The sequence below is a fragment of the Leopardus geoffroyi genome, chromosome C2, assembly GCF_018350155.1.
Source record: "Leopardus geoffroyi isolate Oge1 chromosome C2, O.geoffroyi_Oge1_pat1.0, whole genome shotgun sequence".
Lineage (NCBI taxonomy): Eukaryota > Metazoa > Chordata > Mammalia > Carnivora > Felidae > Leopardus > Leopardus geoffroyi.
Window position 1 is genome coordinate 158,097,027 of NC_059333.1, and position 121,896 is coordinate 158,218,922.

Below are 121,896 nucleotides of genomic sequence, written 5' to 3' on the forward strand. Positions count from 1 at the left end.
ACCTTCCCCCACCCCACCCTCATCCATGAGGAAAATAGTGATAGTAAGGAGGTTTTCTGTAAGCCCAATACATCCCTTCCCCACAAACTCTTAATTCCTCTTATTATGTTCAATTCCATCATATCGGCACATGTATCAGATTCTTTCAACTGCAAGAGACAGAAAACCTATCTCGAATGGGTTAGGCATTAAAGAAATGTAGCCTCTAACAGAGTTGGAAGTTCAAAAACAAGGGCGAGCTCAAGGGCTACTTGATTCAGCAGTTTGTCTGGCCCTTAGCAAGATGGCTGCACCATTCTGGCCACCATTCTGTTACGACAACATCTAGATGGAGAAGAAAGACAACCTCGCCCTGTGTGACTGTTGACCTCCCTTCAGGCTCACGGATTCTTTCTTCTGCCTTCTCAAATCCTAGTGAATTTTTCATTTTTCATTTTTCTCGGGTTTTCTTTGACTAATGGGTAATTTAGAAATGTGTTGTTTCATTTCCACCATATTTGGAGATTTCCCAGACACCTTTCTATTGTTAATTTCTAGTCTATTGCATACTGATCAGAATACAAAATCTGTGTTGATTACATCTTTTTATATTTATCGAGACTTGCATTATGGTCCAGAATATGGTCTATCTTGGAGAATGTTGTATGTGCACCTGAAAAGAGTATTCTGCTGTGTTGGTTGGAGTGTCCTACAAATGTTAGTTGAGCCAAGTTGGTTGGCACCTTGCTTCCAGTCTTCTCAGGCCCTGTGGGTTCTCTGACAACTGAGACGGGAATATGAAGTCTTCGATGATAACTGTGAATTTGTCTATTTCTCTTATAATTATGCAATCTCCCTATTTATCCATGGTAAAAATTGCTAGTACTGAATCGTACCTTCTCTGATAATAATTTAGCTACTCTAGCTTCTTTATTATTAGGGTCTGCACAGTATGACATTTTCCATCTTAGAACTTTTAATCTATTTGTGTGTATATTTTTTAAGTTTTTTTTTTAAGAAAGTACATAGTTGAGCCTTGCTTTTTAAATTGCAGTCGAATAATTTCTATGTTTGATTTGGGATGCTTAGACAAATTACATTTAATATAATTATCCATATAGTTGGATTTAAGCTACCATCTTGCTGTTGAATTTCATTTTTTAGTGTTCTATGACATTGTCACTTTGGCTTATTGGTTATGCCTATTTGTTTTTCGTTTGTTTATTTGTTTGTTTTTTGGTTGCTCAAGTGTATAGAATATGCCTTTGACTTGGTCTAGCATATCTTCAAATACTGTCTCATTTTACGTGTAGTATAAGAACCTTAACACAGCATCCCTTCATTTTCTCCACCTAGCCTGAGTGATATTACGGTCACGTTATCTTGCTTCCACATATGCTATAAAACACATAATACGTCATTAGGAATTTTATTTATATGGTTGATAAAAATGAGAAAACTGCCCTTTATATATGTCCGTGTATTTCCTATTTCTAGCACTCTCTCCTCCTTTGGGTGGATCCAAGTTCTATGTCATGTAATTTATCTCTGCCTGAGAAGCTACTCTTAGCATATTTTTGTACATTAATAATTTTGCTGGTGGCAAATTATCTTCTTTGTTTTTGTTGTCTGAAAAAGTCTGTTTTGCATTGATTTTTGAAAGATTTGGGGGAGGATAAAATTCTAGGTTGATGGATTTTTTCCTTACAGCACTTGAATGAGATCATTCTATTGTTTTTTGGTTTGCATAGCTTCTGAACAAAAGTTTGTGAGATTCATATCTTTGTTCTTCTCTATGTAATGCATATTTTTTCTTTTGTTGCTTTTAAGATTTTTCTTTTAATCATGGGTTTTCAGAAATTTGAGTATAATGTGTCTTGATGTGGTTTTCTTTGTGTTTATCTTGCCTGGCATTTATTGAACTTTCTGGATCCATGGGTTTGTAATATTAATCAAATTTGGAAAATTTTGGTTGTTTATTCAAAATTTTTTCTGTCCATCCCATCTCTTTCTGAGACTCCCATGCACATATGTTAGATTGATATTGTCCCAGAAGCCACAGTTCTATATTTTTGAGTCTTTTTTTTTTCCCCTTTGTGCTTCATCTTGGATAGTTTCCATCCCTGTCTTCAGGATCAGTGAACATTTTTCTTCAATGTCTAATATACTACTAATCCTATCTGGTGAATTTTTCATTTCAGATATTTTATTTTTCATGTCTATAAGTTTTGTACGATTAATCTTTATATCTTCTATTTCTATGCTTACTGCTTTTCTGCCTTCCTTTGAACCTTTGTAAACATTTATAATAGCTGCTTTAAAGATCTGATTTGTTAATTCCACCATCTCTATCTGTTAATTCCCCATGGCTGTTTCAACTGTCTGAATTTTTTCCAGGCCTCGGGTTGCAATGTCTTATTTCTTCATATATCTTGTAAGTTTTGGCAGGATGTTACACATTGTGAACTTTACATTGGTAGGCGCTAGATTTTGTGTACTTTTTAAAAAATTTCGTTTCAGTTTATTCATTTTTTTGAGAGAGAGAGAGAGAGAGAGAGAGAGAGACAGGGCCCGAGTGGGGGAAGGGCAGAAAGAGAGGGAGACACAGACTCTGAAGCAGGCTCCAGGCTCTGAGCGGTCAGCACAGAGCCCGACACAGGGCTTGAACTCACAAACTGTGAGATCATGACCTGAGCCGAAGTTGGACGCTTAACTGACTGAGCCACCCAGGCACCCTGGATTTTGTGTACCTTTAAAGGGTGTTGGATCTTTGTATGGCATGCAGTTAACTTACTTGCAGATAGGCTTGATCCTTCCGAGGTTTGTTTTCAAGCTTTGAAATTTCCTTGGGGTGGTCCTGAGTAGGTTTGATTCTAAGACTAGGTTAAGCTCCACTGCTAAGATGTGACTTACCTGGGTTGCCACCAGAGGACTGAGAGTCTGAGAAGCCTCCATTCCGTCTGATATATGATTTCCTCCCAGCCCTAGGTGAGGTCTATGACTTGTTTTGCTTATAGCTCCCTAGTTCTCCTTTTCTTAGCTTCATGGATCTTCACTCTATGCTTATGTGATTTACTAATCAGCAACAGACTCCAGTCTTCTGGAGCTATTTACTTAAGCAGCTTTTCCCTCTCCAGTGCTATGCCTCAAAAAATTCAGCCCCTTCATTTTTTTCTGAATGCAATCTCTGCCTCTTCGACTCAGAGAAAGCAATGCTCTGCTTGGATCCCCTTCCTTGCAGAAAACACCTTCAGACAGAAAGCTAGGGTGATACTAGGCTCATCTTGTTTGATCTTTTTCTCAGGTAGCAGTGTTGCCCAATGTCTGAAAGCTGTTACTTCGAGTATTTTGCTCAATTTTCTATTTCTTAACAGTGAGAAGTCAATCTGGTTCCAGTTACTCCATCGTGGCTAAAAATAGAACATCCTAATGCCTTTAAAAAAAAAAATGGTTACTTATTTTTGAGAGAGAGAGAGCAAGCATCTGCATGAGCGGGGGAGGGGCAGAGAGAGAGGGAGACAGAGCATCTGAAGTGGGCTCCGTCCTGACAGCAGAGAGCCTGATGTGGGGCTCAGACTCATGAACCGTGAGATTATGACCTGAGCCAAAGCTGGACGCTTAACCGACTGAGCCACCCAGATGCCCCTATCTTGTTAGCACCCATGTCAATTCACATAATTCTAGCTCTACAGAGTTACAATTTTTGAATCAAAATTAACAGGGGCACCTGGGTGGCTCAGTCAGTTAAGCATCCGACTTTGGCTCAGGTCATGATCTTACGGTTTGTGGGTTCGAGCCCTGAGTACAGCTCAGAGCCTAGAGTCTACTTTGGATTCTGTGTTTCCATCTCTGTCTCTTTGTCCCTCCCCTGCTTGCACCCTGTCTTTCTCTCTCTCAAAAATAAATAAACATTAAAAAATTAACAAAACATTAATTTACTGAATTATTACTCATAAAAATTGCATGCATTTGTGCTTTCCTGACATTGTACTAGGCACCAGTACAATGGAAGTTTGCAGTTTATGGAATAATCTATTTCTAAGAATTCCATCTCATTAAAATTTAAGATAGTTTAAAATGTATTCACAAGAAGCACAAAATAAGATTAACTGTGCATAAAAGTGTGGTTTTGAATTCATTTAAAACAAGTCACACTTTCCCAGCCATTTAAATAAGTCTGATAAGGTCCCATAGGAGGTGAGAGAAGGGGATGGAAGCAAGTCATGTTGGTGGCAGAGGCAAAAATGGAGTCAAGAATTGTTACTCGTTTCCAAAGATAGTCACCTAGGGGATTTGGAAAAAACTGAACCAGAAAAAGTCAATCTACTGTATTAAATATTTCTTCACAGACTCTCAGGGCATAGCTTTATTCAGAGGGAACTACCATAAATACAGCATTAGCTTCTTCACAAAGGGAATTTGTTCATATATTCTTGGAACATTTGGAAAGTTTTTAGTTATTGCTTTGTCTACAAGTAAACAGACACTGTGAGTTAAAAAACAAACAAACAAAAAAACAAAAAAACCTTTCCCAAATCTCTTTTCTATTGAAGGTAATTGGCTGTGAATTTTCCCTTCTCTGAAACCCCAAACAACGTATTGACATCACCTGTCCCAACCACATCTCCACCTTCAACTTGCCACTCTTCCCCTCAATCTATGCATAGGCTGGCCTCCGTGCCTCTGCACATGCCTCGAAAGTTCTCTCTCCTGGACACCTCTCATTGTTTGGATAACTCTTTGTAATCTTATACTTTAACCTAAATGTCTCAAAGAGGCTTCCCATGGTCATCCAACTTAATAACACTATCTGCTTCATTCCCCCTCACAGGTCCGTTCTTTCTCCTCCAGAGAATGTGTGCTGGTGCCTCCTGGCTTGTATGCTCTCAAATCTATCTCCCTGTTCTTAACCAGCTCACTCTATACCTCTGGGGGACTGACTGACTCCTGTGGAGTGCATTTACTAGACTACCTTACTTCCTGACTTCTGTAGAGCCTCAGCTGTTGGGAGGTATTGACGAATGTCACAAAAGCAAGAAGAAGGGACAAGGTAGGGTTTTCTCCCTTCTCTTTTGTCTTTTATTTTACCTGCACAAAAGCTGAGGTTCCCCTACATCTTCCATTCGTACTAGACATCTATTCATTCCATGGTCCCAATTCTCTTCGGACAGTTTCTATTTTGGTTCCTAGCTCTCAGATGGTCCCAGGTCCTGGACTCTGATAACATCACCTCCTCTCATTGTCCCTTTGTTGAGAGGCTTCCTGCTGCTAATGATCTCGGAGTTCCTTCACTATCCCAGACTTCTTGGCATTCCCACTGATGAAGTTTTGGGGTGATGGTGGGGTTCTTGGGGTTTGGAGGTGACAGCCAAGAAAGAATTCTTGAAGACATCTTGGGTGCAAAAAGGTGATTTTATTAAAGCATAGGGGTAGGACCTGCGGCCAGAAAGAGCTGCACTATAAGTGTGTGTGTGGGTGGGTGGGGGGGGGGGGACGTGGGGGGTGACTGTTTTGTGGAGTCAGGGGAGATTAAGTCAAGGGGGAGTTCCTAAAGGGATTTTAATATACTAAAGACTCAGATTACTGGGGGTCTAGCTATTGTCAAGCTAAGGTTGTTTTTCCCTCTAGCAAAACATTAACATTAAGACAGTAGGGAGTTCCTGGACTTTAGGCTGTGGATGGGATTGCCTTTTTCTTGTGGAGACTCTTATTAGTTTAACCATTTGTTTTTTTGTCCTTTCCCATTCTGGGGTAGCTGGGAGTGTCCAAGGAATATCATACATATCCAACTTGGTGGGGGGCGAGGGGGTGGGGGAGAGTGCTAGCTTGTACTTTGCCCTCAGCCTGACTTATGCTCCCTCATCACCATCACTCATGTAAGTAACAAATCCCCTGCATTCAATTCTCTCTGCTCTATATATGCAGAATAGTTCTGTCTCCCTGGTTGGACCCTGACTGATGTAGCCCATATCTCAAATTGTAGATATGAATTTATCACCTGCGGTGTCTTTTAATCTAATGTCTGAAAACCTCCCTCTCCCCCTTCCACACACTCCACGACAAAAGAACATCTCTTTTCTTCAGTACTGAATCTTTAACACCCAGAACAGTGCTTGGCTTTCGGTAGTTGCCCAATTAATCTTTGTAAAATACTGCTTGAAAGGGAAGGTGGCAGTGATGAGATCAAATTTACCTTCAATCCCGGGTGACCCAAGGATCTTCCTACCTCAGCTCAAATTCTATAGACTGTCAAAGAGCAAACCATAGTGAGCTGTCCTTCATGGTTATGCAAAGAAAAAGTTTTACTGTGGGGAAACCAGAATGCTAAGCCTTGCTGCTATTATTGTTTTCTCCTTTCTTTTTCTTTCTTCTTCTTCTTCTTTTTTTTTTTTTTTTATTTCAAATTCCACTTTAGTGGAGAGAAAACTTTCTCATTTCCCATTTCAGCTCACTGAATTATTCATCAAAAATGTTCCGCCGGTATTTCCTCCTCTGTCAGAGTTCTGCAGTTCCAGAAACACTCTGCCCTGGAGTTGCAATCAGAGCAATTAGCAGCCCCTTATGGGACCCACCCTGTCCATGCCCTCAGGTTCCCAGCCTGGGGCTGCAAGGATGAGAGCCAGCCCTATCCTGACTCTGATTTTTCTGCTGGGGTGGGGCCAGCCTAAGCTTGTAACCTCACCGAACCCCTGCTGGGTTCCCCTCCCCCACCCGCTGGGTCAACGGATCAAGGTAACTATTGTACTAAGAGCTCAAGAGCTCTGCTCGCACCACCCCTGTCCGACTGGCTGATTCCTGTGCACCTCGCTTTACTTGGCTCGACGGTGGGGAGGACGGCCCTCTCCTGCCTGCCTCGCATGTCCTTGTGGCTCTCTGGGGCCCATCTTCGCCTCGAGCAATGTCCACCGCTGGGATTCCAATGGGCTTTGCCAGTTGGTAGAAGTTCCTTCAGAAGTTGATTTGTCTCAAAGGACGATTTTTCTCTAGAAGTCGTTCCTGTTTCGTTCCAAGTTTTTCCCTGTCGCGTGACCTCTGTCTCCGGGAGAGAGGACGAATTCTGCGTTCCCCCTGCGGTCTCCCACTCACATCTGTTCTCAGACCCATCATCGTCGCCTGGCATCTGTGTCCGGATGGAGCAGTGAAGGGTGAGCGTCACCCAGCAGCTCTTTGCACAAAATAGGAGAGAGCATGCTTCTCATCATCATGGATCTCCCTGGGCTCTGTCGCCTTGGGGGACCCCGTGTGGTGGTGTCAGCGCGCGTCAAGCTACGCTGGGCCCCCGAGACTCCTTTTCCGACGTGCCCGATAGGCTGACCACGAGGGGGCGCTCGAGAGGCTGCGAGGCCGGAGGAGGAAGCGGCTCCTCTCCCGCTGCCTTCTAATCCTGTGACAGCACCTCCCCCGGCTTCTCGTCCCTGGCAGCGGCAGCCACTGAACACGTTGCATTTTTTCCAGTTGCCATTCCGCAGAATTAGCTGCGTCGCCTGCTCTCTGGCCGGAGACACTCCACAAGCTTCAGAGTCTGGGTCTCAGCCCCACGGGCGTCCTCTGAGCCCAGAGACACCAGCACCAGCTGGCGGCCTTCCCCACCTCACGCCTAGACGTGCTGGTCCCCGCTCTGCCAGGCCCCCCTCTCCAAGCTTTGCTGGTCCCCCCTCTGCCAGGCCCCCTCTCCAAGCTTTGCTGGTCCCCCCTCTGCCAGGCCCCCTCTCCAAGCTTTGCTGGTCCCCCCTCTGCCAGGCCCCCTCTCCAAGCTTTGCTGGTCCCCCCTCTGCCAGGCCCCCTCTCCAAGCTTTGCTGGTCCCCCCTCTGCCAGGCCCCCTCTCCAAGCTTCTCCCGGTTTCAACCATTCCCATCTCTTCCCTTAGTGCCCCCGGCCCGAGGGAAGGTGGCTGCTTTCTGTAGCTGCCACCTGTGATAACTTAGAGTACCCCTCACTTTCTCAATTTCAGTTAACACTTCTTGAATACAAGGTCATGTGCCAATTGTAGCCTGATAAAAATTATTATTGGGAAAAAATAAAGGTTTCTATCAAATCGTAAAAGATTCTTCCTCTTCAATTCTCTCTGTTAAAATACCTGGGGCTTTATGTCTCCTGACTGGGACAGTGAGGGTCTCCTCACAGTTCCCTAACTGATCCAGAAATGGGAGCCAGGAAGGGAGGCAGGGATGGTGGGCATCAGGAGATGGGGACGCCGGGAGAGCCTGTGGTGCACAGCAGATGTGGGCTGGGGTGGGAGAGTTATTGCAGACTGCCAGTCCGCTGGGCGTGAGCCCTGACCGAGACCCTTCTAGGGACTTCCAGAGGCACGTGCATTTACCAGGTCCTCTGGGAATCCGGGTCTTGGAAGCAGAACCCCAGCTTGGGAGCTGGGGTCAGAGGGCCAGTCGTACTTGGCCAAAGGGGCTTTGTACCCATGAAGCCCTCCACACGGCAGTCTGTCTGAACAAGTGAGGAGCAAGATGAATGAGTCCTCTGCTCCCTGGCCTGTGGAGAGAAGAGACTCTCTTCCTAAGGAAAAAAGACCCTGTCGCTGGTTGGACCAGTCTCCCCCACCATCCTCGACATATTGTATCTGCGTCCAGTCCCAGGATTGGGCAGGACAGATGGTCTGGGTGATCCACTGAGGACAACCCCAAGCTCACGATGCTTTCCAGGTCAGGCTTAGGTGCCGCGGCATCCGGAGGGTTTCTGTTATAAAACCCACCTTATAATCATCTCTCCTGTTTCCCGAGTTCGTAGCAGTGATGGTCAGCACCACTCACTGGGCCTTGGGGGGCAGTTGTGGGGGAAGAGACACGTTCCCTGCCCTCAGTGGGGTGTCAGTGCTAACACAAAGATAGAAAACTCAGCAGTGACTATCTACCCGCACATCATCATCATCTGTCTACCTTAGCTATCTGTCTAAAGTAATGGTACGTAGCAGGTGTTTGAGAGGTAATTACCGAGTGGATGGATGGATGGATGGATGTCTCCCCTACGACTGAGAGACTGGCAGATGGAGCAAAGCCACCTAGTTCTTTTTTTTTTTTTTTTTTTTTTTTTCAACGTTTATTCATTTTTGGGACAGAGAGAGACAGAGCATGAACAGGGGAGGGGCAGAGAGAGAGGGAGACACAGAATCGGAAACAGGCTCCAGGCTCTGAGCCATCAGCCCAGAGCCCGACGCGGGGCTCGAACTCACGGACCGCAAGATCGTGACCTGGCTGAAGTCGGACGCCTAACCAACTGCGCCACCCAGGCGCCCCGAAGCCACCTAGTTCTGATCCTTCCTCGCACTCTTGATGCTGAGTGTACTGTCTGATGTGTGGTAGTCACTCATCCTTGGGTGAGTTGGAGACTTGAATACGACAATGAGGAAAGGTGGAGAGGAAGGAAAAGCTAGAACATATACATGATCGGGGATGTGAATCCCAAACCAGGGTGCTCCCCCTGCCTCCCCGTACCTGTGCCTGGTGCCTGCTGTTCCATCCTGGAGCCGATTCCCTTGGTTCAGCACCACACTCTGGCCCAGCTTCACCAGAAGCTCTAACACCTAAGCACCTCTCCCCTAACGGGAGAAAGCTCGGACGAGGAGGGTGCTGGGGCTCCCAGAGGTCAAAACACAGAGACGAGCCCTGGAGGGGACACGATGTTGATGAAGAAGACTGTCCACCTCGGGCCGCCTTTGCCTGGCCAGGGCCCTGCCACACGGGGCTGATGTCCCTAACCTCCCAACAGCACTTGGAATGAAAACCACGGTGAGCTGTCCTTCATGGTTACGGAAAGAAAAAAAGGTTTTACTGCGGGGAGACCAGATGGGGAGACCATCTCTGTGGAGATGGGTGTTGGTCCAGAAACCCAAGAGTTGCCCTGTACTGGCGGCTCCACAGGTGGCTCTGCGGGCTTCCTGGGTGCAGCACTTCCGGAGGCCGAGGCGAGCCTGCCAGACCGTTACTAGGGTTGTGCTCCTGGGATCACCATCTGTGGAGGGAGGAGCAGGATGCAGGGCAGCGAGTGGGAGCACATTTCTGATGACTCCCCTCCCGTGGGGCTCTGGAGTTGGGGTGGCCCTGAAGGACGTTCCACACGGAGGGGTGGAGCATGCTTGTGTTGCTCAGTGTGACTGTCCCGGATGTGACGGTCCCGGGCTAGAGGCAGGACCTGGGATGGGGCAGTCTTCCTCCTTGGAGGCATCTCCAAGAGGGCTGACATCTGAGGGCATCTCCAAGTGGTACTTCTAGGGACATGTCTGAAGGGGGGTTTGGGGAGCACCCGTGGAAATGCGCATTACGTTTCCTGAAGCCAGCCGGAACCGTGCTCCCTGCTGTGTCTGCCCCCAGGCCAGTGGGGAAGCCTCCCTTTCCTCTCCCTCCCCCAGCCTCCTGGCCAATCTCCTTCCCACTGCCCTGCCCGCAGCCCTGCACTGCATTAGCAGTTGCCTGCTGCTGTCAGAGTCTCCGGGAAGAGAATCTGGCCGGAAAAGTGCGTGCGAATTACTAAATCAATAAACACTGCTCACCTCTCCATTTGCTGCCTCTCTGCAGAGATCACCTCAGCTCTGCAGCTTTGTGCTTGAGTAGGAGAGAAGCAGAAAATGCTTAGTGGGCACGACTCCCGGGCCAGGAAGGGGGGGGGGGTGGGCAGCCGTGCTCCCCAGACCCCTCCTCCCCCTGTGATTTCCAGGTTTTAGCGCGACAAACATAAGGACTAAGAAAGCGCAGGTCCTTCCGGCCGTGCGCTCAGGCTCACCTGCAAAGCTTCAGCTCAACCCAGAGGTCACCTCCAAAGGCCGCCCCGGAATACGTGTGACCTGTCTTTCCCTCACCAGCTCAAGCAGAAGGAGGCAAACTTTCATTTGTTTGAGGCAGGAAGTTTCGCCCGCTCACCCAAAACCGTGTTAAAAGAGGAAGAAAGCTATGTATCACACGCAAATTCAAAATTAGAAGAGTCTGTTTATTTTAATGATTAATACTAACAACAATTAAAACCGTTAGTGCCGATTGCGTATCCCACGCAGAGCACGGTTTTAAGTGCTCTGTAGAGATTAGCGCCACACAACTAAATCTGTTATCTGCTATTGTTTCCGCCATCCTCCTTTTGCAGATGATAAAGCAATGGCACAGAGAAGTTAAATCACCAGCCCCAGGTCACACGGCTAGAACGCGGAGGCGCCGGGAGTCGCCCCAGGGCCCGTGAAGCAATAGGTCGGTTCCATTCAACACCCATTTGTGGCGGGATGACCGTTTTCCTGCATCTTCCTTGCCCTCCATCCCCCCACTTCCGGGGGGCATCAGAGCACTTTGTACTTCCTCTGCCGGGCTTCCTCCGGCGCGGGTGCGAGAGGACGCTGCCCCAAGACAGCCATTGCTCTCGCTGTTTGTGCTAGGCCGCATTGTGCTAGAGACGGTAAAGCCCTGCTTTCTCATTGCTCACCTTGGTGAACGCAAGGCTTGGAGAACAAAAGGTGGAGGAGGGGTGTCCTTAAGTGTGGGGTTTCCGGTGGGTTTAGCCCTGCAGCTGGCATCTGCCTCTCTCTTTGCCAGAGGGCCGCCCTCGACGCCCAGCTTTGCCGGTGCAGAGAGAGAGAGACGTGCCCCCCGGGGGGCTGGGGGGCTTTGAGTACCTTGTCTCAGGTGGGCACGCGCAGCCCTCTCTGCCCTCACACCCCTGCTGGGCTTCCTTCCCTTCCTGGCCCCATTTCCCCCTCCCCTCCTAGAATTTCCAGAGAACATCCGCTAATAAAGCTCATTCACACAAATCCCCTTCTCCCCTGTGCTTCCAGGAAACCCTGCCTGGGACACCACCTTCCAGGCTCCGGGCCAGAGAGGGAAGAGTCTTCTGAGGGCCATGAGAGCTGGGGCTTGGGGGAGGGGCAGCCAAGGCAAGCTGGGAGGTGGAGAAAGCCCCCCATCTCTCTTCTCCTGCACCAGGTTTGCTGCTGAGGGCAGGGGTCCAATTCTGCCACATTGCCCAAAGCAAGTCACAGGGCCCATCCAGATGGAAGGGTTGGGGTAAACAGACTGCAGGGACAAGGGCAAAGCTGGGCCGTGTTTCCAATCTATCACACTAGCCAGACCAACATACCCTTGGAAAGCTTTCTGTTCCCCTGTTTTGAAATTGCTGAATTAGCCAGCGTAAGTTACCCAAGAACGCCTGGCTAGTAAGTGGGGTACTGGGAAATGGATGTCAAGCAATCGGATTCCATGCCAGGGTTATGAACCCATCAGTCAGTTCTGTTTTCAGGGCCTAGAGTATGTAGCATGCAATAAATGTGTGGTGCTTTTAAATCTGCCACCACAGATATGCAAGAAACATCTTATTTCTTCTCTAAGGAAAAAATGAAACTAGACTTTGCGCTCCTGTGGAGCTGAAGGGGAATTTGATTCCCTCGCACACAGGCATTCTGGGAGGACCCGTCCGTCTTCGCTCATGCTGGTCCTTGCTGAGACGTCCAGTGAACAAGACTGCTGGGCTGCAGGGGCCAACCTGGGGCCTCCCAACCTTGTGGGCGGGACGCCCCTCCCTGTACACCCCGAAGTGCTCCCTCCAGAGACCTGGGAGTCCCCCTCCTCACATCCCCACCAAGCCCTAGCCCCTTTCCAGGTTGTGGGCTGTCTCTCTCCTTGGCAAACATTTTGCAAGATAGGACCTAAAAGCAATGGGATTTACATAACTGACTTTGTATATACTCAGTGTTATCAGTTATGACATTTTTCTTCCCAGACGTGGAGGCCTTTGTTAGGCTATCTTAAGGGAGGGCACATATTAATATGGCGAAGGGATACAGAACAGGTGCCCCTCAAAGCCATGCTAACAACTCTTCGTGTCCCTTCCCAATGACCTGGAGAAAGGGGTGGGTAAGAAGAAACAGGTCTTCCTACCCAATATGCATCCATATCATCCTTGCCTCCTGCTGTCTATGGAGAATTGCCCAGTAGACAATGCCCTTTGTGTATCAGCAGGCTCTCCTTTACAAACCAGCTCATGGCTCCACCAACACAGGTGTGTCAGTTCTTCCAGAGTCTCCCATTCCTGGCCAGAAATCTAACCAAATCCCACAAAGGCAAGGAGTGTCCCTATAAGTCCCTTTGCTGTGCCATCTTGAACGCTGGGCCAGGGAGCCTCAGGTGTTTGAGAAGAGGTGCTGGGAGTTGTTTCGCCTTGTTTCGCCAATGGGGTGTCCATTGGGCTGGGGAGGGGAAGGGTCACCGGACAACTTTACTCAGGCCTCAGTGACCCCTCCTCCTTGTTCTGGAAGCAATATGGTCTCTGGCAGAGGTCTGTAACTTGAGCTAATGGCTGGCTGAGGATCTGTTCCCACATACCTTGTCTGTTCAGGTCGGTCTCCGTTACCTGCTAGACCCTGTGACAAAGAAGTGGTGGCGGCCCCACTGGGACACAGTGGGAGGAAGGGTGATAAACTGAGAAGCTGGGATGACCATGCACCTGTCTTGCACACCCATTTCTGCATTGTCCCAGGTACCGCCCGCTGCTAGTTCATTAAAGGGAGGCATTGTCTCTGTCGGTCATTCTCCGTTTGCTACCCTACCTCCAGCTCTGTCCTTCGCCCTTCTTGGCCCTGTTCTGCTTCTTGGGAGGCTGCAGGTTTTCTTGCCCTCTAGCTTCTAGTTGGGTGTGGTCAGTGGGGACCCTAGCAGGAGATGGGGTGTGAGGGGAGCAGTTGGGGTGTTGCTCCCCTGCCTCTCTGTCTCCTCCAATGTCCCACGGGGCTCTGTTCACCTCCCCCAATTTTGGCCCCTGGGCCAACTTCCTGGGCCAAGAACAGCTTCCTGATGTCCCTCTGAATCTCTGAATCCCTCAACATCCCTGTTTATTCCCCTAACCCTGATCACCCCTCGGGAATTATCCCCTTCATTGAAGTCTGTCCGTTTGAACTATCTGGGGTGAATTCTGTCTCCTGCCCAGCCCCAACTGATACAATTTGAGGCTCCTTCCTCTGAAGGGGAGTCAGGCATCATCTGTAATGAGGGTCTGGGCTGCCTGCAGAGGCTGCATAAGGAGTTACAGTATCCATTTCGCACCATCAGACTCGCACTAACATTTGGCCTCTCCCGGGCTCCTGAAGAAAACCATGCCCCCTTCCCCATCACCTACAGTGGTCCAAATTGGGATGACTGAAAGTCGTCCCGGGGGGCAAGAGCTCTGCTCCTTTCTGCTGACTATGTGGCCTGGGACCAGCCATGCTATCCTGTGAGTCTGTTTCTTTCCAAGTGTGTCGCACAGACGTAGTCCACAGGAGAGGTGACCCGAAGGCTCCTCAGGAGACAGTTCCAGGTGTCAAAGGGGAGGATTGGACAGAAGCAGGCCAGACGGGCCCACAGAGGACAGACAGATTCCAAGGGCAGGCTAGTTGAGTCCTGAGCCTCGACTCCTGAGCTCAACTCCTGAGTTCGAGTTGACTACCTGATGGGTTCTGGGCATCTTGGCAGGAGTGAGTGAGGGGTCCTGAGAGCCCATAGTTCAGTATGGATTGACCCTGACCCCACCCCTGACAGCTGTTAGTCATGCCCTGAGACCAATGCTATGGCAGCTGCAGATACCATGTGCCTCATGGCTCAACGGAAGCGACATGAAAAGGTGACCTTCAAGCTGGGCCTTTTCACGGGGCTAAGCTGGGATGGGCATTTCAGGCAAAGGAACTGTGTTTGCAAAGCCCTCGGGTTGCGGGTGGAGAAGCACAACAAATGACAAGAAGGCAGGTCATTCGGAGAGGCTGCAAGGTTGGTGTGGGGGAGTAAGAGGAACAGCCTTGGGGTTATATGGTCTCTTAGGGTGGGTTCCCCCAAATCAAGCCTGAGACTTGGATCTTTAAGCATACGATTAATTGAGGGGGTGCTGTCTGGAAAAGAGTGGCCGGGGAAGCAGGAAGAGTGGGGAAGGAGGGGAACCAGGACGTGGTCTCAACCAGGGTGTAGCAGGAGCCACATCCCACCAGGAGCTCTGGAGCACGAGGTAGTCTGGACTTTAGGTCGAGGTCTGTGAGCTGCAGGAGGCCCTGGGCGGGCAAAACACCCGGCCAGTTGATTCCTGCTCGGCCCAAGGCAATTCTCTGGGCGGCTGCACAGCAACCACTCCCAGCAGCAGGCGCATGCTGCACTGGCGAGCAGGGGGGTCTGGGCTGTGCCTGGGCAGCCTTCACCTTCTGCCTGTCTCACAGGGTCCTCCCAGTTCCCTGTGGAGCCTTCCCAAGGGAACAGGGCTGGTCTGACCTTCCAGTCTGCAGGGGCCTGGGCTCCTGAGGCCCCTGTGAGCATTCCTGAGGGTCAAAAGATGCTCTTCTCAGACTGGGGCTGTGGGAAGAGGTGAGTGTGGCCCATGGGGAGAAAAGCCAGGGGGAGATTATCCCTGACACACGGGCCAGCACAGGCCTCCTGAGGAGTAGGGAGGTCTGGGGTAGGCTGGTCGTAAGGGCACGCTGACCACAGGGTTTCTGGGTGCCCTGGATCCCCCGCCTACCCTGGTGGGGTTCTGGGCCACCCGTCCTCCCTCTGCCTTCTGGGGAAGTTGACGCTCCGTCGCATAAGGTAATGTGGTGGGGAAGCGGCACACAGCAGGGCTCAGAGTACGTTTGGCCTCTTGATTACCTTGAGATCCCAAATGCTCAGGCCGGAAACAGCACAGTTCACCTGGAAAGAACCAGAAGGATCCTCTCCACCCCGACTCCCTGTCACTTTTACTCATCAGCTCCAGACATCAGCATCCCCCAGTGGGTCCCCATGAGAATGTCCAGGCCGGTCAGGAGATGACTCACAGGAAAGAGCTACGGTCCTGGGGCTCACAGGGCTGCTGCTGGTGCCCTTGTACAGGCCACTTTTCTTGTTTCCAGGCTGGGTCCGACAGTCCTAGTGGGCCTTTGTGGAGCACTTGCCATGGTCCCACTATTTTCTGCAAACCCTCAGGGATTCCACATGTACCACGTTCTAGGCCAGGAGACTCGGCCCCTGAGAGAGCCAGACCGTCCGACTAACGCGTGATGGTTCTGGGACTGGGACCCAAGTAGAGCTGTGGGTCACCGTGGGCTCCCGGCTCTGGTTGGAGCTCTGAACTGAGTGTCAGATTTAGAATGTCCTTATGATGACGTTTTGGGGGGGACAGTGGGGTTCATGGGGTCCGGAGCCGACGGCCAAGAAAGAGTTCTTGAAGACGTCTCTGGTGCAAAAAGCTGATTTTATTCAAGCCCGGGGACAGGACCTGTGGGGACAGGACCTGTGGGCGGGAAGAGCTGCCGGGGACCCTGAGGAGAGTTGCAGGGGAGTGGGGAGAAGGTAAAGCCCAGAGGAAGTTTCCAGTGAGATTTTCATATACTAAAGAAGACTCGAAGGATAGCGGAGGCCTTGTTATCGTCAAGCGAAGGGTTGTTTTTCCCTCTGGCAAAGCATTAGCATTATGACGGTAGGGAGTCCTGCCTGCCTCGAGTATTTGTCAACGGGCTGCAGGTCACAAGGAAATTTAGTTCCTGCTGCCATTTCCTTCCGCCTTTGTTTCGCACACCGCTGTGGAGGGGTGGCGGAGGCTGGGGTCCTGCAGGACTGCGATCTCTGTCGGTTAACCGTCTGTTTTCCCCCTTTGCTTTGTTCTTGGGCAGCCAAGAGTGCCCGAGGGGTGCCACAGATCCCGCGTGGGGCTGGGGGTGGGGGTGTCTGCAGCCCGTCAGCTGGCCTGACGCTCCCTCGTCACTTAGCCCAAGCGCGCAGCTCACTGCGTCGGTTCTTATCTCTCCTCTCCCATGCATCCGTGCACCTCAGACCATTCTCTTGCTGCAGACAACTCTCTCACCTCCCACGCAAAAGCAGCCGCTGCTGGTCCTGCCTCTTGCTTATCTGTCCGGCACAACTTCTCACCATTCCTGGCTGTGCCCTGCCCGCCCCCCCTCTCTAGACCCAGCCCTGGTCGCTCAGGTCTCCGGTTTTGCTCACAGGGACCGCCCCCTGGGATGTCCCCAATCCCTGCTTGGTTGACCAATTCCCACTGACAGTTCCTATTGGGCTCTAATTTCACCGACCCTTCCTGCCAGCCTACCCACCCCCCTGCTCCGGACCCCATCTTGGGCTCACCTCCGGGACTCCGCAGCATGCTGGCCAGTCACCGTCCTCATCCAGATTCCCGGCGACGCGCTGAGCTTCTTGGGGCCAGGCCTGCCCCTCATTCCTCTCCAAACGCCATCTCTGAACCCTGCACGGGGCCTGCCCCCAGGAAGTACCCAACACGCAGTAACCCACAAACAACCCTGAAAGAAATGAATGAATGGCCAAGCCTACGAACCCTTTTCCTTCTGCCGGGCTGTCCCTGTGGGACTGGCCTCTGCAGAGCAAAGGAAGCCTTCACTGGCTCAGGCTGCAGCAAGCATTCTGAGGTGACTGAGCTCACCGTCTAGGGGCCTACGAGCATCGGGGGTGAGAAGCCCTGATCAAGGCGATATCCAGCCTGACCCTAGAGCTTTGGAAGGAAAGGGAGACAAATCTTATCCTGGGGATGGCCAATTCTGTGGACAACATGTTTGACACCCCCTCCCCCATCTGTCACCACGCCTCCCTGCTCTCTAGAGTATCTTAGGGTTAACTTTGGAAAACACCAGCTCTCTTAATGGTGACTTTCCTAAGCTTTCCTTATTGACATCTGAGCTTTGCAGAAGTGCTTTTTAAAGAGATTTAAAAAACTTTTTTTTAATGTTTATTTATTTTTGAGAGAGAGAGAGAGAGAGAGAGAGAGAGTGAGTGGGGAGGGGCAGAGAGAGAGGGAGACCCAGAATCTGAAGCAGGCTCCAGGCTCTGAGCTGTCAGCACAGAGCCTGACACGGGGCTCGAACTCACGGACCGCGAGATCATGACCTGAGCCGAAGTTGGTTGCCTAACCGACTGAGCCACCCGGGCACCCCTAAAGAGATTTTTTGTTGTTCAGTGGTTTTTTAAAGGTATTTTTGCCCCTGTCAGTGCATCTAGAGAGTTTTTGACAAGACTTTGCAAGAATAAAATTGTTTTGGAAAGAAAGGAGTGGGGAGGAGGAGGGAGAGGAGGGTAAGGGGGCAGATGGGGAGGAGTGGAGGAGGAAGAGGAGAGGGAGTGGAAGGAGGGGAAGCAGGAGAGGGAGAGGAGGAGGAGAATGAAAGAGAGAGAGAGGGAGAGGGAGAAAGGAGGAGGGAGGAGGGAAGGGAGGGAGGGACAGAGGAAAAGTCATTAACTGCTGGAAATTCCAGGCTCTAAGAAATTTTCCAGTCTTTTATTTTTGTTGGGTTTTTTTTTTTTGTGTGAGTTTTTTTCTGGGGGGAGGCAAGTGAAAAACTGAGTTTCCCCCAGTCAGCTAGTGACAGAGACAAAGCCCGAACCCAGTCACTGGGATACGCGTTGCTATACTAGTCAACCAGATGCTTGGGGCGTGACGGGGGGCGGGTGGCAAGGTCGTCAGGTGTTCCCCTCCTCCCAATAACCAGGTGACCGTCCACAGTGCTTCCCACAAGCAGGCAGTGAAATCTTACTCCTTCCTCTCTGTCTTGCCTTCCAACTTTACGAGTGGCCAGTGTCCACATCACCAAGAAGGGCCCACCCCGTGGCGTGGCACAGAGCCTGTAAGGTTAAGAACAAAGAGCTCTCTCGTTTCAGCCAAGGTGTGGGCTGTAATGGGAGCTGTCTTTTGCCAGGAGGTAATGGCTGTAAATCAGACCGGGCTGGATGGAAATTCTGCTGCATTTTGAAGTCCATTTGGTCTTATTGCTTGTTCAGCTTCTTAATGCATTAATGATAAAACATCAGGGTGAATACGTATTCCAAAAAAATTGCAATTAATCAATACTGCACTGACTCCATTTGGCTGCGACTAATGGTAAACGGGAGTTAGGCAGGGTCTGTGCGCATGAGGCCTTTCCCAGCAGGCGGAGCGTCTAAGGGGCGTCAACTCCCAGGAAGGAAGCCGCCAGCCCGAGGCCCTGTGGCCGAATGGCCAGGCACACGCTCAGGTCTTGTAGGGAGAACGAGCATCGTGGCTGTGGCGCTGTCTCAACCACGTGCCAGCCTTAGGCGGATGCCGTTCCCTCTCTGCCTCCAATGCTCTCACCCGTGAAATGGGGATATGATGCCAGCCTCCCATCCTCGATGGAGGTGTTCACAAAACCTCTGAAGTGCGGGCGGTGTTTGATTAATATGGGAGGCACCGCAAAGTGGGTTCATGGGCGTCCAGCGTTCACACATGCGGGGGTGGTGAGTGTGTATCAGTTTGTTATTTTCACCCCACCCCCAGCCCCCAGTCTCTTGGGATCTCAGAGCATTGTCCTCGGCGACGGCTGCTTGCCTGGCTTCATCAACGGCTTCAGTCCTAGTCTTAGCTGGTCGTTTCACAGGGAAGGAAAATGGAAGCCCAGAGAACGTGTGATTTGTTCAAAATCGCACAGCTGGCTAGAGGTAGACTTCGGTCTTGTCGTCTCCGAATTCTAACCTCTGACCAGGGCCTGACCTAAGTGAGCCGGGATGGCCAAGAGTGGGATCTCTGGCAAACAGATATTCTGTCACCCCCATGACAGATATTCCAAATCAGTGGTTCCACACTGGCTTAGGCGAGGCGCTGAGCTCTACGGTGGGAAAGAAGACCGCTGGCTGTCGCAGGAGCCCAGCTTACACCTCCCGCTCAGCTAAACGAGAGCCCTTCGTTTAAGGAGACCCACCCGCCTCGGGAGGCAGTCATGAGACCCTTTCACGTTTCTCAAGCGTCTCTTCAACAGTCTTCCTGAGTGACCACCGGTGTCAGCCTCCAGAGCACTGCACCACGTACCTGGGGAGCACAACCTTTCTTCCACGTGGCTTATCAAAAGTTCCTTTCAAACACATGCCGCTTGGGGTTTTTGCTCCCTGAAAATCCAATAAATACTATCTATGTCATTGCCTTCCAACTCAAGCACCTGTCACAGCCTGGCTGGTGGTGCCGGCCCGATCTGCCTCTTTGCCCAGCTTGGCCCCGGGCAACTGCTCCCAACCGTATAAACAAAGGCGAGTTGTACGAAGACACTTTCATTGACCAGGCTGCTCCCAGGTCAATACCGGGTGTTCTGGAAAATTCAGTGAAGTCAGCAGCCTCAGGGAGTGTGCCTAAGGCAGTAGGAGCTGCCCAATAAAGCCCTCTCGCCACATGTCCTTCAAATGGCTTACGGCTGGAGCCACGTCCTCTCTGAGCCAGGGGTTCCTTATTTCTTCTCCCATCCTCCTCCTTCTTCATGCGATGCACCATTAAGTTAGTTCTTCTCTTCGGGACAATCCCTAGTTGGTCCATCTCCAAGCAGGGACTTGTGTCTTCAACTCCACTGCTGTCAGGAGGGGGCAGTGATGGGGGTGTCATAGCATCAAGCCCCCCGGTGCCACCAGCCAAGCGCCGGAGGAGGGTCGGCGGGCCGCCAGCCATACTGGTGGGCGTTCACTCCAAGTCCTGCTCTGCGCGCTGTACTGGCCCCTTCCCCGTGTGCCTACCAAGGCCTGGCTCCTCACAGGACCTAACGAGATGGGCCTGGGGAACTGTCGAGATGGGGACTGGGTCCCAGCCACCTCGGAGCTGTTCACAAGACCAAGATAGAGTTGAACCGCCCACGGGCCTTTTGAGAAAACTCAGTGCTTAATGCCCGAGGCTGCCTGTAGACCTCAGCAGAGTTTTCTTGTCCCGGCCGCGGCCATCCCCTCGGCGAGAGCGAGCCACACCGCTCAGCGGCAGGGCCAATGCCACAAGGGCCCATCTGGAGGCAGCCGAGTCCATTTGCAGAGGAGGGGCTGTCAGATCCCCCATTTGTCTTCTCGCTGCCATGCAGCATCCTGCATTAAAGTCTCGGCAGACTTCCAGAGCAGTTTTGCTTTCAACTTTATTATGGTGGTTGGGCAACTTGGGACATTTGACTTCCACTGACACGTTTACGACCCTCTTGCCTTCAGCCCGTGGAGGAAATGCATCTCATAGGCACAGGGTCCTCCGAAGGCTACGCCTCTTCAGAGGCAAAGACTCCATATTGTTGGATGGGAGAGGCAAGGCTCACTGGCCAAAGCCTTTGTCTTTGGGCTTCTTTCTCCTTGGCTTTGCACTGAGACAGTGACTCCAGGGTACAGGCCCTTGCAGTCGCTCTTGGGACACTTTGTTCCCTTCAGTCACCACCATGAGAGCCATTTTCTCCACAGGACCCACGAGCTTTCCAAGGGCTGCAGAAATGTTCCAAGGTCTGGAAGAAAATGTTGGCTACACAATGCCAAAAAAGAAAACTTTATTTGAAATTAAAATTAAACAGCTACAAAATTTAACATTTTGTTGGCTAGTCAACGGCAACGCAACTCGTGTGGTATTTTCACATGGGAGATCTATTTGTGTGAGGTGTGGGCATGTCGTACATAACGTGGGATGAGACCCTAAAAAGTCGGGAGACTGTATTAACCAGTGTCTATGGAGGAAACAGCTCAGGCCAAGTAGTCGAAGTGAGAGGACGGATATGAGGAGGAGCTAGTTACAAGGGCCATAAAAGCTGCAAGGGAACCGGGAGAGGGTGAGGCAAACCAGAGCCACCACAGCCAGAAGCCACCACCAGCCCTAGGGCTGGAGGGTCCCAGAACTGGAACCACCTGACCGGACCCGGAACGGGGGCAGGGGCCGGTAACAGGGTGGGGCTGGAACCAAGAAGGAATCGCGACCATTTCCTGGGACGGCACCCGAAGCAAGGGAGGTGGGGAGAAATGCCCTGCCTTCGCCCTTCCTCTCCCTCCTCCAATCTCTCCCCCAGAGCCTCCTGCTCAGCTACGCCTAGCTAGACACCAAAGAACAAGAGCTCCCTGGACACTAATTTGCAGCGTCCGTCCCCCTGTGGGGCAGAGAAGATTGGGCAAGGCAGGAGCGGGAGAGCAAACAGGCACGTGGCCCTGGCCGTTATTTCAGAGGGACACTGACGAGTAGAAACGGGTTTGCTTACAGTGACGAAGGTCATGGGGAGCCCCGGTGTTCATCACACACGGAGAGGGAAGCGACTGTGGATGTTAGCTGAGCACGGGCCGTCAGGGCTCAACCTACGGAAGACCTCCCTAGAGAATGTTCCGAGAGGGAGTGGGCCGCCCTCAGAGGCAGTGACAGATGGAGACGGGAGGGCCAGGCCGGATGACCCCACAGAGGGGCTCCCCGTCCGAGATCCTGACCCTGCACTCCTCCAACATGACGCTGAGAGCAGGACCGGGCAGGGCTGGCCGGGCTAGAATGCTGTCCGTGCCATGGTGAGAGGCTCCCGCTGGGATAACGGTGGGTAACAGACAGCCCCAACAGCTCAGTGGCTCTCACAACAACAGCCCCCAGGTTTGTGCCCGCAGGGTGCTGGTGGGCTGCAATTGGGCCCATCTGGGCTGGGCTCAGCCGCATCTGGATGAATCGGCCCGAGCTCTAGGCTTCCCGCCGGGATCGGGTCTTCTCCTCCACAGGCCTTTATGCTGAGGCTCAAGCTGGGAGCCGACGGCTTCTTCCCGGCAGAGGGCAGGTACCAGGACGACTCCCACCAGCGCGCCGTGTCGCCCAGGGCCTCAGCTCAGAATCGCTCCCTTCCACCTCCGTCCTCACCCCGCGGGCCAAGGCAAGTCACGCGGTCAAGGCTGAAGCCAGGGGTGCAAGATCTGCCCGTAGAAAAGTCCTATCGAGGGAAGGAAGGAAGGAAGAACTTCAGGACAGTCTACCATAGGCGAGGAGACCCTTCTCACAATAACGTGGCAGGATAGCCAAGTGGTTAAAGACGTAAACCTGCTGTGGGTTTGAGTCCCAGCTCGGCTACTTCTTGGCAAAATGGCCTTGGGCAAAGTGCCTGGGCCTCAGTCTCCACATCCAGGAAATGGAAACGTTAACATGTAGACCTTCCAGCGTGGTGGTGAGGGGGATTTGAGAGGACAGACGTAAAATTGCTGAGCTGGGTTCCTGGCCTCGAGTAAGAACCTAATAGACGCTGGCTGGTGCATTGTTAGGAAGAACCCTCTTGAAAATTGTGCCTTCTGGGGACAAGGCAGGCAGCAAGGTGAGGGGAGAAATATTTCAGGGAAATAATTTGAAAATCTCTGCATGGTAGGCTCATGAAAAAAGGAAATAGCTCAGTAACTGAGTCATCCCTGAGCTCTGGGAACAGAAAGCCTGCAGGCTGGCACTGTTCTCCACTGCAGAGTTGACAGCTTGTTGGAGGAGGGAGGCACGAGGTGGGGGTGGGGGGCGATTTCCTCTCCCGACCGCTTGCTCTGGCTCACCCGCAGCCCCGTGCACACAGGGTCCAATGTCTGGAACGGCCTCACTGGCTTGTAGGAATGCTGGGTCCCAGGAACTGCCCCTGTGCAATTTGAGGAGTTAAATATATGTAGATGCTTTGTCTATACTTTTAAAGAAAGATCCAAATCCCTCCAAAGACGCATCATCCTACATCGTTTGTTTATTCTCGTGCCTACCGCAATCAAGCCCTAAGCTGTCGGAAGGGAGAAAATAAATACTAGGAAAACCCAGATGACCAGATCAGAAGTCGTACCAGTTGTGAGATGCCCCCAGTCGGGGGCCGAGACGGCAGGTGTGGGCGTGCGGGTCTCCCTGGGGCACGGTGGTTAGGGCACATCTATAGAGTCACATTGCCCGAGTTCAAATCCCATCTCTTTGCTTCCCAGAGATGTGACTGTGAGTAAATAAGCCCTGATGAGTCAGAATCCTCACCGGTGGAAAGGGGTGATGATAACTCACAGGTTACCGCAAGATTTGCGTGAAATACTGTGGGTTTGAAGCACCTGCCGTGCTGTAGCCACAGGCACCGCCTTTCTTCGTGACTGCTCGGCACAGTCGATGAACGCTCCATTAGCCGAGGTCAAGAGTTTTTTATTCCCACGCGGAAAACAGGGTTTGCTTTGAGGGGGGCGGGGGGAGGATGGGGGAGGCGTGTGGAACAGAGCACCCGTCCACCGGCGTCGGAGGCTCGGCCTCTCATTTTGCTCGCGTATCTGTCTTAGGTGGTGTTCCCGAAAGCAGACCCTGAGATGAGAATGCAGGTAGAAGTGATTTATCAGGGGGTGATTTTTCAGCGAATGTCTCCTCCTGGAAACACTGGGAGGAGAGTGGGGAAGCGGGACTACGCAGTGAGCAGGCAACTCTAAGCCCGAGGGCAAGTCTGGCTCCATCCCGCTGGGGACAGCGCGTGTTCCACTACAGAGTGTCTCCATCAGGGACAAAGCTGTCCTTGGTCAAGGTGGCCCCAAGAGGATGCCCTGCACTCGGGCAAAGTAGGCTTGGCAACCCGAGACCCGTCTTCAGGTGCCGGAGGTGCTGGGGCACGCAGACAGGGTAAGGGCACCGGAAGGGTTTGGGCAGAGCCCCAACAGCAGCTCGTACAACCTCCAAAGGCCACTGGGTGCCAGGGACTGGCTCATGCGGAGCAAACTCCCGACTGATGGCACCTCTCCAGGGAAAAATAGAAGCAGCGGGCACTCTAGGCTCCTGTGTCCAAGGATCAGCCCGTGTTCTCCGGGGAGGAGAGGCTGCCACAGACAGACCACAAACAGACAGACCGCAGGGTGAGGGTGCGCTCAGCGGGAGGGCTGGCTGGACTTGGTAATGGCTGGGTCCCGGGGCTCCGGTGGTGATGAGGCAAGGAGGGGTGCCCGTGGGTCAGGACCCCACTTTGTTTTGACAGTGCTGGAAACAAACTCTCCCGGCCTTGCCTGAAGCAGTGGGGGCGGGGGGGGGGGGGGGGCGGGTAAGAAACCTTCTGTACTTGGAAGTCAGAAGGAGTCAGGTTCAAATCCCAACTCTTCATGCACCAGCTGTGCAACCTTGGGCAGAGCTCCTGGTCTCTCTGAGCTTCATCACTTAAGACCAGGCTGAAATCACTGCCATCCCACTCCTTGTGGGGTGGTTTCAGACCCAGTGTCCCAGACCACCTCCTTACGGAGCAAGAGATCACTACTCTATCCAAGGGGACTGTCACTTGCAAAGAATGAGTGACAATCATTACTGCCTGTGCCTTCCTTGGGGCTAGCTTCCCCTATTCTGAGGCTCATCTTCCCCTCCTTTTTGAGGAAAGGGGGTTTGTCTCCAGCCACTCCTTACATGAGTCCTCCTGAAAGCCTATCTGTCACTCCCAGCCAGGCTGCTGTCCCCTCTCCTCAGCCAGCCAGCCCTTTCTCTCACTCTACTGCTAGCCAGCCCTCTGCCTTCATTCCCCAAGTGTCACCACCAGGATGCTGCTGTGTGGCATGCAGTTTCACTCAAGGCTTGAGAGAACGGAAGGGGGATTATGACAGAACACACAACAGACGATTTTCAGCGCCATCCTGGGGATCCCAAACTTGAATGCCCCTAGCCCTTCCCGCCCTCGGGAGCTCCTGCTGGCCCTTGGTCTCCCCAGGACTCCCCTCGTCCTCCTGCTGAACCCCTCCTTTCAGAGCCTCCCCAGGGCACTCTCGGCCTGCCGCCTTGCTGGCTGTCCCAGGGCAGGTCTCAGGCCCTGAGACCCAGTCCTGTGGCCACGCGGCTCCCCGCTGTGCTGTCTTTACCCTGTCCTTCTGGTGCGGCCCAGGGGCCGCAGGCTTCTCAACCGTAAACAAACAAAAAGAGAAATCTCCTCCCAGTTTTCGTTTCGTTTTTGTCTTTAAACAAAGATGCAACACAGCCCAAGAGCCAAGACGGGCCTTTTCCCAAGAAGTCTGGCTCAATGGCAGCCTGGTTTTAGCAAGAGCAATTCCTTCCTGCCCCCTGATGGTTGCTGCCACCCTCGTTTGCCTGCTTCCGTGGCCCCCTGCTCCCAAGTCCCCACTGCTCTCCCCACCCCCCACCCCCCTCGGCTTCCTCTAGCCTTTCCATTCCTCCAATCAAATCAAGTCTGGGCTGGAGCCCTCCTGCCTCTTTAAGGTGACTTGGCATTTCTCTGCGTGGCTCCATTTTGCTGGCTTTATGGTTTAACTGGCAGACTGACGTCTCATTTCCTTATTTCTGAATTCTTCCAGGCACATCTCTCTGGTGTCTCCCCCATTCACCCCCGCCCCCATGGGTGCCCGCTGTGATCAGCCCCCACACTCCCCATTTCCACCGCCCTCCTGTTTTCAGATGCAGCCCCTAGGCTTTGCCCCAACACCTGCAAGTCCTTGGGATACTTTGAGGTATTCTAAAACGTTTTTATTACAATAAGAATGCATGTTCCTTGCAGAATAAAAAGAAAATACAGATAAGCAGATCTAAAAATCAGTGTTAATCCTCCATGAGAAATAGCATCTGCTAACATTTTGATAAATCTTCCCCCAATTCAGTTTCCATGAATACTCATGCGTCCCAGGATTCTCTTGGTTGCAGGTAACAGAAATTCAACTCGAACCCCTTGTCATGAGGTGAATTGTGTCTCTGCCCCACCGAGTCAGTGCTGAAGTTTGAGACCCCAGTAGCTGAGAACATGCCTATATTTGAAGACAGGGCCATTGAAAAGGTGATTCCAGTTAGGTAAGGTCACCGGAGTGGGCCCTAATCCAAGATGCCCGGTGTCCTTGTAAGAAGAGCTTAGGACAGGGGCGCCTGGGTGGCTTGGTCGGTTAAGCGTCCAACTTCGGCTCAGGTCATGATCTCACGGTCCGTGAGTTCGAGCCCTGCGTCGGGCTCTGTGCTGACAGCTCGGAGCCTGGGGCCTGTTTCGGATTCTGTGTGTCCCTCTCTCTCTGACCCTCCCCCGTTCATGCTTTGTCTCTCTCTGTCTCAAAAATAAATAAACATTAAAAAAAAAAAAATTAAAAAAAAATTAATAAAAAAAAAAAAAAAAAAAAAAAGAAGAGCTTAGGACACGGAAGGGAGAGAGGAGAGAGGCCTCAGAGGAAACCAGCCCCGCTGCCCCCTTGGCCTCAAACTTCTGGCCTCTGGAGCTGTGAGGAAGTACGTTTCTGTCGTTTCAGCCGCTCAGCCTGTGGTGCTTTGCCGTGGCGGCCCCGGGGCAGACGAATGCCCCCCCGGAACTGGCTGTGGCCCAGAGGGGAAGTCGTTTGAAGGATCGTACAGCTGCAGGGAGAGCAGAGTGACTCTGGGGCTCAGGCCGCCTACACGGGGCCCCTGGAGTCAGGGGGACTCGCAAACCACCAGGAGCTCACCGTCCATCTGCCGTCCATCACTTCCAGCCCTGCTTCTCCCTGGCTTTGTCCTCCCTCCTGGCAGGAAACAGCTTCCCCACCAAGAGGGATGGGCCTTTTGTCTCACTGCTAGTTTGCAGAAGCCCAGTGGTGGGGTTTGATTGGCTCGGCTTAGGTCATCGTCCACTCCACGGCCGGTTACAGGGACACAACAGCTAATCTGTTGAGCAACGACTCTGCATCGGTCACTGTGCTAAAGTCCCCGTTCATTCCACCCTTTATCGTGCTAAGCTTGTGGGGTTATTACTATTCTTACCACTTTCCAGACCAGGGCACTGAGTCCTGCAGCCGTCAGGGAACTGGCCAGGTCACTGCCATTGCTGGGTCTCGGGGGGGGGGGGGGTGGTCCCTGAAGACAGCCAGGAGGCCCCGTCGAAACCAAGCGGGTCTCTGCAGCCCCCCTTCTTCCCCAGGCCCCGGGTCTGGCCACACCCTTCAAGGGTTGTCCACCACACGGCCAGCTGGCCCACCGATGGGTGCCTTCCAAGGTTCTGAAGAACAGCCAGTTCTGTTTTTCCCTTGAAGGTCACAGAGGCCAGCGCAGATTGAGGCCAGCCAGGTGGCATCCTCAGCTGGCCTGCTGTGTGCTGCAGCACAGCTGGGGCCCGAGTCCCCCCTGGGCTCTCCAGGCAGGAGTCTGCAGGGGATGCGGTGGGCTTGTTTCGCTCCTCTCCTTTCTCTCCCTCTTTCTTCTACGGCTGCTGCAGACCAGGGCACGCGCTCAAAGGCAGCTGCCTGCTCCCATCAAGCCTGAGACACGGGCACTCCCAGGACCCTGTCGGAAAGGACACACACTGTCGGAAAGGACACCACCCACAAGGCCACGCGGGCTTCCTTTGTTGGGCTGGCTGGGGCAAGGGGCGTGGGTCTAGCCTTAGGAAACTGTCCAGCGACCCAGCATCTCAGGGGTTAAATATGCTTTTTTGGAGGTCATCCCCCAGGATGCCATCGAGGGAAGATTGCTACGTTCGTGTTTCCAGGTTTAGCCCGGGGGGTTTGACAGCCGCTCAGGGTTGTACAGGAGAGCAGGACCACCTTCCTACCAGTTGTAATCTGTCCCCACAGGAATCACTCCTGTCACGATGTGGAGGAGCCGGGCTGGGGCTGGAGTGAGGCAAGTGAGGCATTCGCCTTAGTGCAAAATTTACGAGGTGCCAAAAAACTCAGGAATCGAGAGAAATAATATTGTCATGCAATATTTAAAAAAAAATCACATCAGTAGAGTATGGCCTCAAGGCTGTGTGCCTGCTTTAATAAATACAGTTTTATTAGGATGCTCTGGACTTACCCATCCTCCAGTATTTTGCGGCTGTAATATTAGAGTCTGCCAAAGACGATGAACTTCCCTGAGACACCCCTGACTTTGATACTGTATTAGTCAGGATTGTGCAGGGAAACAGAACCAACAGGACGTATATACATGGAGAGAGAGAAGGAGAGAGAGAGAGAGAGAGAGACAGAAAGAAGAGATTTTGTTTTAAGTAATCGGCTCGCACAATTGTGGAGGCCTGACAAGTCCAAAAGTCGCAAGAAAAGCTGGCGGGCTGGAGGCCCAGGGGAGGGTTGCAGTTCAAGTCTAAAGGCGGTCTGCTAACGGAACACCCCTTTCTTCTGGGGAAGTCAGCCTTTTCTAGAAAGGCCTTCACCTGACTGGATGAGGCCCACCCACATTCTGAAGGGTAGTCTGCTTTACACAAAGTCTACTGATTTAAATGGTTATCTCATCTACACCTAGAATAATGTTTCATCAAATATCTGGGCACCGTGGTCTAGCCAAATGGACACATAAAATTAACCATTACAAGTGCCTTCTATTATTATTCAGTCCATGATTGCCACTTTACTTTCTCTGTGCATACATTCTTTTTCTCCAAAGCAAGGGAAGAAAAACCTCCATTTGCAGAGAAGTGACTGTTTTATTACCTCTTTGCATGTTCTGGCATTTTCTAGAATGGTACTTTGCACAAAACAGCACATGTTTGTTATTTGATGAGTAGCTATTAATTTGGCTACTTTTTGGCCTCAATTTAATTTTTTTTTTTTTGTCAAAAATTTACAAGATCTTAGGAAGAAACTGGTTACTTTTCAAAATCCAAGAACAAAATAGTCCAGATACAAATCTCATAAAAAATAATCCTTTCAAGTATATGTTCTCCTGTTCTTCCAAAGCATGACTTAAAATCAGTTTCCAGTTCTCCTTTGAAGAAACTCTGTCCATGAGGAATCAAAAGCCCAGGCAGTCTCTCTCCGTGGGATGCAGGAACTATTCCTCTTACGATTTCTTTCTCAAAATCTTAATCCCAATAATAATGAAAATGATTTATCAGATGAAGACATAAATTAATCCTGCCTGAACAACTTGATGTTATCATATTTAATTTCAAATTTAATTACTTGGGTATTTAATTACAAAACAGTTAATTACTTCATTGTAATTATGTGTCTCTTTAAAGTAGAAAGAGGCAAAAAAGTCCCTGATAAGGGGCCACCCTGAGGCGTGGCCATTTTCTGGTTTATCTCCAACACATATCAGCCCCGCTTCCTGATTTTCCTGTTGCTCTAGCTTCTCTGTCCCGTCCCTTGAATTTCTCGCTTTCTATCAGTTCTTGGTCTCTTCTTATGCTTCTAGAACCAGTGTCATCTTCTGCTGCTCCAATGATTTCTACAAGCAGAGCTTCCAAAGCCTTGTTGTTGGACAAGATCACTGTATTTTTTTAAAATTTTTTTTAATGTTTATTTTTGAGACAGAGACAGAATGCGAGTGGGTTAGGGGCGGAGAGAGAGGGAGACACAGAGTCCGAAGCAGGCTCCAGGCTCCGAGCTGTCAGCACAGAGCCCGACGCGGGGCTTGAACCCACGAACCGTGAGATGGTGACCTGGGCCGAAGTCAGATGCTCAACCGACGGAGCCGCCCGGGCGCCCCGGACAAGATCACTTTAAACAGCACCAGCCTACTCACCTCAGAGCCAAGAGCTTGTGTGGTACTTGTGAGCCTCAGGATTGTAAGGGTCACCCTGCTCACCGGAATGGGGCAGACATCATCCGGTCACGGTGATTGCTGGCCCTCACTCTGCTGCCAGACTGTGGGATTTGCAGCTTCAGCCCTTTGGCATGAGGGGTTCTACGGAGGATGCCAACATGCCTGGCGTGGGGGGGTTGTCTGGGGGCTCAAGGAAGGGCTCTTTGCCTGTCGACCCGGAAGCGGTTTAACATTTTCACAACTGCTACTCCTCTACCAGTCCCTCTGGGCTCAGCCTTCTCGCTGGCCCTTGAGGGGCAGGGAAGATAAGAAGGCGCATGACACAGGCCGACTGTCACACGTGTGCCAGGGACGGCGGGGAACTAGAGGACCATGCCCCACATCAAGGAAGCAGCCTGGTGATGATCGCAGTGGGCAATTTTTTGTTTTTTTTTTTCAAGAGCAGCCCAGAGTCAGATTTTTATGAGAAAATTTCAGATTTTAAAATATTGGAAGCCAACTCAAGTTGGTTTTTTTTTTTCCAAATTCCGGGGGGTCAACTAAAAATAATGTAGAGCTGGGGTTGACTCATGGGAGGCCCCCTCTCCTGCTTGAAGTCACTGCCTCTCCATTCAAAATGGGGGTTCTATTTTCCATCTTCTGTTTAAAAGTGAGCATGGACTTCTGGCTTTCACGTATGATAGAGAAAGCTGGGGACACATCACTCCCCCCCTTACAAGAAGAACAGACTGAACGTTGTACAAGTTAACAACTTCTCTGGATCCCCCGGGACAGACGAAGCCACCAGCTAAATATCTCATCCCAGATCTGAAGAGAGCCGGTCACCTCCGAGGAACTTGCTTACTAGAACAGATGTCACCAGATGCCACACTAGTAAGAAAAGGACCTCCGATTTGCTAAAGACCAAGGGTGGGAACATGGAGCTCCTGAGAGCCACAGACGCAGGGACTTGGCCCCACCGTTGGGCTTTCCCCCACTGACCCAGCAAGCACTCACAGGAAGGCGAGGAGCACAGCAAGAGTCCTGAGCCGCTGCGGGGAGGGCAAGCAGTCCTTCTTCCCGGTGGAACAGCATCAAGCCGATGTGGGAAGGACGGCCCGCTCTTCTGCCCTCAGAGCATCCTCTGCAGCTGGGAGGAGAACAGAAAAGGCCTCCACCTGAGGAAAAGGCGCAAGTGTATCCTGGACCCGGACTATGAAAGGCCTCCTACGGCTGGGGGAGGGATGGAGCAAGAAGAAGGACTCACTCCTGTGGCACGGGGACACCATGCCCGCGCAAGACTCAGTGTGAGTCACTCCCCCCGCCTGCCATGACTAGGGCAGCAAGTGCCAAGGTAACAAGTGGTAGCACGTATCGCTAGGAGAGGGGTGAGCGCCTGGAGAGCCATCCTCTCTGCGGGGCAATTGCAAAGGGCCTGAAGCAGAGGATGGGGCAGATGTTGAGAGAAACCTCTGGAAACAATTCAAATGTCCAAGGGGGGGATGGATAAACAAGCCATGGTGCGTTGTACAACAGAACACCGTACGGCCGTGTAAAGGACCGAGTTACTGGTACACTCGGTAACGTGGATGCATCGCACAGGGGTTATGCTAGTTCCTACACACGGCGGGGCTCCACGCATATGACATTCCTGCAAAAGCACACCTCTAGGGGGTGACAGAGCTGGTCTTTATTGTAACCGTGCTAGGGTTTCCACGAGCCTACTTTCCACAAGACTTGCAGGATCGTGCACGACAGAGAGAGAGTTTCACCCTGTGCAAAAGATTCCTGGGGCGCCTGGGTGGCGCAGTCGGTTAAGCGTCCGACTTCAGCCAGGTCACGATCTCGCGGTCCGTGAGTTCGAGCCCCGCGTCGGGCTCTGGGCTGATGGCTCAGAGCCTGGAGCCTGTTTCCGATTCTGTGTCTCCCTTTCTCTCTGCCCCTCCCCTGTTCATGCTCTGTCTCTCTCTGTCCCAAAAATAAATAAACGTTGAAAAAAAAAAAAAATACTCATTTAGAGATTCCTCAATACAATAGATGGGAAACAATGAGGAGCATAACATTATCAGATCAAGCGTCAACCCATTTCTTTGGACCATGTTGGTTTTCTTTTCTTTTTTTAAGTGTTTACTTAAATTCCAGGTAGTTGATATACAGTGCTATATTAGTCTCAGGAGTACCATTTAGTGATTCATCACTTCCTTCCGGCACCACACTGGTGCTCATCACAAGTGCCCTCCTCAATCCCCATCACCTATTCACCCGTCCCCCACCCGCCTCCCTTCTGGTGAGGATCAGGTTGTTCTCTAGAGTTAAGAGTCTGTTTCCTGGTTCTCTCTCTCTCTCTTTGTTCCCCTATGCTCATTTGTTTTGTCTCTTAAATTCCTCACCTGAGCGAAATCATGTATTTGTCTTTCCCTGACTGACTGACTTCACTTAGCATAATTCTCTCCAGATCCATCTTTTATTTTCAGTAGCCATGCTGCCCTGAGAAAGGTGAAACAGTGGCAAAGGACAAGCACATGCATTGGTCAGCCGGCCTGCTTTTAACTGTAAATGTCAGGAACTCAACTCCATCTAGCTTAGATCCGAAGGGTCATTTGATGAGAGGACTCCATCTGTTTCAGACTGGCAGCCTGGGTGCCCGGGGACTCCTCCTGTCCCTCAACTCCTTCTCCCCTGGAGTACGTTCTCTCTCACGGCACGCTGACTTCTGAACATGGCCACCGGTAGCTCCCAGCCTCATGTTTCGCAGCCTTCCCAACAAGGAGGAGCTGCATCCCTTATTCTAATTCCAGTCCAAAAATCCCAGGAAGCACTCTGATTGGCTCCGCCGAGGCCAGCCAACAGTGGCCAAGGGAGAGACATCCTGGGATTGTTACCTTCCATTCCACATGGCTGGAGTGGGGAACAGATGCTTCCCCCAGAAGGTAGAATGCTAAGCAGACAAAATATTGTCTCTTGTGGCTCATCACCATCTTACGCACTACATTTTCTTTGTTGTTCTCCAAAAGAGGTTGGAGTTCCCCTTCTCGCTCCCCTTCATTTCCGTTTTGTGGGCCCGCTCTGGACCGAGAGGCGGAGGAATGAAATGAGTCAGACACAGTCCTTGCCCTCAAAAACCCGCAGCCCAGGCTAAGGGGGAACCCAACAAATAGCCAGCTCGTTAGAAAATCCAGCAAGGAGCACAACGGGAGGGGCCGCGTAACCGAGCCCGGGGCTGAGACCCGGTTTCCTACGAGAAGTGACTCCAGGGCAATTGGAAGGCTGTGAAAGGGGAAGAGCATTTCAAACAGAAGTGTACGTCCCAGTCCCAGGTGAGGTCAAAGGAGCTGCTCTGTGAATCCCTCCACGGGGCATGTCAGGTCTTTTATGATAAGGACGCAATGCTCGGCTTGTTAAATACGCACTGGATAGTTTTCAGAACACTTATAAATCCTTTTCCCCCCTCTTCAGCAGCCTTATCCAACAGTACCAAAAATCGGGGAAGAAGAACAAAACAAAGAACTGAGAAAAGGCTGGATAGCTTCGCGGCGACAGAGCTCAGCCCACACCCCCCCTCGCACCGCAGCCCACGTATGGGACTGGCCTGCAGGTAGGTTGATCGCTCCAAGGTTGGGGGTTTGTACGATGTGTGTGGGGGAAACAGAAAGCGGCCAGGCCCCTCCCAGTCACTAAGGAAAACCTCACAGGACACAGACTGGGCAGGGAAAGTGGATGAGGAACTGTGGCAAAAAGGGGGAAGGGATCAAAGAATTAGAGTCCGAATGAAGTTCAGGAGGCAGAACACGGGGAATAAGGGCGCAAAGGGTTGGAAGGGTGAAGTGTGAAGCCCGAGATTCAAAGATTTCTTTTTTTAATGTTTATTTATTTTGAAAGAGAGAGAGCAGGGAAGGGCAGAGAGAGAAGGAGAAAGAGAACCCCAGGCAGGCTCTGAGCTGTGAGCACGGAGCCCAACGTGGGGCTTGAACTCATGAACCGCGAGACCACGACCTGAGCCCAAACCAAGAGTCAGCCACATAACCGACTGAGCCACCCAGGAGCCCCACGAGATTAAACGATTTCTGAGGTTGTGCAATTCCAGGAGGTGGTGAGCTCCACGGTATGCAGCCATCCATGGTTGGCCGGAAGGGGAGGTGACGAAGCGGTTATTGGAGTTGTTGGAAGAGGTCAAAGATGGACATCAAAGCTGAAGCCATGAAGTCTATGGAGGGGCTTGGAGTGGAGAAGAAAAACAAGTGGCAGGCGCCCAAGGGTTTAGGGAAAGAGAGGGAGTGTGATCAGAAGGTTGTGGAAGGTGGCCACCGGGAGAGGAGGGGGAGGTAGGGACCAACGACAGGAATGTCAAGAAGGGCGTTTGCATGGGAATGGGAGAACAGCGTCCGGGAGCAGCCTGAGAGGCAGTGGGAGACAGGCTTTGCTCCCCTGGGCAGCAGGCAAGACAGAGGAGCAGGAGACCAAATGAGCAGCGCACGCTCAGGAAGTGCACGGCACAGCCTTGGCCAGGGCTGCAGGAGCCGGCGCGGAGAACATTCACGCAACACCAGATTCTGCCTGAATATGCAGATTAGCTCAGCGTCCGTCGAGGTGCAGCCTTGTGCGGCTTTCCACAGATGAGATGGTGTCAGATGATGATCCTCTTCTCAATTTAAGACTCACACGCTCATTCTAGTATGTGTTATGAATATGTATATGACCAGCTTGTCATCCTAGAGGATTCACAAATAACTGTGCTTAGCGTAAGAGTTCGGTTTAAGATTGAGTCAATTTAAAGAAAGCTATCAATGGGGAGCCTGGGTGGCTCTGTCGGCTAAGCATCTGACTCTTGACTTCAGCTCAGGTCATGATCTCACAGTCTGTGAGTTCGAGCCCTGCATAGGGCTCTGTGCTAACATCGCAGAGCCTGCTTGGGATTCTCTCTCTCTCTCTGCCCCTCCCCTGCTTGTGCGTGCCCTCTCTCTCCTCTCTCTCTCTCTCTCTCTCTCAAATAAATAAACATTAAAAACATGAAAGAAAGATATCAACTAAATAATAAAAACAGATGGCACGCAGGTCAGGGGCAAAGTGTGAAGGCAGCGTGCAAATGCCCCAAATGTGGGAAACCCTGGATTTACCTCATTTACTCTGCACAACTGTGTATCAGGAAAGCCCTCGTGCTAACCACTGGGACACACCATAGCTCCAACTCACACTTGGAAAAGCAGTCCAGGTCTCTGTGCCGTGGAGGGTTGCCACAGTTGCGCACAGGTTCAGAGCCTGGAACGGAGCAGAGAGAATCCTGGGCATGCTGAGGGAAGCCTCTTTCCCAAGTGACCCATCCTGTGTTTTTTTTATACTGGGACATTTTGGAGGTCATTTTAGCCTGATTTCAGCCCAGTTTCTTCTAGAATATGTAAAAAGGAAAAATCACCCTCTCTGTATCAGACACCTCACGCGCTGCCTCATTCTCTCAAGGGGCCACCACCGTGCCCAGCCTCTGCCATGAGGGCTTCCGGGAGGCAACTGAGTTCTGCCCACCTGAGGCCTCCGCGTGGGTCTCTGGTTGCTCGCATGACTTCAAGACTCAGAGGACCTCTCATGCTGGCTATTTCCTGGGATCCGGCTTCCCCAGTGGCTCCCGAAGGACTCGGGCGATAGAACCCGGAGGCACAGGGAACTTAACTCCCTGTGTAGAGAACTTGACCAGTGAAGTTCTCTCCATTCCACCATAACGGACTCTTTCAAGGCCTGGGATTTCCGAAAAATCTGTTCAGAGACATCCCGCACAGCAAGATGACCAGCCTCTCGGAGTTGGGCTGGGACTGTACCTTCGGATCAAGCATTAGCGTTTAAGCCTGCCTCACGCCATCTGTTCAAGGGAGTCCAGGCTCTCCGGAACCAGATAGGGATTCTTCCTCCCCGCCCCCCGCTTCTCATAACCACTTAAACAGTCAATTTCAAAAGTATGGTGGCCTACTCTCCTCACCTCCAAAGATCGCCCAGAGGAACAGAGGGTTCACTGGCAGAGGCTGGGAGGCGGACAGCCTACTTGGGTAAAGGGGCTCCTAGCAGCCACTATGCTTCTGCACATGCTCGGCAGGAGGTGACCACCTGCTAGACAGCCCAGAGCCACGAAATGGGCTCGGAGCTGGCAGCTGAACACGACGGGGCCGAGGGGAGAACAGCGGCCGTGAAAGCCACGCAGCCTTGCCCCCGTGGGGTTCCGGCTTGCCCCTGCTCGCTAGGCTGAGGGCTGGCTGGAGGCCCCTGAGATCTTCCCATCTGGTGGGGGATGGGAAGCACCTCTCCCAGTGAGAACTTTGAACCGGACTGTGATTGAATTCTTGGATTAGACTAACATTTTTATTGGATTAGGCTGGCCTTTGCTGGAGGGGACTGAATTCAGTCTTCCTGCTGCCAAGTGGGAATGAGACCTCATTAAAGAAAGTACATGCAATTATTATTATTTTTTAAGTGCATTTGTACTCTCCCAGGCCCCACTTTAATTTGGCCAGGAGCCCTGTCCTTGAGTGTGAGGCCCTAAGGAGAGTCAACCAGACTCCGGCACTTGGACAAATAGGGTTTATGTCTGTGGCTAGAATAACAAGGCCTGGGGTAAATTACCAAGATGTGGTGTGATGGCTGAACCTCGTCTACACGCGAAGCCAGCTGTGTGCTCCTGACCACAGAGGTCTCGGAAAGGAATGAAACATCAGCACTTCGACTTCGTTTTTGAATTTTCTTTTAACGTTTATTTATTTTTGAGAGAGAGAGAGAGACAGAGTGCGAGTAGGGGAGGGGCAGAGGGAGAGGGAGACGCAGAATATAAAGCAGGCTCCAGGCTCTGAGCTGTCAGCGCAGAGACCCACACGGGGCTCGAACTCACACACCGCAAGATCACGGCCTGAGCCGAAGTCGGACGCTCAACCGACTGAGCCACCCAGGTGCCCCTCGACTACGTTTTTAATATGCTTTATTATGTATAGCCATTGTGAACACAGTTCCAATATCAGTTTGCTGGTTGTCATATAAGAGGTGTGTGTGTGTGTGGGTGGGTGTGGGGGTGGGTGTGTGGGTGTGTGCGTGTCTGTGTGTATAGCATGATGGCTAAGAGCTCAGGCTCGATGACCATCAGATCCGGATTGAGACCCAGTGTTACCCTCAGCAGAGGTGAAAATCTACTCATCAGCAGTGTAAGCTTAGGAACTGTTAACCCACCTAAGGCATGGCTTTCTCATCCAGAAAGTGGCGATGATCCCATCAGCCTCGCCAGACCGCTGTGAAAAGCCAAACCGCAGCCATCGTGCACTGCCTTCGCCATTCCCGCCACGCTGCATCCCGCCTCGCCTAGGGATGCTCTGCTCCCGCCCTTCCCCATCCCAGGTGCGGTCTCCGCCCAGACCCGTAACCCTGGGAGGCGGACCCTGTGGACTGCCCCCCAGGTTCTCTGCCACTGGCCAAGCGGCTTGGCCCACGGAAGGCCCCGGCAAAAGCAGAGAGCTCCAAGGAAGAGGCCCGGGGACTCTCCTCCCTTGGGCGTCCTGTCTCTGTCTACAGCGGGATCCATTGGCACCGCAGCTCTCAGTGAGGCCCGGTTCCCTTCTTTAACCTTTTTGGGCCTCAGTGCTAACAGCTGCCGCTGGGGCTCCTCTGGGGGGCCGCCGTTAGCAGGTTTCAGGGCTCCATTTACCCTGTCCCGGGGATCTGCGATCGGCCCCCTCATCAAGCCTTGCCAAAGGGGACCACCAGGGAGGATTCTCCTTCTTACCTAACCTGGGGTGATACTCTCCCGGATTATTATGATCCACTCCTGGCTGACTGTTTCTTAAACACGTTTTAAAAATCGAAATGATTTGTCTTAGAGGAATATCATGTCTCCATGTCATTGTGAACCCGATACGCTGGTTGTCACCTTTCTAACACACATTAAAATAAATCCATGACTTGAAAAAAGAAACGTGCTTGCTGTGTCCCACCTAAAATCACCTCTGGTACCCCCGTGCTCTGTCGAGCCCCTTTGCACAGGACTGAGTCGCTGTGGAGTGAAGCTCTCTGCTCAGAACACACGCTTTCTTTCCCAATGCCGTCCTTAAAATTAGGAACCACGCTGCCACAAGGCAGCAGCTGTGGATGGGGCACAGGCACGCCGTGCAGGAACGTCTTCCTTCTTAGACCGTCTATACTTTTCTCATGAAACAGGACTTATTATCCTGTTGCTAATAAAGAATGGGTGCCCCCTGTCGTGACAGCTCTTTTCACGAGAAACATCTTCTCTCCCCTGCAGAAAGGGCAAGGGGTTCATTTCGAAAAAGAAATTATCTGCAATCACCCCCAGTGCAAACAGAAAGTCTTTCTGAAGTCCATCTTCAAATTGCAAGTACTTTAAAAATAAATTTGGTGGAATCTTGCTGGGATTTTCATACCAAGAGGCTGAATAGTTAAGACAGAACAGATCACTCATTGTTAAACACATAGAACAGGCCCCGAGAGTGGGGTTCAACCTCGTAAGCACCCTTCCTCCTTCGCCTTTTCCACCTCTGCCCACCACGCCTTCCGGCCCCCCCACCCCCGCACACTCACACACACGCGCACACACACACACACGCGCACTCGCACCCCCACACCCAGCGCCCCACCCGCGGCTCCCAGCAGCAGGGCCTGGATGGCGGTCTATCTCCCTGCCGTCTGGCATCGGGGAGCTTGTTGCTCTCTGTACAAATTGCCTCCGGAACAAAGCAAGCTGGCCTGTGAGAGGGTTTCACCACATCTGCAGGAACAGTGCTGCCCAGGATCAAGCGAGGCTGACGACAAAACTTATTTTTAAAAATTCTTTTTGCTGTTTCAGTCACTGCGGATGAGGAGCTGAACTGAGATGTGTAGATGGGCGCCCTGTTGGGTGCCCTGTACCTTCAGCTTGGTTATGGGAATGCGAGGGGGAGAAAGTGACTTTAAGAAAAGAAACACACTTTGGTCACTGAGAGGGCTTTTTTTTTTTTTTCTTTTTTCCCGGGAGGCAAGCCTGTCTCCTGTCCAAACGCCAGGCCGTCCTGTTCTCTGCAGAGGTGAAGACAGCCACGTGGCTGTGCGAAAGCATCAGAGACACAGGGAACTCTTCTAAGCCCCGTGTCAGTAGGGCTCCCCCGGCCCTGCCGCATGGAGGCATGAGGCCTGCGGACCCCCACATCCACAGTGAGGAGCCGGGTCCCCTGTCCTCCACAGGTGTCTGTGCGTTCTCGGCATTTACTACCGGACCCTCCCCCCTCCCCCCTCCCCAGACCCCCCAGACTCGGATCCGGGGTGGTGCTCCATTCGCCCCTAGACCGCCCACGTGCACAGGCTCAGCCCTTTCACTGATTTCCAGGAAACAATCCGCTCTAACAGGGACAGCTTTCCACCCACATAAGGCCCTCGGTGTACAAGCCCCTCCCCTCCCAGCAGCATAAGGCAGAGGGGCATTTTGCACAAAGGCCTCGACTATTTATTTCAGTGGGGAACCTTTAATCCGTCCAAGCCGCTACCCCAAAAGACACTGATTTTTCACACACATAACTTCCTCATAGGTAAGAGAAATCCCTGGCTATGTAGAAGGTGAAAAGTACAGATTTCTTTTTTAAAACACCATTTATTTCAATGACTAAAGCAGCCAAAACCATTCTGGAAGTTTCCTGTGCACTGAGTTTCTCCAACAAAGTACAGGGCCGAAGGACCGTCTCTGTGAGGGCAAAATGTAGCAAAAAAACAAAAATAAGGCAGCACACCGGTGCGATGGACTGAATGAGACCCCCCAGATTCATATGTGGAAACCCAGACGGGAAGGTGTTTGGAGCTACTGGGAGCTAATTAGGGCGTGAGGGGGGCGTCCCCAGGACGGGGCAAGGGTGCTTACAAGAGGGGGAAGGAGCTCGCCCGTTCTGTCTCCACCACGTGGGGACACACTGAGAAGGCGGCCACTGACAGCCTGGGAATTGGGCCCTCACGGAGAACCAGACGGGCCGGCACCTTGATCCTGGACTTCTCGTTTCTGGAACCGTGGGAAGTGTTGTTGCTCGCGCCCCTGGTCTACCGTAACTTACTAGAGCCGCCCCATCGGCTGAGGCAAGCAGCGACCAAAACCGATGCCACGGCCGCCTGTTTTCAGTGCACAGGAGAGACGTGAACTTGAAACAATCGCAGTGGCCAGCTTTCGCGCCTTACCTCTCAAGTTTGCCGAGAAAAGCCAAGGGGGCCGGGGACAGAAATGGGAAAGGCAGCTTCCTCACGCTGGCCAACACTCACCATGGGCCAGGCCCGGGCTCAGCATTGTTTGCAAATTTAATTCCAGTTGTACCAAAGATTTCTTAACGTATTAACCTACATATGTTTTAAAAAGCCAAACAGTACTCAGAGGGTAGTGAGAAAAGCAGCCTTTCCCTTCCCGGGCCTCCTACCCCCACATCCAACTCTTTGGCAAATAGAGTGTTTTGTTTACCTCCATGTGTCTGAGCAAAAGGCTTACACTATGGTGTTGATTTTTCCATTTTAGACGTAATCTCCTGCCTTCCTGCTATGGGTGATGAGGGCGTTAGCACACATACCTTATCCGCTTTCCCACCACATCCTCCCCATGTAATCACATCACATTGTTTGTTAAGTAAATATTCCATGAATATATTATTTTTACTGAGAAAACATTGGTCAAGCCGCTCCAGAAAAGTATTATATTTCCTTTCATATGTGACTTCTTGTTTTCCCTGGACTTAAGAACTGGCCTTTTTTCCATTCGCACAATTTCGGGTCACCACCAATTCTCCCCACAAACTCTCCAGAAGAGATGTGAAACCCTCCTCCGCGTATTCCGACATGTCGGTTCCACCTGTATTTTGGAGATGTCCTCCCTGGAGCCGTCCTTCCTCCTGGTCCAGCCTGGGCTGGTGGCTCCCCGTCCTTGCTTCCCCGTGGCGATCCTAGGGCTCCACTCACGGAACCTTGAATTCCCTCTGCCTTTCTTCTGTGTCGCATCCATTTCTCAGATCCTGTGCCCTCCTTTCCCTTTGTTAATTCCCTTTCGTGGTGTATTTCCACGGTCATTCAGAGACTGCCCTTGGTTGTCTGACCGGGTATGAACCTCCTTCTGACGTACCGTCGGGTCGGGACTAGCCTGATGCTACGTCACAGTGTCTGGTCATTCACCTTCCTTCACCTCACCAGGTAGCGTTCTGTCATCTCACATCATCACAAGAAGAAGAAGGGTGAGTACAGTACAATAAGATATTTTGAGAGAGAGACCGAGAGAGACCACACCCACGTAACTTTTCGCACAATAGATTGTTGTCATTGTTCTATTTTATTAGTTTTGTTGTTAATCTCTTACTGTGCCTACTTTATAAATTACGCCTTATCATAGGGATGCATGTGTAGGAAGAAAACACGGCACGTATGGGGTTTGGCACTAGTCACAATTTCGGGCCTCCACTGGGGGTCTTGGAATGTATCCCCCGTGGATAGGGGGGACTACCATCTAGAGTTCTAGACCAGAAATATGCTTTCTTCAGCATTTTGAAAGTCTGGTTGCCCTGTCTTCTAGATTCCAACGTTGCCGAGAAAGTTGATGCTCCTCTGACCCCTAGCCCTGTGCAAGTGACCCCTAATCTGTTCCTCTTGCCCCTTCTCTCCCAGAGCCCTTTTTAAGAATCTGCTCTTAACTCCTGAAATATTTAAATTTCATGCAAATGTGCTTTAGGTGGGTCCTTCTCCCCTGCTAAAAAAATCCAGTGTGCTGGGCCCTTATTCTGGGCCTGTTTGGTGTGAAAAATCATATTCTTTAGTTTTGGGATATTTTAAAATATTGTTTCCTCTGATAACTTTCCCTCCATTTGTTGTCGTTGTTGTTGTTGTTCTCCATAGAATACCTTTTGTTTTCTATCGGATGTCTTAGGTTACCTACTGCTCTTCATCACACTTTCTGAGAGATGATCTTGGCTTTAGCCCCGTCCTCTTTATTTCATCTTATTTGTTGTGTACTGTTTTCCAATCCCCCTACCGTCTTTTCAACATTCTCGCCTCATGGGTGCCATGACTTGTCTCCCCTCAAGGGTGGGGCATGACCTCTGTTTACTCCATCCTTTTTCTTCTCATCTATTTTGATCTCTGCTTTCCATGTTGAGGGGTTTTCCTGTGATCTTTGCCTCCCTTTACGCCAGGACAGTGGCCTCAAAGGTTGGCTGGAAACTCCTCAAGCGGGAAAGGGCTGGCCCGCCGTGGCTTCACTAAGGACCATCAGGCAGCAGCCCTGCTGTTCCTTTAGAAGCTTCTCTCAAATTCAACATTTTTGTCTTTTGTCTGGTTCCTGGCTGGAGGATGGACGCCGGCAACCAGCACTCTGGGAACCCAGTTGGGAAAGAGGACCGAAGCAGGGGTAAGATCACAATTTCACTTCCTCTCATTTCCGTCCACCCCTCACCTCCTCCCCAGCCGCGCCTGGCATCTCCAAACCAGGAACTGCCCTGGGTCTCTTTCTCCAGAGGGAAAACTCCAGGCGCTCTGCTGGGATGGGGAAGGGCAGGGACCTGACTGCCCTTCAGACAGACTTATGGGTTCTCTTCCTCAGCCTTTCCACTTACCCTGACTTTCAGAGATACCTGGCCCCTGGATTCCCGAGTTTTTCTAGGTGTCTGCGGCACGAACGGGCATGTTGCTTGTTGGCAACCCCATGTGCAAGCTTTTAACCGCAGAGAAAGCTGAACACTAATTAGGGTTTCCTCCTCTTAGTCCTGTTGGGTTATGTTCTCTTTATCGTTTGAATACGAGTCCTGGGATGTGGTCTCCGTGCATTATCTCTCAGATCCCGTCCTCATCCTGTGAGGTAAGTACTATTATCAACCCCACTTAAAGAGGGGAATGCAGCCTTCGAGGGAGCAGGTATCCATTCGGGCGCAGAGCTGTGGCGTGGACTCAGGCCTTCCAACCCCAGAGCCCTTGCCCTGAGCCACCATATTGGGCAGCCAGAAGCAGAAGGTGGGGCACAAGGTGTGAGAGCAGAGTGACCCCGTTACCGGGACCCAGCTCCTTCCAATCACCGCATGACAGGCCAGTAAGTCGCGAGGCAAGATGCTGAGACAAGGAAAGCGACTTTGTCCAGAAAGCCGGCAAGCCCAGGAGATGGCAGACTGTTGTCCCAGCGATCCGTCTCCCCGAGCATAAGGCTGAGCTTCTTTTATGTTAGGGCAGGGGGACAGGGGTGGAGTCAAAAGGTGACTGACATCTGTGGACAACCCAGGAAGGTGGTGTAAACTCTTTGTCCTTGGTCAGTTGATCTCTGTGTACAGGAATCTGGTCATATCATTCCTGTAAGTCATGCCATGGCGTAGTCATTTCTGTACGTACTTCCTTCTGTCCTCGGGTGAGGTGGGTTTCGGGGGAAAGGTGATTTCTGCAAATCTTAGCTGTAGCGTGCCTACTTGCAGGGCTAAGCAGGAGTTTCTAAGCTACAGGTGACAGCAGCAAGAGAAATGGGAGCAATATGGAGTCAGACACGCTAAGTTTCTCCCTATCACAATCCCCGAAACTCCTCTGAATGTCTGCCATGGGCTTAAGTCTTCCACGGAGGCTAGTGGTGAAAATCTGTTACACAGGAGCTTTCGCCTCCGGGGGAGAGCTGCGGCTGGTGAAGGCAGCGAACTTTGTGTCCAGAACGGGTACTTCACAAGGTGTCTGGGTTTAAAAACGATTTGGAAAAGGAAGTGTTCTGAGATCGGTGGTTTTCAAACATTCTTATAATCAAATACCATTATAATCATCTGAGAGGCTTGACAAATCCTCGGGGTCCTCCCTCGCCCAAGCAATGAAATCGGAATCTCTGGAACTCAGGACCATAGTGCGTGAAGCTCTCCAGGGATGCCCGTGGGCAGCCAGTTGAGAACCAGTGCTGTAGACCAGCGCTTTGCAAACTGTCAAGTGCCCCTGAATCACTGGGGATCTGGTTAAAAAGCAGATTCTGCATCACGAGGTCTATCCAGCTCCCACGTGACGCTGCTGGCCCTGGGACCACGTTGCATGTATCGGGGACGTTGATGACACGGAGCAGGTACAACAGTAGGAAAAACTAGCCTGGGAGGCAGCACCTAAAGCTGGCATTAAAGTATGAACTTCAGCTTCATGGTTAACTTCTTTTCCACGATGGCTATAAAAATGTACGCACTGCGGAAAGGGATGTGAATTCCATAACAGTTCTAAACCACGTAAGGAGAATATTAATTAGCAAAGGCTTTCATGCGTCTAGAAAGTATAGGTGTTACTGAAGATGTCATAAAGGAGGGGGGCGGTTTACATGTCCTGTTGGGTTTATGACCCAAACAGCCAGTTGAGCATCCAGGCCTCCCGGATCTCAGAACACCCCGGGGCCACCACACCTCTCCGGTGGTGGCTTCGCATCGGCTCAACTCCTCCAGCAGCTTTCCTGCGGAGTCTCCCTCAAGAGCAACACAAAAATCCCTCCCCTTGAATGAAAAAGAATAACCTTCTCTCTCCCTTGAAAGCACCTACCTGAATGCTCCAAACGCAGATGTTCCCAAAGACAGTAGTACTGTTTCTTAGAGGAATTTCAGTATGTTAAATATTCCTACTTTCTTAGACCATGACGAGACAGACATCTAGGTTTACAAAATAATTATGTTTCTGTGCATTTGTATAGGATGATTGAAGAATTCCAAATGTACCCCAAGGGGTCCAAGCATTCAGGGAATTCCTGCAGTGCTGAAGTGACCTTTAGTACCTCCTTCCTCCCACCCCCACCCGGCCTCTCATATTGTCTCTGCTTTTCTCCACCAGCAGACGTGGGGATCACACATCAAAGAGAAAGAATAGTTCAAGAGGAAATCTGTACTGTCCTTATTTTATAAATTGGGTTTAATAATTCATCCAAAAGAGAATTTTTAGCAACAAGGTTTGCATATAAAAAGGGAACATGCCTTCCCTAAATAGGTATCTGTTACTCTTGCTGCAATGCTGAGTGGGGAGAAAAAAGGCCGGTCAGGTCCAAGTGCTTCTTTCAGATTCTCTAAGGGCATCGTGGTCTCCAGCCCGTTAGGCAAAAGTGATTTGAGAGCAAGCTTTGCAAGGAAAGGAATGTAAACCACACCCTAAAAGCCTCCTCTTTGTCGCTGCAGAAATCCACCTAGAGGTCATTGCAACAAACACGTATATTCCAAAAAACGTCTGCAGACTGCAGGCCTGTTCATTTCCTGGTCCTAAAACGCCACCTGCCCAGACCCCCACTATTGCCTCAAACACCAAACCCACGGCGTCTTGTAAGTCAGACGGTGTCGGACTCGAGGGTCTGCAGGTCTCCACGCGCTCACACAAAGCTGTTCAGAATGTCAAGAAAATCAGTCATTCACACAGCTGTGCTGCTCATGCGTGACAAGCTGACTTAAAATATTTGTCACTCCAACTTGCTGACGGGGAGGAGGGGGAGTTGGTCGAATGAAAGGGGAGGAAAACGAACAGAAACCTCTAACTGCCCAGGTTTGCTGCCTTGAATGTTTCTGCAAGTAGCTCTGAGGCCGGCGGCGGCCAGGTCCGTGTTTTCAGACCTGACAATGGGTAAGTTGCCAGGGAGCCAAGGCCCCGCAAAAGAAGTAATTAACACCTCCTTTTCCAGTTTATAGACAGCATCTGTCTCCTCACCTTAGAAAAAAGTTGTTGGAGAATTAACTTGCCTAATTTCTTTCTCTAGAAGTCCCTATTTAACCATATCCTCTGCAGAGTCCCATTCAGTCAGGGGAGCATCCGAATAAACCAAATTTTCCAAATGTTTCAAAAATTTGCAACAATATAGTCTTTCTCTTGAAACCCCGCACATTCCAACATTACATAGATATTTTTTCTTTAAGTGTGTCATTTGTTTAACAGAGTCTCTTGAACAATGACCCAGAATGAGGCCGGGGTGGGGGGGAATGGACACATTCATTCTACCTAGAGGTGTGTGGACGGGGTCTACCTTTCTGGAAGGTATGTGACCCCTTTGAAACCGTGATATTCTTTGACCTGGCAACTCCATTGCTAGCCATGTGTCCTAAGGGAATAGTCAAGGTGTGTCAAAGATTACTGCATTCTGATGTTCACTATTTATAAGAGCAAAACTAAATGTTAAAAAAACAAGGCTAGCAATTAAATTATGGCAAAATCGTATAATGAAATAGTCATTAAAAAGAGGTGTAGGAGAATATCTGGCAGGGAAATGTTCATTGACGTATTGTTAAATTTAAAAGAGTGTAAGACAGAATGTACATTATACTGTGCTAAATTTTTTAATATAGCCATTTTAATTTGTTATAATACATATGCATAGAAAAATGACCGGAAGGATTTTTCAACAATCTACGGTATAGGGGGCGCTGAGATTTTGTGCTCTCCTACATTTTCCTAATAGGAATCAAGAATCAAACGTGTTAAACTGTATGTCATGTTACAGTTAGAATAAAAGAGGCTACCAGTAGGTTTAAAATGACGGTGACCTTCATCAGATAAGGCGTTGAGCGATCCCACTTTGCCAAGCCACAGTCAGTTACTCTGATGCCTCCTGCGCCTTCGTGAGCGGCCTCTGGGTTTCGGATGAACCGAAATGGTGTTTGACCTGGAGGGACGTGAAACGGGTCCATGACTCTACGACTCTCCAACAGGAGACCAAGGGCTCCGGCCTTTAAGAAATAAGGAGCGGCCGGCAAGATGGAGATTCCGAAGCCACGCTGAGCTCAGCAGCTCTGCGGCTCACCCTCTCAGGGCCTCGCTTCCCCCTCCGGAACCCGAGAGGGACACCGGCACCTCCTTTCCCGGGTGGTCACCGAGGATAACCTGGGCGAAGCCGAGGGAAGGGTGAGAGCGGTGCCCGGGCACAGAGTAAGCGCTCAGCGAACGTCGGCGGAAAACCCCGCCTCGGTCCGGCCGAAGCGCCCGGAACCCCCCGCGCGCCTCGCGGGCCGCGGCGCCCAAACCCCGGCGACGGCTACCGCGCTCGCACCCAGACGTCCGCCCGGGGCCCCGTTTCCAGCGGAAACAATGCGCGCGCGCACGCACGCGCCCGCCCCCCGAGCGCGCGCCCCCGCCCCCGCCCTCGCCCCGCGCGCGTGCGCGCAGCCGCGGCGCGTCCGGCCCCCGCCACGGGCCCCGCGGACCTGCGCCGGCTTCTAAGTATTTCTTGCTGTCACCAGACCCTCGGCAGCCGGCGGAAAGCAAAGGAAAAGTAAAGGAACTGTAGAGAAATAACACAGACCTTTCCGCATTCTGCCGCCTAAAACCGCCTCTCGATGCCCGAGCGTTCTCTCGGGGTCACCGCCGGGCCCGGTAAAAGCCGGGAAAGAAGGCGGGATAAGAGCGTGGTGGGCAGCGAGCCGGATGGGTAGCGACGGGGGAAGGGGAGACGAGAGCGCCCCCCGGCAAGTGCCCCCACCCCCCTCAGCCCCGCCGTCCTGGCCCCCCCCCCCGCGGGGAGGTCCCTGCGCGGCCAAGGTCAGGGCGCGGGGCCGGGGCTCACAGCTGGGGCGACGCACCTGCTCGAGACCTGCCAGAGCAACTGCCTCTAGGGGGCCGACGCCGCTCCCCTGCCCTCGGCGGCACCTCTTGCTCCAACCCCTGTCTCCCCCCACCCCGACCCCCACCCCCGCAGCAGAGGCAGCCCAGGGGCCCGATCCCTCCCACGTGACTCAAGAGGGCCTTTTTCAAAGAAAACGGAAGCCACCTTTGGGAAGACGTCAATGGCAAACGGATAATCGTTTTGTTTTTATGACAGGACCGGCGGGCACAGAAACCTCAAATTTTTCATGTGGGCTCAAGAGCTCTTCAAAGTAAAGAGGAAACTAATCTCTGAAGTTTTCTCTTGCATATCCTATGGAATGCGTATTAAAATCCTGAATGCTAGAACTCCATTGGAATTTAGTTACAGGTGAATTTGGCCGATTGGACACACTGTGAAGAACGTAAAGTAGGGGCGTCTGGGAGGCTCTGTAGGTGACTTGGGACTCCTGATTTTGACTCAGGTCATGATCTCACCATTCACGAGTTGGTGAGGGTGTTGAGCCTGCTTGGGATTCTCTCTCTGTCCCTGTCTCTCTGCCCCTCCCCTGCTTGTGCGCGTGCTGTAAATACATAAACAAACAAACTTGAAAAAAAAAAAAGATAAGAGTAAAATCACCACGTAATAGTGTAAAAGCCCACCATCTTTTGGCTGTTGGTCCTGCGTTTGAAATCAATTATTTTTTACCCCTTTTCTTCTCGGTTTTGTTATCTGTACATTATTGTCTTACGGATAGTGTGGTCTCCTTTTGGAGCCAATTTGACCCCACTCTCCTTTTGGCAAAACTTTTATTTGCATTTCCCTTGTACACCCAACAAGTCTGTGTATTAACAACATGCTTCATTTTTGGCACAACAGCCTCATTAATTATGTCAGCAGAGAGCTGGCATCAGGACTCTTGGTAATTCCTGTCTCCTCTCCGCTGGCATTGTTGCTTCTGAACTACCAACCTACCATCAGCGGGCTTCATTCTCCCGTTGCGGTCCCACCCCACTCCCCACTCCTTTGCTCCAGCCCACCCACCTCCCAGTTCTACAAAGAACGGAACATGAGGGCTAGGAGAATGAACTCTACTCGTTTTAGTATTCTTTGGCTTAAAAGAGATTTTCTGGGCCTATATCTCAGGTTCTTCTGGACTCATTGACAAGTTTTTGATGATGATGATGATTTTAACAGTGGTTACCATTTATTGAGTGCTTTCTATGTATCCAGTGCTTTAAAGAAAAAAAAAAAAAAAAGGTAGATTATGTCATTTAATTCCTAAAACAAACGCTAGAGGCAGCTATCATTATTAATACCATTTAACAGAGGAGAAAACTGAGGCTCAGTGAGTTGAGGTCACAGGGCCAGGACCGGCAGGGCCAGGGTTGGACTTTGACATATCTGCTTTTGCTGTGCCATGAAGCAGTCCCCTCTCTCACAACACACAACCACGTTGGCAAAAGGCTAGGGGCTCAAAGGTGTGAAATTTGGAAAATCACTTCAAAAGTTAAATGGCAGGTAATGGGGCCTAAAAAAAAGGTCAGGAAAGCCGTCTCTGAGAGTGTTGACGTGGCTAATGCAGCCCAGGACATACCATTGTCAAAAACACAAAACACAAAACTCTGGTTATGTTTTATTTTTAGTTTCTGAAGTTCCCACAGAAGTCTGAGATGGTGGCCAGTAATTTCTCCTTGAAGCCTAACACACCTTACCCAGTGACTAGGTAAGTAGGGCAGGGGTGGTTGTTGTCACAAATGTGACTCCTAATTGTGGTATTATACCATCATTCAGGCCATCATGTGCCCTTTCCAACTGTATCCGGCATCTTGGTGGATGTCCCAGGTAAAGCTCATCAAGGAATTACTAGTTCGTTCCCGGAGAGGAACTGCAGTGGCCACCTTATTAAAACTCTGTGGTCGTGAGGCGTTCCTTGAATATGAGGGCTCAGCCATTACTCAAAAACATTTATAAAGGATCGACTTTATACTAGGCACTAAGCCGAGGCACTGCAGACAAATACATGTGGCCTCCATTCTAATTTTACTTAAAATTTTACTTAAGTAAATCAGAACAGCTGACCAATGGGGTGGGTGGTAAGGTTGAGGGACAGTTCATATCGTGTTAGAAAAAGACGACGGCAGGAAGGAATCAAATGCATTCCCAAGAGAGAAGACCCTAATGATTGGATTTGTCATCAGTTACCAAAGACAAAGAGGCCGTCTCAAGAATAGATAGGACGGATGCCTTGTCCCTACCACAGGGTGAGGCAAAGGGCTTATCATAAACTACATTATTTTTTAAAGTTACCAAAACTTGATATGCTTGGTATGAAACATTCAGACTCTGTAGAAATATAATAACTTGGCATTGACCTCTGCCCTACAATCTCTCTCTCTAGAGATAACTGTTGTGAACAGTTTAGTGTTGAATCAAAGGACCTAGTGCTTCTTTCTTGAACATGACAGAAAAAAAAAAAAAAAAATTCCAAAGAACATGGCCCAAAGGAAAACGGACCACAAAATTTAAGGAGTCTCAGCTTGCTGGGTTATGAGATCCTTCTTTGGGGCGGCCCACTTATGCCTTGGTCTTGACTTCTGCTATCTGCGTTGGAAGAAAAGCCTAAGACAGGTAATATTTGCTTGTCACATGGAATCTAGGACTCAGTGGCAGTCGCCAGGCAAGTGACCGTTCCATCCGCTGGATAAGGCGTTAACAGGCTCTACCTAGGCGCCACACGTGTCCGTCCGGTTGCTGTCACAGTTAAGCCTCAGCCAACACGAACGTCTTTAGGTTAAATGAACTTACCACATCATTAGTATGTAGAGCCTTGGGGAACAGAACAGGCATGCGTTAAGGAGGAGGAATGGGTTGGTGAATCCGTGCCTGGGCTGGGACATTGCAACAGGGGCTCTGGGCAGCTGACGCTCTGGAGGGAATTTGAAAGGGAAAGAAGGGGCCATGGCCCGAAGGGTGGGCTACGTTCAGGGCATATACGTTACACACTTCATGATCTTTGTCTTGGGCAGACAGTAGTCGTTATAGTATAAAGTTAGACTTGGGCTGATTTTGATGAATTTCTATCAGCACAGACCTGTCCAAGGGCTCTACCTCTTTACATCCTGCTCCAGAACCTTGGCCTTGGAGGAATTTAAACAGGCCTTGAAGGCTGAGGAAGGAGTGGCCACACTGCCGTCAGGCCCCCTAATATCCATCGTCCCGCGCATGGCCCGTCTTAGAAGACCGCTTGGCCCGGCCTCCCTCGTCCGATGTGGCCACGTGACTAGATTCTGCTCCGGGGTGCTGAGTGGGAGCGGTGTGGGCAGTTTCTCCGTAGTGTCTTCTGTTCTAGGCCGGCTTCCCCGGAAGTAGATGCTGACAACAAGAGTCCAGCACAAGCTGTTTACTTGAGAAGGTGATTCCAGGAAGCATAAGGAGGGGAGTAGGGGAAGTGTGTCGGTCTGGATTTTCTGAGTAGGTGCCAAGTGGAATTACACGTACGAGGATTTTATTAAGGGCAACACGTATGGGAGGGACAGCGGGGTGGGAGCCAGATGAGGCCAGAAGGGCTGGCGGACCAGCCGGCAAAGGTGAGTCTGGCCCGAAGTGAAGAAGAGGAGGAAGGCCTTACACTGCCTGCCAGGCTGAGGAGAGGTAGCAAAGCCGGCATCAGGGGGCCCCAGTTCCCCTGGGAACGACCTGCGTTGGGGTCCTTGTGACACTCAGTCAGCGACTGGAGCAGTCCGCGGGAAGAAGGCCTTGCGCGGGCACAGCCGGGGGCCTCGTGGCACGGCGGCCAGCCTTGGTGACTGTGCCCTTCGGGTTGGAGGCCAGTCCCTGGTGCATCCTCCCGCCACTGCGGGAAGTGAGGCAGGGAGGGAAGGGACGTTAAGAGCGCACCGGCCAGCATCCGGGCCGCTGAGGCACCACCTGCTGGCATCCTCTGGGGACCGGGTCAGCCCCCACCCGAGGGGCGTACAGCTGAGGGGCAACCCGCCCCCACCTGTTGAAACTGCTGACGGGTTTGTCTTCGCTACAGGAGCCGCGCGAGAGACACCTTGAGAAAGTGGTTTTGAGGAAGCGTTTCCACGCGCTCCTGCGTGGAATCTTTCCACCAGAGTTGCTAACAAACTGAACGTACGACTGACTGGGGTTATGCATCGTCTTTCTTCGTGCTCCTCACCTCCCGCCCCAGTGTCCCCCCAGAGTGAAGAACACAGCACAGGGGACTCTGGGTAATCCACCCCTGCCCGCTGTAAGGACACGCTACCCAGTCCCGGATCATAGCCTTTTCTCTTCTTTACAACTCCGCGAGGAAACTTACAGTCGGGAGGAAAACGACAAAAACAAAAAAAACGAACTAGGAAGAAATACACCATAGCAATTAGTGGCTGGAAGGTGGTGGAATTACGGATATTTTTCTTTTATTCCATAATTAAATGCGGTTCTAACTCTTTTACTTAAATGTTTGTAGTAAGACTATTTTTCTGCTTTTCTGTATGCTTAAATACTTCCATAATAAAATTATATTTCAATTTCAAAGCAATTGTTCCTCTTAGCCTTCCCGTTTTTGCGACCTTAATATCCCCTGCTTGCTTCCTGGTCTTCCTTTCACTGCCCCATTCTCCCTGCCATCAAAAACCAAAAGATACCATTGGTTCCAAATCCTTGGTGGTTCATTAGGGACACAGGTGATCTTGGGGAGATGGCAAGCTTCGGTCGTTCCCGGCTGGGCAGTTCCCTGAATCTAAGGGGTGATGATGGTGGGGGCTCACCTGAGGGGAAGCTGGCAGGTGAAATTTTGTCTGAGCTTCTCTTCGGTCCTCTGAAGAAACGTCATTTTCTCCAGCAAAACCAACTAGCTAGTCATCAAATCTGTGTCCTCTTCTCCCCGGGAACAACAGCGGGACCATATTTCCCAGACCCCCTTGCAGTTCATAAGTATCCATGTGACGCAGCCCGTGGAACAGGAATGGAAATGACGGCACCGTTTCCAGAAGTCAAGGTGTTAGGAGCTTGGGTGCCTGATCGCTACTCGGAGGGGAGCTGCCCACACAGCAGGAACACCTATTCTGGACTTCACTTGGTAGAGGCAATTTTATTAAGCCATAGAAATATGTGTTGTTACAGCAGTGAGCCTACCACAACTAATACACTGTTAATGTCTCATATCTGCCAAGTTGGCTCTTAATCCACAGAGTCCAAGGTGAGTTTGACGGCAGAGAGCAGTGGAGCTCTGCTTTTTTAAAGCCTTGCAACCTGGACTCGTTTGCAATCATAATACAATGGAGAGGCAGTGCCCTTGTTGTTCCCAATCTCATAACGTCCTCTAGATTGCAGTAACTCTCTCCAGCTGGAGCAGCTTTAGACAAGGAATCCTGGTCATGTGTCCCTAATTGACGACAGTGTGATGCAGGAATCACTCAACCCCCGAGAGCCTCGGAAGATATCCAGTTCATTTGAGAGACAGCCAATCGCAACAATACTAATAGCTAAGTGTGTGCCGAGTGAGAGAGGCTGAGCACTTTGAATAGATTAACTCATTCAATCTACATAGGGGCCAGGGATGCGCGTTATAGCCTCACCATTTTGGGAACGGGAGACACCGAGGCACAGAAAGATTAGAACATCGCCCAACGCCACAGCTAATAAATCAGTTTCAAACACAGGCAACCTGATTCCAGTGCCAGAAACGAAATTCTCAGGATTCCAAAAGGCTGGTTTTGTACCAGGATGAAATCTTCCTGGGATTTCAGTGCTCCTGATGCTGGCCTTGTGATGGGCCTGTACTCGGTCATTCCAACCATCCTACTCTCGACATCCAGACTCCTCCTTTGGATGGCTCCTGCTCTGGAAATGTACAGCCTTGCAAGGGATGACACGATCCCCCTCTTCCTTGATCTACTTAATCTGATGAGACACAAATTGTAATATGCCTTGATTCAGGGAACTTCCCTTTGCCAAATTAAGTCCCCTGAGATCTCTCACACACAGACCTTGATTTATGAACACCAGACTCTTTCAGTCCTCTGTGATTTTCTTTATTGAAACCATGCAATGCCAGCTCTCGAGCAAAAGAGAGCTGGTGATAAAATCTTGGTTTCCTATGAATTCAGAGAATTCAGGGAACATCAGAGATTATGTGTTTCAAACACAGAGTAAAACACTTTGACTCCACTCACCGGGATGACAATTAGAATATGACAACCAGACAAGCCCTGGGCTTTAATAGGACACTCGGTTTAGTACCAAAAATACTCATAAAATGATCTGTTACGATGATTTTCCATAACCCAACATTTCTCTCACAAAATGCCTCATCTACTCTGAATTTCTCCAAGTGCCGTACACGGTGCACGAGGATAAAAATATTTGCCAGTTATTAAACATCCATTGTGTTCTCAGCACCATGCCAAGCAGACATCTGTACTGTCTACTGTATCTCTACTTACTGTATCATCCCCATTTTCGAGATAAGGAAACTGACATTCACACAGGTTACCTTACCTGTCCAAGGTGTGGTGGGTAGAATAATGCCCCCTGCAAAGATGTCCAAGTCCTAACCCCCAGAGCCTGTGAATGGTTACCCTGCAAGGCAAAAGGCACATGGGAGGCATGATTAAGTTAAGGACCTTGAGATGGGAAGATTATCTTGGATTATTGCAAGAGTCCTTATGAGGAAAAGAGTGAGGCAGAAAAGTCAGAAAAGGAAGAGCAACAAGGAAGCAGAGGTCAGGGAGATGTGGGGTCATGAGTCCAGGAGTCTATAGACAGCCTCTAGAAGCTAGAAAGGAGGGGCACCTGGGTGGCTCAGTCGGCTGAGCTTCCGACTTCGGCTCAGGTCATGATCTTGGTTTGTGTGTTCAAGCCCTGTGTCGGGCTCTGTGTTGACAGCTCAGAACCTGGAGCCTGCTTTGGATTCTGTGTCTCCCCCTGTCTCTGTCCCTTCCCCATTCACACTCTATCTCTCTCAAAAATAAGTAAACGTTAAAAAAAAAATAGAAGAAGAAGAAGCTAGAAAGGAAAGAAAATGGATTCTTCCCTAGAGCCTCCAGGAAGAACAAAACCCTGTCAACTGACTTTAGACATATGACCTCCAGAACTATTTGTGTTGCTTTATTCTACTAAGTTTGTAGTGATTTGTTACGGCAGCAATAGGAAACTGCTAAGCAATGTCACATGAATGTTGAGTGGTAAAGGCAGGATTTGAACACTGTTCCCTATGATGGCAGAGACCATGCTCTTTATCTGTAAATTAAAAGGTCTTGGAACTTAAGTCTATGGTGTTTAAAATCTGGGGTTTATGTTACAGAAAATATTATATTAAGAAACAGAATATGCAACCCTAAAGATTTTTTAAGTATAAAATAAGAGGGTCGAAAAATACAATAGACCAAAAGAACAAACAGAGGGCATAGAACTAGGGTCGTCTTTATAGGGTAAACTGGTACAATGATGAAGGTAGTGTCACAAAGCCGTGGGGTCAGGATGGATTGTTTAGTTGTGATAAGAAACAGGAGTTAAAAAACAGTAATAAAGTATGTGTAATAAAGTAAGGCTACAGCCTGTCCTCATACCCTGACAGGGATGACTCCAGATTGATTAAAGTTTTAAATGTAAAAGGGAAGGTGATAAAGCTAATAGAGGAACATGTATGAGAAAGATCTTCATAGCCAAAGATGAGCGACCAGAAGGCAAATAAAGAACAATGGATCTAATTATATTAGGTAAAATGATTTCTGTTTGGTAAACAAATATGAACAGGTATCAGCCTGGAAAAATATAGTCACCATGATCTAAAAAGGTAAAGAATTTGTATACTTTACAAAGAGCTCCTGCAAATTAATAAGAAAAGCACAAGAAACCTAATAGAGAGTGGGGAAAGGATATGTGTAGTCAATTCACAGGCGAGATTCTCAAACTCGTATTAATGCAGTCAGGTTAATGCAACTAAAACAGTGGACATAACATATTACATCCATCAGAACAGAGGATAAATAGAAAGGCAATTAACAATGAGGGCCGATGGTGTTGTGAGGAGATGGGAAATTCTGTTCACTGCTGGTGTTAGGGTGTACTGAGATGGTCACTCAGGGAACCTATCTGGCTTATGCCCTAGGACCGATGGCTCCTCTCCTAGATAATATCCTAAGGACCCGCTCAGATAGGGTTGCCGGGGGCATTTATAAGGACACTCACATCTGTGTTATCGGGTAGGAAAGAGTTGGAGGCAACCCAGGGGCAGGTCCTTGGACACACTGGATAACGTGGTGTTATCCACAGGGCACACTCTTAAAACACAGTGTTGAGTGAAAAAAAGAAAGAAACAGCAAGTTTCAGCACCGTATACACAAATTAAAACACAATAACACTATATTCCACAAAGAAGCATAACTTATCCAAGGGCTTTCATCCAACACGTGGAAGCGGATGCCTAGGGGAAGAAGGGAATAGAAGGAGAGATCAGTGATAAAAAGGAAGACAAATCAACAGGACAGGGGCAATGATTCCTACAGAGCAATGATGCTAATATGTTGTAACTTCAGTTCTTTCTACACCTAAAATAATAAAAATAATAGTTCCAAGCAGGGGAGGGGTTCTCACTAAGCCATGCCATACTACAGAAGCAGGTCCCCTGGGAAGTCACTTTTCCCTGTCATGTTGGTTAGAAAATGTGAAGTGTTGACAGGTACCTAATGTCACCTGATTCTGTAAAACACTCTGAGACTTAAGGAGCACAGAAACAGAATAACCTGCATCTTAAAGAGGCCTCTTAAAGTAAATCCACTTAAAATGGGAACCAAATGTCACTTCAAGTAGTGAAAAAAAAATTAGAACAGCATCTTTTTAAGCTTCCAAAGTGAAACAAAACATTTCAGAGATGTTTTGTCTCCTGCCTTACACAACTGTACTATTAATGCAGTGCTGGTCTGCTGTATCGCCCGGAGCTGGCGGCCGTGTGATAACTCTTTGTTAGATGAGCAAACGACAAATGGTGACCGGCTCTTAGGACACAGGTGGAATCGAGTGTTACTTTTTTTCTCCAGAGCTTGCCATCATTCTCTTTCTCAACTTTTGACTAGTTTAACTCTGCAAGATGTTTTGGTTTTGCTGGGTTTGCATGTGACTTTAGCGATCTGTCACCTCACATTTGTCAACCTTGTGATAGATAGGCACGGCCACTGTGATTTCTCTTCGCAATTGATCTGCATTATATCTGTAGGGCCGGCGTAGACAGGGGCATTTCGACGGGAACCGATTACACAAGTGATGGTCGAGAAGTGACTTTTTGATCCTGACGTTCACTTCTGCTCACCATGCAACCCTGTTTCTCTGAGAACTCAAATAAAGAATGCTCAACGGGGTGTTGCATGGAAACCAATTTGACAATAAATTTCATATTAAAAAAAAAAAAAAAAGAATGCTCAGGTTACAGAGATACTCTTTCCTATCTCCACTTTGCAGGTTCTCAGTGGTTGAATGCCCACCCAAAGTCTCATGGCTGAAAAGTGGCAAACCACAGAAAGCGCCATGGGAGGGAGCCTCGTCCCTCCTATGACCCCCAAGCAGCTCTATTAGGGGGTCCCTGTCATTGGTCCCACTTTACAGATGTGGTGCCATTGAGGCTCAGAGAGATTAACTGCCCATCAGGAATCTTAATAAGTGGAACGCAGTTTGAACCCAGGCCAATTTTGGATTTTCATTCCTGGCTACTGCTTCTCTGCCTCCTCTGGTTTCTCAACTCTTAATTTTCCCCCCAATGTTTGTGTTGTGATAAGATACACATAACATGAAGTTTACCGTCTTAGTGATTTCAAAGTGCACGGTCCCGTAGTATTAAACTGCTATGTAATCACCACCACCATCCATCTCCATAACTTTTTTCACTTTATAAAATCAAAGCTCTGTACCTGTTAAACTGTAACTTCCCATTCCCCTCCCCTACCAGCCCCCAGCAACTCCCATTCTACTTTCTGTCTTTATGGTTCTAACTGCTCTAAGCCCTTCATAAAGTGGAATCTTGTAATATCCGTCTTCTTCTAACTGGCTTATTTCACTCGGCATAATGTCCTCAAGGTTCATCCATGTTGTAGCATATTCCAGAATTTCCTTTCTCTTTAAGGCTGAATGATATTCCATTGTCCGTATACACCACATTTTGCTTCTTTGTTCATCCATCAGTAGACGTTTGGGTTGTTTCTACCTTTCGGCTCTTGTGAATAATGCTGCTATGACCATGGGTGTACAAATACCTCTTCGAGACCCTGCTTTCATTTTGGGGGGATACATGCCCACAAGTGGGATTGCTGGGTCATATGGTAATTCTAGCTCTAATTTTTTGAGGAACCTCCACACTTTTCCACAGCAGCCAGGCCACTTCACATTTCCACGAATAGCACACAAGGACTCCCTTTTCTCCACATCCTTGCCAACATCTGTTACCTTCCAATATCTTGATAGTAGCCATCCGCATGGTCTGAGGGGGTATCTCATTACAGTTTGGATTTGCATCTCCCTAATGACCAGAGACATTGAGCATCCTCTCACGTGCTTATTGGCCATTCGTATATCTTCTTTGGAGACATGTCTGTTCAAGTCCTTTGCCTATCTTTGATTGATTTATTTGGTTTTTATTGTTGTTGTTAAGTTTTAGGAATTCTGTACATACTCTGGAGATTACTCCCTTATTGGATATGTCAGTGACAGATGTCTCCTCCCATTCTGCGCATTGCCTTTTGCTTTGTGATCATGTCTCTTGGTGCACAAAGTTTTAAAAGTTCCATGAAGTCCAGTTGGTCCCCGATTTTTAAGTCTCGTTCCCAATCTCACTCCTACCCTCTTCGCGCCATTTCCTTTGCAACTGTTTGGAAAGTTTGTCTGAAGAAACAGCATGGTTGATACTCATCTCTCTGATGGCAGATCCCGGCTTGTTTTCACAAAGCCGTACAGGATGAGCGCTGTTATTACTAAGTCTTTATTGACATCATGCTGCACACGTGTCACAGCCTGAGTCCTCCCCACTCCAAAAGCAGACTCTGAAACGAGGACTTGGGTGCAGGTGATTTCTCTGGGAGACGATTCCGAAAGTAGGAGTGGGGAGGTGGGACAGGGAGAAAGGAAAATCATCACGTTGAGGACGTCGCTATGAGCAACTGGGGTCAAAGACCCCAATAGACATTCTTGGGATCTTAGAGGACGCTTCTCAGAATTGTCCCCTGCAGGTCTCCAGGTATCCATTAGTTCCTATCCTCCAAGGACTGACACTCTCTTGCATGTCTGGGCTGTGCATGGTGGGTGCTGAGGTGACCCCCAGATTTCCCTGCAGAGAGGAAGACTTATTCCCCCGGTGCTGGTAGTGTTGCCTAAGAATGTCTGTCCACTGTCAGCCGTCCTGGGGATGTCTCAGGGGAGGAAAACTGCCTCATCCAAGGACCCACTTCCTTCCTGGGGACAGTCTGTCAATGCTGAGACATAGAGGTCTAACCCACCCCCTCAAGCTGGGCAATTCTGCAGGGCCATCCCAGCTCCAGGGCGTGCCGAAGGGTCAGCTCAGGGTCTCCTTGGGACAGTGTCATGCCGACTTCTTCCTCCGCCCACACCTGCGTCCACAACCCCCCTTCCTCGGGGGTTGATGCCCAGAGCCCTCCCCCGGGAGCCAGACCTGGCACAACATGTTTTCATGCTACACGTGGGCCTTCCCCTTGGGGCAAGGGAAGCCCCAGAGAGGGAAGCAGAGAGCACACAGTTTGTGGAGGGATGCTGCAGGCCAAGGCAGCGAGGGGACTCATGGCTCAGCAGGGCTGTAACTGCACGAGGCTTCAGGGGGCAGGAGGCAGAGCTGATCCCCAAACTGTCGGAGAAACCTGGGTCTTGCCCTCCTGAAGCTTAATGATAGAAATAACTCATTGCCATTATTTTTGAGCACCTCAATATGCTCAGGTAAAATGATGCGTTTCGCACCTGAAGGCCAAGTGGAAAGTTCTGACATCAAAGGCAGTCATGATACCAGACAAAGGCTAAGGACACATTGGCCACTGAGCCAAAAGCGAAAGTCCTGTTCCTCTCATAAGCTCAGCAGCTGACTTCCCGTCTCGTGCCTTTGGCCCCCCCGCAGTGATGCTGCTGAGAGCTGGAATCAGCGACATCCCACTGCTGCCTTCCAAGCACTGCACGGAGAGTGTCTGTCACCAAGGAGGGCCTGCCGTCAGCTCTTTTCCACCCAAGTCGCTGGGAGGAGCTGAGGAGGCAGGAGCACGGAAGAAGGGCGGAGAACGGCACTACTGATCTCGTAGTGGGCTTACCTGGTCCTCTGCCTGTGCACCATGCTCTACGCTTTGCTTTGTTTTAATCCCCGTTTCAGATCTCCCACAATTCCTTGAAAGGAACTCTCCAGAAGGGAAGCCAGAAGGGGAGACAGCAGGGTTGAAACTCTAATAGGGGATATAGGGATTTTCTTTCCTTTACCTAAGAACAAAATACAAGGAAAGATTATAATAGTGAAGAAAGTGATCGCAGCAGAGATGGTGGAAACACTGGCTGGACCAGAAAGATGCTGAAGGACCTTCAGAGTTATTGAATTGCACTCAAGGCATTTCCTTAATCGCTCGACTGTGGGCTGGTGGCCACTTCCTCATGAATATTTATTAAGTCTGGGGGTCTGAGAGTCCGGAGATGTTCCAAACGACATCCGGGGAAAGAGAGAGTCCTCAACAAGACAACAAAGGTAATAATTGTGGAAGGGACGCGCAATATCTTGCAGCACCTCTAGTCCTGTTCTTTTGGCAAGAGCCAAGCAGAGTAGCGTGTGCAACCTCTTTCTTCCCTTCCAAATGGAAATGAAGATAACAGTGTTCATGAGAAGGAACTTTTGCAGGCCCCTGAGTAGCTGACCGGGCAAGAGTGAGGCTCGGAATTCCCCACGGCAAAGTGAGAGGTGGTGGAAGCTTCTGGCAAAGCAGGCATTGTGGTTTGACAAAATCAGGTACCCGTTGCTAAAGAGAAGCATTGTTGGGACTTCTCTAGATCATCCGGAAGAAAAAGGCAAAATTATGGGGTTGTCCCATCACGGCCGACCACTTTTAACCCATTCTCCAATTTACCCAACTGGGAGAGGCTTCGACTGGATTAGTCAGGCAATATCGTCACTGCCAGGTTCTTCTTCACTGAAGGAAATTAGCCTGCCGTGGATTCCTGTGACGCTGTGAGTTTCTGGAGGGCAAGGACTGTGTCCTGTCCTCTTGTGCCTGTGCTGTGCTTAGCATATGACATATGCTCAGGGTCCGTTGGCTGAACGGGCAAAGGGACCTGGAGGTTGCTGATGTGAACACCCAACCTTCATAATTCTCCCTCTTGCCCATCTGTCCTTGTTCCTACTCCCCACCCACAAATGACTCAGAGGCTTGTTTCTTAAGACCATATTAGCTACTATTGGCATCTGCTGTTGGCCTGGACTTTCCAGATAATCATATTCGAGAGATCTCCAAAATGAGAGGTTAGTGGGAAACAAAGATCAGAAATGAATGGCACTTATATTCCAATAGCAGAAATCCTAAGCAATGAGAATAGAAACGCAGGAGGCAAGGCAGAGGGAGTATGGAGCAGAGGGGGATCCAGTAACACTGGTTTTGTAAAATTTAATAAAACGTATAATTGACCCTCATTAGATTTATTCACATTACAAAGAGAAAGCTGTTTGCTAATGAGAAAAGCTTTATTCCCCAAATTTCAGATCACGAATTCATTTCCCCTCTTCCTTGCTGGTTTGGCACATTTTTAAATGGCTTGGTTAAAACAATTATTAATCCTAAATTAAATATCCATGACAATTAATCCCCCAAGAGCCAAGGAAAGTTGCTACTGTTTCCTATCTCATTTTCTCTGTGACCAAGTTGTTACTTGCTCTCTCTAAGGCTACTTGTGAGCTTTATTAAAGCAGAAGAAATATACTCTAGGTTAAAGGGGAGAAAATAAATAAAAATAAAATAGGGACGGTGGAAATGTTTGTTAATTAGGCCATAGGCGGGCATTTTTAGCTTTGTTTTACGGTGCACTTTTTATTAAGGATTACAGTTAACATTGAAAGGGCAAGACGTTTATTATTAGCTGTGTACCTCATCTGTAAAATACGGATAATAATTGTACCTCACAAATTGTTGCGAGGCTTAAATGAGTTAACCTATGTAAATTGCTTAGAACAGCGCAGAGCACCCCACAAGGCCTGGCCTATGTCAGCTGTTATCGTTATGTCCCCGTTTTGTTCTTTCCAGGCATTTCGGCTGTTATTTTGGCACTATATCAAATATCTTAAAAAATATCTCTTTGGCGTATCATTTGGAGAGACTCTGAGAAACTAATTTTCTCTTTAAAAAGCATGTATTTTCTTCTGTTTGAGATAAAAGTAATTATAGATCTTCCTGTGCTTACCCTGGGGTTGCATCCCAATACACCGATCATGAGTTGAAAATATCATTAGGTCAAAAATGCATTTAATGCCCCAAACCTACCAAACGTCATAGCTTAGCCTAGTTCACCTTAAACGTGCTGAAAACAAGTACATCAGCTAGGGTTGCACAAAATCATCTAACACAAAGCCTGTTTTATAACAAAGCGTTGAATATCTCATGTAATTTACTGAGTCTACGCGGAAAGTGACAAACGGAATAGTCAGAATTGTCGAGCCTCCCAACCGCGTGGCTGACCCCGAGCTGTGCTCGCGGCCGCCGTCCAGCATCCTGAGGGAGGATCGCGCATATCGCTCGCCCGCGGAAAGATCCAAATTCAAACTTCAAAGTGCAGTTTCTTCCAAACGCATACCACTTTCACACCATCGCGAAGTTGGAAAATTATGAGTTGAACCGTCACAAATCGGAGGCAGCGCACATGCTTGTCATACGCGATTTTCCGGGCCAGAAAAACCGGACAGCGTTTTAACTGGTTTAACTATCTAGCTCATAAGCCGTTCCTTTCGTTATACGTCTTCCGGTTTCAAAGTTTCAGCAACATTAGCTGCTAGATTCAGCTGTGGCAGCTGACTAGACTTGCCCCTGGTGCCGCGAGTAACGACAGAAGCAGGCAACCGAGTGCAGCGGTCTCGGTGACGCATTTCTGCCCAGGTCCTGCCCTCCTCGGGAGGAACGGGGCCAGTTGTTCTCTGCTGATTGTAACAAATCTGAACACAGACAGATTGGAGCGAGGGTATTTTATTTTCATTTGGGGACGTCTATCTTTTTCCCTCAGAGGGAAGCTTAATTTGCATTTTGCCCGTCACGTGCAGATGCCGCGTCTAGAAGCCTGAGTCAAGGGAGAGCACACTCCCCAGGGTGCCTTTAAGCACCCCTTACTGAGTGCCCCTCTAATCAGGTGCCCTCTTGGGCCACACTTTGATTTAGTCCCAGGTGACCCCCAGACCAACCCTACCTCACTCACACACACTCTTTTCCAATTCTCCTTCTCACCGTCTTACTCTTTTTGCAGAAACTTCAAGTTATTTCAACGTAGGACCAGTGCAGCCTGTGGGAGCAGGAGGCTCAGAGGGCCAGCACGTAGGAGGTGAGGGTTTCCCGAAGCAGCTTTCATTCTGAGCTGGAGATGAGTCGCTCTTTGGGTTCCGGTGCAAATCCGCGCACTTATCTGCCAGTTTCTCGAAGGTAAACTAGAGCATCTCCCCGCGGGTAGTCACCCTGATAGGGAAATGGGCAATTTGTACCCGTCTCGTGTCCTCACGGCCACTTTGTGAGGTAGGTACCGGTGCAGCTCGGAGACACCCAAGTAGAGTGGTGTAGCCACAGTAAGAGTTTTATTTCCCTCGCGCGGCACAAAGTCCAGACAATTCGTAGCCCAAGGCTGGTACAGCTGCTTGAGGAGTTAGCGGTCAGGAACCCGAGACCCTGCTCCAGCAGCCCGAGCATGCGTCTCCTGTCCTCATGGCCGCAGGACGGCTGCCCCTCCTTCAAGAGCAGCCTCTGGGGCCCCAGGCGAGAGGAAAGGGAAGGGCAGAGAGTGAAAGGCCTGTGCCAGCTGAGTCTGTCCCTATTTGTAAGGAAAGCAATAAATAACTCTTCTCGAAGCCACGTCAGCAGGCTTCTGGCCACCTCTCACTGACAGGAGCCGGCCATATGGTCACCACGGGGCGAAGGCAGCCTGGGCAGGGAGCACTTCATCTGGGACAATACCTCTCCGAAAAAGGTGGACAGGGAACGGAACTGGCGGTGGAGCAGAGTCTGCTCAGGACTAGTATTCCTGTTCCGCTGATGAGGAAACAGCTTTGGAGAAGCGTCAGGACCCGCTCGAGGCCACGCACCTGGTCAGACCCGCCATCTGGGCCCAGGCACGTATGAAGTGTTGCGGAGGGCAGGAGCGCCAAGGAACCAGGTCGCTGTTCCTCCCCCACCGTGGCACAGACGCAGCTGGAATTCAGATGTAAGGAATGGTTGATTTTTGTGCTCCTGGGCAATCTCTTTCATTTATTTGCCAGGGGTGTGGATATAGTTTGTGCTTCCCCTGTTGTACTGATGGGAAAGACCTCAGGTGACTTAATCCGACGATTTACTTGGTCAGTGGTGGCACCGGGAACCGTGCCAGGTTCCCGATCGGTTGAAGGGAGATGAGCGTTGCGCCCTGTTGGATGCGCCGATGTGCTGCCCTGCTCTGTGAAAGAGAGCCCGGAAAAATCGAGGAGGTCGAATGCCTCTGGGATCAATAACAGCATCTCCATCATGTACTTTGATGAGGTTAACTCCGGAATTTAACGTTTCTTGCAGGGTTGCTGGACGTGGGTCTGTGACCATTCAGAAAGCTGGGAGGTGTTCTGGCAGATGGGCAGCAGGGTTCCTTGGTTCCTTCTTCGGGGCTGTGTAGAACATACCGGTTGGAAGGAGGTTGCTGCCAGCCTTGCGAGCCGTCTCTATCTACTGTTCATTTCAGTGTCTCCTTCGATTCATATAGTACTATATATATATATATATGAATAGCGTTGGATTCCAGTTCAGGCCAGAAGAATCCCAACATCCAAATGCAAATCTCCATAGGTTATTGGTGCATAAAGACCCTTGGCTCAAAATACTGTGCGGCTCTAACTTAGCCACTCCCACCGCGTACCTCGGTCCCTGGATGTCTCGGCCACTTCCGGGCCCCCACCTCCAGGCCTCTGCTGGGTGAGGCCGTCCACTGTGCGTGACCTTTCTCCTTACGTCGACCTCCGCCAGAGGAGCCCCTTTGCACCCTTCCGGTCCCAGGTTAGCCATCCCTCGTCCTGTAGGGCAGGATTAGGACTCCTTCTGAAGGACTTCCCTAGTCCAAAGTCAGAAGGAGCCACATTGTACGGTTAGCAGATAACTGGGGTGATCATGCCATTCACTTAAACTGGAACCCTTAAGAAGCAGTGGCAATGCTGTTAGTAATCGCACAAGAATGACCAGCATAGACGAGGACATGTGCTCGACCCCACTGATGTCAGAGATGTTAAAATATGAACATGAAAAAGGATACATCTTCTAATCAGTGAAATGTGGCATTTAACGTTTCGGATCGTTCGGACAAGCAAAAATCGGGTCTTCTATGGCCTCTGTGCGTATTCTGTTGTTATTGGCTGTTTGTTTTGTTTTATTCTTTTATCCTTTTTAAAAAATGTTTTTATTTATTTTTGACAGAGACGGAGCACACAGGAGTGCAAGCAGGGGAGTAGCAGAGAAAGACGGGGACACAGGATCTGAAGCAGGCTGTCAGCAGAGAGCCTGATGAGGGCTCAAACTCACTAACCCCGTGAGATCATGACCTGAGTGGAAGTCAGACACTGAACTAACTGAGCCACCCAGGCACCCCTGTTTGTTTTTTCCTTAAGTGACAGAACCTCACATCTCATATGGTGAATGCTTGGGGCAGAATTTGATCAGTGGTTCTGGAAGATTCTTGGTTGGCACTGTGTGTCAAAGGCCTTAAAATCATTCATACCCTTTGAGTCCACATTTCTATCTCTGGGAATCTATCCTATTGAAATATTCAAAGTCTTCCAAAAAATTTTGCTTATGTGTATCATAGCATTAGTGAAAAACAGGAAATAATTTAAATATTCAACCTATAAAGTAGGTTAAATAAATTATGGTACAAATTGATAGGATTTGCAGATAGACTACAAAGGGCCATTGAAAAATTATTTTGTAGAAGTCGATTTAATGGAATTTTGTTAAGCAGGAAAAGATTTACAAAATATTCAGACAATTCATTTTTATTTGTAAAATGTTTGTAAAAAGGGACCTATAGATGTTTTCTCTGTATGTCAGAAAAGGTGGAAGGATATATACACTAAAAATTGTTTATGATCATTTGTTTTTCCCTGTATGCTCTTTAAATATTTTCCAAATGTAAATATAAATAACTTGAAATTATAAGAAAAGAACCTAATGTGTACTTTTATATAAAAAAAAACATTTTAGGTGGTGTTTCTGTGTTTCTGTATTTCACCTGACTCCAGGAAAAGGGATATTCTTTTGAAACACATTCTCCCCAAGACTGGAAGCTGGTTTGGGATAACAAAGCTGAGCATCTTGTCTGCCTAAACACATTTTCTTTTTGGCATACAAAGAGCCAAATTTGTACCTAAGATCACACTTTTGTAGTGTTCTTCTAAAGAATGTTTTGCAGTGTTCTTCTAAAATTCTTTCTCATGGAGCTGTACCAAACTGACCTCAGGGCCACCTTAATAAGCATCTAGAAAACCGTGTGCCCTTTCTAGCAGAAAAGGTGACTCCCTCCAGGTCTTACGGCCCAAGATCCCAGCCGCCTTGCAGAATGATGATGTCATACCGTGGCCAACGGCAGCAGGGGACACAGCTTTTCCAATGCCCGTCCCCATGCCTTAGCCTCAAGCCTCTTGAACATCAGAAGATCTGTACTGAACATCACAGAGTCAAATGTAGGAGGGGTGTTTCTATGTCGGGTAATTTCCTGTTGTCTTTCGTTTCCACCCTTCCACATGCTACTCTGTAAGTCCAGGGCTGGAGGACGACAAAATATATTCCCAGTCTCCCTGCTGCGGATACCGTGCTAGACGCGGCCAACAGAGACATCAGCTGGAGATCAGATAGGACGACGAAGAGGGAAGCTCTCTGCTCTGGTTCCTGTGTGGCGGCATCGTAGCGGTAGGAAAGGGTGATTCCAGATTCAGCAGGGAAACCCCAACGGCCCATTTCTGCAGTTCCAGTCCTGGTCTAAGGATGTTCAGCATCTTCCCAGCACAGCCGCAGGTGCGAGCTCATGGGCTCCAGCCCAGAGGTACAAGTAGTTTCTGATCTCAGGGTATCACTCCTTTCCCCATTGTTCTTCCAGCCCTTCCAAGGCCTCTATAACCAATTTGCTTAAAAAAAATAAGTTTAGTTAACATCTGTCCCCACAGTTAGTTACAAAGAAAACATCTATCCTCTTAGCAAGTTTCAAATATGCAGCACAATATTATCAACTACGGTCACCGTGCTGTACATGATATCCCAATGACTTATTTCTTTTATAGGTGAAATTTTGTCCTTTTGACACTCTTAACCCATTTTGCCTACCCCCCTCAAGCTCCCCACATCTGGCAACCACTAATATGTTCTCTGTATCTATGATTTTGATTTTTGTTTGTTTGTTTTAGATCCCACATATAAGCGAGATCATACGGTATTTGCCTTTCTCTGCCTGACTTATTTCACTTAGCATAATCCTTATCCATGTTGCCTTAGATGGCAAGATTTCATTATTTTTTATGGCTGAATAGTATTCCGTTTCTACCTTCTTTATCAGTGGACAGTTAGGTTGTTTCCATATCTTGGCTGTCATAAATAACGCTCCATGAACATGGGGTACAGACACCTTGTCAAATCAGTGTTTTCATTTTCTTTTTTTTTAATGTTTATTTATTTTTGAGAGAGAGAGAGAGAAACAGAGTGCGCCTGAGGGAGGGACAGAAAGAGAGGGAGACGCAGAATTCGAAGCAGGCTCCAGGCTCCGAGCGGTCAGCCCAGACACTGGCGCGGGGCTCAAACCCACAAACTGTGACAACCTGACCTGAGCTGAAGTCAGCTGCTTAACTGACTGAGCCACCCAGGCGCCCCAGTGTTTTCATTTTCTTTGGATAAATACCTACGAATAGAATTGTTGCATCAAACGGCATTTCTATTTTTAATTTTTTGAGGAACCTCCATCCTGTTTTCCATCATGGCTGCACGAATTTACATTCCCACCAACAGTTGCATGAGAGTTCCTTTTTCTCCGCATCCTCACCAACACTTATTATTTCTTGTCTTTTTGATAACAGCGATTCTAACAGGTATGAATGAGATGATTATTTCATTTTGGTTTTGCTTTGCATTTCCTTGATGGTTAGTGATGTTGAGCACCTTTTCATATACCTGTTGGGCATCTGTGTGTCTTCTCTGGAGAAATGTCTATTCAGATCCTCTGCCCATTTTTTTAATTGGAATTTTTTTTTTTTTGGCTATTGCATGAGTTGTATGAGTTCTTTATATATTTTTGTTATAGACTCCTTATCATATATATGATTTGTAAATATTTTCTCCCATCAGTAGGTTGCCTTTTCATTTTGTTGAGGATTTCCTTTGCTCTGTCAATTTTCTGTATTAGGTTTTGTTTGAGATACCTAGATGGTTTTTAAATTCTTGATTGGACCATGCGTGATATACAATAATAGCTCAGATGATCAAATTTATGGCGTTTATATTTTAACATTCTGAAAACTGATACTTCAACACCTTCCAAGAAGTTGGAAAGCCTACTTGGAAAATCCTCCACCTCCCCCACCCTTTGAATGCCCTTTGCCTTTGAGATGGGAGCAGAACCTTGCTGTGGCAACTGTTGGATGTATAAGGGTGCACAGGCCATAAAGGTTTCGAATAGCCATGACCAGGCTGCAACCATCCATAGTTACCCACTTCCTCTTCTAAGACCCAGAAAAAGCCTGGACAGAAAAAAAACACCTATCTTTGCTATCCAAATTAAGTATGCCCAAGGGTAGTTTGGGGTGGGGCCTGGGGGAGGGGTGTCATGTCCTGGGAAGGAGGGGAAGGAAGGGCTTACAGAGGAAAATGTGGAAGCTAAGGTTTGAGCAGTGAGAATGGGAAATGAGGGAGCACCCTTGTGGGACACTCTAGAGGCCTTGTCCCCTAACAAGGAGAGTTAGCTACATAAATCCTCTGAGTCTGTGTGATTCGGGAGCCTTACATTGGGATTCCTCCTAAAGGCATTGTGAAAACACCACCAGAGGTCACTTAACATTTAGTATACAGAAAACTAGCAAAGCAGTGTTTTCAAAAGGGCAACTGCCCCCATCCACCCCCCACCCCAAACAGCACACAAACTGTATTGACTTCTGACGGACTCTAGCCCATTTCTCTCGACTGGCAGAAGAAATCCCAAGTTGGAGTCCCTTCATTTTTGCCTCTTGCCAAAAGGGCAGTGTGGGGCGCCCCCAATCCTGTGAGACAGAAAGGAGGGGCCTGGAATGAAGCTATGGTCCAATATTGGGGTAACCGAGGGCCAGTTCCTCTGCTTGTCATTTCTATGTCCCAGCAGAACAGCATATAGTCGGCACTCAATAAATATTTATTGACTCAAATTTGGTATGCACTTCTGTGCATGCCACCCCCTCTGCCTCTTCTCTGCAAGTCTACCAACTGGAAAACACTTTGCAATTCTGTTTCTGAGCCAATACACATCATCATTTCTTTTACAGACCTTCTGGGACTTGGATTAGTTTTAAGAAATCCACTAGCATTAGGGAGTCCTATGAGAGGGTGCGAGGATAAAGAAAGACAGCCACTGATCAATATATTTTTGCTGACTGGTGTGCAGCTTGGATGTTAACTAGTATCAATGGCAACGAAGTGGCTCACTTCTTGGGTGAGACTAACTTGAAATCTCTTTAGAAGAAAGAGGGCATGAGATGAGCTTTCCCTTCTGAGAAGTAGATTGGCAGGGCTTACTAATTAAAGTTAAAAGCAAATGTCTGAGTCACACTTCCTGGCTTTCTGGCTCCTTCCTTTTGGTCTCCCACTTATTTCTAAAACATGTGCTGCTCCACTGGAAAACACTGCGGATAACACATTTGACACTAATGCAGACACTAATGATTTTGAGTTTTTCCAACCAAATCTGAGAGTTTGTCTGTGATACAAATAAATATGTGCTTTGGGCTGTGATTCTTTCCGTTAAATTCTTGGGAATTCCACGCACTCGTTTCCCCCTTTCCCTCTAAAGCATAAAGGTTTTCACAAATGCAGGGTGTACGCACTGGAGGAGGGAATGATGTGGGAACTTAGTGAACTCCAGGCTGATAAAATCCCGTGGGGCTTTGAGAGTGACTGCTCCCACTTTTCTCCAAGTATGTTGAGAGGAAACTTGCAGTTCGTGGTTGCATAGCACACACTTCGAAAGGAGCCTCCTTATGGTTTTGTAATTGATTTTCAATTTTTTAAGTGAAATAATACTGCAAGTCTGGCAATAAAAAGCATTGATTTCTTTCTTCCTCATTACCAAGCCACAGGTCCACTCCCCAGAGGCAACCATTTAGTTCAGCTGCTTGTCCCAGTACTTACCCTCCTATTTCTAAATAACAGGCTATGCTGCAATTTCTTGATTTACCAGTGTTGGAAATGATTTATTGACTTCCTATTAGGTTAGATAAGGATTTAGCGCTCTTACAGATCACCTCCTTCCCTTTCCATTCTACCCATTTTCCTAAGATTCTATTTCAGGAATTAAAACAGTTGCCAGTGTTTACATTTTTACAAGTATGTAAATATTGGTCACTTCTAAAGCAGGATGGCACTTTCATCTTCTCATCTCTTGTACAAGTTTTTGTTTTTCCTGGAGTTGACCACTGCCTCTATTTTTTCCATTTACTTCATTTTTCTATGTATCCATGTCTATTTTTCCCCCCATATCTTACAATGGATCTGTCAAGTATGTACAAATAATATTTTTTTTAAAAAAATGTTAATGTTTTTAACTTTATTTTGGAGAGGGGGGAAGGGGCAGAGAGAGGGGGGAGAAGACAGAGGGTCTAAAGCAGGCTCTGTGCTGACAGCAATGAGCCTGATCCAATGTAGGGCTTGAACTCATGAACTGTGAGATCATGACCCAAGCCAAAGTCGGATGCTTAACCAACTGAGCCACCCAGGCACCCCATATTTTCTAAATGACCAAGTATATAGGTGCTTTATTAGTTCTCTTGATTTTCTAAAGGCCTCTCTTCCACGGCTTTCTATCCTTCTTTATTCTGGACTAAGTGTAGACTACTCCCAAGGTTCCCTTCATGATCCTTCTGTGTTGTTTCCTTTGTTTGATGAATCTAAAGTTTTCCTCTTTTCTTTCCTCTCTGCTTTCTTCCTTCTTTGCTTAAGCACATCCTCCAGTAGTTTCCCAATACTGGTTGCTTGAGAAGCAAATTTCTTGAGTTTGTACCCACCTAAAAATTTTGTTTTCAAATTTGATTGATAGTTTGGAAATGTAGATTCTTTGATTCAAAATCAAATCAATCATACTTTTAAATTCATTGCTTCCAGTATGCTGTTGGGAAGATCAGTGTCATTTGGCAACCCAATATTTTGTGTAGGATCTATTTTTTCTCCTTGTTGGAAGCTGTCAGAAGTTTTTGTTATTCCTGTGCTTGGTGTGGATCTTTTCCACTTCCCGAACTGGATGAGTAATGTGCTCTTTCAAGTTCTGGAAATTTTTCTTGTAATGTTTAATAATTCCCTTCTTTCTCTTTCTCTCATTTTTCTTTTTCTCATTTCTCTTTCTGGAATTCTGGATCATTTATGTAATTGTCTTCTTTGCCCTATCATTCATATTTTTGACTTTTTGTCCTATTCTCTGGGAATTTTCCTATACTTTGTCTTCTAGTTCTGTTATTTAATTTTTTTATAATTTTAGTTACATTTTAAAGTTTTGAGACTGCTTTCGTATTTTCTGTTGCTCCTTTTCCATGGTATTCTGTCTGTCTGTCTCTCTCTCTCTCTCTTTTTTTTTTTTTTTTGACTGAAATATTTTTTCTTTTCTTTTTAAGAGGATCAATTTAGTGAGTAGGTACATTCATGTAGTGGGGGGCAGGGTCCAAGAGTGTTTTTCTCCACTTTGAGCAGGCAGGGCTTGTAGACTAGTCAGTGTCCAAGGGCTATTGGGTTGCATCCAGGCCGGCCTCACCCCCAATGCCAGGGTCAGGAGGCTTTCCTTCAAGGTCTGCAGATTCTCTAGAGAAGAATCTTTCAGTCTTCCACCTGGAGTAGAGGTGTCTAGATGCCCACATTTAGGGACAAGGTAAGGCAACAAGAAAGGAACCTGCTCAGGATACAGACTTTTATTCTATCTGCTACCATGAGCCCCATACCTCTATGGCACCTCTCATGTGCTCGTGTCACTGAATCTGAAATGTCCGAAAGGAATCTTTTTTTTCTAGAAAAGAAACTTCTCATCTCTTGTGGGTAACAGTGGGTGAGACCTAGGGTTCATCCACTCTGTATATAGACAAAGCTAGTGTTTTACCCCTGCTTGCCCTTCAACTTCTGCAGTTTAGTGTTTTAGGGCCCTGGGATTTCTCATAATTCTGCAGGGTGGGCTCATTCCTTCTCAGCACTTAGGCTATGACTGCCTCCATGTGCAAAGTCAGAGACCATGGCTCCAAATCCTGTTTGCTTCCAAAGATTTTTAGAAGTCTCTTGTCTATGTCTTTTTGCTTCTTGTTTTCTCTATCTAAAATGAATCTAATTTTATTTCCTTGCTGTCATTTTAGGGGAGTTTCAGCAGGAAGCAAAGATAAAGGCTTCTGTAAAGTATTTGCAAATCATGTATCTAATAAAGGTCCACTCTGTTACAACTCAACAATAAAATGACAGACAACTCAATTTAAAAATGGGCAAAGGATTTGAATGAACATTCTTGCAAAGAAAGTATACAAATGGCCAATAAGCACATCATGAGAAGATGCTTATCATTAGTCATCAGGGAAATAGGAATGAATGTCACAGTGAAATACCACTAGGATGGGGATAAAGTACCAAGTGCTGGCAAGGATGTAGAGCAATTGGAACCCTCATACATCACAGGTGCTGTCAGGAATGTAAAATAGGGCAACATTTTCCTTCAACAGAAAAAAAAAGAATCTAGGGTCTGACTATTGATCATTAGTCCATCTACCTGGTCATTGCTTCATTTTTTCAAAAGGTGTTTATTGAGCACCTACTATTTGCCACACAGTGTTTTAGATACTGCTGGGATTCAGTTGGGAGCACTGCTCTGTGCTCATGAGGTTTTTCGTCAAGATGGACACGAATCAAATTGCACAAATAATTATAACTGTGATAAATGCTGCAAAGGAAAAGCACTCTCCTTCTGTAGGGGGGTGTAATAGGAGGGCCCACCTGGGCTGTGTGAGGACTGGGGAAGCATCCCTCAGAAAGTAACTTTGAACTGAAATGAAGGTGAAGGAGAGTGTTCTAGACAGGAGTAAAGACCCCGAGGAAAGAGGACATAGGGAGTGTTGGAGGAACTTCATGCAAACACATGTCTGTTTCTTGGAAAGCACAGCTCAGAAAGGAGTGAGTTGAGGCTGAAGCAGTGTTCCAGGGGCAGAAATATCCTTAAGGCCATAGCCACAATTTTGGTCTTTATTATAAAGGTAATAATAGGTCATGGAATGGTTTTAAGCAAAGGAAAGATATGATCCAATTTCTAGTTCTTTGTTTGGAAAACTACCCTGGGCTTCTGAATGCAGAAAGAGTTGAGGGGAGCAAGCCTCAATGAGAAGTAATTGTTAGAGCTGTCCAAGTGAGAAAGCCAGTAGGTGGGCAAAGGCTTGGGATGGAGATGGAGGGAAGTGCTATTTAGGTGGTGTTAGTGGGCTTTGACAATGGATGGGATATAAGGTGTAAGGACGAGGGAGGTGTCCAGAGGAATTATTGGTGCCATTTGGGGAAAAGAAAGGTTTGTGGGGGAGGGTAGGGAGACCACAAGTCTGGTCCTTGACTGGTTGTGTGTGAGGAATTTGAGCCATAGGAGTAGAAATGCTGGGGACAGAGGGGCGGCTGGATATGGGGGCAGACATGGAGCGAAGTGGGCCGGAAGTGTATATGGGGATGTCATGGGCATGCAAACTATTGACATTTGCTTCCTGTGCGGTTGTCACTGCCTTAACAAGGGCAAGGTGACAACAGTTAGGCAGCAGGAGACCTCAACCGAAATCTACTTTTCTCAAATGAAATCAGTAAACATGCTGACAGTTCACGGTGTACAAGGCTCCATCCCGGAGGCTGACAGGGAGTTAGAGTGTGGAATTGACACTCTAGCTGAAAAACAAATAAGAACCAACCCAAATAAGAATACAGAAGCCAAGGAGCGGACCACCACCATGAGATGTCCTAAACCGCATGCAGTGACTGCTGAACATGAAGTACAACCATGAGCCTCCTGGGTTGTCTGACCAGCTGAAAATAATACCGCAGTGTCCACACTCCTGCCTCATCAGGAGCTTCGCTGCCACATTTCTATTACCTCTCCTTTTGCTGTAGAAAATAGCAAATGCCACATTCTTCCTTCCATTCCAATACCCCTCCCTTCCTGTGTTCCTCCCTCTCTTTTTCATGCTCTGTCCTTCCTCATCACCAGGCATCTAGAAGCAGAGATACCCACTTTCTGTGGCCAGGGGCAGCATGGACTCATAAAATGTGAAAGTGAACCTCTGTGTCTGAAGAGCATCAAACCCAACTTTTTATTAAAGTGAGGAAGGGAGGGCTTCTTTTCAGTAAAAATCACAATCCTTCCCAATAGCCTCCAAGAGGCTCCTGCTTACATCCTGTTGACCAGAACTATGTCTTGTGGCCCCCTGTAGCTAAAAAAATATTCATGTTCTGCCACATCCATACTGGAGATCGGTATTGAAAAAAAAGTATCGGAATTGGTGTTGGGTTATTCAATCACCAGAGTCTGCTGTTGCCTCTTCTTTGTTTCTGTAACGGAGAGAGTCAGGAAGTCGTACCTATAAGTAGATGATAGATTGATCCAGTCAATCAACCCCTATCAGGTGTGTGTATATATGCACTATATATAATGTTTATCTTCACGTATATATACATATGCATATATATTATACATACACACATAGAGATATACATATATAATAAGGTCAGGTGAGCTAAAGTTTCCACTTTACATTTATTGCGAAAAAAGACAATTTCATCTTAAGAAAAAAACAAACATATTTTTATTTTTGAGAAAAAAACTGTTTTTCTTTTTTACTGAGAGCCTGTGTGTTCAGGATTTTGCGGACGCTATTTTGAATCCTTAAGAACTACCAATGCAGACATTATTGCCCCCATGTCGTAGCTGGGGTCTAACAATATACCGTTGCTTAGCCGGGCAGAGCAGGATTTGGCCTTATTCCTCTTTGATTTCAAAGCCAAGGGAACACAGAATCCAGGACAAGGAATCCCCAGAGGAGAACAGGCAAGCCTGGGACGAACATCTGAGAACTGCTCACTCCCAGGCGGGCAGAAATGCTGAGAAGTTGCACATTGGAGAATTGGTGCCACTGAATGGGGACCCAGCAAGGAGCTTCCTTCCCCGGGTTTCCATCCTGGCTTCTCTCTGGAGGATCATCTAAAGCCCTTAAATTTCTCTGAGTCCTAGAGCAGAGGGTCTTTCTCATCTTAGGCGCATTGGAAACTTTTTTCTCGGGTGGGAAATAACTGCTCCCCTACCAATCAGAACCAACGAGCAGAGGCCTGAATCCATGCTAAAGCCCAGGTAACTCAAGTACCAAGCAAATTGTTCCAAACTTGCCATCTACGTGCCAGGTGTGATGCTGGATTGCGTCCTACATTGTGGGGGGAAAGGGTCGCTACGAAAAATGGCATTGGGGCCATTAGCGGTTGAAACAATGTTAATTCCTCAAATTTTATTCCTGAATGCGGTTATGTGAGAGAATGTCCTTTTTCTTAGAAGGTACATGTATAGTATTTAGGGGTCTAGGGTCTTGGTCTCTGCAATTGACTCTCAAATGTTTGGCAAAAATAAGAAAGGAATGAATAATGTATATATTTCATATGGTTCAACCTTATAAATGGAAAGAGAGAAAAAAATTGATAAGGCAGAATGACAAAACGTGCACATCAGGTGAACAAAATGTGAGCTCCAGGTCAAAGATTTGTTGGGGTCCACTGAAATATTTAGGTCTGAGAAACTTTTCCTAAACAAAGGGTTAAGTTTTTTAAAGGCTCTAAGGTGGAGTAACATGCGGTTGTGCAGTGGGCATACTAGAACACTCTGTAGGAGGGAAATGCTGTCATTTCCAACCTCTGCATAGGTGTTGCCTCCCTTTCTCCACAGAGCATTCTCCAAGCAGACCTTGAATCCTGCCCAGATCATTTCAAAATCCCTCACAGGGTTCTCAAAAGCTGCATGTCTCAGAAGTGTTGCTAATGGGCTCATCTGCTAGGAGTCACCTTGACATTTGACTTATGGCTTTCCCTCATTCTCGGTTTGCTGTGAAAGATGAAGTGGTTTTCCAAACTTGGCAGAGTCCAATGGCCTTTCAAAGCAGAGTCTTTAGCGAGAGTTCCGTGGCCTTGCACTTCCCACCTGGAAGTTCCATTAGGTTTTCCCAAGCTTCTTTGCTAGGAGTCGCTCCGCCTACTACTACCATTAATATTACATGTTTTGGCAAAGAACCTCAGAGCAAGTGCTTCTAAAAATTGCCCCATCAGGTGGATCTTCCCCGAGGCCTTCCTCAGAGTGCATCTTCCTGAGCCTGCGGAACTGGTGACACTGAGAAGGGGTTCACTCAGCTAAAGCTCTAAGACTCATCAGCCCACTTGGGTGGCGAGCGGGGTGGGGGAGGGTGGGGAGCTACAATTCCCAGAAGTTGTCACCACCTCTATCTCATAGAGGGGTTTGGGGTCAGTGTGATTTCCAGAACCCAGAAGAAGGGAGTTGTAGGGAACAACCCGCTACGAGAAGGGTATAGGCTAGACAGAAGCATGCTCACTGAGAGAGAGCCCTGGCCTCATGCATCCCACCTCTCACCTTCTTCAGGAACTCCCCTGCCAAAGTCAGTTGGAAGCCAGAGGCTAAAGACCCCATAGAGGCAAGTCCCTGGAGCATAGAGTGTGAGTCTGGAGGGGCAGCTGGAATACATCTAGCATATTCTATTTCCTCGTCTGTAAAATGAAAATAATAAAAATAACAATAAACAAGACAATGTAAGTAGACAGTCAACTTAGTGCCTGTTGTTTTTATTACATTCCAGAAAGGAAGTCTTTATAGGAGAACTCTTCCAAGAGGGAGTTCTGTTCTTTTTGCTTTGCTTTGCCAGGAAGGAGTCAAGAAAACCCCACTAGTGTTGCTAATGTTGCTAGTTGAACTAATTTCTGATTTCAAAACTTACCACAAAGCTACAGTAATCAAGACAGTGTGATATTGGCAGAAGGACAAACATAGCTCAATGGAGAGCTATGAGTCCAGAAATAAACCCTTACATTTTTTAGTCAACTGATTTTTGACAAAGGTGCGAAGACAATTCAACTGGGGAAAGAAGTTTTCAACAATTTGATATCTATGTGCAAAAGAATGAATCGGGAATCCTACCTCATACTAGATACAAAAATTAACCCAAAATGAATCTAAGAGCTAAAACTATAAACTCCAAGAAGAAAAAACTGGTGTAAATCTTCATCACCTTAGATTAGGCAAAGATTTCTTAGAACACTTAAGGCACAAGCAATCAAAGAAAAGATAGATTAATTTGACTACATCAAAATTTAAAACGTTTGTGCTTCAAAGAATACTATCAAGAAATTGAAGACAACCCTGGAATGGTAGAGTATATATTGCGGGTTATATATACATCCAGAATATATAAAGAATGCTTACAACTCAATAGTCAAAAGACAAGTAAGCCACAAAGGATTTGAGTAGACATTTCTACAAAGAAGATATGCAAATAGTCAATGAAAAACACATTAAGATGCTCAATATCATTAGTTACTAGGGAGATGCATATCAAACCCATAGTGACATACCACTTCTCACCTGCAAGGCAAGGAGAGCTATGATAAAAAAGACGTACAATGTCAAGTGTTGGCAATGATGTGGAGAAATTGGAACCCTTATAAACTGCTAGTGGGAATGTAAAATGGTGCAGCTTCTGTGGAAACCTGTTCAGTAGTCCCTCGCCAAGTTTAATATGCAGTTAACATATGACCCAGAGATTTCACTCTTGGGTAGATACCAAAGAGAACTGAAAATATGTTTACACAAAAAGTTGTACATGAATAACCATAACATCATTATTTATAACAGCCAAATGTGGAAACAACCCAAATGTCCATCAGCTGATAAACTGATAAGTGAAATATGGTTTATCTGTACCATGGATTATCATTCAGCCTCCCCCCCCCCGCCCAAATACAAAGATGAAGTATTAAAACATGCCACAACATGGATGAACCTTGAAAACATAACACTAAGTGAAAGGAACCAGACCAAACAATCACATGTTACATAATTCCATGTATATGAAATATCAAAAGTAGGTAAATTTATGGAGGTAGAAAGTAAATTGGTGGTTTCCAGAGGATAGAGGGAGGAGTAAATGGGGAGTCACTAGTAATGGATAAAGGGTATCTTTTCTGAGATGATGAAAATGGAATTACATTGTGATGATAGCTGTGCAAGCTTGTAAATATGCTAAAACCCACCAAATTATACACCTTAAAATGGTGAATTTTGTGGTATGTGAATTATATCTCAATAAAGCCATTTTCAAAAAAACCATTGGACAAGTTGATATAGGGGAAAAGAAAATTAATAGAAAAAAGGTAGAGCTGAGATAACCACCCAGAAATTGCACAGAAGGAAAAAGAGATGGAAAATATGAAAGAAAAATGAAGAGATATGAATAAAAGACTGAGTAGGACCAACATAGCCTCAAGGAGAATATAGAGTGAATGGAGAAGAATCATGTTCAAAGACATAAAGAATCAAAGTTCTTAGATTGAACTTTGTATCTCAGATTAAATACAAATGAAGTCACACCTTGTTATAATGTAATAAAATAGCAGTACATCAAATACAAATAGATTATCCCAAAAGGTGCTAGAGATCAAAGAAATATTGCTGTCAATGTGCTTGGCTGTTCTTTTGGAAGTAGGCATCTTAAAAGAATTATGGTTGCCTCCAAACAAAGTGGTACCTTCAAAACGCTGAAGGAAAAGAACTCTCCAACCAAACTTCTATGCTAGCTAAACTATGACCCAAAAATGCCGGCAAGGCCATAGATATGTTCTGAAAGAAACACTAAAGTATGTGCTTCAGCAGGAAAACAAAAGCGAACCTGGAATAGCGGAATGGAAGAACCATTAAGGAGCAAAGAATTGGTTAAGTGTCGGCAAATCTAGACAAATGTTTCTGGATGTGATCTGTTTGTGATCCTTTTGGGATGATGGTGTTGGGTCACTCTACTCCACTCACACTGGCAGTGAGCGTTTGAGTATGATTTTCATTGGTCTTATTTGCAGCCAATATACGTTATGAGGCCTACATTTTTGCAAGAAATATTAGTTTCTTCCTCCCTTAGTTTTGGGCAGTTTCTCCCCAAAGACCCTAAGCTCTGTAAGAGTGGAAATTGTGCCCACCTTGCTCATCTGTGCCTCCCTGATTCCAGGATGAGGAACTCGGTATGTGTTCCATGCGCTTTAGTTGAATGAATAAATGAACTTGACCAATGAGTACAATCTTGAGTTTGTTGTCCGCCTTTTGTCTCTCTCACCTTGCTTGCTCTGCCACTGTCTAGACACCCCCCTCGCCTCAGGTTGGTGTTCCTCTAGAACACCTTCCTCTCTGCCAGCTCTGTCTCACCATGCCTGGCTGCCCCTCTGTGCATATGCCATCACCCCACACCAGATCTCCTGATGGCTCCCCAGGCGAGTGCCCTTGCACTGGCCTGAGCTCTGCTCCTCTGGGCGGCCATGACTACCTTGGGCAAGAGTGCCTACTTGCTTTGCCCCACCTAATGGCTGCAGAGTGAATTGCGTTTTGAGAATGGAAGGGAAAAACAGGAAGAGAAGGGAAGAAAAGGGGGAAGTGAGAGGAGAAGAGGAGGAGGACAAGCTATTTTTTTTTTTTTTTGTTTTCTAATCAATCCTGTTTCCTTCACAAAAACTATATTTTGTCTTGAACCGTGATCAATTCTATTCGTGTGGTTCCCTCTCTGCATGCAATCTCTCTGGAATTGCCCCTACTCTTGCCTTCTGAAAATCTATTCGTTCTTTAACACAGAAGACAAATGTCTCTCTGGGGTCTCCTCTGATCACACACACACATGCACACACACACACACGCACACACCTGCACATATGCACAGGCACACAAAGAGAACTGTTCACTAGATCACCTGAGTTCCTAAAGCCCTGTGCACAGCTTCTGTAATAACATTGAAGAGATTATATGATGTTTGATTGTTCATAGTCAGCCCCCACTAGACTGGGAATTCTTTAAAGTCTGAAGTCCTCTTTTGCTGCACCCCCCCCCCAGGCTGGCATTGAGTGAGTACTGAATGAACTGCCAGTTGCTTTGGCACACACGGACAACCTTAGTGTTGGAGAGCTGGTGGAGTTTGAGGCACTCCTTGAGTGGTAGTGTGCCTTTTTTTCAGCTTATTTAAACTTTCTTGGGCAGCTTTAGATAGCAACCATTTTATTCTAAACTCAGATATGTTCTGTAGGACAGTAGGGGGCTGATTCAACCCGATCTCATGGCGACGACTAACAACTACCAGAAATTCACCCACAGCATTCTCATGAGAACTCCGGTGCTCAGCAGCAAATTAATTACTATGGCTCATCAGTAAAAATCTATGCATTTTCAGCCTCTATTAGACTATAAATAAATTAACATGACAAAATTTTCAATTCAGAAAACAATGCCAACATATGAAGAATTGCATAAAGCAACCCGAGTGCAATTAGAGGGGAAGAATCCAGTACAGCCTACAAGAATCTCTCTAACCCTGAATTCCTGCAGAGGAAAGGTACCCAAGTGTGCAGCACTGGCGCTAATTTAAATGTCTTTCCTGTAATTTCAAATTCAGGAACTCAGGTTGCCCTGGTATTCCTTGCTTCGCAGGCTCGGAGAACTTGTCATCCTCTATCATTTGTGTTTAGTTTCACAGTTAAATACACACACCAGAAGCAACCCTCAACCCTCTTTTATTTACCTCTTTCCCTTTCTCTCTCCCTCCTCAGACAGCACTGGGTAGGGTGGGCCTGGCTCTGTTCCAAGGTTCACTGAACATCTGGAACAATTTTTCTATTGTTCTTTATCTGAGTTTGAAAAACCACAAATAACTTTGCTAAGCACCATTTTCCCTTAATTTTTAAGCCTGCCCAGATTTCAGATGTATTTCTGTCCCCTGCTTCTGATTCACGTACACCTTACTCATGGAAGCTCATTTTGCATTTTCCATCTTCTTTATGACCCACTTGCTACCCAAGATGTTTGGGCGATCTTTGCAGTCTTTTTCAGCATAGCTTAACCTTTTTTCTTCCAGGAAACTAGATCACTGACAGAATAAAGGAATAGGCATCAGGAACCCCCAGCTCTCACACTCCCTCCCTGTAACACCACCCAAGAAAAGCTGATGGTAAGTCCAGATCCTGAAACCATGTAGTGAAATGTACCTGCTTGGCAAAGAGGCCCCGCTGGGCACAAAACAGAGGGTTATTAGTGCTGTGTTGTAATTCACGTAGAGAAACTAGAAGGATTAAATGAAAGGATTTTTGTACACATAATGAAAGTATACATCACAAACATGCTCAAAGAATGGCTTAAATTTTTTTTAAGTTTATTCATTTTGAGAAAGAGAGAGAGAGCATGAGCAGGGGAGGGGCAGAGAGAGAGGGGGAGAGTGAATCCCAAGCAGGCTCCACACTGTCAGTGCAGAGCCCAGTGTGGGGCTCAATCTCACTAACCATGAGATCATGACCTGAGCTGAAATCAAGAGTCAGACGCTAAGCAACCTAGCCACCGGGGCGCCCCATGAATGGGTTTTTTAAAAAACATTTTTGTTGTGGTAAAACATGAATAACATAAAACGTACTGTTTTAACCATTTTCAAGTGTATAAGTCAGTAGCATTAAGCAAACACCACCACCATCCATCTCCAGAAGTCTGCAACATCCCCAGCTGAAGCTCTGTGCCCATCAAATACTAACTCTCCATGCACCCCTGCTGCCACCCCCTGGGAGCCATCACTCTGTCTCTATGAATTTGTCTATTCCAGGTACTTCCTATAAATGGAATCATATAATATTTGTTCTTTGGGTCTGCCTTATTTTACTTAGCATAATACATTCAGGTTTCAACCATGTTTGAGAACATCGTTCCTTTTTAAGGCTGAGTAGTACCCCACTATGTGTATGTATACACCACATTTTGTTGACCAATTCATTCATCAATGGACATTTGGGCTCTTTCCACCTTTTCACTACTGTGAACAATGCTGCAATGAACTTTGGTGCACAAATACTTGTTCAAGTCTCTTTCAATTCTTTGGGGGTATATAACTAGGAGTAGAATACTGGATCATATGGTAATTCTATTTTTAATGTTTTGAGGAACGCCATAATGTTTTCCATAGCAGCTGCACCATTTTACATTCTGACTAGCAATGCTGAATGATGTGGGTTTTTTTTAACTGTCTACACTATCAATGCCGGTGTAACCCCACCAACAAGAACGTGAGGGACAATCTGTTTTCTCGGGAGAAGGGCCGAGGGCCAAGGTGGCGATTGCATCGCCCTCGTACTCAGGATGTCTGTCGTTAAAGAAATAACCGTAAAGGTACCCAGAACCCTCTTTCTAGTACACTGTTGTTAGACATTCATAGCCAAATGCAGAGGTGTTCTGGCTAGATTGCGTTGCATTTTTATTGTGTGTGTATATCCAACAATCACATCCCGGCTACATTTCCCTGTCTGTGCACTCTCCTCCCTGCCAACTAAGCCACCTGGTGAACTCTTGTGTCCAGTTAGGAAGCATCCCCTTCCTCAAACAGCAAGTAGCCCCTGGCCTCACACCCAGGCTCTCCTCCCGATTTCTGCTTGCTTCTCACTTGGGGGAAGGACGGTGCTAATGCCCTATCCTCTGGGAGTCCCCAGGCTGGTCCCCGTCCTCAGTGGGACCAGCTGGCCGATGGGAGGGGCCAAGTGAACTTCTCAGTGAAAGCTTTGAACGGGCTTGAAGAGCAACCTCATCTCTGTATGTGGTTCTTTGGTTCTCCCCATCATCACCATTGATACCTTATTATACCTCACCCCCAGCCAGGTTCTCTGGCCCAGGAACGGACTTCCATACGGTTAGGAGCTGGGAGGGTGTAGGAAGTGTCCTATGACAGACTGAAGCCCCGGGAGGGACCCCACTTGACCAGTGAATCAGGAACAGGCCCCCGTCACCATGTGTGACATCCGAGTGCCCCCGATCCATACGGTGTTGGCTGTACCGGTGACCCTTACAGGGCCTGCTGAAACTATGATGGACTCCCCTGGTCAGGAATGGCGGTTCTAGCTCTGATTCGTTTTCTCGTGAGGGCTGGGGGTGGGGTCACGTAACTGCAGACAGATGGGCCTCACAGACTGTAAACTGGGCCAGGGTGGCCCGTTTCAAAGGCATGAAGGAGGGAGCCAAGAAAGCAAAGAGGCAATTTCCTCTGGCCACATCACAGAAATGTTGGGCAGGTTGCATCTAAATGACTGCAAAGAGCCTGGAGAACTCCAGGCCACAGGCAAACCACAGCCACGAGTAATTACACCCCCACAGTATCAGGGTGAGGAGGGTTTCCCACGGTCTCAGGATGAGAGCTCCCAGCTCAGCGTGTGGTCCCCAGACAAGGCCAGAAAGTCAGGGTGGGAGTGACCGGAAACTAGATGGGACCCCGGGAGGAAGGGACCGTCAGTCAGGAACTGAAGAGCATCCTGACTATCAGGAGATGCTGGGAACCAGGCAACAGGCAGAAACGCTGGGGAGATCCGATGAGGACCACGCGTGGAGCGTTGGAAAGAACGTCACTTTGGGGTCAGCCAGACGTGGGTTCACATTCCAGCTCGGCCACCGTCTTCTTCTGTGATCTCTCCCCCCACCCACACGCAGACTCTGACAGGAGGAGTTGGAGGCAGGTAGTTGATTTGGGAGACAAGGCCAAGAGACCTCATCCTGGGGAAATGAGGGAGAGTAGAAGATCTGGCAGGAGGTATCCAGCAGTTAGCGCTGCGGGAAAGGAGGCACGGGGCTGTTCCCTGTGGGAGATGTCCACCAACACCCTTCCATCGTCAGTTGAGGCTGCTAACTCTGTGGCCTTGGGAAATGGGGCACTGAGGTGGAAAGTCCACGGGGTTGCCATGGGCAGATTTTAGTATGGAAAGGGGTTGGCGGGATATGGGTGGGCTCCAGCAGATACTTACTTCCCTCTGGGACCTGGGACAACCCACATCACGTGCTCTGTGTCAACATGCATAGTACAGACAAAGGCCACCTTCTTCCGAGGAAAGTGGGTCCTGCTTGACTGGAGGCTCTTTGTTCTGCCAACAACCTCACAGGCTTGGTTCAGCTCCTTGGGTGTGGAGGCCACAGTGTCCAGCCTACGCGACCTTGCAGAGCAGAGGGAGGAGAGCCGAGAGCTCCCGGGAGAGCAGGAGGGAGGGGTTATGGGAGGAGAGGTGATAGGACGGAAGAGGGGAGGCCAGAGAGAGGGCAAAGTCATGTGAATCCTGCAGCCCGGAGTCTGTAGTGAAGTCCACAGAACTCGAGAAGAACCCAGTGCGGGTGGATGTGCCAGGCACCCGTGAGGGGCTGGTTCCATGATCAAACTGGTGTGGGGACAAGTAGGGACAGCAGGTCTGAATGGGTGAGCCAGGAACAGAGGCCTGAGAGCTCCTAGGGACCGGTGGAGATGCTGAAGAAGGCTTTGGATCTCTCTAGGCTGTGGTAGTGTCCATGCTCACCCAAAGCGGCTTCTGAAATAAGGATTTGGGTGCGTGTGGTTTGCTCAGGGAGGTGATCCAGAGATGGGAGTGTGTTAATGAGTGGGTCTCCACCGTGGTCAACCGGTGATCCCCCCTGCCAGGAATAGTTCTCTGAGGAACTACGTAGAACAACCTCAGGGTTGTCCCAGGAGGGATAGAAAGCTAACTTTAACTAGAGACCCCCTGTTTGGGTGAGAGCTGTCCCTCGAGTGTGAAACCCGCACGCTTGTAGGCTGCCATGCCCAGGCTGAGCAAGCTCCTGTGCTGCCTGGGAGGGCCTCAGTTAGGGAGCGGGAGGACGCAGACACTGGGAGTGGCAGCTGTCACGTGTGGGGACTCCTCTCAGCATCATGTGAACCCTCAGGTGAGCAGTGGGAACATGTGGCTTTGGGCACACCTACCTAGAGCTCCGAGGGCAAGAGGGTCCCAACAGCATGTGGGGCGCAAAGATAATGATCTTTCTTAACAGCAAAGGTGTCTGGAGGCCAGTGGCTGTTGGTAACAGGTGAAGCCAGAGTCCCCAGATGTTCAGGTATTCCAGCAGGCAGACAATTAAGGGCTTCATGGAAGTCTGGCCACACACAGGAAGAGGACGGCAAGCTCGACACAGGGCAGGGGAGACCAGCATGATTCCTGATCCTTTTCCCTAACCTTTTTTTGTCTTCAATCCATTTAGAGTTTACTTCCTTGAGTGGTGTAAGATAGGGGTCCAGTTATGTTCTCTAGCACGTGGATATCCAGTTTCCCCAACACGACTTCTTAAAGAGATTATTCTTGGGAGCACCTGGGAGGCTCAGTCGGTTAAGTACCTGACTTCGGCTCAGGTCGTGATCTCACTGTTCCTGAGGTCGAGCCCCGCATTGGGCTCTGTGCTGACAGCTCAGAGCCTGGAGCCTGCTTTGGATTCTGTGTCTCCCTCTCTCTGTCTCTCCACTGCTCATACTTTGTCTCTCTCTGTCTCTGAAAAATAAATAAACGTTAAAAAAGAGATTATTCTTTGCCTATTGTATATTCTTGGCACCCCTGTTGAAGATAAGCTGATTGTAATGTACAGGTTTATTTCTGGCCCCTCTACTCAGTTCCTAAGTACCTTGTTCTATGTATGTTTTTTTATGCCAGTGCCACATAGTTTTGATCATGATAGCTTTGTAACATCATGGAAGTCAGAAAGTATGAGGCCTCCAGCTTCGTCCTTCTTGCTCGAGAATACTAATCAGGGCTTTTGAGGTTCCATAAGAATTTTAGGATTCAAAAAATTCTGTGAAAAGTGACATCGGACTTTTGATAGAGATTGCATTGAATCTGTAGATCGCTTTGGGGTAGTAGGGACATTTAACCGATATTAATTCTTCCAATCCCAAAACGTGAAATATCTTTTAAATTGTCTCCTTCGCTTTCTCTCCCCAACGTCTTATCAATGTATGGGTCTTTCATTTCCTTGGTTAAGTCTATTCCTAAGGATTTTGTCATTCGTAATATTGTTATCAATGGGATCGCTTTCAGGTAGTTTGTTGTTAGTGCATAGAAACCCACCTGATTTTTGAGTGTTAATTTTTTTATCCTGAACATTTACTAAGCTCACTTATTAGTTCTCGCAGCTGTTCGGCGGAGTCTTTAGGGTTATATATACATAAGATAAGGTCATCTGCAGACAGAGACAATTTTGGGTCTTCGCTTCCGGTTTGGATGCTTTTGTTCCTCTTTCCTGCCTAATTGCTGTGGCGGTACTTCCAGTACCATGTCGGATAAAAGCGGAAAGAGTAAGTACTTACCTTGTGGTCCTAATGTTCCCTATTCCTCTCTCATTGTCGAATATGATGTTGATTACGGACTTGTCATATTTGGCCGTTCTGTTGAAGTTTATTCCTTCTACACCTACTTTGTCAACAGTTTTAATCACGAAAAGACGTTAAATTTTGTCAAGTGCTTTTTCTGCACATATTGACATGATCGTATGATTTTTATCCCTCGTTCCGTTAATGCAGTGTATCACACTGATTGATTTGTGGGTGTTGAACCGTTTTTACATCCCAGGAATAAATCTTACTGAACAATGATGTATCATTTTACTGTGCTCTTAAACTTAATTGCTATTATTTGGTTGAGGATTCTTGCCTCTGTGTTCATCGAGGCTATTGGCTTAGAATTTTCTTTCCTTAGAGTGTCCTTATCTGACTTTGGTATCAGGATAATACTGGCCTCATAAAATATGTTTGGAAATATTCCTCCCTCTTTATTTTTTTTAAGAAAAGCTTGAGGATTGGTATTATCATAGGACCAGTGAAACCATCTAGTTCTGTGCTTTTATTTGTCAGGAGATTTTTGCTTACTCATTCAATCTCCTTGCTTGCTATTGGTCTATCCATGCTTAGTTATTTTTAAAGAAAATAAACATTGAGTTCAGGGGGGACAATTAGAACCACGAGCAACTATATCCATTAAGATGAAGTTAGTCTGTAGGAAGAGACACAAAGCATCGTGGCTTAGACAAGATAAAAGGGTATCGCTCTATTAGGTAACAGGTTGGAGCTCTTCAGCTGGGGGCTTGTGTGATGAGCTCTCTGATGAAGTCTCTAGGGACCCAGGCTCCTTCCAGCTCCCTGTAGTTCCACTCCTGTGTGGCCCAAGCAAGTAAGCCTGACATTCCATTCCATGCACAAGATGGAGGAAATGACCAGAAGAGGGAGAAGGACAAAGGGCACGCACAGGCTGTTTTGAAGGAAGGTTCCCAGAAATAGCTGTACCATCATTTCAGTCACATCACCTTAGTCCATTCTGAATCTCAGGACCGTGCCCATCTTCAGGACAGGCTGGATACATGGTCTGTTTCCTGTGTGACCATATACCCAACTAGAAATCCTCTCGCTGAGGAAGAAGGAGGAAAGGAATGTTGGATCTCACCAGCCCCCTGGGCTGCGGCAAACGTGCTGGTCACCTCCCAACTGGGGACGCTTAGCCAAAGGTGGTTAACTGGACACGGAGAACATAAAATATGTATTTCATGGATGTACTGAGCAATGAGCTCAGACACTCCTGCGCCCTCCCGTCTCACATGATAGTTTCGCCCTTGTGGCGAGTGTGATGGGTGCCCCACCTCCTCCCTCGCACCCTCCTGAGCTCACCTGCAGCTGTGGGAAACAGTTCCTGCATGAGGTGGCCGCCTCTGATAGACACGTGGTCCTTCCTCTTTACCCGAGACTTTCTCCTGCACGTGAGAACTCGCTCCACCACAAGCGCAAGTGACATTTGGAGGCATTAATATACCTGGAACGACCCTCAAGAGGGACCTAGGAATCAACTGGCTCATGCCACAGGCCCCCCGAATTCTGGGAGATTTCTGAGAGTGTTCATCATGGTTTTTCAGATGTGCCCCAGCAGGACTGATGCCCGCTGATCGACGGTTACCATGCCCGCTACCGTTATTTTCTCCACCCTGCTTCCTCCTCCCCACCGTGTTACCCAGATAAACTCCCTGCACCCACGTCTTTATCTCAGGGTCAGCTTTTGGAAGAACCCAAATGAAGACACCTTCACACACCTTCCCTGTGGTCACCTAGATAGTGGCTACGTCAGAATTCAAACTCCAATCTCTAGGCTTGCAGGCCAAGTGTTTTTTTCCACAGTGCCAGAACAAGAACGTAGGAACATTTTTAAAACCACTCTGGCAACAAATTGCAGCGCTGAAACTGTTGACCTGATTTCTGAACCAAATCCTAGGCCCGCAAAGAGTGAACGGAGTAAATGAACGTGCAGAGAAGACTCCGTCTATGTATTAAAGATAATGACCAGGACTGGTTTTGCTGATGAATGGAGCCTGGGCCTCCTCCTGCCCAGTAATGCTGGGGACCGCTGTTTGATTTGATCATCGTGTTTGTCTTTGTTAGGATGCTATGCACCGTGGCAGGAGCTGCTGTGCTGACAGGAAGGAGCTCCGCCCTGGTGAACCCCAGAGACTGTGCACCCCAAGGCCAGGACACAAAGAGACCCTGTGGGGGAAGTGCCAAGGGTCATCCAGGACCCAGTCAGACCCTGTGGCACAGGAGGCAGGCACAACCAGCCTCCCACAGCCAAACGCTACCATCCATTCCCTGTCAAACACATGTGCGGGTAAACTGAGGCAGAAGACTGAGAACCGGCCAGGGGTTGGAGTCCTGCACAGCAAAGGAGGAGAAGGGAGTGACAATCGGATGGAGCCAGCGGAGAGCCTGGGGGACGTGGCCCTGAGATCCTGCCCCCTGCCCTGTCCCAAGTCCCCATCTCCTCGGTTCCTGCATTCCTGGCTCTGATTGTCGTTCATAGACTGCAGCATGTACACGTGCCTCAAGCAGATTTGGAACCCCCAGCATTAATAATGATTCCTCTTCTTCTTCTTCTTCTTCTTCTTATTATTATTACTATTTTACTATTATTACCACTATTTTGCTCTAATAATATTGAGAGCATCAACTCCTTCTGTTTTCTTTGGCTGAATGTTTATATGGCAATGGCTTGACTTTTAATATTACCTTTAAGCTTGACAACAGTCAATAATCCCATTGCACAGATGAATAAACTGAGCCACAGCAGGGTTAAGTAATTTGGCCAAGACCACACAGCCAATAGTTCCAGCCTGTCTGCCCCCAAGGCCACGTTTCTGACACCACGCCACATCGCCTCTTGGTGGGCTTTCCCGGGCCAGCGGGGTTACAGTGCTCAGACCCCAACAGGAATGTTGGTTTTGACTCTCACCAGTGACGACCAGATGACCTGATTCCCTGACTGCCCTTCCAAGTTAGGAGGCCGGCATGAGGCCGAGGTGGGTGAGGGGCAGCCAGGGTCTCCTTACCCTTCGGCCTTCCAGTGAAGCCTGCTTGCCCAGGCTTCCTGTTCCCCAGGTACCTGGAACAAAGCCTCGGAAAGCCCTGTCCAGGACCACAGAGGGCCTCTAAAGGGCTTCAGACCCTCCAGTAGGCAAGGTGGGCTTCATGCCTGGGTAGCTGCCACTGTCCAGCCCTGGAGCGGGCCCAGCGATGGCTATGCCTGCCTCAGGCTTTCTCCAGAATACGTTCCAAAAATGAACCTCCTTGGAGAAATAAGGGTTATGAGAGGGAAGAAAGAAAGAACAAAAGTGGGGGCAGAAGTATTAACAAATGATCTGGGATTCATTCCTTTGAGACAGCAGACTCCTTAAATTTTTCTACATTGCAGCCTGGTGGTTAGGTGCTGCTGGCACCAAAGGCTTCTGGGAATGAGCAGGGTGTTGGGGGCGGAGGGAAGGACCATCCCACTGAGGCTGCAAGCCCATTTCTGCAGGGTCTGAGCTCCAAGAACGTCTCTGTGCTCCTTTGGGCTCCCCCCTGCCTTCTAAATCATCAGCTGTAAACCTTCAGGCCCTGCCTACTTTCTATTTAAGGTGTGTATGGTGGGGGCAAGGTGGCTAGCACACGGTGCTCTGGCTGTTTCTAAATAAAATGGACAGGTTCGTAAGTGTTCATGAATCCCAAGGACCAGAGCAGTGACTGGAGCCAGGGTTTTCCCACTGCTATTAAAAGGCCAGTGAGCAGTAGGCTGTCTGCTGGAAGCCTCCAGAAAACGAACACAGCAGCTAAGGAGCTGTGATGGATGGGGGCCGGTGTGCTAACAGCTGTACGGAAGAAGGGACCCTGGGGCAAGAACAACAGGTCTGTGCTTCGCAGACCACAACTGGGAACGTGCAAAAGGAAGTTTTCTTTGGCTCTTTGTGAAAGAACTGAGCAAGGCTCTCAACGGGGATGATACGCTTTTGAGCTTTTATGCACCAATTATAAGAGGCCAAGCCCCAATGCCCGTGGCACATTTGCCAACACCCATTGGTCCAAGTGTCATGCGGCCGAGCCCATATTCCAAGGGTGGAGGAATGACGAGAAGTTGCAAAGTCGCCCTGCAAAGGGGCAGTGTGCAGGGATGGGTATAATCAATCGTTTTAGCTATCTTTACAAACAATCTACCACAGACTGGCTCTTACCTCCAAGATTATTTGAGATTATTTTTGTCTCACTCCAGTTCATCGTCCAAGATGGCTCTAAGTGAACCGAATGGGGGCACTGTTATAAGTGATGGGAGTGGGGAATTGGGAATACTGGTACAAGGCATGTGTTACCTGTGAGGCGGTATACTGTTGTTTGAAAGTGGACTTGAATTAGTTGTAAATGCATATCGTAAACTCTAGGGCCATGACTAAAAATACTTTTTTAAAGAAATGTAATTGATACATTAAGAGAGAAGATAATTTGGAATCATAGAAAATGCTCAATTAAAACCAAAGAAGGCAGGAAAGGGGAGGAGGATGTTTTTAAAGCACCAAAGATTAAGAACGACAAGTAGAAGACAGATACAAATATGGTAGTCATTAATTCAACCAAATCAATATTCACTTTAAATGTGAATCATCTAAATATACCAATTAAAAGAAGAGTTTTATCCACTGACAGAGTAGATTAAAAAACAATATCTTGCTACATAAGTATTGTTTACACACACACGCAAACATTTTAAGTGCTTTAAAAGATCACTCTAGAGTCATTACAGTGACTCTATAAGCCCAAAGAACAAGGTCCAAGTTCTCTAAAATGGTATTTAGTGGTTTTTACAATCTGGCCCCCACCTGCCTACTCGACACCACTCACCCTGCGCTCCGGAAGCCTAACTAATTGCACAGTTATACCTCCTTGCCTTTTCACCTTCTCCTCCCTCCACCTGGAAATCCTTGCTCTTCCTTTGTTCACTTAATAAATATCAGTGGACTTACATTATGTGGGAATTTAATTGACAAAAAGTATCTTGCTGAGGGGCGCCAAGGTGGCTCAGTATGTTGAGCGTCTGACTTCGGCTCAGGTCGTGATCTCACGGATCGTGGGTTCGAGGCCCGTGTCGGTCTCTGTGCTGACAGCTCAGAGCCTGGAGCCTGCTTTGGATTCTCCCTGCCCCTCCCCCGCTCATACTCCATCTCTCTCTCTCTCTCTCTCTCTCTCTCTCTCAAAAATAAACATTAAGAATTTTTTTAAAAATGAAAAAAATTATCTTGCTGAAAGAGAAAATTTTAGACACTGCCAGTGATGCTGAGAAGGATGCTAGTATCAAAAGTGTACTTTCAACTGTATGTCAGTTTTTACCTTTTGTCCAACCCTGGACCCTCCCTCTTCCTGCAAGGCATCATTCCAGCGTACTGCTTAAGTGTCCTTCAAGACGGGCAGACAAGGTGCCTGCTCATAAAGCCTCCTTGGATGTCTCAGGCTGTTGTTTTCCCCTCCAAGTTCTTCCAGCAGTTTGTGTCTCTATCTATTCTGGCACTGCCCCACTGTGTGGTGATTATTCATTTCAGGTAGACTGAGAGATCCCTGGAAGGAGAGAGAACATCTTGTTCAGCTTTGTACTTTCTTGAGTCCCTCTCTCCTGCCCATGCCCAAGTACCGTAGCTGGAACCCAAGGGGGGATCATAGTGGGACGGGTGGATGGGTAAGGGATGGGTGAATGAACGGACGGATGTGATCTCATTTGAGTTCCCCCAAGGCAGACCCAGTATGAGGACTCGGGTGCAGGTAGTTTCTCTAGAGGTGACCCTACGGAACCGAAATGGGGGGGAGGGGGAAGGCACAGGAGGGGGGGCTTAATCCCACCGACTCGGGATTCCTCCATAAGGAGGAACCTATAGGCTCAGAGGGGTCTCACGGCTGAATAAGGAGCCAAGATATTGTGAAACGCTTCCCATCCCGCCTAGTTTGATGGTAACTGTCCTACTCTCCTGTACTTCCCGGTCTCTCCCACCGCAACTAAGCAATTTCCTGTGGTGTGGGGAAAGCCCTCGGGCAGCCCATCAACAGCATCTGCTGCAAATGTGCATGTACCAGAAGGTGGAGCCCTCAGTAATATTGAGCGTTAGAGTGAGAATGTTTTCCCAAGCCCGTTCGAACCTGCACACATTGTTTTCATGGCAGATGGTCGACAATTCCCTACTTACTTGCTATCTGCAGTGCTGCACTCTGCCCACGGTGTGGTTCAAGTGGAAAGGTGTTTAGTCCTATGCCCCCCACACCCTGGGGGATAGTGTGTCTGTCACTCTGACCAATGGTCTAAGCCACTGATGTTATGGAGTACAGCTCCACACTCCGCTCAGCAAATGGTCACTATGTCCTCAAGGTCCTTCCCACCCACATAAAAATTCCAAGAACAGGATGGATCCCCAACAGGGAATCACCTCCCAAGCACCATCATACAAACGACAAAGAGCTTAAACATGGATGCCCAGGAAGGAAGTGCCATCTTGTTACAACAAAGCTGTACGGTTTTGCTGATTTTCCTTCTAGGTCCGATGGTCTTTCCGGCTGTGTGGAAACTATATAAGGAGGAGATAAAGAGCAGTTTGGGGTGGCGGAGGGAAAGAGAATTGCTGGGTTGAGACATTTTCTATTGTTTTGCTTTTCTTTTGCATTTTAGGAGACAACAGAGGAGGGTTGGAAGTACTCGAAGAGTGCCTGGGTGGCTCAGACGGTTAAGCCTTTGACTCTTGATTTTGGCTCAGGTCATGATTCTGCCTTGGGATCCCTGCTTGGGATTCTCCTTTCTCCCTCTCTCTCTGCCCCTCCCCCCTCATCCCCTGCCCCTCCCTGTGCAAGTGTTCTCAAATAAATAAACTTAAAAAAAAAAAAAAGGAAGTATTACTCGAAAAGGAATTCTTTTAAGCTGAGAAAGAAATCCAGTGTTGTTTTGACTTTGTATTTTTCTTGTTAGTTAACTGGAAACATTTACTCACCTGGAGCTTGGACAAGGATGTTGGGCAGAAGTTCAGCAGAGCACTCTGGACTGGAGAGAACTTCTTCAGAAGACAGTAGGCATCTGAGCTAAAAAGTTCTCGGAAGAAAGCAGAACCTACCCCAGGGTTCTTGTTTGGGAGTGCTCCCGGGGAGCTGAGGCGAGCAGGGGGAGGGGCTGAACAAGAATTTGGTCAGCTCAACCTGTCCCCCTGGGAGCTCCAGAGCATGAATTGCACCGGAGTTGTCCCCCTTGAGGGAAAGGGGCTGACCTTTAATGTTTATTTATTTATTTTTTATTTATTGAAAGAGTGGGGGGGGGGTGGGAAAGGGGTAGAGAGAGACACACACACACACACACAGAATACAAAGCAGGCTCCAGGCCCTGAGCCGTCAGCAGAGAGCCCAATGTGGGGACATCTTGACCTGAGCCCAAGTCGAAGTCGTTCACTTAACCGACTGAGCCACCCAGGCGTCCCAGGGCTGACCTTTAAAATCTCACGTCATTCAGTCATTGGTCGGGTTTGTGGGTGTCAAGGTGGCTCGTAATCTTGAGGAATGTTGAGGTGGGGGTGGCTCCCGTTCCTGTGGGAGGGGGCAGCTGTGTCCCACTGGCAGCCAACACTCACAGCAGGCGAGGACAGGTACACTTGCTCTGTGAAGGGATCTGAGTGGACCACCAGCAGCATCCACCGCTGGGAGAAACAGCCCCCCTGCTCCACACGAATAGCCGACACCAAGAAACACATCCAAGTCACCATAAAGCAAGGTCCGTTATGCGATCTTGGCATTGACACTGCCGGTTCCCAGCTTATCATAAAAGATGGGTTCCCCAACTGCTTTCTCTCGGCTTCCTGTGGGTGAAATAAGATCCCTTATGTCCTTCCCATCCATTAGATTCTGGTATTTTAATGATTCTAATCAATAGAAGACTATCTGGCTCTTTTGAGCTTTCCAGGTTGAAATGTGTGTTTCTGAACTACTGCTTATATGTGCCTGGGTCTTTTAAACTGAGAACCAAACCCGGGGCGGGGGGAAAGGGAGCTTGCTACATCCAAAAGGAATCAAATCCAAGCTCTCTTAAGTGGAGCATGAATCAGAAACATAAATGAGAAGCAGATTGATATACTTCCCCAAACTACCGAAACAAAGAAAAGCCTGCACGTTGAAAGAATCTTGAAATTTTGGTGCAGTTTCACTTGGTTTGAGTCACTCGTGGACATTTGTCTCCAATAAGCAGCTGATTCAGTTCCGTCATGATGTTCTCACATCTCTGTTCTATTTCTTCCCTCTTCACTCAGAATCTCCTTGGTTACCTTTTCAATTTGCCCCTTCGAGGCGGAGGAGGGAGGGCGGGCAGGGGGCTAGTTTTCGAATCTGCTGAGTGTATAGACAGGGAAAGGGTTGGTGGGAAGAAATGATTGTTGTTCAGCCGCAAGCTTCTCTGGTTGTTTTTCTTTCATATTAAAGAGTGAAATTCACTCCTTCCTGCCTCTCTTGTCCTCGTCACTGCTCCCGGAAGCAAACCACACTGAAGTCACTCTGGCATTGCCGTATACCCTCCACATTCCAGGCACGGTCCTGGGAAACTGCAGGGGAGTAGATCAGAGTCGTCTCTGCGGCTCAGGCCACGTGCAGTCCCAGGCGGGTGCCAAGGGAACGGAGACGGGCTTCATTTTCCCGAGGACTTCCAGGCGGCACTGACGCTGCAGCTGGCAGTCAGTGATGTCTCCCTGGGCTACAAAGGGACACGGGGCCTGCTGTTCATTCTGGCAGGATCTCGTCAATTATTTTACAAGGCTGTCTCAGGATGACTTCCCCCTCTTTCCCTTGAAATATTTGCTTACATACATTTTCTCACTTTTCTTTCCGCCTTCCCACCCTTCCCACATACACACTCAGAAATAGCTCACTTCTCTACAGTGGCAGGCTGGGGCTCCCAGCTCTCTAGGCAGGGCTGTCGAAGCCTGTGGTCTCTCCCTGGAGCTGGCAAGCCGCCGAGGAGGGAGAGAGGGCTCTGGCCTCGAACCAAAAACGTAATTACTGACATGCTTAGCATCCATTGACTCTTCTCCTATGAGGGCGTTGCTAATGAGATAATCCACCACACAGGACTTTTCCTGTATTCACGTTGCAGAGAGAAAGAGAGCGAGAGACAGAATGGGGACCCAAAGATTCAAAGCCCCAGGAATGGGCTCAGGTAGCCCTTGGGAAGATCCATGAAAAGTGCGAGCAAAGCCTAAGCCCTTGGACCCAGCAGAAGTCTAGACTTAAGTACCCATACTCATAGCATGCACTCTCATCACAAAAATCCGAAACAACAGCAAAAAAAGTAGAAGAAGGAGAAGAAAGGAAGGAACGAAGGAACGAAGGCAGAAAGCAAGAAAGCAAGATTAAATGTTTGACTCTAAAATTAAGCGAACTCACATGTTCTAAGCCCTGGCCAGAAACCCATGTCAGATGAGAGATATGCCCAATGACATCTGAGGTCCGAAACTCCGTGGGAGATGCGTGGGGATGCCAGGTGCATTCCTGGCACATCGCTAGTGGAAGTGCCAATGCAAATGATGATGACAAAGTGAATGCTGCGGGTAGGGTGGGGACCATAGGGCGGGAAGGACTGATGTCAGGTACAGGAGGCACCTGCTGATGCATTTGCCCCAGGCAAGTTTAGCCACATGTAGGAAAACGGCCAGGGTTGCCCAAAGCTTCTCTCGAGAGGAGCCTAAAATTCAAAATTTTGTATGGAATCTCTGATTTTTCAATACCTAAATAGTTTTCAACACCGTACAGGCCAAATAACATACGAGTTATGAGTTGGATCTGGCCTGAAGCCTTTGAGATGATTCTCACGTGTGAATAAAAGCCGCAAAGCGAAAGGCCTGGCGCCCATGAACCTTGCAGACCTTCACAGGGATCATATGCACCACTCCAAGGAGATGCCGGAGACGTTGCTTACATTACCTGCCGTTAGCATTCTCCAGTGATGCTGCTGGACCCACAGACACCGAAGGGAGCCAGACCTGCAGCGTGAGGCTGTGTTTCTCCGTCAGGCCAGGATGACTCAGGAAGCCGGCCTTGGGCTGAGCCAAAGACGCTGCAGGCTTGCTCGCTAAGGAACGGCCTGGCGCCTGTGCAAGTGGTGCAGGGGACAGTCCTCCACCCGCAGCCACCCACTGCTCAGCGGTTGGTCGGAGAGCAGCGTGACCCTCTAGTCTGCAGATTCCACGTGGAATCCCAATATCCGGCTGATACGTGACAGGACTGAGGAGCAGAGGTGCCCCCAGTGAGCCCCTCCTACTGTCCTGTAGACGCAGTCTGGAGCCCCAGAACCTCACCCAGCACGCAGCCAGGAAACTTGCTCCGGCCCCCCAGTCCCTTTGGAAGCCCGCAGCCCTCCCTATGATTGCTATGAACTCTCAAGCCTTGTGTTCCCAATGCCTCTCAGGGCTGCCTCTGCTTTTGCTCAGTCTCTACAGCTGCCGAATGTTTTAATAGATTCTCCTGAGGACACGAATGAACGTGGTCAACACTTTCCTTTACCTCTCAGGCATCCTCCTTCTTCCTCTGCCACCAGGGGGAAAGCAAAATCCCTCCCCATGTGCCATGCATAGCAACATGGCAAGCATCATGTTTTCGAGTGCTTGCACCTGCCCTTGAGGCCTCACCTGCTCCCCCCAGCTACCGATCCACGGGCTATACTCAGGACCGGCTTTGTGGGCCTGTGACCCGTGCAGTTGCTTGGGACCCCACACTAAAAGGGCCCCGAACTGGTTTAAGCCTCTGTTGTCACCATATGGAAGTTGTTAATAATTTTTGAATGAAAGGGTCCACGTTCTCTTTGCCTTGGGCCTGGCCAATTACGTAGTCAGTCGTGCTGTACTTGTCTAAACCACACAGCGCCCTAGGAGGAATGGCAGCACACGATAATGGTCTCTAGTCCCATACCCCTCGCTGGGCCCCGGTCTCTTCACCTACGAAATGGTCAGGGAGCAAGAATTCAAGGTCCCTCTAGCTGGACTAAGATGCAGATTGACACGAGACTGGAGGTTAACGGGGGAAATCAAATTTCATAGCATGTGTACGGGGAATCCACACAGACATCGAAATTCCAAAGACAGGAGCGATGAGGTGGTTATGTCATCCCAAACTAAGAGAAGGGGACAAGGGTCTGGAACTTCAGAGAGAAGGAATACAATTCACAGGAAGATAAAAAAAAAAAAAAAAAAAGAGTAAATGTTTGGTAAACACATGTTTGCTGGGCCACTCAGAAACAATGGGACATAGAGGACAGATCAAATAGGCCTTAAGAAAACCAAAAACCAAAAGCCAAAAAGCAGGCCTTGCCAGGTTCCTCCCCTGTCCAGCGTACCTAGTTCATACAATGAACTTGTCTATGGTGATGGCACTCTTCCTGGAGCAGGTCTTCTATCTAAACTTTTAGGCAGTTGTAGGGGAGATAAAGAGTTTTTTGAGAATCCGCTATTTTTTAAAAAAATGTTTGTTGATTTTAAGGGGGGGGCGGGGAGAGAGACAATCAGAAGCATGCGGAAGCACGCTCCATGCTGTCAGCACAGAGCCCGATGAGGGGCTTGATCTCACGACCCTGAGACCATGACTATGGGATCATGACCTGAACCAAAATCTGCAGTCGGATGCCTAACCAACTGAGCCACCCAGGCACCCCTGATTGCTTTTTAACCGAAAGTTACCTTCTTGCAAAAGTGGCCCGTCCTGGGGTGACCTGCCTTCGGTCCCCAACAACGGTAATACCAATCTCAAAGGACGCTTGCAGGGATTAGCCGTGACCATGAGGGGGAGGGGTGGCACAGGGCCGGGCACAGTGCAGAAGCTGCCATTACCGGTTCCCCTGGGCCCTGCGGGCAAAGCAGAAAGGAGCTATGATGGGGACGATGTGGGTGCAGGGGCCGCATGCAGGTGGCCCACGCCACAGGGGGCGGGGCTTGAACTGCAGGACCCTCGAGGAGGCTCCCTGTTAATAAAAAAACACCCTTTATTGGGAACATATTGCACACCAGGCACTTGCCATTTATTATAACTCCTCCGTACATCTTCTGAAAGATACGCAATATGTGATGTTCCCATTCTATAGATGGGAAACTGAGTCATGGAGGGCAATTTACTCAGGTCCGGAGTGCTGAGTTGCACTGACATTCTCATTATTCCCAGGAGATTTACTTTTTCATTGTTTAAAGATTCTCAGAAGATACCCAACATATCTTTTTTTTTTTTTTTTTTTTTTTTTTTTTGTTCTTTTCTGGGCTGACCTCTCCTCCAGTCGGTTCCTGAATTCTGCACAAGCCACTCACCGTGGAGGGTTTTCTGCCCACTGGCCAGGCTCTGTGTCTAGTTGGCCCTCACTCAGCCCATGTGCACAGCTCCCCACCCCAAACAGGGGGGCCGTGCTGGGCACAGTGGCTTGCCATTGGACTGTTTCAGGGTGGGATGGCGCCCCTGTGCCTCCTAAGCTGAACTTCCAGGCTGATCTGTTGCTCTAGGGTGAAACACTCATTCAGTCTTCCACAGAAGGCAGAGAATTCACTTGTACTCACTACTGCCCAGGAGACAATGCAGCCTGTTTCCAGGCCCACTGCAGGAGGCCAGAGATAGTGACGTTCAAAGAAGTTTCCAGTTTCTGGATTGTTTTTCTTCCCACAAATTTCACTTTTTAAAATTTCACATGTAGAGAAAAGTTGCGAGACTAGGACAAGGAACACGCATATACTCTTTACTCAGAGTCACTGATGCTAAACTTTGTCCCTCCACCACCTCCACTTGGGAGCATACATGCAACGCTTATTGAGAAGTAACACCCGTGAGCAATAAAAGCGAAGAAGCAGGATTGAGCAACAAGACCATCCACTTGGCGTGCAAGTGGCCCAAGTTTTGGGCAACCTAAGGGAGCGTTCCAGAGCGAAGAGTGGCCATTAGAAGAGTTCTGTGCTGGGCCAGATGGTCAGGCCCTAGAGCACTCTCCATGCTCAGCCATCAGCTGGGCATGAATGGATGGGGGGCCTGGGCTCACTGCATCCTCCTAGCTGAGGGCAAGTCCTCTCTTGAGGGAAGGTCAAAGTGCAGCCCCAGAGCTGCCAGAGGGCCCCACCTCAGGCTCAGTGGGCTCACAACCACACACAACTGTACCAGAGTCCTGGGGCCACCTACAGCATTTCCTGTTTGCACACAGCCCCAAATGTCCCTGACCCAGGGAGCAGAAGTGATGGGTGCCGGCCTGGAGGGCACAGCGCTCACCTCTGCACCCGAGCTACCCAGTGAGCACTTGCAACTCTGCCTGAGGGCACTTTGGGGCATGGGAGCACGTTGTGTGTGTAGACAGTGGAGGCCAGAAGTGCTGCAGACTTGCCGACCCTGGCAGCGGCCCTTGAAGAGCAACAGGACTGAGTATGTCCTGAAGAGTGTCTCAGAGACCCCAGTGGGACCAGGCCTTGGTTGCCTTCCACGGAGACCTGGGGAGAAAAGCACCCTGTAGGAACCCGCTTCCGTACCCTGACTCACTTCCCCAATCCCCTCGAGGGCCTTCCTTGGATCGCCTCCCAAGTTAACCACTTGCACTCGAATTTCTTATCTCGGGGTCTGCCTCTTGGGGGACCCGACTGAAAGCAACGCCCACGTATTTACCATTTTGGGGTCGTGCCGAAGTGAATGGTTGCAAAGGAGGCCAGGCAGAGGCTAACCAGTAAGCCAGCGTGTGGGGCTAGCAGACCATGTGACTGCTCGCCTCACCCAGGCCTGGTCGCTTCCATGAGGTCTGAAGGAGGCACTTTCGCTTGTCCGTCTTACTCTGGGACATCTGATAGATGTCAGAGCATTGACGCCCAGCAAGTGACTCTTAATGGGAGAAGAAGGGGAGTTTGTCGAACACAGCTCAGAATCACCTTCCTGGTGGGCTAATTAGAGTCATAAATGTGGGGCATTTAGCCCTCACCGTCTCGGAGATCCCCAGTGGGGTTTGCCCGGTGCCACTCGGGATCTAGTTTGACCTCTTTCCCTGCTTACTCTCCTTACTCCTTCCCGGGATCATATCCCAAATGAACAACTTTGGCCCATATCTTTGTCTCTGGGTCTACTTTCAGGGAAACACAAACTAAGATGTCCCCACTTTTCAGATGAGGAAACTGAGGCAGCGAGGCATCGAGGAATCTATTCAAGGTTGAACAGCTGTGATTGTAGCCCCGGGCAGCCTGGCTCCGGAACCTGAGTTCTTAATCTCTAGTGCAGGGGCTCTGGAGCTGAGCCATGCGCTAGAATCATCCAGAGGGTATGCTAAACCCAGATTGCTGGGCCCCACCCTCACTGCCCAGAGTTTCTAGGGTCTAGGTGAGGCCCTAGAATTTTCATTCCTAACCAGTTTCCGGTAATATTATTGATGCTCCCACACCACACTACGAGAACCACTGCTATCACATTTAAGCCTCAGTAATCAGGGCCCCTATCATCCTGCTGACGGAAACGCTTGTTAAAACGGATCCATCTTGTCAAGATGGTGGGGCCTGTCCCTATGCAGGTTGCACGCCCCAGTGTGGCTACTACCCTCTACGGCGTGCTCACACACATCCTTACCACACTCTGGTGGCACAGACACTCCTACCACGCCTTGTGGTACGCTTACACTCTTGCCACATTCTGTGACGTGCTCCTACATACTACATCTGCACTCCAGCCCGTATTGTTTGAGTGCCCTACGGCAGGCATTGTGCAAGCCCCTGCAGGGCTACAGCAACCTGTAAGAACAATGTCTCCTCTCAGAGAACGTGGGTCCAGCCTAGGGCGGGGCGTTCGAAACCCAGTCCAGACTGTGATGCTACGCAATTTTCAAGACGGTGGAGAATCTGAAGCCCGCGTTAGTACCTCAGAACAGAGAGGCCGAGGACCGGAAATTCACCAAACCCGTCATCAGAGGAAGTGGGAAGTCGAGCCTTGGCGTGGTGGCCACGGGACTGTGGCGAACTGTGGGCACTGCTCTTGGTTGCTGACCCCTGTGTTATCTGCAGGTAATTAGCAAAGCTCGTGGGGCGGCATCAGAATGAGACTCCATCAGAAAGCCCAAGTCTCTTGCAGTTTTGATACTGACATTGGAACTCGTTACTCTACAGTCTTCATTGTGCTGGCAAAAGGAGATTAATTCATGGGATGAAAAGAAACCATATTAATGGACGGGACAATATAAATTTGTATTCAGTGAGGCAAATCAGCAGTGCTCCACAACTACCAGAGCGGGAGGCAAAGAATGGCATGTTAAATTACTCCTGTCTTGGGCTGTCAATTTAAAACACCTTTTGTGCATTCTTTTCTTTGACCAAATACATGTGCATTTCATGCACAGTGTGAAGGCAATACCCGCTAACCTGCAGCGCTAGCCCCTCCCCCAAATATAAAGGGTTCAATAGCAAAGGCTTGTAAGTTTAAACAGAGTTGCTTTTATTGGAAGCATTTTCGTGTATAAATATAAGGTAGCTATTAATGTGTGTTGTGTGCATGTGTGCGTGACTTAGTTGCAATTAAAAAAAAAGAAAGACTGCAGTGGTTTGAATGATAATGATTTGCAACTAAAAACCCATTAGCCCTGTCTATGCCTGATGCTAAATATACCAAACGTCAGGATGTGGTGGCCGGGAAGGACAGCCTTAAAATAGTTCCTTTGAAAATAGCCCCTCCGGACAGTTTTTCTCCACAGATCTATCTCCTTGACATACATTCCTGGGAAATAAAGCCATGATCAGGGTATAGGGTCAATTCTACAGAGGGAGGAGCAGATCTGATTCTTTCACAGTGCGAGACCCCGGGGGTTCCAGGCCAGGGGTCCCCACACCTGGGGCTGCCCTCCAAGCCCTGGTCCCAGGACACCTGGGTCACTGCCCCCTCTCGCGCTGGCGACACAGCTGACCTCACGGTCAGGTGCAGGTTTGCTGCAGTCCTTCTCTGAAGCTGTTAATATGCAGCATCTAATGTGCAGATAGGGCCAGGAGAGGATAAGCGGGCTTCAGGACTTCAGGGTAAACCGGGGGCTGAAGGACTCCCCTCTGAAGGGAGTTACTTGAAGCGGTTGGGGGCTTGGCCAGGCCTCCAGCTTCCGGCCTCCACCTTGCTTTTCCCGGGGGGCTCTCTCTGCTGCCTTGTGCCCATGCTGCTGGCTTCATAGCAGGCTCTGAGTGCCAGGGAATTCACTTCCCACAGGGGCAACCCTCACCCGAGGAAGGGTTGCACAAATACTCCAGCAACTTCGCCGTCGGGTGAGACAGATCTGAAGCATATGTTTTACATTTATTCTTGGAGTTGCTCAAAGGAATAAAATTCCAGAGCCGTCCAGTGGTAACCTGGCCACTCCACATCCTTTATTGACTGCCTTCACTCCCCCATCTTACTTCACCAGTGCTCTCCTGGAATTTCCTGGTCTCACTGTCCAAATAAGCTATTTGTACGTGAGTCTCCTCGCAAGGTCTGCTTCTGGGGGAGCCCAAAGCAGTGCAAATGTACCACTTCTATTAGAGCTATTCCAAGTCCTTATTTACTTATTTTTCCAGAATACAGATGAAAACCATAAGGGAAAGTGCCAGATATTTGATTTTTATATGCTATAATTATATAATGTATTATGCCTATTATAATTATGCATATAATTAGGTACCATGACCTAATGGTAGAAGCTGGGAATTTGATTGATGAAGAGGAAAGACGTTTAGCAGAAACAGAACAGCATCTGCCTCTAGATAGCTTCTCTACTTTTTCCTTACATTACAAGGGTTGCTTTGGTTCTTATTCGGCACCCAGGGAACTTTAGTAGGTTGAACAAGCCCACTAGGAAGGTTTCTGTATAAAGATTCCTTTGCCAAGGGCTGAGGAGCATAAAGATTTTGGGACTATTGGTCCAGACGAAGAACCAGGCTCGGAAAGGACCGAAGCTGCCCCTTCACCCTCCCTGGCATGCCGGCCATGTCCCAGAGGCGGGACTTGGCTCATGGGCTGGCGGCAGCAGTGGCACCTGGGAACTTGCTGGAAATGTGGGTTCTCAGCCTCATCTGTAGACCTACTCATCAGGAGTTGCATTTCAGTACACTCGATCTTAGCAAAAAGACCGAGAAGCGACTGGAGTTGCATTGCAGTAGACCCCAGGTGCTCTGTGAGCCATCTGCCTCTGGAAAGGGGATGAGGTCGAACTGGAAAGGTGGGAAAGACTGGGCTATTGCTTTTAACTGGGTGGACATAATGACTTTAACAAAAATGTAAAAACCACTCTTTAGAAAGGGAAATGGATGTTTGAGAATGCAATGTAAAGGTATAAAGTGTAAAAACAAAAGACCTAAAAGTTTTAAAAGACGCAATATGTGTGAAGGCAGAGTGAGGGCAGAGGACTAGAATACATTGGCCAAGTGCCAGATCTTTCCTATAGAGAAGAAATGTGGATAACTACTGGGGAAAAAAAACGAGAGCAGAATCATGTTAAAGTTCTTGGTTCCAGGAGCAGCATTAGTGGAGAGGTGATGGCCAGGAAAGGCTTTTATTTTTTATTTTGGGCTTTTCTGTACTGTTTGAACTTTGATTGGCATATGCATACATTATTTCCTTTGTTACTTATAACACGAAGTCTTAAAAGAAGAAGAGAGCTAAATAAAACATTGGTACAAGGGCAAGAGGGTTCTTTAGAATATAAAAGACTTGGACATATTTATAGGTAGACGATAAAAAAATTAAAAGACACTAAGGATAGAAGAAAAAAAGTGGCAGATAGAGCTTGGTTTTTTAATCGTGTCTGTGCCTGAACCTCCGAAGAACCTTGGTTGGAACTTTTTTCTCCCCCCCTGAATCCCAGAACATCACTCCACAGCTTTTCTTTCTTAAAATTGATTCTTTCCTTTCTCAATTGCAGAAGCCACCTCCGCCTCCCTTCCTCAAAGATAATCGATGTTGTTAGTTGGGCACGTTTTGTTCCTGTGTTGGTTAGCCCATGCTACAAAACAGCATTCTGGTGGCAGACAGCAACAGACATTTCTCGCTTCATGTCTAGTGTGGTCAGTTTGGCAGCCCTACTCATTTTGACCAGGTTTGCCCACAAGTCAGGGGGTCACCTATCAGCCGATCTAGGATGGCCTCGTCTGGGAGGACTGTGCAGTCTGGACTCTCCTCCCCCAGCAGGCTAGCCTGGGTATGTTCTCTGAGTAATGGAAGAGGCCTGGGAGCAAGCCAGCCCCCTGGCACCGGTCTCTCTCAAGCTTCCAGTCGCATCAAAATTATCAACAGCCCATGGATTCAAAGCAAATCACATGACTGAAGTCAGAGGCAGAAAGGGATGGGGAAACGAAGACACATAGCAAAGGGTACAGACACAGGAAGTCACGAAGAATCAGGGCCTTCGCTGCAATGAATCGCACCACTAGATTAGGGGCCAAGTTATGGACCACAGGCTGAATCTGGCCTACCACCTGATTTTGTAAACAAAGTTTTATTGAAAGACAGCCATGCTTATTCATTTATATACTGTCCGTGGCTACTTTTATACTACGATGGGAAAGTATTTACAACAGAAGTAATATTTTTAAACAAGATGTTTGTTTATTTTGAGAGACAGAGAGAGAGAGAGAGTGTGCATCATGAGTGGGGGAGGGGTAGACAGCAGCGGAGGGATAGAGCGAGAGGGAGACAGAGAATCCCAAGCAGGCTCTGCACGATCAGCACAGAGCCTGACACGGGGCTCTAACCCAGGAACCATGAGATCCTGACCTGAGCAGAAACCAGGAGTCTGATGCTTAACCACCTGAGGCACCGAGGTGCCCCACAGCAGAAGTAATATTAACACAAGTATTTACCACTAGGCCCTTTATAAAAGAAAAATATGCTAACTCATGTTCTAGACCTTTTTCTAATCATTTATACACACACACACATATATATTTATACATATGTCGTGTTAACTGGATGTTAAATGTTTTCCATAAAGGGGAAGCCATACATATTCTGTAATTTCTTTTTCTGCTTCCTCAGAGATCTTTTCATGTCAGCACGTATAAATCTACCTCGTTCTTTTTTAAACTTCTGCATGGTTTTCTGCCGTGTGACTATACCATGGCATATTTAACCATGGACGCGCTCACCCCCACCTGCCTTTTTTTTTTTCTACTATCACAAAAATAGTACAGTGGCTACCCTTACACAGGCCTCTTGGCACACACGCGGAATGTATTTCTCCAGGATAAAAACTAGACATAAACGGAGTGGATCAAGGGTGTATCTATTATTTTCTAATACTTACGTATGAAACTTGCAAACAACAGCAAAGATAAAGTAAGTTTGAGTGAGTCCCAATATATCACCATCTACCATTCTACCATTAGCATTTTTTGTATGCTTGTTTTATGATACATCCAACCCATTTCTCTATCAATCCACTACTCCTACTAGTTTTCTGATGCGTTTCCAATTTGAGAAAACAGTTCACTTCCCTCTAAATGCTTCCACTTGCATGGAGTTGACTAGTGTCAAATATTTTTCAGAGTCTTAATTTCTTTTTACATAAAATTCATGTACAATAAAATACTCAGATATTAAGTGAACATTCACGGAGTTTTGACAGATGTTATGCCCCCGTCACGCTGAGATCCATCAAAATGTAGAAAATAAACATCCTTTAAGGTTTCCTCATTCCACTTCCTGATCCCTTCCCATCCCCCACAAAGAAGCAACTGAGTTTCCTGAATTGTTTTCCACCCTTTTGCCTGTTGAACATCATTTAAGTGGAATCCCACATCCTCACCAACGTTTAGTATTATCATTCTTTTTAATTTGAGCCGATTTGGGGGATCTATAGCGGTATCTTACTGTGATTTAAAAATTTTTTTTTTCAACGTTTATTTATTTTTGGGACAGAGAGAGAGAGTATGAACGGGGGAGGGGCAGAGAGAGAGGGAGACACAGAATCGGAAACAGGCTCCAGGCTCTGAGCCATCAGCCCAGAGCCTGACGCGGGGCTCGAACTCCCGGACCGCGAGATCGTGACCTGGCTGAAGTCGGACGCTTAACCGACTGCGCCACCCAGGCGCCCCTCTTACTGTGATTTTAAATTGTATTTCTCTAATGGCAATTGACAGCAAACGTTTTCAAGTGCTTGTTGGATAATCCTATATTTTCTTTTGCAAGGCATCTTCAAGTCTTTTGCCCATTTTCCTCCAGTATTTGTCTTTCAATTGTTTTCAACATTAACTGTGTGTGTGTGTGTGTGTGTGTGTGTGTTTACTATATTGTATCTGTGTCTTAAGGGAATTTATTTATTTATTTGTCTTCTTTGAGTATAGTTGACACACAATGTTACATTAGTTCAGGTGTACAACATAGTGATTCAACAAGTGTATACATTATGCTGTGCTCACCACACATGTGGCTGCCATCTGTCTTGATAAATTGCTATTACACTATCACTGACTATATTCCTTCCGCTGTGACTTTTATTCCCATGACTCACTCGTTCCATAACAAAGCCCGCGCTTCTCACACCCCTTGACCCATTTTGTCCATCGCCACCCCTTTCTCCTCTAGTAACTATCAATTTCTTCTCTGTATTCATATGTCTGATTCTGCTTTTTATTTATTCATTTGTTTTGTTTTGTTTCAAACTTCTTTATATAGGCGGAATCTCAGACCTTTGTCAGTTACATGTTTTGCAAATATTTTCTTCAGTTTGTGGCTTGCCTATTTACTTCCTTCACAGTGTCTTTTCATGATATGTTTTAAATTTTGATAAAATATAATTTTTCAATTTTTTAAAAGGTTATTGCTTTCTGTAACCTAGGAAACATATCCCTACCCCAATTCATAAAGATACGCTTTCATTTTTTTTCAGAAACAATTTATGGTTTTAGCTTCAATGTTTAGGTCTAGGAGCTGTCTTGAGATAGTTTTGAAGTATAAAGTGAATTAGAATAGAATTTTTTCCCATATGGATAACCTGCTCCATTTGTTGAAGAAAAATCCTCTCTACACTGGATTATTTTAGCATCTTTGTTAAAAATCAAGCGGCTTCATAAGCTTGAATGTATTTCTGGGCCCATTGTTCTGTGTCATTGACCTAATTGCTGACCTCTATACCAGTATGACTGTCTTGATTGTAAGTTTTGTGGCTTTGCTATCTCTTCTCAGGTTTGCTTTGGATATTCAAGGTTATTTGCATTTGCATATAAATTTTAAAATCTAGTTGTTAATTTCTTTTTAAAAACATCTGCTTTTAAAATGGAGAGAAATCTGAAGACGAATTTAGGGCTAATTCGCATTTTACCAATATTGGATTTTCCAATTAATTAACATGATATATTTTACCAGTTATTTAGGTCTTTTAAAATTTATCTCAGCATATTTTCCAGTTTTCAGTGTAAAGTTCTTGTGTAGCTTTTGTTAACATTTATCCTAAATATTTTACTTTTATATTTTTTCAAACAACGGAATTCATTTTCTAAAATTTCATTTCCGATTATTGGCTGCTGGCACATAAAAATGTATTTCATTTTGGTATATTTAACCTTACTAAATTAACTTCTGAGTTCAATAGTTATTTTATAGACTCCTGTTGAATTTATGTCATCTGAAAATGACAGTTGTATGCCCCTCTTTCCAAATATTATGTCCTTTACTTATTTTTTCTTGCCTTACTTCAATGGCTAGCATCTCTAGTACAATGGTGAATAGAAGCGGTCAAGGTGGGCATTCTTGCCCCATTACCAGTTTTAGTGGGAAATGGTCAAAATTTTACCACTAAGCATGATGTTAGCTATAGGTTTTCAATAGATTGTTTTATCAGGTTGAGGAATATCCTTCTATTTCTGGTTTTCTGTGAGTTGTTATTACAGACAGATGATGACTATTGGCAAATTCTTTATCTGTATCTATTCAGATGATCATATGGGTCGTGTCTTTATTTTGTTAATATGATGAATTGCAGCAATTGATTTTCTTTAATGTTACACCAACCTGGTAATCCTCAGATAAACATTACTTGGTCATGATACATTAGTCTTTTAATGTAATGTTTGACCCCATTTGCTAATACTTAATTAAGGAAATATGTGTCTATATTCATGAGGGATATTGGCCTGTAAATTTTTGGGGGGGAATACCTTTGTGATATTTTGGTATTAGGGTTAAATTAGCCTCACAAAATAATCTGGGAAGTATTACCTGTTCCTCTTTTTTTTGACAGAGTTTGTATAAGATTGATGTTATTTCTTATATGTTTGGTACAATTCATGAATGAAACTATCTGGGCCTAAAACTTTGTGTGCCACAGGTTTTTTTTTTTTTTTAATGATTATTTCAATTTCTTTACACTTTATAGGACTAACCAAATTTTCTCTTACATCTTATGTCCACCTTGGTCATTAGTATTTGTCAAGAAATTTGAAAGAATTTTTCCATTTTATCTGATTTGTCGGATACATTGGCATAAAAGTGCTAATATTCTTTTATCATCCTTTTTGTGCTTGTAGGACCGGTAGCAATATCCTTCCTTTCATTCCAGATATTGGTAACTTGTGTTCTCTCCTCTTTTTTTTTTTTTTTTTTTTGTCTTCATCTGTCTAGCTGTTGGGTTGATCTTTTCAAGAAACCAACTTTTAGTTTTGTTAATTTAGTCTATTCTTTGTCAATTTTTATTTCATTGATTTCTGCTCTTTTAAATTTTAAAGTATACTACCTAATAGATTTCTAAAAAAAAAGCTATTATTATTCACACCTAACAACAATCTACAAGAGGATGCAATTCTCCTTTATCTGCTTTAATTTAGGATATTTATCAACATATAACATTTAAATAATTGGATTGGATAAGACTAATTCTTCATTACTTTAATTTTTATTTTCCCAATTACTCTTGAGATTGAGTGTTGTCACATGTTTGTTGGTGATTTTTCTTTCCTTTTCTATGAACTGTTTATTCATAGTTCCCCATTTCTAATTGGGCTGTATTGATTTTTTTCTTGGGTTGGTAATTTTTATATACCTCTATATCAATTCATTGTTTTGCAATGTAACTGCATTTTTTAGGTCAATAGCATGCAATTTAATTTTCTTTATAACATCTTTTATCACACTATAGTTTTTTAATGTGGACAATTTTTCTTTTTCTGTGAGCTTGGGTTTTCTTTTTTTTTTTTTAAGACTCCAAATACAAATGAGACTATGAAGTATTTGTCTTTCTTTAACTCACTTCACTTAGCATAATGCCTTCAAGATCCATCCATGTTGTTACAAAGGGTAGGATTTCCTCACTTTTTATGGCTGAATAATATTCCACACAGTGGAATATGTATAAGTACACAGTGGAATATGTATAGGTACACAAATACACATATACACATATGTATACACAATGGAATATATATCGATATCTATATATCTCTCTCTATATATAACAACTTCTTTATCCATTCATCCATTAATGAAAATTTAGGATGTTTCCATGTCTTAGCTATTGTAAATAATGCTGCTATAAACATGAAGGTGAAGATATCTTTTTGACAGTGTTTTCATTTCCTTTGGAAATGTTCCCAGAAGTGGAATTGCTGGGCCATATAGTAGTTCTATTTGTAATTTTTTGAGAAAACTCCATACTGTTTTTCATAGTGGAAATCCCAGTCTGCAACGCACAAGGTTCCCTTTATCCATATCCATGCCAGCACTCGTTGTCTTTTATCTTTTTTATGATGGCTATTCTAACAGGTATGAGGTGACATCTTATTGTACCATACTATTGCATTTCCCTAATGACTAGTGGATGTTGAACATTTTTTCATGTACCTATTAGCCTTTAATATATTTAACTATCTATTCAAGTCCTTAAAAACCCATTTTTTAAATTGGGTTGCTTGGGGGTTTTTTGCTATTGGATTATATGTCAATCTTATCCCACTTCTTAACTACCAACTTTCACATGTCATATTAAGTGTATCCCTTATAAACAGTATCTATCTGGCTTTATTAAGCTATTAATCTTTAAACAGGTGAATTTAAACCATTCACAATTGTTTTGATTACTGATATGTTAGGGCTCATTTTATCTTATTTTATGTTTTCACTTTCTCATACGTTTTTTGTTGCTTCTGTTTCCCTATTCCTTTATTGACCCGATTGCATTTTTTGTTTCATCTTTTCTGATAGTCTATTAGATGTACTCTATTTTCTTAGTTATTATTCTGAAATTGTAACACACACACTTAAGCTTGTATTTACCTAGTAATTTTTAGGTTCACTATCTATATCCTTGCTCTAAGAAGATAAAGTATTTGGCATAGTTTTTCCTTTCTTAATATCATTCCCATCTTCTGATTTACTTCCTCTATCAAATTTGTTTATCATCAATCATTATTTAGTCTAACGATAAATCTTACTAAGGATTTTTCTCACCAAAGCTTTTTTGTATCCGATTTCTTTCTCTTCGATATATTTTTTTTCCTTATGTAAGAAGACATCTTTCAGATAAAGCGAATGCTTACGTCCCTGAAGTGTCATTCCAATCCCACACTTACTTGAGAGTTTGGCATCCTGTGCCTTTACAACTTCAAAGATGTTACTCCATCACCTTCTTGTGACCCTGGTGGCCTGTAAGAACTCTGATATGAATATAATCATTATTCTCTTGTAGGTAATATCTCTGGAAGATTTAGGGTTTGATTTCTTCTTTTGTGTTCTGAAAATTCACTACAACTTGTCTAAATTTATATGTGAGTGTGTGTGTATTTCAGTAACCCTGCTATATACTTGGTGGGCCCTTTCTATCATATTAAAATCTCATCATTTTATAGTTTATATAAGGGAATGTGTTCCTTTTACAGCTTAATTTTCTCTTTCTAGAAACCCTATTCATTAGATGAACATTTAAAATTTTGAATACATCTTTCACATTTTATCTCTTTTTTCACACTTTCAATTCTTACTCCTTTTATGTTGGGAGTAGGGAGAATTTCTTCATTCCATCTTTCAACTCAATTCATTGACTCTATTCATTCTGTTATTCAGGCTAGCTACTGACTGCTTTTTTTTTTTTTTTAATGTCAACAATTGATATATTTTATTTCCAAGATTCTACTTGTTTCTGTTTAATGGGTGTAACACCCTGTCAAAATTTACTCTGCTTTCTCTATTTTTTAAAAATATGTGAAATTTATTGTCAAATTGGTTTCCATATCTGTCTTCTCTATTAACTCCATTTCCTCGGATATAAATTTTTTACTTGGTTGAACTTTTAGGATATCATTCCTTCTTCGATCCTGTCTCTTTTGCCTTTTACGTGTTGAGGCTTTCTCACAGTTTCTGATTCACCAAGAGTGTTCCTTGTGTTTATCCAGCATGGTTATGGATTTGTTAGTTTTTCTTTCCATTTTCTTTCCTATTTTATTATTTAGGGGCAGGAGGAAGAGGGCAGAACAGAAGCTCAGTCCCCAGCCATGCTGAGGAGCTTGGATTTTATGCTACTAAAAATCCAGTATCAGCGGACCTTCCCATCTCCTTCCCCACCTCACCACTCAATGTCTGCACTGGAGTCATGCAAAAGCATTGGAGCTTCTTCATTTTTCCGTGTATCCGCAGGCCCTCATGTCTTTACAACCCTATACCTTCGTTATTACAATCTCTTCCCTCCCATGTGCTAATTTTCTACTCATCTTCTAAGACCTAGCACAGACATTATCTCCTCAGTGACGCATTCATGGACTTCCCATCAGGGTAGTGAGCAGTGGCTCCCCCTAGTTTATACCTTTCTCATGACACTTGGTTCGCTGGGCTGCAGGGTCCAGTTTTAAAATTTATTCATGTGCTTTTTTTTTTTCCTTTGCTAATCTTTGTCTTACAGCAGGATTGGCAATTTTTCTGTAAAAAGCCAGATGGTAAATATTTTAGGCTTTACCAACCATATACTGTATGCTATTAACTACTCAACTCTGACATTAGAGCATAAAGCAGCCAAAGATAATGCATAAATAAACAAGTGTTTCTATTTATTCCAATAAATGTTTATTTCTAATAAACATGAGTGTTCCAATAACACTATTTACAAAAACGGGCAGTGGGTTGAATTTGACGTAAGCCATAAGCTGCTGACCCCTGTCCTAAGGGCAGCACATTATCCACATCGTGGGGGAAGAGATTGGAAACAATCAGCAGATGCTGCCAGTGTCTCGCCCACATCCCCTTACTCTTACAGTACTTGCTGCTGACTTCAAATGCCAACATGGGCGCTTCTATGCCTAGGGCTTGCTCACACCTAGAGTCCACTTTGCTGCCCATGTGCCAGACCAGCAGTGCCAGGGAATTAACGCTGCCTAGAAGAGGCTTTCAGCCAGTGTGTATCACTCGCCTCTTGAATGGAGCAACTCTGAGTTGCATGTTTACAAGAGTTAGAACCAGCTGCAATTTTAGAGGGAGCACATTCACGCAAGACCACCCTCACTTCTGACACGACTTGCAAGTTTGGGGGTTCCCAAAGCCACGTTACAATAATTCACCAGAAGGACTCAGAGTTTACAGAATGCTGTTATACTCACGGTTACAATTTACTATGGAGAAAAGAAACAAGATTAAAATCAGCCAAGTAAAGAGATGCATAGGGCAGAGTCCAGGAGGGTTCAAGCATATGGCTTCCAGTTGTCCTCTCTCAGTGGAGTCATGGAAAGCACTAACTTCTCCCAGCTACTATATGTGATGCTACACGTGGGATATTGTCAACCAGGGAAGCCCCCTGAGTTTTCATTGGGACTCAGTCACATACTACTTGTGTACCTGACCTTTAGTCTCTAGTTGCTCTAGGGGCAAAACTGATACCATCTGGCCCTCAGACCACCATAAATCATACTGTTACACTGTTTGGTGGTCAAAGATGCCCGGCAAAAAGGGACACTCTTTCAGGCAGGACATTCCAGTAGCCAAGGGCAGAGGCCAGACTTCTCTCTGGGTCATGTTAATTCTCTACTACACAGCGTTCTACACTGGCTCTTTGAGTTCCTAGAGGGTCTAAGCTCCAGTTGCTCATGTGAGTAACTGATGAAGTTTTGGGGGGTGATAGTGAGGTGGGGTCTGGAGCCAATGACCGAGAAAGAATTCTCGAAGACATCTTTGGTGCAAAAAGGTGATTTTATTGAAGCATGGGACAGGAAGCTGTGGGCAGGAAGAGCTGCCCCAGGACCATGAGGAGAGACTGGTTGTATACTATGGAGTTGGGGGGAGGTAAAGTCCAGGGGAAATTTCCAATGGGATTTTCATCTGCTAAAGAAGACTCGCAGGATAGTGGAGGCCTTGTTATTGTCAAGCTAAGGGCTGTTTTTCCCTCTAGCAAAGCATTAGCATTAAGACAGTAGGGAGCTCCTGGAGAAACTTTTTACTCTGCCAGCCTCAAGTATTTGTCAATGGGCTGCAGGTTATAAGGAAATTTAATTTTACCTGCCATTTCCTTCTGCCTTTGTTTCCCACATCACTACGGAGGAGCTATGGAGACTTAGGTCCTGCAGGACTATGATCGCTATCAGTTAACAATTTGTTTTTTTCCCCCTCCCTTGTTTTGGGGCACCCAGGAGTTCCGAGGAATATCTCACATATCCCATGGTGGGGATGGGGGAGGGGGAGGGGTGTTTGCGGCCTGTCAGCTTGCCTTATGCTCCCTTGACAGTAACCTCTTGATTATATTCTCTTTAGTGCCTCACTTCGTCTCCCAACACATGTACATTCTTCACTCCCATGTTGGTGTTTCCTGGGGTCATTCCCCAAATAAACTAAGTACACTTGAATCATTATCTCATGTTCTTCTTCTGGGGAACCACACGGGGACAAAATGTCACAAAACTTGGCTAATTTTTCAGAAAGACTAACTTTTCAAATTTCTCTAGTTTTTATTTATATTATCATTCTCCTGATCCTGAGAGTCAATGTTCATAGGGTTCTCTACTAATATAGGCAAGATACTTCTGTCAGCCATTAAGACTTAGATGAAATCATAAAGAGGGATAAGACATCCAAACAGAAAAAGAAAGGAAAAAGTCTACCTGTCTCAGTTTCCAAGAGATCGGAAGAAGAGGTTAAGAGCAAAGCAGAAGAGTGAGACAAGCAGGGACCGTCACATGCACAGAACCACATCCAATGCATCGGAGGAGAATCTCTACCAACTCCCTTTTGTAAGGTGAGGCTTGTAAATCAGTGGTTCTGAAATCTAAGTGTGCATTGAAATCAGAATGACTTGGGAAGAAAATCAGACTGATGAATCTGTTGCCTCTTAGAGTGGGTCTCAGAATTTGTGTATCTCTCAACAGATACCTGGCTGAATCTGGCATAGCTTGTTACAATTTGAAAGCCATGGGGTGGATGACCTGTGAACTCCCACACCACACTGCCTCACCTCAGTTGACTAAAATTCTGAGTTTAAATATTTGTCGTTATTCTTCACAGTGTGTTTCTTGAAAAATGCGCCCATTGTCACATCAGTGTTGATCTCATTGAAGGCTCTGAGTCTTATTGTCTTCCTTTGCTTAGGAAAATACTTTTCATTCAAGTAGGAAAAGGATTGTGAACATTTGTAAAGAGTGCTGACATCCTCCCACCCTTCCTACCTCTTCCTTCCACCTGCACATCCTCAGGGCTGAAAGGAAGAGGGGAAGCCATTGTGTGTCTAAATGGGCTCCCATTTGTACAGTCGCAAAACTGTGTGCTTAAGCCTGAGTTTTCACATCAAGCAAATTAGGGGTAATTTTTTGCTTTATAAAAATTATTCTTTGTTGTACAAAAGGATTCAATGCAGGTTTTCTTTTAATATCCAAGTTTTTTAGAGCATTTCAAATATAATTCAGTTTCCAACCATTCGGTTGACTCTTTTTTTTTTTTAAGGAACACATCGATTGTGTAAAGCCAGGTATGCAAGAAAGTTCCTCATTATTGGTTTTTATGTCTTTGAAGTTCGAGGATGAAATTCTATAAATTCATAGTAGACATTGGAGGACCTGGTTATGGTTTCTGGACATGGAATCTCTCAGTAAGTTGTTCAGATGAAAAAAAAAGCTAAGGAAAAATATCACAAGCTACCCTTAGACCCTAAAGTCTATATTCATTGTCTACTTTTGGTAACATCATCATTTTAAAGCTGATATCATCCTTAAAATTTTGCAAGGCAATAACTATAACTGATATTTCAACTTGAATTTCTTGAGCCCATACTTCCTAAAGGCTTTTAGGTAAGAGATTCCTTAGTTCCCATCTAACAACCCAGAGAACCAAGGTATCGAAGATTGACTGAAAGGCCCAGGGCAACAGATTTATCTGTGCACTATGGAATGCTTAGCACATGCCTAAGTTCATTATTTGATGCTCAACAAATATTTGTCAAATGAAGAATCTGAGTCTTTTATCTGGCTATTTTTGCAGACTTCTCACTTCATTGTGCAGCCTCTCATCAGAGACTAATTGCAACAACCCGCTCATGAGGGACTACCTACACGGCAGGTTGGAAGATGTACTTCTTGTTTGTGTACTTTGTGTATAAAAATGCAACCCACACACCTGGCCGCTTCATGTGCCTAGGGTGCACAGTCAACTTAAATATTTTCCCAGGGGTGGAGTAGTGTGGGGGGGGGGTGCCTTTTTACACATGGACAGATAGCATGTGACCTGTGCAGTCATGTTCTGAAAGGCCTTGTACATGGCCTGATGCTCTCTTTCATCTGTCTTGAAATTCTTCGTAATTTTTGAGAAAGGGGCCTGCATTTTCATTTTGCCCGGGGCCCTAAATATGTAGCCAATTCCTCTTGACAGAGAACAACCATAGGAAAAAATAGAACTCTAAAACATCAAGGCTTTTGATATGAATGATACTTAAATCGGTAAGATTTTCAAATGTCATATAAAGAATATCTTTGCTGCAAAACAGGATATATTCTCTGTGGTGAGAGGGGAGAGTGAATCTTTGTCAGGCAACTCGACATTCCAGGACCTTTTATCTTCTCATTTTAAATGTGAAAGAATCATTAGGGTCCTCTAGCCAACCCACTCATATTACAGGCAGAGGGGGCTCAGCAAGCCCATGCCCACACAGCTGCTTAAGGGTAGACCCCAGGACTCCCGGGTCCTAATGCCCTCGTACTACATCATGGTTTCTGTATTAGAAGTAGTAGGTCAAAGAATATGTATCTGCCTTTTTGACAGTCTAGACATAAACATTTCAACATTTTTTCAATAGTTGCATTTTACCTTTGCAATGATATAGCTATAGTAATAGTGAAAGCCAAAAACATCTCCAGAGAGGCAAGAAAAAACTAAAGGAGAAACAAGAGGTCAGGTAGTTTTCACTTGGTCCAAATATTTGTCTTTGAAGAGGTAAGTCAATGGGACTGCTAAGGTGACTTATTGCCAAGTTCAGCATTGTCTTCAGTGATCACATAAGTGGGGAGATGAGAAGGTACTTCCTGAGCCAGAAGCATTGATATGCCTTGGCTGTTTTCATTCCTATTGTCATACGGTGGAAGAAAATACCCTCTAACTGATGCAGCAGAAAATCTGAGTGAAGCAGGTTAAGGTCACCAAAACTAAATAACAACAAAATTGGAACTGGGATGGGAGTGTGGAGGGACTCCTGGCAGTAAGCCATTGCAAGCTATATGAAACACCTTTGTAATATAGGGTAAATATTTCTGAAAAATAAGCCATAAGCCATTTTTGCATAATTTTATTGTAGTAAAATATACATAACATAAAATTTACTCTTTTATGAGTTGTATAGACCAGTAGCATTAAGTACATTCACAATGTTGTGCAAACGTCACCACTGTCGATTTGCAGAACTTTTTTTTTTAATGTTTATGTATCTTTGAGAGAGAAAGAGGGAGAATGCGAGCAGGGTAGGGACAAAGAGAGACAGAGACACAGAATCCGAAACAGGCTTCAGGCTCCGAGCTGTCACCACAGAGTCTGACGCAGGGCTCAAACCCATGAACCATGAGATCATGACCTGAGCTGAAGTTGGATGCTTAATCAACTGAGCCACTCAGGCACCCCAGAACTTTTTCATCATCCCAAACAGAAACTCCTTTTTTCTTCTTTACCACTGAATCTAGATACTTTTTAAAAATTTAGTTTATTGAAGCGTAATTGACATACAACGTTACATTGGTTTTAGTATACAACATAGTCATTTAACAACTCTATATACAATGCTATGCTCGCCAAAGTATAGCTACCAGTCAACATACAACATCATTACAATATCATTGGCTATATTCCCTAGGCTGTACCTTTCATCCCTGTGATTTATTTATTCCACAATTGGAAGCCTGTGTCTCTCTCTCCCCTTCATCCATTTTGCCCATCTTCCCCACCCCCTCCCTTCTGGCAATCATCAGTCTGCTCTTTGTATTTATGGGTCTGTTTCTGCTTTTTCTGTTTGCTTGTTCATTCGCTTTGTTTTCTTAGATTCTATGTATAAGTGAAACATACAGTATTTGTCTTTCTCTGTCTGACTTATTTCACTTAGCATAATGCCCTCTGGGTCCATCCACGTTGCCACAAATGGCAAGATCACATCCTTTTATGGTTAAGAAATATTCCATTGTGTGTGGAATATTGTGATATGCAAGCTATATGAAACACCTTTGTAATATAGGGTAAATATTTCTGAAAAATCAAACCATAAGCTATTTTTGCATAATTTCCACACTCCCATCCCCATTCCAATTTTGGTTTTATTTAGTTTTGGTGACCTTAACCTGTGATATATATATATTATATAATATTATATATATATATATATATATATATATAATCATATCTTCTTTATCCATTCATTTATCAACAGACACTTAGGTTGCTTCCATATCATGGCTATTGTAAATAATGGTGCAGTAAACATGGGGATACATATATCTTTTTGAATTAGTGTTTTTGTTTTGTTTGGGCAAATACCCAGTAGTGGAATTACTGGGTAGCATTGCATCATCTCTGGTCACAATGACCTCTCCAACTTTTCCTAAGTCATGAGGCTGAACATCTTCAAGATATAGTCAATCTTTCTCCCAACATTAGACCACCAGTAGCAATAGGCACGTCTTTAATCTAGTTCTTTCTGTTGTTGCCCAAACCTGGTGTTTTAACTGCTACAACCTGAAGACCAACTTTTAGCCTATTCAAACCAGTGCACTTAGAGCTTCTCCATCAACATCATCAGCAGTTATGACTAGAGGCTTACAGTAAGCATTGGCAATTTCAAGAGCAGGTACACTGGACAGGACAATAGAAATTTTCTTTTCACTCAGTAGAACATGGGCATCTTGGAATTCACATTTCTGACATGTTGATGTATTAATAAAGTATATAGAAATATAACCTCAATCAAACATCATGCCTTTAATAATTTCTAATTCATCCTTCAGTGTTTTTCCATCCTTTACTGTGATGATACCCTTCCTTTCAACCATTTTTATTGCATAAGAAATAATGTCAATTTCTTTGTCTCCAGTTGCAGAAATCGCAGCAATCTGGACAATTTCTTCAGGGGTTATCACAGGTTTATACTGCTTCTTAAGCTTAACAATTACAGCATCAACAGCTAACATCATATCTCTCCTGATTTCCACAGGATTAGCATCTTTGCTAATCTTCTCAAAGCCTTCCTTGGCAAAAGAGTGTCCTAGTATGAGTAGGAGTAGTGGTACCAGCCTCAGCCTCTTCATTTGTGTTAGTGGCAACATCTTGAACAAGTTTAGCACCAATATTTTTATATTTATCTTTTAAGTCAATGGACTTTGCAATGGTCACACCATCTTCTGTTATTTTGGACTTTCCTGGTTCTGTTCAATAATCACTGTTATTCCCTTTGGCCCTATAGTAATGGCTAAATCATCAGCTAAAAGGTCTCCACTTTGACGCATTAAGGCTCAGGCATCTGCACCAAATTTTGGCATAAGCCCAAGTGACATAAGGAGCCAGTGCCCTGGACACTGACCTAATTTGGCAAAGGACTGTGAGTAATGGAAGCATTTCTGTGGGGCAGCAACAGAGTGTGCTGGTGGCGAGACAGGCTATTGGAGGCAAGTCGAGGATAGAATGCATGGCATACGTGTCTAGGATTGTATGGTATCTCTATTTTTAATTATTTGAGGTACTTCCATACTGCTCTCCATAGTGGCTGCACCAATTATATTCCCACCAACCGTGCATGAGGACTCCTTTCTCTCCACATCCTCACCAACACTTGTTTCTTTTGGATACTAGCCATTCTGATGGGTGTAAAGTGATACCTCATTGTAGTATTGATTTGCATTCCCCTGATGATTAGTGATGTTGAGAATCTCTTCAATCTGTATGACTTCTTTGGAAAAGTGTTTATTCAGGTCCTGTCCATTTTTAGTCAGATTATTTGGTTTTTGGGGTGTTGAGTTATATAAGTTCTTTACCCCTTTCAGATGTATCATTTGTAAATATCTTTTCCCACTCAGTAGATTGCTTTTTTAATAATTTCATTGATGATTTCCTTCACTGTGCAAAATCCTTTTATTTTGGCCTACTCCCAATAGTTTATTTTTGCCAGATAGAAACTCTTTACCCCTTAAACAACGATTCTCTATTCCTTCCTCTCTCTAGCCCATAGTAACCTCTATTCTACTTTCCGTGTCTATAAATTTATCTATTCTCATTATGTCATATAAGTGGAATATAATATTTTCCCTTTTGTATCTGACTTTAAGGCTAGGTAATATTCCATTTATGTATATACCACATTTTGTTTATTCATGCATCTGTTGGTGGACATTTGAGCTTTTCCATCTTTTGGCTATTGTGAATAGTGTGGATGTAAACACTGGCATACAAGTATCTATTTGAGTCTCTGCTTTCAATTCTTTGGGGTATATACCTGGAAGTGGAATTGTTGTATCATGTGGTAAATCTACATTTAACATTTTGAGGAAACACCAAAACATTTTCCACAGAAGCTGTACCATTTTACATTCCCACCAGAAATGCACAAGGTCCAAGTTTTCCAAATCCTCAAAAACACTTGCTATTTTCTATTTGTTTGTTTATAATAGGCATGTTTGTTTCTAATAGGTGAGAAGTAGTATCTCATTATGATTTTGATTTCCATTTCTGTAATAACTAGGGATGTTGAACCTCTTTTTATTGATTATTAGTATGTCTTCCTTTAAGAAATGTCTGTTCAAATCCTTTACCAATTTTTGAATTGGTTCATTTGTTTTTATGTTATTGAGTTGTAGGACTACTATATATAATCCTTTATCACATATATGCTTTGCAAATATATTCCTCCATTCTGTAGGTTGTCTTTCTACTCTGTTGATGTGTCCTATAATGCACAAAAGTTTTTTAATTTGGGTGAATTTATCTATTTTTTTCTGTTACCTATATTTTTGGTGTTATAACAAAAAAAATCATTATCAAATCCAGTGTCATGAAACCGTATACTTTTTGTTAGACAAAATGACTTTTAGAATTTTATCAATTGTCAATAACAACAACAAACCTTAAAATGTGCATGAATGATCCAATTCTGTGATATAGGAAGGTTGAAATTTAAGGATGGAGGGGCGCCTGGGTGGCGCAGTCGGTTAAGCGTCCGACTTCAGCCAGGTCACAATCTCGCGGTCCGTGAGTTCGAGCCCCGCGTCGGGCTCTGGGCTGATGGCTCAGAGCCTGGAGCCTGTTTCCGATTCTGTGTCTCCCTCTCTCTCTGCCCCTCCCCCGTTCATGCTCTGTCTCTCTCTGTCCCAAAAATAAATAAACGTTAAAAAAAATTAAAAGAAAAAGAAATTTAAGGATGGAAAAAGACATATCATTAAAATATATATATTTTTTTAAGTAGCAGGAGTGGCCATATTAATAACAGACAAAATGAACTTCAGAGCAAACAAAATTACTAGAGACAAGGGGGACATTATGTGATGACAAAAAGATCAATCTCAATCTATAGGAAGACATAATCCTAAATATGTATGCACCAAACCACAGTCTCAAAATATATGAAATAAGAGCTGAAAGCTGATAGAGTTTAAAGGAGAAATAGATGCATCTGCAATTATAGTTGGGGACTTCAATATCCCTTTCTCAGTAACAGATAGAATTACTACACAAAGTCATTAAGGACATAGAAGAATTTAACAACATCATCTTATAGGATCTAATCGACATTAATAGAACACTCCACTCAACAATAGCAGAATACACATTTTTCTTTCAGGAGTCCACGGAACATTCACCAAGATAGACCATATCTTGGTTCAAAATACAAACTTCAACGAACAAAAAAAATTGAATCATAGAGTTTATTCTCTAACCATAATAGAGTAAAATAGAAATCAATAACAAAGATAACAGACAAGTCTCCAAACACTTGGAAATTAAACAATATGTTTCTAAATAAGTCATAGATCAGAAGAATTCTCAAAAGAAAAATTTTAATATCATAGAACAGAATGAGAATGAAAATACAACACATCAAACTTTGTAAGACATAGTTAA

General features: G+C 47.1%; 2 long non-coding RNA genes and 1 pseudogene across 4 annotated transcripts; 1 reads left to right on the plus strand and 2 right to left on the minus strand.

The window, feature by feature from the left end:
- Positions 1 to 45,486: 45,486 nt before the first annotated feature.
- Positions 45,487 to 50,424, plus strand: LOC123575876. Of its 3 annotated transcripts, none has more exons than XR_006701052.1 (3): positions 45,487 to 45,613; positions 49,208 to 49,287; positions 49,963 to 50,424. It is a non-coding gene; the product is annotated as an uncharacterized LOC123575876 (long non-coding RNA). The 3 variants fall into 3 exon arrangements; XR_006701051.1 differs by lacking the exon at positions 45,487 to 45,613 and adding an exon at positions 47,136 to 47,353; XR_006701050.1 differs by lacking the exon at positions 45,487 to 45,613 and adding an exon at positions 47,136 to 47,252.
- LOC123575877 lies at positions 46,511 to 47,499 on the minus strand. Its single transcript, XR_006701053.1, has 2 exons — positions 47,283 to 47,499; positions 46,511 to 46,646 (listed from the first exon to the last, which is right to left on the minus strand). It is a non-coding gene; the product is annotated as an uncharacterized LOC123575877 (long non-coding RNA).
- Positions 50,425 to 51,287: 863 nt separating the features above from the next.
- LOC123610427 lies at positions 51,288 to 119,400 on the minus strand (annotated as a pseudogene).
- Between the last annotated feature and the right edge of the window lie 2,496 nt (positions 119,401 to 121,896).